We start from the raw sequence: 144,179 nt of genomic DNA on the forward strand, positions 1-144,179 counted from the left end.
TCTTAGCCAGGAGAGCCATCTTTCAGAATTTACTGTTCTCTCCTGGATTAATTAAATGCAGCCATTTAATACCAAGCAGGAAATCTATTTTCTCTTCGGGCGATTGCTGGGGGAGAGAGAGAGGGAGCCCAGGCATCCGGGTAGAAAGCCTTTATGAATGCGCTCTTTTTCATGGGGCCAGGAAGGGATCTTTCAAAACAAAACAAAAACCATTGTGCCGTCTGATCTAGAATTGAGGAACTTGTGGGTTCCCCCCCCCAGGGGAGTCTTGGTCCCGGCCGCTCTCATTGGGTGGTACTTCGCTTGCGCGACGTTTCCTTGGCGCATTTCCTTAGATGCTAGACTGCAGTGAGACCGCGAGACACGTCCAGGACAGAACCCTGCACTTCAGCTCTAAGTTTAAGCATATTTAAACAAACCAGAGGCGGGAAAGAATAGTAGACAGACACCCTCTGAAATGCCTCGTTTCTTTAGCCCTCTTTATAGCGCCGGCCCACATTCTGGCGTCTACGCATTCTACGTAGGGGAGCGATCACACCGCGCCTTTAGCTAATGTAGGAGAAGGCAGGGGCCGCGCTCGTTTGCACGTGCTGGGCATTGTGAATGGTGCTGGCTGGGCAGAACGTGGCGTTTGCGCGCTGTACTTAAATTACTGCAGAACTCGGAGATTTAAAATAAATTAAGAGGCTTGCGCTGGATTGCCCTGGAGGAGAACACTGGACACGATCCACCCCAAAATAAGCACTTCAGAAAGGTGCATTTCTGTGGATTCAGGTTCACCTGAGCTCACTGAGACTTAATTCCAAGCAACTACGCCCTGCTTTGGCCTGGAAGGTCACATTGAATTCAGCGGCCTAGCCAAGTACCTGCTTAACTCTCCCCAGGAAACATAATCCGCGAGGGTGAATTACCTAGCGCTCAGTCGGACTTCTAAATTAAACATAGGTAGGGTTTGTTGCTGGATCGTGCCCACTGCGTGAAAGTAAATCCCGGTGAAATGAAATGTTATTTGATATGTTGCGCTGAGATTGCTCTGTGTGTGTTAGAGAGAGCTGTGCAAAATCCCTAAAAACCAGCAGGGAACCATATATAAAAGGCCCCATTTCCTGTGCGGTTTGGTTTGTTGTGTTTCGCTTTGTTTTGGCCACCCCTTCCTTATATTCGTGTACATATTGTTTGAACGCCAACAGCCTGATTCACAAAATTGGTTTTTTAAGCGGATGGCTCCGTCTCCCTGACTGTGCCCAACCCGCTTTCGGTGAGAGTTCATTTCAAGCGCGTGGCCCTAAAACGCTAAGTTCCCCTGGAATTAAAGAAACTACAAATTCAGTGTTCAGGATCGGAGTAACAATCCCATTGGTGTTGACTTTATATGGACTGGGCCTTGTGGATGTGGGAATATTGAGGGTGGCAGGAGAGGCTATATTGATTATTAATATATTTCCTAACTTGTAGCTCTAACACACCCCAAAGCACACTTTAGCTTCAATAGATTTCGTTGAAATCAAAGGATCCGCGACTTCCAAGTCTGTGCGTAGGTAGGAATCGCTAGCGCAGCACGGACAGGATCCGCAGAGTAAACTCAGCTACCAGGGCCAGTTGCATTGGGCTCCCGTCAACAAATCATTATAGTCCTAAATCCGTACAGAGCTGATCTCTTACGCCTCTATTGCCTACAACTGGAGAGGCTGTTTGTTTGTTTGTTTTTAACGTTTTCCTGCCCCAACTGGCAGGAAAAAAATATCATGCCGTAGGGAGAGGATTAGTATTTTATTAGACTTTCTCTTTGCTTGTTTTTAACTTTGGATTTTTAGTTTATTGGACTTTTTTGGAGGTTCTCTCTCCACCCTCTTTTCTCTCTCTGTTTCTCATCTTCCACCACCCCCCACCACCCCATTTATGAGCCCAGGATACTTCCTTACACTGTAAGGAGAATGAATCCTCCTAGCGCCAGAGCTGCGGGTGCGTTTAATCCCCGCTGAGGATAGTTTGCGACATAACTACAGTGGGCGGAAGCGAATGTCAAGATGCCCATTCAGTTCAATGGTTCTGCCTTGCATCCTCTTAAAACCGCGTCATCATGGGCTCCAGCTGGCGACCAGCCTAAAGTGTATTGTATACCGCAATGGGGCAGGAGAAGCGACCAGGGAGTACCGGTATATGTGTAAACTCAGCACGGAAAAACGTTAAGGGAAAGGCTTGTTTTGCTGGAGGTCAGCTTGGAGTCTTGGGGTTTTTGAAACCGCGGTGAAGCCGGATCCGATGCACTTTTACTCGGGGGTAAATCACACCAAATCCAGTGTGACTCTCAAGTCACGCCTGCAAGGGATCTCAGCCACCTCCTCAGTCTGCTTAAATCGCCCTGTTAGGCTGATATTTTGTCCCCAAGCGGCACTTGCAAAGGAAGCCCCGCTAATTTATTTTCAAAGCAAAATAAAAAATAAATAAACGGGCACTTAACCGGCTTAGGGATCGGGCTATTAGAACTGGGAAATCCGCAGAGGTTTGATATTTATTTAAGGTTTGATATTTAATGCAATTAGGCCAGCTCTGTCTCCTCAAAAGTGAACCCCGGCTTATTCCCCGGGAACTGCGCAGGAAATGGCAGCCCTTGTGACAAGCAAAAAGAAAAAGAAAAAAGCTATGGGTCGTTTTTGCAGTAAAGGAAATTTAAGCAGTAACCCCGAGGCCTGAGGTCAATGGGACGTGTGTCCAAAACAAAGCATGGGCAGGATCGGGGAATATGCTGCATTTTTGCAAGGATGCGTTTAGACTAGTTTTGGCGCGATCCAGCCGAAGTGGATCATCTGAGGATCACTTGCTAAATTCTTGCCAAGGTGTCACTCCCCACGGGTTCTATTTCCCCCAAAGCGAGATGTAAGACTGTAGCTTCAAATTCTAGGAACTAGCCCCGTTTGTAGGGCTTCATTCGGCTGGAATCGCCCCGTCCTTACTTCTGTCCAAATCTAAATGAAAGGCCGTTTTTGGAAATCCCACTTTGGCCTACTTAAATCACTGAGACCTGGGCAAAACAAACCAATAAAAGCGTAGCTTGCAGATGCCGCTTTTAACCTTTCGGGGGCAGCCAGAAAAATCAGGTTTCCTCCCAAGTAAATTTTGTGATTGCGTTTATACTTGTAAACAGCTTAGATTGAAGCCACTTTGGCAAGTAAGAGGTAGACAAATCAATAAATAATAATAGACGTGTGGGCAAGCTGAACATTTGGTGAGGAAGAATTCGGGGAATTCATTCCCATTCATTGCAATTATCCTCCTCCTTCAGCCTTCTGCAGATAATGCATATATATTTAGAAGCAGCCTTAAAACTCAGTTTTGCCAACCCACCCTTAATTTGCTAAGAGGACCTTCCTTTAAAACGTCTAGAAGCCATCATTAAAACTATTAGCCTCATTTTCAGGAAATTCCTGTCTGGAAGCACCTTCTGAAAAATGAATTACAGGTTTTGAGTGTGTCGCCTTTCTTCGTTTCCTCTTTTATATTTACACCGGATCCTTCCTCCTCCCTGGTCCCTTTCCCTTCACAATTTGCCTTCCTGTTCTCAATGTAGCATTCGAGTTTGTTGCCCCTAAACTCAGACACTGGTGAGCATCAGCTACATGCATAATTTTGAAGTAGATGGCTGAGTCTGAAAGGCCCCCTTGAATGACACAGCAGCCATTCCACTTTTTGGAAGGACCTTACTTAAGGAAAAATGGGTTCTGTTGGAAGAGCTCACTTTCTAAGAGGCCAGGTGGATGTGATGTCCTCTCACATCTGCTTGGTTTCCCTGACTCTCCTTAGCCAGGACCTGTACAAAGACCACACAACCCACCAGTAACACAGTCAGTTCCGGAGGCCGATATTTTCCACCAAGGGAAGATATTTTAACCTGTAGCAGAAACCACGTGGAAGACAAACCTCCCCATTAGATCGGCCGTCTCTTAACAGGACGCTAAACTAGATCCGGCTGTGTCCTGCTTCAGGTTATGAGTTGGGTGTCTTTTCCTGTTCTCTGAGCTCTGGATTTTTATGAAAGGGAACTCAAAGCTTTCCCCAAAGATGCACTTTCCACAAATCTGCATCAGATCCCTCACCCCTCCTCTTTCACCGTTTTTTACATTAAACCCCAGGAGCAACTAGCCTCCTTTTGCTCTCCAGCAGCAAAGCTGTAAATTCTGAATATTAAACGCAAAGGCAGATGCTGCATCCATTGAAAGGCGAAGGATGTAGGGGGTGGTTGGCTCTGTGTTTACCTTAAACCTACTTGCCCAGCCCCACTTTTTATGATCTGTAAGGAGGGTGTTTTGGGTGCGTTTTTTGTTAAAAGCGTTAGCATTGGACAAAGCAGACCAGCCGCCATAACCAGGGCCTGATCACAACAAGAGTATGGTCAAGGGACGTTAATTCTCTGCAGAGAAAGGAAGTGAGGGTTTGAAATTTTGGAGATCATCAAGAGGAGAGAAATCGGATGCCCGTCCAAAGCAGCAGTCTGCAGGAAGGGATTTATGCAAGGACAAAAACATCAAGGACAAAAACAGCTTACATGTCTTATTGCATGGAGCCTCAAATATATAATGCTTGGGAGAGGGGTGGCAGATACAGAATTCATTTCTGAGGAGGTGTGTTCTTCCTAGGACAACTTTCTCCAGGGCTTTTTAAAGGAGAGCAGGAAAACTAGATAAGGGAAGTCTAGAATCTGGCATGAGTTCAGACTGGGCACAAATAGATGGACAACATGTTTTCTTCAGTATCCCCAGAAAGGCACCTAGACTGAGAATATAAGCATATTTATTTATATTCAATTCATTTGCTGATTAATCAATTAAAAGCCCTCTTAAAGCCAATGTTCTTTAACTGGCTTGCAGCCATAGTTTTAAGGATAATTGCTCCCCAGAGACAGGAACTGGACCCTAGCTGAGACCTAGAAACAAATTGTACTCTACTGGCTCTACTCAATTGACTTCAACTCCAGTTGTTCCTTTGGGAGGGCTGGGGGTGGAGGCGAAGGGAGGCTGAATGGCCTCTCTGGCATAATAGATTATCCACAAACAGCTTTCCCAGTGGAGTGGAGCAGCATGAATATGGGAAATATTGCAAGTGACAGTTCAGCTTAAAAAAAAATCCAGACCAGCAATCATGCTAGTTTACAGCAAAAAGATGGTCAAAAGTACCATGGCACCTTTTAAAGCCAGGACAGGGAACTCCTAAGGCCCTCCAGATGTTGCTGGATGCCACCAGCCCCAGCCAGAATAGCCAATGGTCAGAGATAATGGGAGCTGTAATTCAGCAGCATCTGGAGGGCCACAGGTTTTAAAGGCTAACATTGTTGTGCAATCTTTTAAAGGCAATAGCTTACTTTTATCAAATGCATAAGTTGGGCTGAGAGAGTGGTAGGTGTCTATATACAATGGAGGTGTCTATATACAGTGCCCATAGGTGTCTATATACAATGGAGAATTTAAAAAATCAGTTTAATGTGCTGATCCTGCATGTTTTTAACATTCCAGTCACCCTCTGCCATCCATTTTTTAAATTTCTAAACAGTGTTTCAATACTATCGAATCATAAAACATCAAGGCAACATACAAAGTTAAAACATGAAAGACCATTAAAACTAAATAAACTTCATGCTTCCATATCCACTTCAATAAACTTAAGAATTAATATAGGCTGTCCTTACAAGGTGGCCCCAAACCTATTTTTAGTGCCAGGGTTATATTGCTAGATCAGGTGAGCAATGTATTTGAGTGCAATAAGCTTGTAGAATAACTCATAGATTTATTTCATATTTGGGGGGTTAAAGGAGAAAGAAATAGCAGAAATCTATTGAACATTGACAGCTCTTCTTTTAGAGAAAGAAAAGCAATTTTGAACATGCTTGAAGTGTTTCTTCCTTTACTTTGGTTGTCCCTTTTTTCCTTTCTAAATGGCTCAGAAGCAACTATTACTGTACTTTTAACCATGTTGCACCCTTGCAAAGCATTTGGCAGAATACTCCTAGTTTTCAGAAAATAGGCCTCCAGAAATTCCACCAAGTGATTCCATAATCTGGTATGAAGATGCCACAACGGAGAGAGAGTATATTAGCTGTTAACTAAATGACATCTTAGTCGAGCTTCAGTTAAGCGGAGATGCTTTCCGGAAGCATCGGGCTGGCCAGTACGCAACTAGCTCCGACATTGCTAACGTCGTATCCTCCAGATATTGTCTACTCCCGTCAGCCCCAGCCAGCATCAGCAAAGGCCAGGGATGATGGGAAGTGGATGCCAACGACATCTTGAAGCGCACCCATCAGCTGGCCATCCCCGGAATAGCCGGACTTTGAATCTGATGCTACTACCCTTCTTGGGTCCTTCCGTTTCATCTGGTGAGCGCTTCCCATTAAAAAGGCTCCGACCGTGTAGCGGCGGATGCCACAGGGGGACGTAATGTAGGGCAGCAGGGCTGGCAGCCAACTTTGAAGCCCTCTATGCTATTATTCTTCTTCTTACTATTAATAATTTTCTGTACCGCTTAATGGTGACGTGTAATAAAGTGGGGGGGGGGGCGGCAGGGGAAATAAGGCCATTGAAATCAGAAGCTGGAAGGGATCCCAGGGTCATCTAGTCCAACCACAGGAGCCAACTTGTAGGGGCCCTCTGCCCCCCATAAAATATTTGAGGGAGCCCTCCCCCAGGTTTATGGGTATTGCAATTCAAATGGCGTGTGCGCGCCACTTCATGTGATCATAGAATCATAGAGCTGGTTGTGAGCATTAAACGCCCGTTTGCAGATAGTAAACTTAGGGACCAATGCAGGATTATGCAGCTGTTGCAACCTTGGCATTATCAGCCCCACGCTATAACCAACTGAGCTATCCAGGCTCAATGATCAATTATGTGGGGTGTGACTTGCCCCCCCCCCCGCGCGCCAATATTTATTCAAGTTGGCATCCCTGAGTCCAACTCCTGGCACGCTGGAATATTTTGCCCAACTTGTGGCCCGAACCCACGACCCTGAGATGACGAGTCTCATGCTCTCCCGAGTCTAAACTGCTTTCCCCAGTCTGGGTGGGTGGGTGGGAGGAATGGCGAGCAGCGTTTTCGCCGTCGGTGGAGACTGGCCACCCCTCGCTAAGCCCGGGCCCTGCTTTGTCCGCCCCTTGCAGGTGTGGTTCAAGAACAGGCGCGCCAAGTGGCGGAAGCGGGAGCGCAACCAGCAGATGGACCTGTGCAAGAGCGGCTACGTGCCGCAGTTCAGCGGCCTGATGCAGCCTTACGAGGAGGTGTACGCGGGCTACCCGTCCAACTACTGGCACGCCAAGAGCCTGGCGCCGGCGCCGCTCTCGTCCAAGAGCTTCACCTTCTTCAACTCCATGAGCCCGCTCTCGTCGGCGCAGTCCATGTTCTCGGCGCCCAGCACGCTGCCCTCCATGAGCATGCCGTCGTCCATGGGCCACTCGGCCGTGCCGGGCGTGCCCAACGCGGGCCTCAACAACCTGAGCGGCTCGTCGCTCAACACGGCCATGTCGTCGCCCGCCTGCCCCTACGGCCCGCCGGGCTCGCCCTACAGCGTCTACCGGGACACTTGCAACTCCAGCTTGGCCAGCCTGAGGCTCAAGTCCAAGCAGCACTCGAACTTCGGCTACAGCGGCCTGCAGAGCCCCGGCTCCACCCTCAACGCCTGCCAGTACAACAGCTGACGGGCCGGCGCCTCCGCACAGGGACCGCGGCGGCTGCGCGAAGGGGCCCGAGGGAGCCCCGCAGGAGGAAGGGCGCGGCAGCGGCGGGGCGGCGACGACGGGAAAGGAGAGAGAGAAAGAGCGAGAGAGACGGGGGTTCAGACGACGCCCCAGCCCGGCCCTGAAACACGGGGATGAGTTGCAATGTATTTCGTTCTCCTCTGGATGATGCGGGTTTTGTATGCGTGTTTACTTGAACTTGCACAGGACTTCCTCTTCTAAGCGTCCACTTTATTCGAAGAAATACGGCGGGGAGGAGAGAGGGCGGGGGCGGGGGGGAGAAACCGCGCCAGCGAAGAAAGGCGCGGCTCGTGGGCGGGGTTTTTTGTGGTAGAGGGTGGGAGGAGGAAGGGGCGGGGTTTCCGGGGCGGGGTTTTGCTTGCTTTTCCGGCCGCTTCAGGAGAAGGGGCGGCGACTCTGGCGAGAGGGGGCGGGGCTTCGTGTCAATGGAAAGATGGGAACTCTCAACCGGAGCAAATGTCATCCTGACAAGGGTCAACCACTTCAGGGAGGTTCTGTTTATCTTTTCGCCTTTCCCTGCGCTTGGCCGTCGGGTGGGCGGCGTTGCTTTCCACGTGCATGAGTGACTCTCGATGGGGATTTGTTTCTTTAGCTGAAAACGATGGAGAGCCGGCCATGCCGAGCACTAAGCGGCTGGAAAGGTTCCTACCTCTCTCTCGTTTTATTCCCTCCCAAGACGGCAGTATCCCCCCCCCAACATCCCTCTTTAAATCGCATCCCTTTAAAAAGGAACTTTGCAGAACCCCCTCCCCAACCCTTCCCCTTTGCAAAAGTCTTACCCCTGATAATCAAATTATCGTTCATCCTTATTTAAATGGCTCTTTTTTTAATTAAGAAAGAATTCTCCTAGAGAATCTAGGGACAGAAATGTTTAAAATACGGAAAAGGACTATCCTGAAACGTCCATACTGCATCTTAAAAGGAAAGGAGTATAGTAATCTCGTGGATGGGGGAAATGTTTGAAAAAGTGACTTGCTTTTCCAGCTCTGAACAAAAAGCAAGGAGCCCAAACAAGAAATCTTAAAAAGGTGTTATGATGTAAATGTAGATAATACTAAAATGACTATGAAAATGATAAATATGATCTTAACTATTAATACGCATTAAAAACGCATATGAAGTTTTCCTGCAGACATATTTGTTGCTTCTTTCTGTCAATACTTATTACCTGTAGATGACAAAGAAACGTAATATAAAATGCACAAGGTACTTCTTTCCCAGTGTATTCCCACCTGTGGTAACCGTTACGCTGGATGTTTCAATAATGCTGTTGTGGAGGATGCAGTATATATATTGTTTTATAAGTTATGTTTTTGTGATTTTTTTCCAAAATTAAGAGCATGGGAATAATAATAATAAAAAACCTCTTCAAATGCTTTTGGTCTTCCTTTCTAGCTATATTAATGTCTAGATCCTCTAATCTAAAGAAAATATCCCAGAGGATATTTTGAATATTACATTCAGTACTGCAGTCTGGTAGTGGTGGGCTTTACCTCCTTTGTCTTCTTATATAATTAATGAGCCCAAAAATGTAAACATGCTGTGAGACCAAGTGAAAGAGTGGCCTGTGCATAAATTGATCAAGTATCACTATAACTTTGACATTGAACATTTACTTGCAATTGAGTCCCATGGCCTTCAGCGTGGGATTTGCCTCAAAGCCATTGAATTAGTCCCCTAATATTTAGTGCATAGATTCCAGTGATATTGTTTCCAAGATTATGATCTCAGTGCTACAATATTAAATACAGTACACTTAACTTTGAAGTGAACTACAATGAAATCAATAGATGATTTCCTGGTTGAAGTGATGGGGCTTGCCCTTAAAATCAGGGTCTTTCCCATGTACAGAGAAAGTACATGGGAGAAAGTAGAAAGAGAAAGAAAAGGAGCAGAGGGGCTTTTTGCTCCTCCATTTCTGGAAAATGGAAAGGGTTGGGGCTTTTTTTTCTTTTTTTTTTTCCTCCTTGTTAATAGAAAGTAAGCCCTACAATTTCCAAAGAGATGTCTCCAGCATCAGAGCTCCTGGCTGAAACCTGCAGTTTTGGGTAGAGACAGTCAGCAGGTTAATTAAGAGCTGAACATAGTTTTGATAAAGCCATCCAATGATGTGAACAATTTTTTTGTGTCAACCTTTTTGGCCAAATAAATCTTTAAAACAATCCAAGGCCAGTTTTCCAGAAAAAAAGTGAGAAGATTGTGGACAAGCAGCCATCCCTCTCTTGAACCTTTTCTGAGGGGGAGGATACACTCCCTTTTCCAACCTAACTGCAATACTCCTGGTGTATACCCCATAGACTTCCAACACCTTGATGGGGGAGAAAGATACTGGAGAAAAAGCACGGTACAACAGTAGGATTTTAATACTCCACTTTAGGCCAAGAACAGAACTGGATTCCCCGACACCCCCAATATAAACAGCTGAAAGCAAGCCTGCAATACTCAAGCAAATATTTAACCATGATTACAAAATAATCTTGTCAGAAATAAGTTCTGAGTGGAACTTGAGCTCAATGGGGCTTGCTCTTAGGCTGCAATCCTAAACACACTTTCCTGACATAAAGGTAAAGGGACCCCTGACCATTAGATCCAGTAGTGACCGACTCTGGGGTTGCACGCTCATCTCGCGTTATTGGCCGAGGGAGCCGGCGTATAGCTTCCAGGTCATGTAGCCAGCATGACAAAGCCGCTTCTGGCAAACCAGAGCAGCACATGGAAACGCCGTTTACCTTCCCGCTGTAGCGGTTCCTATTTATCTACTTGCATTTTTGACGTGCTTTCGAACTGCTAGGTTGGCAGGAGCTGGGACCAAGCAACGGGAGCTCACCCCGTCACAGGGATTCGAACCGCCGACCTTCTGATCAGCAAGCCCTAGGCTCAATGGTTTAACCACAGCGCCACCTGGGTCCTACCACAGCGCCACCTGGGTCCTGACATAGAGAACCTTTTATGGACTAGAATCCCCTTTTAAGCATTAGTTTTAGTTGCTTGAGATGTACACAACATGAATTCAAAGAGGGGTGATGGGACTGGAGAGGGGGGCAGGCAAATAGCCATGAAATGCAAAGGTGGCTGTACTGGTAGGTCTTTTGCTTTCCTGCACAGATCCCAAATCTATCCAAGATGAGAATAAAGTGACACATTCACAGGAACAGTAATGATAATTCTGATTTCTTCAATAGGGTTTGAGGAGCTCCCAATATATCTCTATAGCGTCATTTATTTTTACATATCAAAGCCATGCAGAGAAGGATAACACTACTGAGACTTGCTGATGGCATTGCTAGGAAAGGGGTTACTTAAAGCCACTAACAACCCAAGCCTAAGAATACTTTGAAGCCCTTTTGAAAACAATTAGACTTTCCTAGTAAATGCATTGGGTTGTGAATTGAAAAGTAGAGGAGAATCTTTCAAATCATCAAAGAAGGTCAAATTTGCAACTATAACTGTGAGGTTAGGTAAACATGAACATCAGGAAACCCCCTTTATGGAACATTCTATCCTACGGTAAAACTAGATTTTCCCACACGCTGTGTTTTTTGCATTCTTTAAAAAAACACCACCTAGTTCACTGCAACAAACTGTATGAAAAGATTAGCTATTTTGGTGAGTATGTCATTTGCAGTAGCCATTGGAACTATTTTCAGTCTCACATTTTGAACATGATTGCTGGTTAAGTGGGGGGGGGGGGAGAGAAATGACATGGGAAGTGATATGTGGAGAACTGCCATATTTTCTGCATAAATCTGTGTCCAAGATCTTAAGACTTCCGCCATGTTAACAGATCCACAGCCAGGAAAGTGGCCTCAATGTACTATTTCTGTGCAGAGATGCTCAAGTGATTGCTGCAAAACATCTCTCGAAGAGCTCTTTTCGCTTCGTTTATCTGGTGGTGTTATGGTGAAGTCAAAGAAAGGCAGCCTGAGAAGAGAGGAGAGGAAAAGCTTCCTGTAGGATACTAGCAAGGCATCAGATTAGGAAGTCAACCCTATCAACAGGGACTTATTTTTGAATAAATGCTCACATGAACCAAGATATTAATACATTTGTCCACTTCCACCTTGAAGCCAATAAATTTAGATGCAGCCCTATACCCATTTATGTGAGAGTACACCCATAGAACTCGATGGGATGTCGGGCAGATCCATACTACACATTAAAAGGACCTTCAGTGGACATTAAAAGCACATGACTTCTCTCAAGGAATCCTGGGAAGTGTAGTTTGTTGGTGCTAGGAACTGTAGCTCTGGGGGGAACTATGGTTCCCAGAATTCTTTGGGGGAAAGACATGTACTTTTAATGTGCATTCTAATTTTATTATCGGCCCATTTATTTTCTTCTTACACTAGACTGGCCATTGAGTGAGTCTAGGTTTCATTCTTCCTCTTTATTGTCCTTGTATCATATCATTATTATGCCTACTCAAAAGTAAGTCCCATTGAAATCAGAGGATTTTACTCTCAGGATTGCAGCCTAAATCATCTGGAGCTGTGTACAACTGTGTGTATTTTGATGCATATGGGAAGTCCAAAAGCAGGCAGGACCGGACATTATGCAAATTTAGTACATTTTGAATTTATTTCATTATTTTGCATAATTTACCTTGCCTCTGCTCCATGTGGGCACAACTGCCTAATTAATTAAAAGTCTGTTGAGTCTTCCTCAGGACTGAGATGTCTCTGTTCATATACCTTCCAAGTTTCATCTTTACATTAATTTGTTTTTTAAATCATTATATATATGTGATATATATATATGTGATATAGACCTCCCCATAGGATTTATAGACTTTCCTATAGGCAAAGTTCTCAGGGTCAGTAAGAGCAAATGCAGTCTTAGAAACATAAATCCATAGCAATGTAAGAGCAGAACAAAAAAAACCCACAATTACCCTAAAAAGAAAGAAAAAACATTAAGCTACTACACCTGCTTAACATTAATAGCTTCTAAACTTGACATGAGTCAACAGTGTGATGCAGCAGCTAAAAAAGCCAATGCAATTCTGGGCTGCATCAATAAGAGTATAGTGTCTAGATCAAGGGAAGTAATAGTACCACTGTATTCTGCTCTGGTCAGACCTCACCTGGAGTACTGTGTCCAGTTCTGGGCACCACAGTTCAAGAAGGATACTGACAAGCTGGAACGTGTCCAGAGGAGGGCAACCAAAATGGTCAAAGGCCTGGAAACAATGCCTTATGAGGAACGGCTTAGGGAACTGGGTCTATTTAGCCTGGAGAAGAGAAGGTTAAGGGGTGATATGATAGCCATGTTCAAATATATAAAAGGAAGTCATATAGAGGAGGGAGAAAGGTTGTTTTCTGCTGCTCCAGAGAAGCGGACACGGAGCAATGGATTCAAACTACAAGAAAGAAGATTCCACCTAAACATTAGGAAGAACTTCCTGACAGTAAGAGCTGTTTGGCAGTGGAATTTGCTGCCAAGAAGTGTGGTGGAGTCTCCTTCTTTGGAGGTCTTTAAGCAGAGGCTTGACAGACATATGTCAAGAATGCTTTGATGGTGTTTCCTGCTTGGCAGGGGGTTGGACTGGATGGCCCTTGTGGTCTCTTCCAACTCTATGATTCTATGACTCTGAGTCAAGTTTAACCAGGGTTTTGGCTAGCATCCGAATGAAAAGAGAGTAAGGTGCCAGCCAAATTTCAGAGGGGAGAGAATTCCAAAATCAATGTGCCGCTATGGAGACTTTGAGTCCTGCATAGTATATAGCTCCTGATTAGGCCTGGGTGGTATATCGATATATTGCCCCGGATCGGTATGTGGGGACAGATCGTGATGACAGCTACACTCAGTGGTATATTGCTGGTGAATCTGTCATCACACTTGCGTCCATCTGCCTCCAGCGCCCAGCGTGCTGAGGGAGAAACAAACTAGCTGGGCGCTGGAGGCAGAGAGACTCAAGGGGCGGCAGTTTCATCAGCAATATACTGGGAAGCCTCTGCTTCCCAGCTGAGAGATCCCTGACCCCACCTGGCTGCCGACTGAGCCCTCCCTCCAGTGGAAGGCAGCCAAGCAGTGTAGGGGCTCTTTGATGCTGGTGGCCCCAGCGCTTGCTAGCAGCCTCCAGCAGCCCCTCTCTGCAAGGCACAGATATGGTGGCTTTGCACCCTGTGTCTTGTGGACTTCGCTCAGGTGGGCGGGCTGCATCATTTCTCCTGGGGTGAAGGACCCCCACCCCCCACCGGAGGAAAGGGACAGCACACCTGCACAGGTGAAGGCAAAGGCAGTCAACCACACAAAGGCAGTCAACCTGTCAGTTCCGTGCTCTTGGCTACTGCTGCTTTTAGGGAAAGTGGGTAAGGTACGGTAGCTCGCTTGCTCCCCATACCATCAAAGGCAGAGGGAGCTTGGCCAAGGAGCCCCAAGGTTCTTGCTGCTCCAGCACAAGCGGCAGCAGACTCAAAGCCCGCAAGGCGCTGGGGTGCGGCAGTTTCACCTGGCATCTCACCGGCTAGGGCAAATGCAGCTTTCTTCAACACCGCGGTATATCACCAAACCACGATGTGTGGTTGTCGATACACCACAATGTTGAAAACCCAACATTGCACAGCCTTATTCAGTGATTGACGAGCATTAAAGAGGGTCTCCCTGGCAGATCTTAACACCCGTGTAGGGATAGGGGAGAATTTAATTTGGTTCACACTAAGAGGTAAACATGCCAAATTTGTGCACGCGAACTGAAACTTAGCCATCACAAAAAATTCAAGTGACTTTGCAATGTAGAGCTCCAGCCAAATAATGTGTCCAAAAATCCACATGCTGGGGTAAATTGTGCGTGAAAATGCATCTCTTTGTGAAAATAACATTAAAATATGCATTATATTGGGCAAATTACTTTGTAAAAATGTGTTAATTTTCATATGAGTATCACAAACTGGAGAAGTGAACTGTAAAATGAGGCACTAAGATAAATTGGAATTTTCCCTTCCTTACACCCAAGGCTGGTTTATATAGGGAGATGACTCATTCAAGCATGTACGGCCAAGGTCATTGAGGTATTTGGTATTTGGAAACCTGCCTATCCTACAGCAACGCTCATCGGGCAGCCTGAATTAGCAGGCATTCCAGTGAATGGACACTTGGTGGCAAATTCAGGTTTGTTGCTGTATAATGTGTGAAACAGCTTTGAAGTCTCCACCTCATGCTACATTCTGCATTTACACAGACTCCCATGTCTTAGACTGCAATCCTAACCCCACTCCCACAGGAGTGCTCCATTGAATTCTGAATGGACATGGTTAGGATGGCACTGTAAATCTGAATTTGCAGGGAGATGCATGTAGCATCACACACAGCCAATCCCCTTTAAGTTACTGGTTTATCTATTAAACCAAATTTTCACTGGAAAGATCTGTGAAGTGGCTAGCAACATGTGTAAAAACCATAGAGCAGGCTTTAAAACATAGTCAAAGACAGACTAATCAAGCAAAAGAAACATCATAGCTAATCTGAGCAGGGGGTGGGTGGGAATCAGTATAGACAGCATTTGAAGTTCCACTCAAACATTTAAAATAAGCAAAGAGCTCCAAGGTCACCTTCTAGCTATCAGTATTCTGTGGGAGCGACTCAGCTGCACACTGGAAATTGAGGTGTGCGTAATTAAAGCGGATTAAAGTGCTCTGGCACAATAAATCCACATTTTTTATAAAAAAAAACCCCAGACATTTGTAGTTAGGATAGTAACATGGCAATGCACTTAAAAGTGTGGGATAAATGATTGATGGGAAGATGTATACATTCCACATAAGAACACCAGGATGCATGTCATTGTTGTATAACAAATAACAACAAACAAATAAGGAAGAATGCTCAATAAAGAGCGGGCATCATATAACCTCTGGGTAAGCTTTGCACAAGCAAAGTGGGACAAGTGGCTGATAAAAAAAGGTCACTTGAAAGAGCCCTAAAAGTCCCACAAAAAGATCTATCCTTGCTTGTCCTCTGAAAGCCATCAGAGAGAGTCTCGAAGAAGGACTGACTATCAATCAATTCAGAAATTGTCTTAATTTAGCAAGTTAAATTAATTAAATAAATAAATAAACTCGGGACCATTTTTGAAGCCCACTCCTAGATAACCACTCTCTGTAACCTCATGGTAGTAAGGAAGCCCAGAGCAGACCATCTGGAGAAGATTTTAATTGGTGAATAGGCTTATATGTGAGAAGGCAGGCCTTGAGGTATCCTAGCCTGGAACCATTTAGGGCTTTAAAGAAAACCAGAAATTGGAATTGGGCCTAGAAACCAACTGGGAGCCACAAAGTTGTCTTAAAATCAGCATCATATGTTCCCTCTGGCCTGCCGCAGATAACACACTGGAGGCTAATTTCTGGACTAGCTGCAATTTGGGAACACAATAGCCTATATTATACCTGGCCAGGCTATTTGTCCATCTATCCCAAGGGTTGGGAACCTTAGGTCCCTCAATCCAGCCCTCAGGACTCTCCTCAGACTACACTTCCTCCTCAGCCCCACTTTGCACTCTCCTTGAGTGTTTTTGCGTGGCTGGAATGTATTCACAATGTCCAATAATGCCTCTTGCTTGCCCATCGCCTCCAACATTTCTCCGATGAAAATAGGGACGTCCCATTCGATCATGGTAATTTTACTATTTATACCCCACACATCTTACTGAGTTTGCACCAGCCACTCTGGGCAGCTTCCAACACATATAAAAGCATAATAGAACATTAAACATTAAGAAAACTTCCCTATACAGGATTGCCTTCAGGCGGCTCGGGGGTCAGATAATGCCATACCCAACGTTTCTCCAATGAAAATAGGGACATCCTAAGGAAAAGTGGGACATTCTGGGATCAAATCAGAAACCGGGGCAGCTTCTCTAAATTAGGGACGTCCCTGGGAAATAGTTACAGGTAGGTAGCCATGTTGGTCTGAGTCGAAGCAAAATAAAAAAATTCCTTCAGTAGCACCTTAAAGACCAACTAAGTTTATATTTTGGTATGAGCTTTCGTGTGCATGCACACTTCTTCAGATACACTTCTGTTTCTAGTGTATCTGAAGAAGTGTGCATGCACACGAAAGCTCATACCAAAATATAAACTTAGTTGGTCTTTAAGGTGCTACTGAAGGAATTTTTTTTATTTTCCTGGGAAATAAATACACTTGGAGGGTCTGCTTGCATGGATGGAAGATAGAGAGGAGTGTGCAAGTATGTATAGAAACTGGCTGACTGTAAAAAGGTAAAGTTAACATTTGTTCCTCCACCCTCAGTCAAGTCCCTATTCTAACTAGCAACAGGTCTACAAGGTCCTGTCCTTTGCTATCACCAGTTTCCAAGGGCTCTTCTATGGAGTACATTATGGTTTGGAAGTTGTTGTTATGATATTTGTATCCCGCCCTCCCCGGCCAAGGCCGGGCTCAGAGTGGCTAACATCATAAAAACAACACAATATGCATAAAAACAGACATCAATTAATTAAAATACATCTTAAAATTAATTCAGACAAGTTAAAATCTGGGCAGGTGGAAATTATCAGGTTGGAGTTGAGAGTGGTTAAAAGCCATTTCTAGTTGGGGGTTGGAGAAAGTGGAGGAGAACCCCTTTCAATGCTTACCATTTCCTCACATGCACCCCGGGGCAGATTTTGTCCCTAGAGTTTTCTAGAAACTCTTGGGATATGGCTGGCTATAGCTGCAGACATCTTTTGGCATTCTCCATTCCAACTCCAAGGCCACATTCTGGACTGTGGAAATTTATTTGAAGGAGGCAATATGTGAAGACTTCTGTTTTAGGGAGGTGGTTTTTGATAACTTTTGGGTTCTTGCGGTTTTCTGAGTCACCTCAGAACAAAAAGAGGTATGAAAAAAGCATTAGACCAAGCTGAGGAAGGCAAGAGAGTCTCCTTTAAAAAAGTGCATGGGAATAAAAATGAGCAAAAATAAAAGAAAGTATACAATTTGGCAAGTTAAACATAAAAGTAAAATAACAGCCAAGAAGGAATTTGAGGAGCTACTAAATTAAAGACAGCAACACAAACAGCAACAATAAAGTCTCTCTCTCTCTCTCTCTCTCTCTCTCTCTCTCTCTCTCTCTCTCTCTCTCTCTCTCTCTCTGGTCAAAATAAATCACAACAAGGAAGTCTGCCAAAGAATCACTACAGACCACCCAGGTGAGAGAGAAGTACTTAACTATACTCTCTCTGAGTATTCCTTAAGTGAATTCTTTGCTTCCGTCTTCACAAAAGAGGCTGTTGGGGAGATGCTTGTGTTGTCTAAGCCATTATTTTCGGTTGGTAGACCTAAATAATTGCCACAAATTGCCCATAAAATGGGTTAGAATTGCCCATAAAATGGATTTCAGTTTAGAGCGCATTGGTAGATTAAGCTATGCAAGTTGGCTTTTGCCAAAAATTGACTCTGATCTTACATAAGAAGTAGCAAATGTAGCAGCAAAAAAACACAATTCACATGCTAGAAGAAAGTGTAAACTTGAATTCTGTGGCAGGCAAAATTGATAGAAATGAAAAAAAACATATTATCTTCATGGATAAAAGCTGTCTAATCCCTAGAGTGGATTTTTCCACCCCAAAAGAAAGATCAAACCTTCAAAGTTCTTTTACTTGATGATATTAATGTGGAGATGTAGAATCTTTGACTCAGTGGTCAATTCCCAACAAAGGAGATGGCCAAATTGAAAGCACTGTCCTCTAATCCTAGATGCTTGGTGGTGAGGATAGTTCTGAGGAAAAGGAACTCTGCACGTGCTTTGAGGATCTTCTGCATGCACAGCATGTTCTCTGCCATTGAACAATGGCATAAAAATATTTTCAACTTACTGGCACCAAGTACAGTACCTGAAGGAGCGTCTCCACCCCCATCGTTCTGCCCGGACACTGAGGTCCAGCACCGAGGGCCTTCTGGCGGTTCCCTCGTTGTGAGAAGCCAAGTTGCAGGGAACCAGGCAGAGGGCCTTCTCGGTGGTGGCGCCCACCCTGTGGAACGCCCTCCCATCAGACGTCAAAGAGAAAAACAGCTCCCAGATTTTTTAGAAGACATCTGAAGGCAGCCCTGTTTAGAGAGGCTTTTAATGTTTAATTGATTATTTTATTTCATTTTTCTGTTGGAAGCTGCCCAGAGTGGCTGGGGAAACCCAGCCAGATGGGCGGGGTATAAATAATTTTTTATTATTATTATTATTATTATTATTATTATTATTATTATTATTACAGGCACAGTTTCAACATCCCTGGCTTGAGGACAGTGATCTTAATACATTCTACTTCTAGAAACCCTTGTTGGCACTGACTTGCTTGCTGAGGATCCTCAGTGAAATAGTTCACAGGGGTTCGAAGGCAGACACAAACAGGGCTGTAGCTAGGGGGTGGTGAGGTGGGCGCCCGCCAGGGGCGCAGGCAATGGCAGGGCACAAAATCGGCTAAAAATATGTCCATAAATATCAATATCAATTATTGCCCCATAATAAATGGTTTTAAATAGAGGGTGAATTGAATGAGTGGAAGGGCGGAGGGGGTGGTTGGAGGAGAGGCAGAAAGAAGAGATAATTTGTCCATGGCAGGGGGGCACAATCCGGACGCTTCTGCCAGGGGTGCAAGATCACCTAGCTATGGCTCTGGACACAAATGGTTCAGCACATTCAACTGTTTGTTCATAGGGGCACTAATGTGACTTGGTGGGGCTTCTTGTTTTGCACAAACTGATAATGTTGGGGATAACGTGGACAGAAATTCCCAGGTGTCAAAGAAGGCTGCCACTACTGTGGCTTGTGTTTTGTTAGCCCCCAAATGGAAAACGAGCAAAGTCCCAAATAAAGAAGAATGACAACCTAAACTGATGGAATATGCACAGCTTGCGGATCTAACATATAGAATAAGAGAACAAGAAGAACATACGTTTAAAAAAGATTGGAAAATATTTATTGAATATATGGAGGGAAATTGTGTATATCTGAAAACGTGGGCACCATTAAGATAAATTCAACGGTGTAAATAAGTTTTGATGGATGTTATAACGGAATGCTGAATGGTTTAGTTTATATAAAATATGCAAGGATTTATGTTGTGCAAGATGAACCATGCAAAGAGAGGAAGGGAAGTCATTGATATCTTAAGGTTGTTTAAGTGAATATTTTAAAATGTAAAAGAGAAATCTAATAAAAATTATAATAATAAAAAGAGAGAGAATGTCAACACGACTCCCGATGCCTGCCTACTGTGAGTGGAGGAAGACGCCTTTCACACGAGGGCACTTCCAGATCCAGTTCTTTTAAAGCAGTAATAACATCTTGCTCCAAAAGCTGCTGCAAGTTGGAAAAGATTAGGCTGGCGAATTAGGCTTTTGCTGCTAACTGCAATGGCACCAGTTCTATTTTCAAATTATATAAGTAAAAATGGCTTTACTGATTAAAACAAGATTTTCTCTCCAGACTGGCAAGCTGCATATGAAACATGAGTTTGATACCTTCAAAACAACTCGAGGTCCTGACTCCTAAATCAAGGTTTACTCATGCAGTTTTTGAAAAATTAAATTACATGGTGATCTTGCAAACAAAAATGGTGTTTAGCAAACATTACGACCAGCACTTCCTACACATGCTTCATATAAATCAGTGCATTAACGGAAGCATCTTGATCTTGGGCTGTTCCCAAACATTTCTCTTTTCACACCCTGAGAAGGCATCCTTGAGATGATAGATAGATAGATAGATGGATGATAGATAGATAGATGAGAGAGAGAGAGAGAGAGAGAGAGAGAGAGATGATAGATAGATAGATAGAGATTTGAAAACTACCTACTTTCAGTTAAGCAGCAAAATAAAACAGTTTCAGCTGCATACCTCTCTTTGCTTTCCAGTCTTGCAAAAATGGCTAAAGGGGGTTACACAGAGTTCCTTCCACATGGTCAGAAACTGTATATAAAGAATGTGTAGAGATGGAGCAGGATGCCTTGCTGCTCCTGTCCCAGATTCCAGGAATTAACCTATTCTGTGTGCAGAGAGCTTACCAGTACATACATTCAGCTCTGTGCCTACTCAGTGCAGCTCAAGGCCAGGGATGCTGGTATGAGCCTGGCCTCCCTCCACAATTCCATTCTCCCTTTCTGTCTTCTGCTGTCATTCCCACAAAGTACCCAGCTGCCTCAGGTGCTGTGGAGGATGCTCTCTTGTCACAATTGTTGAAGCAAGACTCCATTGCAGGGCCAGTTGGCTTCTGTACATGGAATGAGAGTACCCCTAAACATTATTTTTTTTGGGGGGGAGAGAACTGCTTAGGAGGAGGTGGCACTGGAACAGAGTCACTCTAATGCAGTTATGCACAGCAGTTGCTTTTTCAATTCTGAAAACCAACAATAATTTTTAAAAAGCAGGGGAGCAACTGCCACTTTTTTTTACATTTTAGGATTACCAGCAGCAGCATTTTAAGGATTCAAAAAAGAGGCATAGGATGACACTTTAAAGCTGAGGGTTCAGGAGGAGGGGTGCATTTGCTTTTCGTCACAACTCTGGGTATTTTCAAACTTCCCTGTTTCTTTCACTTGATGCAAAACCTGAGGGAATCTGAGAAGAACGGACTGAACAGGTATAAAGTGAGAAGGAGACCTAAAGTGGAAAAGTAATGAATGTTCTCGATTCTTTCCCTCCTTGTGTTTCTCCTTGAAGCTGCCTATCCCAGTTGCTGGCTTCCAGGCCCGTCCTAGCCATAGAGGCTAGTGGCGCGGAGAACCATGGCGCCGGGCGCTGGAAGGGCGCCAAGTGAGCGCAGGGTTCCGACGATCTGGCCAGGACTGTGCTCCTTCTCCGAGGACTCCGTGCTGTGCCTCCTTCTCGTTTCCCCAGCGCTGCGTTCCGCTCAGTCGAGCTGCACCACCAGTGCGCACACAGCGCCCAAGCAGCTCTTGCTGGTCCCGTGGTGCGCGCGCTGGTGGCGAAGCTTGACTGAGCGGAACCCAGCGCTGGGGAAACGAGAAGGAGGCACAGCGCGGAGTCCTCAGAGGTGGCCTCCCGCTGCTGCCGCGGTCCGCTTGGCACTCCCGGGCCCTTGGAGAGGCTCTGGAGGGGGGCGCTGGAGGGACCTAGCGCCAGGGCGCTGGATGGGCTTAAGACGGCCCTGCTGGCTTCTGTAGCCCCCCAGATGTCTCTGGGTTCTAGGATGGACACAAGGCCAGCCTAAGACCTTTTGCTCCCTGAGGCAAGAATAAGATGGCACTTCTCCCTATTTTGACTCAAGAAAACCACCATTTTATACTTCAAATCGGAAAAAATAAATACAGTAAATGGACAAAAGTTCAAAGATTCGCAAAACGTTTAGGGGTATGTGTACCCCTGCGTCCCCCCCAGAAAAAAGCACTGCTCCTAAGAAATTACATACATCTGGGTCATTTAGCTCAATGTCCTATCTATGGCAACCGTTGGTGCCTGATAGTTCAGTCCAATGATGAAATAATCCATCCCTTTACATTTATTCATCTCTTTTACAAAGCAGACATTTCCAAATACTTGACTATGAAATTGCATCCCCCAGTCATCTTGGCTCTCTGCCAATGAAGGATTTAATCACGAAGAATTTGTTTAAATCTGTGTTGAATTGAACGATACAGCCTTGACAACATCTTTTGACAGTGGGTTCCCGAAGTGTTCACAGCACGGAAAGGTACCTAATTATATTAAACCCGATACATATTAATGTCATCCTGCTCTCCCTATGGTAGTTCTTGCTTTACAAGAAAGGAAAAATAAGAGTTCCTAATTCATGTCTTCCATACCGTTCTTGATCTTTTATTGCATTCTGTCAAATTTCCAAATTGATGAAGGCCCCTTGTAGGAAGACTCCTGAGATGAAATTCAGCCCTATAAAGCCGTATGATTTTATTCTGCATTCGTTACATGGTAGTGTAGCATATCCTACATAAATCCAGTCGCTGAATATTATAGATGCTTGCTAGAAATCTCTTAGGAGAAATCCCACAATGAATCTTTCTGCAAATCTTAATTGACTACAAAGAGTATAACCTCCTCGATAAGGACAATTAAGATGTCTTGAACACGCCGTAAGCTTAAATGTGCTGTATAGAGACAGTCGAAAGCAGAGAGCTAAAGCATCACCTCTTTCAATTGATATGCCTTATACGTCAGGGGTGGGCAGAAGGTATATTGAGATCAACCGGTAGATCTCTTGATGATTCGCAGGGCATTACCATGGATCCTTGACTACAGTTGTTTACCATTAGCAACTATCTTTGATCAGAAGCCAGCAACTGGGATAGGCAGTTTCAAGGAGAAACACAAGGAGGGAAAGAATCGAGAACATTCATTACTTTTCCACTTTAGGTCCTCAGTCCCGTTCTTCTCAGATTCCTTCAGATTCTGCACCAAGTGAAAGAAACAGGGAAGTTTGAAAATACCCAGAGTTGTGACAAAAAGCAAATGCACTTCCCCCCTCCTGCACCCTCAGAAGTCACCATGCATTGTGCCAATCAATAGTTTTGGTACCTGATGTAGAAAATACAACAAGTATTTCTTCCTGAGAGTAAAAACACAACAATAAAAAATGAAACAAGTATTTGCTGTCCTTTCATGACACCCCAAAACAGTTGCCAAAGACAATGCCACTCTATTTAATGGCTGGTCTAGCCATGAATCGAAAAGTTTCTTTCGGTTTATGCAAAATCTCAATTTTCTGAATTATGTAATGTTCAAAGTGAAAGTTTGGAAATGGAAGCATTAAATCTTACACACACCGATAAGAGAAATAAGCTGGAGTGAAAGTATATTTTAAAGAATACTGTTTATCGAGATAGAGTAGGATCTACTACAGTATGTATTTTGGAAAGCTGCTTGTCTGCATTGCATTTGGACACCTCCTAAAATATTGTAACCAAATTTTGGTTCATGAGATCAAGGAGCAGATTTCCATCTTTGTTTGGATATAATTGGACATCATTTTGAATCAAGATGGTGGGCCGAGCCTTTCAAAACTGCACTGATTTTAACCATTGATTTCAAAACATTTTTTATTGTTGTTCTTTTCCAAAACAGCCTTCCGCCAGTGGCAGCACCAAGAGGAGGAGGAGCCACTGGCCATTGAGCCATACGGTTACCACATTCAGCTCTGCCCCCAGCTACTCCCAATGTCCTGATGTCCTGTGCGTGATGTCGGGACGTCACACAGGCGACATTGCCCCTCCCTTCGCCTTTGCAAGTTGGCGCCTCTGCTGTACAGAATATTCAACATTGGCCATGGGGCAGCATCCTCCAGTGTACCTGAGCATAGAAGACTAGTTTAGGGTGTGCACATGGCACACACAGCTCTGTTCACTCTATTCCATAGCTGCCAAGTCTCCCGTATTCCCTGGGAAACGCCCGTTTTTCCAGCTGTTCCCAACCGAAAAAACGGATTTTTTTGTTTTTCCCCGGTTTATTCTGGCGCGGCGGCCATTTTGGAACTGGGCAGAGCATGCTCAGAAGCAACTTTTGATGCTGCTCTGCCCAGTTCCAAAATGGCTGCAGCACGACTTCTGGTGCGGCAGTCATTTTGGAACTGGGCAGAGCAGCATCAAAAGTCGCTTCTGAGCATGCTCCGCCCAGTTCCAAAATGGCGGCAGTGCTACTTCCGGTCTGCTACTTCCGGTCCGATCCCTTATGTTTCTGGCAGGAACTTGGCAGGTATGCTATTCCCATCTCACTCTGCTTCATGGTAAGGCAGGTGCTGACAAAAACAAAATGGCAAGCAAGGGACTGCATTTTCTCTAGAAACATATATGCACCAATTGGTCCTTATCTTGTCTTTCATTTGTCTGTCATAAGACTGGTCTCAAGATCCATATGTGGGATTAATCCATAACCAAGTTCCCAATCGGTGAACTCTTAATATGTCCTTTCTGCATAATGGTTAATTGCAATATTAATTCAGCCCTTTGTCTCTCCTCCAACCAGCAGCAATAAAAGAAGCACTGGGGTATAGTACTACAGAGGGCTTAAGAATAGAAAAAAATCCTTTTATTTTTACTGATAACATGCAGCTGTTCAACACTATTTCAATGTTAAACAGAGATAGTGTTGTTAGAATTTACTAAAGAGATATTTGTTATTGCATGAATAGCCTTAACCTTGTGCATCAATAACTGTCATTGCAAAGGCCTATGGCAGGGTCAGAGGTGCAAAAGTCACAAATTTGTGGCATTGGTCCAAAATCCATTTAAATCAATGGCAGGCCTCTGACTCTTAAGGCCATTAGTGCTTTGAAAAGTCAAACAGAAGAGAGAACACATGTTGTAGCACTTGCCAAACAGATATCACACATGTTGTCTTGGAACGGAGCCGGTGCCTTAGTGCTTCCCATCACTTGCAAGTACAGTGTGTGCAAAACCCTGGCTCTTTATTGGTGATGTTATTGTAACAACAAGGAAAGCCCTCCAGTTTTCCAGAGTCTGCCTGTTGTGAGAACACTGCACCCACTGATTACCCTCATTACTCACAGTTTGGCATTTCAGGTGGTGCCGTAACCAACATTCTTCACACAGAACTTGACCTTCGCTCTGCGCAAAGAGCTTTGTTTTTGCCATTAATATTATTGTATTAAAAAATGATTATGGCTCAAACTCTTTCTAAGTCAGTGGGCTGGAGCCAAGTTCCATGAGCAGAGTTTCGCTCATATGATGGTGCCCTCAGAACAAAGCGTCTGCGCATAACTCCGTTCTTCTCTGCCCATTTCATTTCTCTGCATGTTCTAGGAGAGCAGAGAAGAGGGCAGCTGGTTACAACTGGAGGGCCAAGACTCCCTGGCTTCTTCCACAGCCAGACTCTCTGCCTCCTGCTCCCACTCCTCTCCTGCCTCTGAGTCTGGACTGCCCTCTGCCCCAACCTCTTCCTGCTCACTAAGCCCCGTTACCTCTTCAGCTTCTGACACTTCCTCCTCCCAGTCTGCTCCTTCTTCTCCCTCTGACCACTCATCATCATCATCCCACCACCAGTTTCCTGGCTCTGAGCCTCCTCCCACTGGGGGTCCCCTTAGTGATTTCCTGGCTGGTGCCTACCACCACCACCTCTGCATCCTGCCAGTCCATGGCAGGTTGTGTTTCGGTCCTCATGTTGTTTTGGAAAATGCAAATTATGAAGCTCCCCTTTAAATGTGAACTGAATCAAATCCCCCCTCCCATCCCTTGCTACAAGACCGGAAAAAATAATACCCCACCCTTTTGTTGCCATTATGTAGCATCCACCAAGCTCATGGAAACACCATAGAACCATTCTTGCTCAATATAAATGAGACCTGTGCATGAGCTATGACCCTCCATTTCCTGCTTCTGTTTTTCAGTTTTTAGTTTTTCCTCTTTTCCAGGCCAAAGAATTCTGTTTGCTTATTTTTTATTTTTTGTCTACATATGCAGGGGTGAGGGGATTAGAAAAAAACACCCAAACCCTGCATTTGAAAAGTGTCATAAAACTGAAAATAAACCCTAAAAGCTTTTGGACCAATGAAGTATCAAGAGGCCAAGCAGCTCAGGTAATTTATCACACAATGAATAGCTGCTGATTCAGCTGCTATAACACCAAAAATAAAAGGGCAAAGAACAGCCTGTAGAATTCCTATTGCTTACCCGTGTTTGGAAGGATGGAGCTGGAGAGAAATCCTATGGGAAACACTTAGGAAAGGATCATAAATTCTTCTTGGGATACATCTAAAGGTAGCAGAGCCTGTGACATACATGACTGTTTAGGGTTCACAATCAGAACCGTGTGTGAAACTTGGCTTGCCAGTCAGGTTGATGCCCGAGCTAAACTTCCCTGCTATAAGCTGAAACAGAAACCAGAAACAAGGTCCTTGTTGTCAACAGCAACAGAAAGATGACTACTTAGTGAAAAATCTCAAAGCTATCAATTGTCTGTTTAGATTAGTGGACTTTGAAAGCTCTGCTCTTAGTGCACTTATGTGAATTGGATTCTGGGGGCTCTCCCCTTAAATTGAAAGGAGTTTTACCACCTTGGGAGCGGTGGAGAGGCGAACCTCTTCCTTCCCTGTTCCCCACATCCAAAGCCTGAGGCTCAAAGCTTGGTGTGTGTGTGTGTGTGTAGATTGAATTTCAGCTTGCAGGATTACAGAGAAGACTTTTAGGGGCTCTTTCTGGGGGCAAAAACAAAGCAAAGCAGCTGGGAGGGATTAGGCCAAGCTGGTGTCTACATTTCCAAACTGATCCACATCTTTGCTCCACAAGATATTGTATCTGAGCCATTCTGAAACCTATTCAATGCAAACGATTTTCATTTTGCAATGAGACAAGTGTTCAAGGTCTATTTATAGTGTGTTTGAGAGATCATTTCTGAAAAACCAAAAAATGTGAATTATGACCCGACCCCCCCCCCAAGCTTAGATTCTACAATTGGAGGCATCAGGAACAGGCACTTTTCAAAGAGGTATGTGTTTCATTGTATGGTAGGCTTCATTTTTTAAAATGCATGCCTTGTTTCAAGATGGAAAAAAAATTAAGTGAAATTCACACTCTTAGGCTGGCTGAACACAGCTCTATTAGCTCAGAGGAAATTTCCTCCCTTTGGATTCGAGTTAAAGCTTGGTCCTTTTTTTTAAGGTGGAAACATGGAAGCAGCAGTGAGCTACACGGAAAAAAAAAACCCAAACGGCATGTTGCATTTTGCAACATCCCCCCAAAACCTTTTCATCCCCAAAGCTTTCTGTGCTTACAATTTGCAGCTCTGGTGGGGACTTCCAGGTCCATAGTTCGGGCTTTTAACCACTATGCTGCATTAGCTCTATTAACCACCGGATCCTCATATTTGGTGTAGACACTAGCAAAAGGGAAAGTTAATCAAATGTGTTCCCTCACTCAATACTTCATTAATAAGGGGTTGCAGTGAGATCTAAAGAGCTGTTTGACACCCATGGTTTACCTCAGCAGCAGAATGTCTGACCCACAATCTCACCTCAAACATCATCTGAACACAGAGGCATTATGTGGTGAGTTAAAAATAAAAAAGAAGTCAGTATTAATTGAATGTAAAGGCAATGAGTGGAGCAAGCGATGCCCACCAATTCTACTTTAGCCTCAGAAATAATACACTCGCTTTATCACCTCCATATTCAACACTCTGCTTGTTACAAAATGCCATGGCTTGAGAATCAACCTGGACAGAGCCGTATATGAGTCAGGCCTGACATTTAACACCGACAGCTGTCTGCTAACAGGGTAAAATGAAGGAAACAAGCGCTCTCTGTCTGAAGAAGAGCGAAAGTGAGTGAAGAGAGATCAAATAATGTTTTTAAGCTAGTCAGTCAGGTAATTCATGAGCTTAGTCGTAGGAAGGGAGAAGGACAGTAAGTCATTGATAGAGGACATGTATTGCATTCAAGAGGTACAAGGTCCATTCAATCCCTGGCATTTCCAGATAAGAGATGGGAAAGGCAGGTTACTGCCAGTCAATGTAGACAACACTGAGCTAGATAAATCAGCAATACGACTTGATATAAGGCAGTATCCTGTGCTCCTAAAAGAGACCTGTGTAGCTGGGCAGGATGGGCACAAATTCAGAGTTATGAACAATTCCAGAGATTAAATGTGACCATCGCTCAGATTTCTGTGGCTGAGCTCAGAGTACTAAAGAACTGCTAGAGAGTAGCAGTTTGGCCATTTTAGGTTAAGGGCAGAAGAATCAATCCTGTGCTCCTTTTGTTTACTTTATTCAGGTTTCCCTTAAAAGAAGCACTGCCTCTGAAGATAAGAGAGAGGCTGTCTGCATGTGTGGACACAATCTGTGGCAGTCTGAAGTTGCTCACATGTTTGAAATTTAGGAGCTTTATAAATGCCATAAGCCAGCAAGCCCCCCTCCCCACAACACCCACAACCCTTCTACCCCTTTGAGATGGGAGAACTGCATCCCACATTGCACCATATGTCTAGTATGGAGCGCATGAAGACATAACAGCATTGCTGAATTTCAATTGTGTGAATCAGGCTTTGATGAGGCAGAAGGTGGCAGTCTCAACCTTTATTTTACTTTACAGTCATTACCGTGGATAAGTTCTCACTGCTTAAAGTGAACAAAGTTATGAAGAACATTTTTTTTGTAAGTCTTACGAATGCCATCAAATTCAAATGGATGGTTAATCGGATAATGCAGTCTGTTCAATAGTTTTCCTTGTTAGAGGTTTTTTTTAAAAGAAGTTTGTATAATGGTTTTGATCAAGTTCAGCAAACATCTTTTTCTGGGTCTGATGTAAACCCCAATTTAAATTTAGGCAAATAACTAAAACTCCTGTTACGGTTAAACTCATATCTGATTTAGTAGGGAGGGATCTCCCTCTAACTGCTTGTTTTCAAGTCTTCCTAGACATTTTGTGTGAGACATTTTGTTTGTTTAATAACAGCATGATAGTAGATTTGACAGTTGAATGGCTCCATAAGGAATTAATGTGGTTTAACTATACATTTTAAACATGTCAAATAGCACTCTTAGGTAGACAGGAGTTAACACATATTTAAACATGAATTAGTTTACTTTGACCATACTTCTTACATAGGATAAGCCTACATCACTCTCATACATCCCAGCTAGGGGACTTCCATGCAAATACCTGTCGTTGGATGAAAAACTATGTGCACAAAGGGGTGCTGTGTGTATAGTCCCTGCCCTGATTCAGCTGCCAGGACACAGCCTTGGTCATAAAATAAGTGACACTGTTGATCAGCTGTTAGGGAGTGGGAAACAGAAGGCTGGGTGTATGGATGTAGTCCCCCACCCCAGAACAGCTGATCAGAGCTCTTGCCAATTATTTGACTAGAAACAGGCACATAGACCCATCAGCTGTGCATGCATTTTACTAGTTCAGTGTGCATCACTGGTGAATGAATACATTTTTACTATATCATTTCACTTCTGACAAACTCAAAGATTCTGGCAATCATGCTCCCCACCTTAGGTGGGAAAGTCTGGGGTTTTAAAAATATATATTTCTATCAATTTGGAGGAGAAAACATTGGGTATTTGGAGTGAATTTTGGACACACACACACACACCCAAAAAATGACTGGATCCGTATTCACTTAGTATTTAAAAAAACCCAATAGATTTCCCCCATGACCAATATTTGCTATCTAACAGACCATTGCTCACTTTGGAACTAGAATTCTTGGGTTTTGTAGTGTTATGAGTTGCGGAGGGTGGGGGGTGGAAGTAGGTTGTATACAGCAGCAAGAATTCTATTTGCAAAGAACTGGAAGAATGAAGAAATACCAACAGTGGATGAATGGCAGAAGAAGTTGATAGAATATATGGAACTGTCTGAGCTGACCGGGAGACTCCGGGATCGAAGTGAAGCAGAAGTGGAAGAAGATTGGAAGAAATTTAAAATTTATTTAAAGAATAAGCATATAATAGATTAGAATTAGTGGAAGTGAGGGAGATAAAATAGAGGTTGTAGATAATACAATGGTGTGAAACAAGTATTGTTAGAAGTAAATGATAATTTAATTAAGAAGTAAGATTTGGACACAATATAAAAGGATAAGATGTAAAAGATAGAGAAATAAGATAATATTAAAGTAATAATTAGAAATTATATAAGATTTAGAGTTTACTACGGATGATATGTAAAGAATCGCAGAAGGAGGAGGAATGAGGAAGTCAATATATTGATAATAAGGGTCATAAGTTAGAATTTTTGGTTTTTGTAGTTTTTGTAGTTTTTCTTGCATTGTTGTATTTTCTGTTTTTTGTATTCTCTTTTTGTGTTTTGTATTTTTGTATGTTTTGCTGTTTAAGAAAATCCTTAATAAATATATTATTATATATATATAAAGGAAGTAGGTTGTATACCAAGACTTTTCTAATTCCTGGAATAGCCAAACTGCTGCAGAAAACCAGAGAACTCAATTTAAGATTGGAAAATTGGAAATGGACAGAACTGAAATTAACAGATTCTTTGTTCCCTACTTAGGGGCCAGCCTATCAATGGTGCTTTCCATCTCGTCAGTCCATAGTGAGGTCAGAGCCTTGATGGGAGCATCAGACATGCAACCAGAAAATCCCCGGAGTACTTAGGAACCCTTGTGATCCCATTAATTTCTAGAGCTGACCACAGTCATCGGTCCTCCACCCCAACAGGGAAAGACTGCTTCCATCAGATCAAATCTCACTAAGGGAAAATGTTATATGTAACCAGGGCTTTTCTTCAGCTGGAACACACCGGAACTCAGTGCAATTGCCATTCTAAGAGAATAAGGGAGGTGTTAATGGTGAGTTCCAGCACCTCTTTTTCTAGAATAGCACTACATGTAACGTATGATTGCCGTTATACTGACACAGCAACAGAAGAACAGAATCGCAGAACTGGAAGAATAGCTACAGAGAAGACATGTGCTTACCTCTATCAGCCCAGGGTTCAAGGGGACAATTTTATTATGTTAAGCATGGCCATTGTCTCAAATAAATCATTAAGATCTATCTATGAACAAAGACCAGTGCTGTTAGATGAAAGTAAGGATGGGATAACTGGCCTTTATCTGAAGGACAGGTAAGATAAGAAAAAGAATATCTCTTGATTATGGAAGGGGTGAATGAACTTAGTCCATACAAGCATGTTTTTTAAATTGTAGATGGCTGGGTTGCTTATTTGACAAGCATTGTGTTGGTGCAACAGCTGAGACAAAGAATCAAGGATAGAGACTTCATAAAGAGATAGCGGATAAGGCATTTAGTAAGGCTTGTTTAAAGGTTTTGTAATTTAGATACAAGTTATTACTAATACCGTACTTGCTATGTTTCTAGCACTTTTCCAAGGCGTTCAAAGAGCATCCAAGTTGGTTGGAGTGTGGTAATGATAATACCAGGGTTGCAGGTTCGATTCCCATAAGGGACAGCTGCATATTCCTGCATTGCAGGAGGTTGGACTAGATGACCCTCAGGGTCCCTTCCAACTCTATGATTCTATGATACATGGGCCCAGGTGGTCTTGGTGCCTATGAGCACATTTTATTGCCTTCAGCTGGTGTGACTGCTGTGGCCGTTCCAAGTACTGGGATAGTTTGACCACACAGTTCCCAATTCATGGCACACATTTTTAGCAACTGCCACAACAGCTACAGTAGCTCTTCCTAAATTAATATAATTTAGTTTTACATAGGGAGATTAAAAAGCAGTAAGTATTTGGATAATGGAGATAGCTGCAGAGTGTGCAGAGTTGCACATAGCCCATTACCCTCCATAGAGGGTAATGGGGATTGCGGAAGAGCTTAAAGAAATCTGGGAGGGGGTGGGCTGTAGTTCAGGCTGAGTCATGGGGGCGTGTAGCTGTATTTGATTGACAGGCTGACCTTACTTAAGCCCAGTTACTTTCGTTTCTAGCCTACTCTCGAATAGCCTTTGAATCTCCCGCCCGCCCGCTGCTTTCTATAGGCCTTAGCCTGACATTGCTTTGCTTTTCCAGGGGTCGCCTGTATTCAGGGACCCAGTAGGAATTTTGCCACTTGGCTGATTGGCTGTTGCCATTTGGTTTTTGCCTACTGCTTAGCAAATCGTCACAACTTGTTAGGTTGGCCGTTAGGCAGGGCAGTCTCGAGCAGGTCAGGCGCCCTGGAGCTGAGGGGCGGAGATCGCTCCGGCGCCCCCGCCCTTGCAGGGCACAGCATGGTTTCCGCCCGGCGCCCTGGCACACCGCACCACCGGGAGTCTACCTAGAGCCGGCCCTGCCGTTAGGCTTGGGTTAATAAATTGGTTATAGGAGGGGCCTGGCATTAAATTGCCTACCCCCCTATTTTGCTCCTCATAGAAGTATTCCGTTAAAGGAATCCTGGGGCTCAGGGACTCTAGTCACATACCTGCCATAGGCGGGGATGATGGACCATTGCAGAGCCGAGCCTTGGGGAATATTCCAGGGTCGAGGGGAGAGTGTCTGTTGAACAGTACCTCCACTCCCTTGGGGTGTTTACTTGACTTACCTACCCATAGGTAAGTCGGAGCTGGTCCTGACCCAAAGAGGGTCAGATGGAATGGTCCTGTCCCAAATGGGTCAGATGGAATTGGTCCTGTCCCTTAGAGAGGACAGATGGATTAACCAAAGCCTAAGCCAACGCTCAGAATAAAATTGTATTTTAAATGCCAAAAACCCAAACCTAAAATAATGTGAGAGTTCTGAGTTATTTAGGGGGGATTTCTGGGAGCTTCGTCACACAAACCGGTAGATCCCCAGCCATTTCAAGGGACAGCAATAATTTGTGCATTAAAAGCAATGGCGAATTGGTTCCCCCTGCAGCATTTGATTTACGTGATGGTAATAGATGATTTGTTCATCAGATCAAAGGTGCTCCACATGCACATCTGAGCTGTCATACCTGAGAGACATTGAAGAACCAGAGTACTTGCTTACTTGAAATCATTCACTACTACAGTACAGTACGTTTTAAATGTATTTCCAGTGTCTGCTGTTTGCAGCACTACTCCTTGGCCCTAAGAGCACAGTCTACAAAGAAATCTAAACAGACATGCTGAATCTAGGGAAACTATTGCTAAGAACTGGAACCACTACCTGCTTGTCTACCATCAACCTGATCCTGTTAGCAGGGATGCTTCTCCTGCCCACTCAATTCAGGCTGCAATTATACCCCCATTTACTTGGGAATAAGCCTCACTTAATTCAATAGGACTTGCTTCTGAATAGACATGGTTAGTTAGGATGGTGCTATTCATCACAAACAACAGCATAGAATAAAACCTTGTATCCAAAATGAGAGAGGTTATTGGAGCAGGCTCTGTGAGCCCAGGGATATTGTTAAGGTTAAGGTAAAAGGTAAATGATTCCTGGATGGAACCTCTGAGCCTCTTGGGCTTGCCGATCGGAAGGGCAGCGGTTCGAATCTGCGTGATGAGGTGAGCTCCTGTTGCTCTGTGCCAGCTCCTGCCAACCTAGCAGTTCAAAAGCACACCAGTGCAAATAGATAAATGGGTACTGCTGTGGTAAACAGTATTGTTAACACCACATGTTTAAACATCATAACTCAGGCTTTCAAATATCATGAGAGTAGTTACAGCAGTACCCAGAGTTTTCAAAACTAATAAACTCATTCCCTCCCTTCAAATTTACCTTATGATTTTTAACAACATTTAGAGAACCCTGAAGCCATGTTTGTAGCTTTTCTCAGAAAATATGATGGTTAAATGAGCATTTGGAAGAAAATTTCAAGTCCTCTCTACATAGGCAGATGGGATTCTAAAGATAATTGCTAAGCCCAGCCCCAACTTGTCCTCCTCCTCCTCCTCCTCCTCCTCCTCCTCCTCCTTCATCCACGGCAGCCACAAGATCAGAAGTGTAGATTCCAAAGGACCAGACTGATGGAAGAAGACACAACTACTGAACCTCAGATTCCCTGTCCCAAATCTATCAAAGCTAGGGAGAAACACACACCCTTACATTAGGAGACTAGATCTAAAGGGTGTGGGGTTTGGTAAAGTTAATTAACAGTATAAGCCTAACCATGCCTATTTGGAAGTCAATTCAGAAGCACTGGGGATTGATTCCAGGTAAGTGGGGTACCAAGTAAGTACCTTCTGCATGTGTGGGAGATGGTTTCCCACTAAGCTACAACTCTACCCTTGAATGTCACTTAAACAAGACATAGTAAGGGAGAGCTTGGCACATCAGGAGCAGTTGTGAGGCTGGGGGCAGAGCTGTGGGAGGGAAGGGAAGGGAAGCAAAACTTGTTCTTGTAAAAGGTTCATAAACTACTAGGTAACTGTATGCTTACGTGCAAACTATGAGCACCCCTACTCATGAGCACCCATGCACAGAGCTTTTATCTATGCATCTGCAGTGCAGATCTGAGCATGCAAGGCGCACACTGCAGCCCCCTAATAAAGGGCAGGCGCTTTTATATGGAAAAGCACTGGAACAAAGGACAAGCTCAGCTTAAAAAGATGATGACAGAAGGCATAAGCTCCGCCATGTTCCCTTTCAGTTGCAGGAGAAAATACTGTAAAGCAATTTAATGAAAACACTTAAATAAGCAAACAGGGACGTTAATTGAACCCATATGTATGAGGAAGGAAATCTAAAGTATACTGATTCATTAAGTTTTATATAACTGTAAACCCTCATACCTAAGAAAGTGCAAGAAGCCACGATGAACTGCCAGCTAGGCTACAAGACTCTCTCCAAACTGGTTTGTTTTGACAAAAACAAGTGGTTTTAATGAGTACTGCAAGCAATAGATTCAGCACCGTTTTCAGATGCTTAGATCTGGTGAAAATGTGTATTTGTTCACACAAAAAGTGAACAATAAACACGGATTGAGGAATTTGGGACATGTTTTAAAGAGATAAAATGCGAGGAAATTTCTCCACCTCCCCCCAAGTAAGCTTTTAATTCTCCTTGAGCCCAGTTTATATGCTTTTCATGTTCTTCTCTAGACTGTGATTAGGATTTCTTTTAAGGAAAACCTATGCCTACACAACCCAGATGGCTTTATTATACTCAGGACACACACACACCGACATTTCTCCAATGAAGGCAGGGCTGCCTTCAGATGTCTTCCAAAGGTTGTATAGTTACTTGTCTCCTTGACTTGGGGGGGGGGGTAGCATAACTCCATACCCTCCAACATTTCTGAGATGAAAAAAGGGACGTCCTAGGAGAAAGTGGGACATTCCAGGATCAAATCTGTAAATATGGGACTGACCCAGGAAAATAGGGACACTTGGAAAGTATGTTAGACCTGTTACTTTAAGGTTATTCTGGATTTTCAAGTTCACTGGTGCCAACTATAGGGAGCCCTAGGTGCTCGGGCAGTCACAAAATTTTTGTTGTGAGTGCTTGGCACTCCCACCACTGGGCCTCGGACGTGACTTCCAGGTCCTTGCGCAGCACAGAAAGTCGTGTCTGAGGCCTCATGGGGCCTTGGAAGTAGCCTCAGATGTGGCTTGTGGGGCTCCCAGGTGCCGCTGAGCAGCCATAATCTGGGGTCCAACTCAGTGGCCCATTCAAGTTATTGTGTGCTGGCTTAGGGTAGGGGCAGGAAATGCAGAAGAGAAGGAAAGAAGGCTTCGAGGGCTTTGGAAGCCATTTTGGCTAGGCTGCAGGAATAGACATCAGGCAAGGCCCAGGCTGCCTGTTTATTTTAAAGGGCTAGCCCTACTTACTTAGTTATTATCTTGAGGGTCTCTCAAATCCACATGGAGGGAACGGCACCCTTAACATTAATTTGTGTGTCTTTAATTTTACTGTTGTTTATAGAATTTAATAAGGCTGTGAGTCAGGAATGCCATTTCCTGTTGTGAGGACTTTCCTAACTTTTGGGTTAGGAGGGTTGGAGAAGAAAGTGGAGGTTCAAGGTCCTGGGTGGAAGAACACTTTGGCTTGGGGAAGTCTGTGGTTCTCCTAGACCAGGCATCCCCAAACTGCGGCCCTCCTGATGTTTTGGCCTACAACTCCCATGATCCTTAGCTAACAGGATCAGTGGTCAGGGATGATGGGAACTGTAGTCCAAAACATCTGGAGGGCCGAAGTTTGGGGGTGCCTGTCCTAGACTCTCGAGTTAGAACTTTAAAAGTGTGCATTGAAAGACGTTGGGATTTTGATCCAGATAGGTGTCCTACTTTTTTGATACTCCAACCTAGGAGACCATACTAAATTCCAACTTTTTGAGCATCAGTCCTTTGCATGCTTTGGTTTGTCATTGCCACACAAGATAAATTCCTGTCTAACCTGACAACCACCGTCATGCTCTCTATCTCTATCTCTATCTCATATAGAGACAGTGTGTGTGTGTGTGTGTGTGTGTGTGTGTTCTCCTAGCCACCTAGGGCACTCTTTCATCTAAGAAACAGTATTATATAAAGCCATTCGCCCCATAGCTACCTATGGTTCCCTTCATGCACATCATGCACTACAGGAATTAGAATAATACGTTCTGTCATGTGTCATTGACACAAACTCTTATCATTCAGCAGACAATGCATTCCTCTGTTTAATTTGGTTGTGACCCTGAAGGTAGATGTGGCTTACATCTTGTCTATATCTTCAGATAAAAGTCTTCAAAAATGAAGAGCTACAGATTCTATAGATAGAGTGAAAATATCTGTATTCATCATGGTTCACAATTTTAAAGGTATTTGCCACTAGGCAAAGATACTGCAGTCTAAGTATTAATGCTGTGCTTGCCTCCAACCTTGATAATTGGTCTGCATGGCCCTGTGAGAATGCTTGCCAAGAATGACAGGCCACAGCTTAAAGCCGAATTACTCAAAGCAAGTCCTCATCAGGATTTGATTGGTAAACATTTAACAAGAGAACTCCCTATCCTCTCCTGGTACATATTAAACTAATGCCTTTATTTTAACAAGGGAAACAGTTTCCTCAGGCCCCTGCTCAGTCTGCGCCCTGTGAACAGCTAAACGAGAGAGGCTTCCTGGAGTGTTGTAATTCACTGGGACAAAAACAAGAAATGACTATGAGCCGAGAGGTTGAAGCAGTTTGAATTTGATGAGGACCTCCCTCAGGCTCAAGTCACACAAATGTGGACCCTCCACCAACCCATGATAGACCAATGCAAAGCAATCTCTGTCATGGCTAAGTCATTTCTGACCCATAGCTTTGGGCTACACCTGAGATGTCTGCTACACGAGGCACACTAACCTGTCAAGAGTATGCAATTTTGCACCTATCCCATCACAAGTATATCCACTTCACCAGGACGCCAGTTGAGAATCAGCCAAATGTTCACATATTGTGAGTTTTGGAACTGTTCTATCTGGAAAAATCCAAGTGCACAAAACATAAATCTTGCCTCAAAGTTTATAACTAATATAGCAAAAGGAATGACCCCTCAAAACAGCCAAATGATGTGGGTTTCTTTCACATAATTGTTAGTGGGACAGGGAGTCCCTCCCGATAAGGTTGTTGCAATTTAGTTCAGCCGCATCTAACTTGAGATGACTGACAGCAGGTCAAGGGCCATTAAAGAATGTTTAACCTTTAAACAGCTAAATTACACATGAGCATTCCCAGATCAGCACTTGTTCTGTAGCATTCCACACAATGCCCCCGTGCTCTCTTTGCTTATTCTGCCTCAGCCTGCTTGTCAGAAGCTGTCTGCCTTCTTTTGGAAGTGATTTTGGATAATGACCAGTCCGACAAACACCTTCGTAGCAAGGGGCAGCTCTCTGACTCTAGAACAATATCGTCCAGGTGCCTTTCATGGCTCATTGGACACAACACACTGGCCTGGGATTCACCTGTTCCACCTGCTGTTGCCCATTAACCACACAGTTGCAGTTCCTGTCTGTAGCTCATCAGCGTTAAAAATGTATTAACTATTCATCACTTTGCAAGGACTCCTTCCTCTCTGCTAAGCCTCTGGTTTTCATCCAGCATGTGGCTTGTAAAATTTCTGCCACCTCTCCCTTATTTCCCCATCACACTTCACACAGGTCCCATGCTTCAAAGCCACAGGAACACACACCACCCCTAAATATCAGGGATGTGATAGAACATCCTCAACTGACTCTGGCAGAGTGGAAATTGTTGTGGGTTTTGAAGGGTTCCTGTGGTGGAGAGAGCCTGGAAGGTCCTTCTCTTCTTGCTGTTGAGTATGTAAAAACCCTTAAGCAATTCTCAGAATCTCACTGAAGGCAACAGTAACGCAACATCTGTTTTTCACTGTTTGATGGAACAATGTCAACATCTTGAATGAAGACAAGGATCATTGTTTATAAGGGGGGGACCTGTGGCCTTCCAGGTGCTGTTAGAATCCATCTCCCATCAAACCATCCAGTGATCAGGGATTATTGGAATTGTAGTCCAAGAACACCTGTGAGAGCCACAGGTTCCCCATCTCTGGTTCAAAGACTTGACCTGGCTTTGCTACCCATGAGGTGCTGCAGGATCCAAAATTATTAGTCGGACTGATCTCAACACTAATTAAACAAGCTTTTTCTATTCATAACATGACCCGAAAGCAGACACACTTCTCACACTGTTACCAGGCAACTCTAGGCATTTTTAGAATACATTGATTATTGGGATCCATCTCAACCTGGCACACTTCTGCTCCCGAAATAGTCTTGGCCATTCTGATGGACGATGATCCATACTGTACCGTGTTTCTCCAAAAATAAGACACCGTCTTATATTTATTTTTCTGCAACAAACAAACAAACTTTGGCTTATTTTCAGGGGATGTCTTATTTTTTTCCTCCTCCTCCTGCCGTGGCCGGCATTGCTGCTGCTCCTATCACTATGTCTTATTTTCGGGGTATGGCTTGTATTCCTTGAATGCTTAAAAACCCTGCTATGGCTTATTTTATGACTACGTCTTAAAATAGGAGAAACAGGGTAGTAACATCCAGAGCAGGGCGGAGGTGGTCTGTTTCTGAGCACAATTCAAAGTGTTGCTTTTATCTTGAAAGCTTAATGTATATTTAACAAACTAAGACTACAATCCTACACCAATTTACCTGGGAATGAGCCCCATTGTGGCAGTGGGGGCACCCACAATCCTGAGGGCGAGATGACACCCCTGAAAGGTTTCCCTCTGCAGCTGAGCCTTGCTGATTCATGACAGACCAGTATCCATGGACCTGCCCTGACCCAACACGGAATGTGGCAAAGATACAAAATGTCCATAATCCCAAATAAGTGGGAACATAAATAAGTAATACTCACAAGGAAAAAAAGATCAGAGTAGAGAAGGACATTTAAATTAAGTATAAAATATAAAACGCAACAGGAAAAGTTAAGTACAAGATTAAATGAGATCGTATATGGGTGAGGGAAGCTAGGAGAGGGAGGTATAGAGGAGGAGGATTGGAGGGGAGGGGGGAGAAAGGGCTACGTTGCTGTAAATTGACTGTACAGTATTTGGTTCAGTTTTTCTTTTTTTGTTTCTATTATTATTTATGATTGGTTGATTGATGGCTGATTGATCATTATATACTGGAATATTCTGTAAGATTATTAGAATTGCAATAAAAATATTTTTTTAAAAAATGTCCATAACCCAAGGAGCAGCAGAAGATGACATGTATTCTACTGTGCCTATGCATGAATAGTGGTCGTTCATTAGTTTAAGACATATGAGAATTGGATTTTGCATGGGGGCAAGAAATGAAGCTGTGCATAGTATACACCAGTGCTGGATGCTGCCCTCTATAAAACTAAATCCACAACTGAATGCCTGGTTGGGCATAAGATTGCATTTGTTGCACCACTGGTATATAACACTATTTATGAAATTTCACAACACCTGGCCTAATTTCATTTCATATGCTACCACCCAGAACATGGTTAAAGGTAAAGGGACCCCTGACAGTTAAGTCCAGTCGTGGACAACTCTGGGGTTGCGGCGCTCATCTCGCTTTACTGGCTGAGGGAGCCAGCGTTTGTCCACAGACAGCTTCCGGGTCATGTGGCCAGCGTGACTAAGCCGCTTTTGGCAAACCAGAGCAGCGCACGGAAACACCGTTTACCTTCCCGCCGGAGCGGTCCCTATTTATCTACTTGCACTTTGACGTGCTTTCGAACTGCTAGGTTGGCAGGAGCTGGGACCGAACAACCGGAGCTCACCCCGTCGCAGGGATTCGAACCGCCGACCTTCTGATCAGCAAGCCCTAGGCTCTGTGGTTTAACCCACAGCACCACCCATAATGCCACAGCACCACTCATAACGATCCATAGTTAAAAGTAGAAGTTGGCAAATGTGTCCTCCTTTTTGCTCTTCAAAATATGGCAACCCCGTTTGTTGTATTATTCTTCTAAAACCAATATACATTTTATTTAAAAATTACAATGCTATTATGAATGAAATCTATTTAGTCTTCGCTGAGTTTATGTAATATGTGTTTTGAAGCTGTTGTTCTATGTTCTGTTATATACTTGTATGGATTAAGATTGTTCATTGGAATATTAAACTATTTACGTGTGTGTGTGTGTGTGTGTGTGTGTGTGTGTGTGTGTGTGTACACATATACACATGTAAATAGTTTAAATCCGGTTACAAATAAGTAAATAAGAAAGTTGTGTGTTTGTTTGCTTGTTTGTTTGTTTGCTTGTTTGTTTATGCCATAAGCATAAATAGAAGTTTAGGGTGTGGGTGGGTGTATCCAAACTTCTATTTATGCTCATGGCATAAATATACAACTTTCTTATTTACTTATTTGTAACTGGATCTATGCTTTGCAATGTAACCTGATCTATTAATGCCAAATGCCAAATAAATACAGAACCAGAAAGATATTGTTGTTGTTGTTGTTTAGTTGTGTCTGACTCTTTGTGACCCCATGGACCAGAGCACGCCAGGCACTCCTGTCTTGCACTGCCTCCCGCAGTTTGGTCAAACTCATGTTCGTAGCTTGGAGAACACTGTCCAACCATCTCGTCCTCTGTCGTCCCCTTCCATGGGCGTACCCAGGATCAAAACTGGGGGGGGGGCAAGGGGAGGGGCCAAGGCACGGGAGGGGCCACAAAGTGGGCAGGAACGGCGAACTCGCGCTCCGCCGGGCTGTGCCCCTCCCTAGAAGCAGGGCTGGTGGGCGGAGGCGGAGCCCAGCCCAGCGGAGCGCGAGTTCAGCGTTCCCGCCCGCCGCGCCGCGCTCTCTGGTTCCCCACCGCGCTTGGCCTTGCCAGAGGGCGCGACGGGGAGCTGGAGGGAGGGCGCAGTGCGGCAGGCGGGAACGGCGAACTCGCGCTCCGCCGGGCTGTGCCCCTCCCTAGAAGCAGGGCTGGTGGGCGGAGGCGGAGCCCAGCCCAGCGGAGCGCGAGTTCAGCGTTCCCGCCCACCGCGCCGCGCTCCCTGGTTCCCCACCGCGCTTGGCCTTGCCTGAGGGTGCGCCAGGGAGCTGGAGGGAGGGTGCGGTGCGGCGCGGCGCGGCGGGAATGGCGAACTCGCGCTCCGCCGGGCTGTGCTCCGCCTCTGCCCACCAGCCCTGCTTCTAGAGTAAGGCAGCTGCCCTAACTTGCCCCATGGTGGGTACGCCCTTGTCCCCTTCTCCTAGTGCCCTCCATCTTTCCCAACATCAGGGTCTTTTCCAGGGAGTCTTCTCTTCTCAGGAGGTGGCCAAAGATATACAATCCATTAAAATGGCATGTTATCAGCTTTGGAAAACAAAAAAACATATTCATCCAGCACTGAAAAGACTATTAAACTAGTGCCAGATCATTCTCCCCAGGGAAGGCATTCTAAAGATTGGGCAACTGATGCCATCACTACCAAAAAAAAAAACCCCAACCCTGTCTGGAGGTCACCATTCATCTCACCTCCAAAACAAGGGGACCTAATGAAGGGCTTCTGAGGCAGATCTCTGCACCTGGGTTCATATGGGAAGAAGAGTCCTTCAGGAACACTTGTCCTCAGCCACAAAGGGCTTCAAGTAGTCAGTATCAGCACTGTGAGTTTTATTTATTTAAAATGTCTACCCACTCTACTTAGGGGGGCTTTCAACAGTTTTAAATCACGATACAATAAAATATATCAAAGCACAAAATATAAAAAATGCATAAATATACAACATATGTGTCTGGAAGTGGACCGGGAGCTAGGGCAACTCCTTCAGAACTGGCAAGACCCCGATCTGAACTTGCCCAATCCCAGCCAGCAATCGAGGAACGGTATTTATTTTTGCACCAACTGAAGCTTCTGAGCAGGTTTCAAAGGCAGCCCCATATGCAACACATTATAGTAATCCAAATGGGACGTTACCAGAGCAAGGATAACTGTGGACAGGCTATATAAGTAATACGATGCTTAGAAATGCAGGGGGTGGTTTTTGGCAATTTTAGATAATTATGGGTAGCATTGTGCAGGCACCTGTAGCTAAAATAGCTTTCTCTGTATGCAAGGTATTCGTTCGTATCCTCTATTTTATCTATTCATGCCTCACTTTTCAGATCTTTAGTGGAGCCTCTAAGACTACTAACAACAGTAACGAGAAAGCTATTTAAAATAACAATCTCTCAAAAGTTGAAACTCGGCTAAAAAGCCACAGGCAGTGCATAGTGCCAACAACACCATTAAAAACAGAAAACAACCATTATGACCCCTAATAAAACAAATCATTGGAAGGTGTGCCTAAATAAGAATGTTTTTAATTGGGGGCTAAAAGCAGGAGGAAGGGGCTACCCCAATTTCTTGAGGCAAGATGCTCCAGAACCTTTGGGCGCCATGACTGAGAAAACCCTGTCCCTTGTTGCTCACCAACTGCAGCTTAGATGGAGACGGGATATGTAACGGGGGCAGGGGCCAAACTTCCTCTAAAGAGAAAAAAAACATGACACCTGAGGTGGTCATTCAGGTAACTAGGTCCCAAACCATTTATGGGAAGCTGTGCCCCGCCCTCCGGATGTTGCTGGACTACAAACCTCAACACCCATGACCATTGTCTGTGTTGAACACGAGGACCAGTAGCCTCCCCACTTTTTTATTTATACCCCGCCCATCTGGCTGGGTTTCCCCAGCCACTCTGGGCGGCTTCCGACAGAAAAATAAAACGCAGCAATCTATTAAACATTAAAAGCCTCCCTAAACAGGGCTACCTTCAGATGTCTTCTAAAAGTCTGGTAGTTGTTTTCCTCTTTGACATGTCTTGGGAGGGTGTTCCACAGGGCAGGCGCCACCACCGAGAAGGCCCAGAAGCAAACTGGAAGCCAAATGGAAGTTGGTACAACGTGTTACATGAATGTGAACTCCTATTGCAGTCTAGCAACTATGATTTTTGTCAACAAAGGTTTCTGGAGGCTTTTCAAAGACAGCTCCACAAAGAATAATTTTCATTAATATAACCTGTAGGTAGCTAAGACACACATAACTGTGGCCAGATCTGCCTTTGCCAGGAAAGGATGCTGTTGGTGTACTAGCCACAGCTGTGAACAGCAGCAGCAGCATTCCTGGATACAGTGACCCTCCCCTTTTATTGAGGAGCAAACATGACCAAGCAGCACTACCAAATTATGGTTTGTTCCTTAAAGGGGAGTGAAAACCTAGCCTGAACTGGCTGAATACCTAATCCCAGACTGTCCTCATGCCATCCCAACATAATCTCCATTTTGTCTGGCTGAAGTCTGAAAGAGGGTTTAAAACTAGAAGGCTGGGTTTCTCCGCATAAGCATTTAATTACATTCTAATGGCACATAATTACACTGCAGTGAAATGTTTTGCAGTCTCTTGTGTTAATTATCTCTTCCTGCTGAGGAAATATGGAAAGTCATGATTTCACAGGTGTAATGGCCTGGATCCAAGAGGTATGGACTCTAGAATTAATCATGCACAAGTTACTTGCTCCGCAGGTTCCATTCAGATTGAGGCTGGATGCAGAGCATCATCTGTTTTGGAGTCACTGTTTTTTGAGACACAGTTGAAGGCAATTTGAAAGCTCAAGGTGTGTGTGGTTATCCACTTTTGACTCCGATAAAGAGGTTTTCCAGATTTTTGATATCGTTTCAAAACTTGATTTACCAGAGGCTGAGCCTTCATCTTCTTCCATCTCAATGTCCTTCTGTTTCAACAGCATCTCACTTTATACATTTATTTATGCTTTATTTAGTTCATTGGATATTTTACACTCTCACCCTCTCTGAATAAGGGAGTATCCAGGGTTCTTTGGTTTGTTCAAAGCAGCAAACAACAATGTTCGCATTAAGGCTACCTTCAGCCCACATTCATAACGCAGATTTGTTATCATGCCAACTAGCTCTAGGACTGATGTTAGCATGAATATAATGATGGAAATAAAACATTCCCTAGAGAAGATAACAGATGAACCCAAGGCATCCAGCCATTGACAGAGAAGACTGTGGTTGCCCATGTGCTCCATCGTTCTATTCTCACTGTGACCAATGGGAGCCCATAAGCATGAAAGAAGTTCAATAGTACTCTTACAAGAACAGGAAACACAATTCATTCATGCCACTTCTTAGAATATTTGGGGCTATTTTCCATCCTGCATTGATTATGCCAACAACTTTTCCCACACACATTTCTCTTCTAGCAGGACATTTTAGCCTTATAAAGCCTCTACTAAAACTTCTTTCTGTATCACTTATCATTGGATCTATTTGTAACTCATAAAAATATACTCTGTTTTTCGATGTTTGAGATAAAGTGCCTTATATGGCTTTGTAGTGTTTCTTATTAGTTCTGAGTTTTCTTTTCTTTTCTTTCTTTCTTTTCTTTTTTCTAATGTTGAATAGCCAGGGATGAGCTGCAGCCTATAACTATTAGACATCAAATAAATATTTGCCCATTTGTGAAGACTTGTGTATTTCATATCCCTCTAAGTGAATATTTTCCTAATTGCCTTCTCCCCCCGCCTCACATTCTGGCTTTAAAAACCCCAAAACCTTTTGTCATTTTGCATTCACTTTGTAAACACAGAGTAACAACAAACTTATTTCAGTTGAATCAAATTTAACCGTAACCTACAATAATGCTTACCATCCAGTAATGCCAGAATGCCTTCAATCATCTACATAATCTGCTGTGTAAATCTGACATAGTAACACTAACTGTTGCACTGAATGGACATGTCTTAAGGAATATCAGTGTTTTGATTTATTTTTCATATTCCTTTTGACTGGAATATCAATAGATCTTTGACACTAAGTAGAATAATATTTTTGAAGGAAGGCCTCCAAGGAAAACTCAGGATGCCCTAGGAACTGAAGTCAGTGCTTAAGCAGGTAACACCTGTCACTCTGTTAGCACACAGCACCATTAATGAAACCAGGTGGCAGATTTGAACAGACACCTGAAACCACTGTTAGAAGCTCCCGTAGAGCATAAGCAAATGGAATTAGAAACGTCTCAACTGTGAGGAATGGAAAATTACTTGGTACTGAGAATTTGTGGGAACTTTTTCTTCATTCTCAAGAGTTGTGTGACACAGGAGGAGGGGGAAAGACATTTGTTTCACATTAACAAGTGATACCACTTCCTATGGGAAACGGATGACGGACTCTGCCAAATAATTTTTGGGAAATAGTCATTTCAGAATATATTCTTTCATGATCCACACAGGGGTTCCCAAAGTGTGGTCTATCGACCACAAGTGGTCCATGAGCTTTGTTCAGGTGGTCCATGACTCTGTGGAGTGGCAGGTACAGAGGGGTTATGTGTGTCTGAAGAACAGTGCTCACAGCATCTGCTCCATCATTCTTAGGACTCAGGGGTCTGCCCAAAAGGTGAACAGGACTGACCAAAAGTGTTGGTGGGGGATGAGTCTCTGCCTTGTTTAGAGGAATAAATTTGGTGCTGGCAGTAAGATAGGAGAAGGTCCTGAGTGGGGAAAAGAGGCTGAAAAGGTAGTTCAATGGAGTGGAGAATCAACGCATGAGAATGAAGGGAAGAAGGAAGAAGGAAAGGAAGAGAAGGAGGAAGAAGCTAAGAGACAGAGCATTCGAAAAAGTGACTCAGGGTGGGAGCTGTTGTCAGTTTATAAAAAAGGAGAGTAGTCCACATCAAAAAATATTCATATTTATTTTTTATTATATTTTTATTGCCTGCTTCGTATCTTAATGTATTATACTGTATTAAAATTAGAATTCATCCATGTATAACCTAATACAGCACATTACGATTGCTGAACACTAGGCAGAAAAATCATGAAGTGGTCTGCCAAGACATTCAGCCATTTTCAAATGGTCTGATGGGGGGGGGAGAGGTAGAGGACTTTGGGAGCCACTGCAGTAGAAAGTTTAAAGGTTGCAGCCTTTTACAGAGGCAGCCTCCTTTTGAAGGAAAGTATTGGTGTACCTGTGACGACACTTTATTTGCAATTACACAGTCACTGCCGAATCAGAAGCAAGCTCAAGTCCCTGGTAGCAAACAGCATAGCCTTGAAGGTGCTGCCTTCCCCCCTCAAGGACCCTGCCAAGCGGGTGTGCTGCATCAAACCTAGCAGCCACCCGAACGCAAAAGTCATTGAAAAAGATCTGCTGTCCATTAATCATAGCTGCCAAGTTTTCCCTTTTCTCGCGAGGAAGCCTATTCAGCATAAGGGAAAATCCCTTTAAAAAAGGGATAACTTGGCAGCTATGCCATTAGACTAGATAAAAGTTTGCACATGACAACCGAACATCTCTCTGCACACATTTTTACATTACAATGTCATAAATGGACCTGTTTTTTATCACACTGCATCTCGTGTCTCAAATATGAATATTTTCAGCATTTGAAAATTCTGCACACATTCGCAATTTACATCATTATGGATTTCTCACACCGGTCTATCTTAATAGGCAAGTGTCATGGGCAAGGAAACTACTATTACGTACAACAGACCTACGGCCTCCGGATTGGTCATGCTGACTGGGGCTGATGGGAGTAGGAGCCAAACATCTGGAGGGCCACAGGCTCCCAGCCTTACTTGAATGCAGAGTTTAATTAACTCTTAAGGTAGGGCATGGAAGCTTAGTGAGACATGCGGTCTTTGGGAAGGAGTGTAGCTCAGTGGGATGCATGCAGAAGATCCTAGGTTCAATCCCTGGCATTTCCAGGTAGGGCTGTGATAGACCCCTGTCTGAAACACTGGAGAGCGACTACCAATCAGTGTACACAACACTGAGCTAGATGGACCAATAGTGTCACTTGGTATAAGGCAGCTTCCTATGTTGAAGCCATGGCCCTTCCTTCCATACAGATGGGTGAATAACTAGCCTTGTTCTTGCAAGGACTGGAGATGCTGAGAACATCTCCAGGAAAGTTATGAAGCACACTTAAAAGCTGGTTTTTTTTCAGTCCTACATTCCCTTAACCTTTCTGCTTTTCAGCATATTCATTTATATATTTTTTTTATCTGGAGGTTCAGGATTCAAGAGGATAAGAGCACACTTCAAAACATTAACGCTTCTGCTAAGAAAGTCCCCCAATCGGTCACAGTCTCAGGCTGCTTGCCTGGATAGAAAGGGCTTGCATATATAACATCTAAAGGCATCCCACCTCCACCCCAAAAGGTATGGAAAGCAGACTGACAAAACCAACATTACCTTGCTAAGTAACTTTGGAAGTAATTAAGAGCTGCTTTATAAGTACAAGACCCTGCTGTGCAACAGAGTAGTAAAACTGGTTTTGAGTCTTCTGATCAAGGTGTACACAAATGCTTGTAACAGATGGCCATACAAGCTGGGGCGGGCAGGGAGTTAATATTCATCCAGTCGAAAAGATTTGGGTTCTGCATCCCCTTTCCTATCTCCTAGTTTCAAACTATTTTTGATCTGAAACAGGAAGCCTTTTGTTTCCATGGAGGCTCCCTCCACTTTTTAGTACCCTGCACTTGTTCCCATTCCCCCTCTCCCCGCCATGATCCAGTCCCCTAATGGAAATGCAACACAGGGCTATTGTGAAAGTAATGTCTAGACCAGATCTCAGACATCAGACATATATATTTTTTGTAGTTTGTCTTTTTATCTCGCAGGAACATATTAGCTGGAGGGCATGCTTACTCCTAGTCTTTTATCTCCCAGAATTTGATAGGCATCTTCTAATTTTTCTCTGACACTACATAAGCGGTGAATATTTAATTCCAGGTATAACATTTTCCTCTGCAGAGGAGTATTTGTGGAGAATTTTCTAAGAAGAACTGTTGTAGAATTTCACCTGTTGCCATCTAATCACCACCCCCACCCCCATTTTACCGCCCAATCTTGGGAGTACATTTCTGTTCAGCCCTGCACAGCACAATCCTACTCAGAAGTAAGTTCCACTGAATCTACTGGGTTTTTTTCCAGGCATACTTAAATTGGACCCAACTAGGGTTCCATGTCAAACTCATATAACAGAGCTTAGGCAAATCTGTTCTAAAAGAACTGCATTGTTTGCCAGTTCATTCTGGGCCTAATTTAAGGTGCTCAAACTATCTGAGAAACCACCTCTTTTTCTACGGATTCTCTTGGTTGGTAAAAATTAGCAGAAGGGCCCCCCTTGATAGTTCCACCGCCCTCAGGTGTTTAGTTATCCATGCTCTGGCAAACTCCAAAGTAGTCAACAATCAACACAAACTAGGCAATACAATATTTAATTTAACACTAGTCCAAATAAATAATAATTTATCATTTAATTATACAGTGTATCTCATTTGTTGCATATTTCTTATTATTTCAGATAATTAAAAATTATTAAATCATAAATTATTCCATCTAGCATGTACATGGCCACAGTAAAAGTGAGAAGTTCTATGCTTGATAGTATTCTTCCCCATTTGTTATGTCCTGCTGAAATGTGGCCCATATAACTGTCAGCGGGGGGGAAATGAGGTTTCGATATAATCTCTCCATGAAAACGGTCACATATTGTCTTCTAGATCCACATATGTTTTCATTATGCTGCGGAAGTTTGAGGAGGTGTTCTTCATAAAACATTACGTTGCTACAAATGACAACATGAAAACCAAATTTAGTAGGAACTTGTATGGTTGGTTCCGCTCTAGGGCTTTTATGAGGAGCTCCTGTTTGCAGTTGGAAATGTCTATCTGAAAGTAAATGGTAGGGAATGGGCGCATGCAGATGAATTTGCCCTTAAAACCTTTGAAGTTGAAAAGTTCTACAGAATAGCACTGTAGGTCTGACCCAGCAAGGGAGATCTGTGTGTTGGAGAATAGGCTTCCATTTCTTGGGCCACTTTCATATAAAGAGATGCTGCAAGGGGTAAAATGGCAGGTACCCACTGAATACCTGTGCTCAGTGCTGTTAAGGACAGTTCTGTTCACCTCTCCTGAGGTAAGGAAACTGATTCCAGTCACCTCATTTCTGTACACACAAATGAGAGAGCTCTATTAGTGCTGGCATTGCCAACCATCTTTTCAGCAGAAAGATTCTCACATACCAGCAGCTACTACTTGCGCAGGGTTTTATTGTTGTTTAGGACCTTTAAAGTGTGTGCATATTGGCTTTCAACACACTTCAAGCTCTCATTGGATGTTGTCGGATGCTGCTGCTCTGTGTTTATAATTTTTATGGTGTTCATTTTTTATTATTGTCTTTTTGTGTTTAGCTTTATGGTTGTATAGATTCTCAGGGTATGTCACTTGGAAAAGTAAAGTTGACAGGCAGGATATAAATATTTCAAAATAGCCTGCTCTGTGCATCAGGATTGGGACGAGAGAGAGAGAGAGAGAGAGAGAGAGTCCATCACCAATGAGAGAGAAAAAATATTCCATTAAAAATTATCAAAGACGAGTAAAAATGTTGCTGAAATTCTCAAGGGTGGTGTGCAAGGTTTGGGTTGTTTTTATATCTTCCTTAGGGGCTGCGATCAAAAGCAATCCAAATAATTGTACTGAGTGATTAGGCTACATTCTCCAGTGGAATTTAGACACTTTAATGCCTCCTCCCCAATGCAAACTGTGTGTGTGTATCTAATACATAACACAAAATATGTTCACTGTGTGATACTGATATATGAAATATGGTAGCCTCTCAAAACTAATGGTCCATGTAGAGGAATTTGTTGTTGACAATGGAAGAACTAGCCTCGAAACAATTCAACCGTGTGTGCAAACCAATACCCAGTCTGGTGGAGTGAGTTGTACTCAGAAAAATAACTGCAGAGGGATAACTCAACTTGCTCTGTTATATATATTTAAAGTCAGCCCATATCTCTCTCAGAAAGTGTCAATAGTTTTTCTTTATGAGCATCATTTTTCAAACATTTTTGAGCCTAGAATTAGATACTGTACACGTCTGTTTCTAATTTATTTTACTACTAAAAAGGCATAGGGTGACCCACTCTAACCACTTACTATTATAAAGGACATTTTTCAAGTGGTTCTTTTTGTAATATTATACACCAATCCACTACATATAATCATAAAGTGCTTCGCAGCTGTAAAATAAAAATGATATGCGAGTCAGAAAACTCAGCACCAAATATTATCACCTTTTCCCCCCTTGGGAGGGAAATTCCATCCATGAAATTCTCAAAATACTTCAAGAACGGAACAGTTCTCCATCCAACAGTGTCTCTAGGCTGTTTCTCATAGTTTGGGGTTAATTCAAGAAGGGCATATGCTCACCATATGATGCATCCTTTGTGTGAATGGGCCAGAATAATGGACTTAATCACTAAAGAGAATCTTTTCCATCTTGTCCAAAATGGCTAAGTGTATAATCCCAAGCATGTGTTTCACTGATTCCCTTCCAAGTATAGCATTGGCTCTCGAGATAGCTGGGAAGTCACAGTATGTCAGCTATACTCTTTCTCTGCAGTAGCATTTGCTGTAACCCATGGGTAGCCCAACTTGGTGCCCTCCAGATATTATAGATGACAACTCCCATAATTTCTGACTATAGACCTTGCTGGCTGGGACTGATGAAAGTTTGGAGTTCAACAGCACCTTCAGGTTATCACGTTGACCACCCCCGCTCTAAATATGCTGCACACATTTTCCTTGTGGGATAAAGGATACGTTTGGAATAGATATGGTATAGGCCCCTGCATGTACACCACATTAAGACTGAGTTGCTTCCACCAGCCTCCAAGGAAACAGAATTCTTTTGTATAAACAAATACAAAGGATCCCAACCTTTACAGAATCTTACAACATAAGCTGTTGTTTCTGAAGCATGAAATCTTCATTAGTAATCAGATGCAAAGTAAGGAGATTTGAGATATTGGAAACCCAAGACTGGCTCTTATTTGAGAAATAACCGATGGAGTTGAAATGGATGTATATGTGTGTATGCGTGTTTTCCCTTTAAATGAATGTGAATGTGACTATATCCACATAATTATTTACCTTGAAAGTTCCAGAAAATATCCATGTATGTTGAGGAAGTCACAGAAATGAAGTACTTCCAGAAACTAACATCTCACCTTGAGGGCAATTCATGGCTCCATTGTGGCACCATGAAACCAGAATGTAGTCATTCACATCAGTGACCAACCCATGTCAACTGGGCAAATAGTAAATCATATGTGCACCAGGATAAGTGAAGTTTCAAGAGACAACGTGCATTCAGGAACCCAAATTCTACCATGCACTCCAATTGTTCATATGTGGTTGAGTAGGGACGCGGGTGGAGCTGTGGGTTAAACCACAGAGCCTAGGGCTTGCTGATCAGAAGGTTGGCGGTTCGAATCCCTGCAACGGGGTGAGCTCCTGTTGTTTGGTCCCAGCTCCTGCCAACCTAGCAGTTCGAAAGCACGTCAAAGTGCAAGTAGATAAATAGGTACCACTCCGGTGGGAAGCTAAACGGCATTTCTGTGAGCTGCTCTGGTTCGCCAGAAACGGCTTTGTCATGCTGGCCACATGACCTGGAAGCTGTATGCCGGCTCCCTCGGCCAATAATGTGAGATGAGCGCCACAACCCCAGAGACGGTCACAACTGGACCTAATGGTCAGGGGTCCCATTACCTTTACCTAAGTCTTCCCCAACCTGGTGCCTTCCGGTTGTTTTGGGGTAGAACTCCCACCATCCCTGACTGTGGCCCATGCTGACTGGAGCTGATGGGACTTGTAGTCCAAAACATCTGGAAGCCACTAGATGTTGGGGAAGGCTGCTCTAGGTGGTCGTCATGGCCCAGGCCCTGTGCTGTGAGAAATTTTTTTTGCACACAATCATGGGATCCTTCCCCTTCCCCACAGCGACCAAAAAACTCTCCTGCACACACAGAATGACTCCATTAGTTTGCAACCCATCTGGGTTTACCAGTTAAAAGCTACCACATGGCCTCAGGAAAAATCACACAATATGATCTAACAGTTTGACCTAAGCCTATAAAGATGGAAAGAGATACAGCCGCAAACACAAGGATGCATTAGCAAAGCAGCCAAATTATGTTTATATTTCCTATGATGTGAATACGAACAAAGTAAAATTCTAGGTCTGCTGGAAGTTCATGGAAGTTCTTCCATTCATTTTGCTAATTGCTAAGGAACATGCATGAGATTTTTTCAAAAAGGGAAAAAAAAACTTTTCCATTAGGTAGCAGGAAACTCAGGTCTTCACCTACGATTCTGCAGCCACTGCAAAGGCTTATCCTCTGATTCTTGCAGCATATTAGTCAAAACGGCAACAATTTCATAATACAATTTTTGCAGCCTGGAATGAGAAAGCAAGCAAAAAAACATGCAATGATCATTTCATGATGCTACAACAGGTCTTGAGAACATAAGAACAGCCTGCTGGGTCAGTGGACCCGTGGCCCATCTAGTCCAGCATCCTGTTCTCACAGTGGCCAACCAGGTGCCTGTGTGAAACCCACAAGCAGGACCCAGGCAGAAGAGCCCTCTCCCCTCCCTGAGATTCCCAGAAACCACTATTCAGAGGCACACTGCAGAGGTGGAGCATAGCCATCATGACTAGTAGCTGTTGGCAGTCCTGATGCCCCATGAATTTATCTAATCCTCTTCTAAGGCCATCCAAGTTAGTAGTGATGACTGCCTCCTGCAGGTGCAAGTTCCATAGTTTAACTGTGGGAAGAAGTGTTTCCATTTATCTGTCCTGAATCTTCCAGCATTCAGCCTCACTGGATGTCCAGGAGTTATCATGTTAGGAGAGAGGGAGAAAAAGTTCCTCTAGCCACTTTTAATAAACTTCTATCACTCTCCTTTTCTCTAAGCCAAAAAGTCCCAAACGCTGTAACCTTTTCTCACAGGGAAGTTTCTCCATCCCCTCGATCATTTGGGTTGTCCTTTTCTGGACTTTTTCCAACTCCACAGGCTTTTTATTTTTTAGGTGAGGCAACCAGAACTGAGCACAATATTCCAAGTGCTGTTGTGCATTAGATTTGTATAACAGAATTACGATCATGGAAGTTTTATTTTCAATCGCTTTCCTAATGATCCCTAACAAAAGTTGCCTTTTTCACTGCTGCCACACACTCAGTCAACATCTTGATTGAGCTATCCACTACAACCCCAAGCCTCACTCCTAGTCAGTCACCATCAGTTCAGACCTCATTGGGATTCCCCCTCCCTGACATGCTTCAATTTACACTAGCTTACGTTGAACTGCCTTTCCCTTTTTACTGCCCATTTACTCAGTTTGGAGACGGCATTTGGGAACTCTTCACATTGCTCCATGTAGTTTGGTATTGTCTACACTGACTGGCAGCAACCTTTCAGAGTTTCAGACAGGAATGTTTCCCAGTCCTACCTAGAGATGCCCAGGATTGAACCTAGACCTTCAGCACACAAAGCAGATGTATTGTATGGATGGTGTGAGTTTATATATTGATCCCCTTAGTCTAAAATTGTATTTATTGCTTCTTTCTGCTGCTTTGAGTGATAGTATTGTTGTTTTTAGCAAGTCAGTTGATGCATTTTATTAAATATAAAAGCAGCTTAGAATTATTTTAAAATAAAGAACAATATAATATTCATCACACAGAGATTTACACAATCACAGATTTTTGGATCCTGGAAGCAATGTTTTCAAGGTGCAAAAAACAGCCCCAGTGGCTTCTTACATTCAGCCTCTTAAGTCTTCTCCAAAGGCCTGCCACATTTTCATCAGTAGGAACAAATTATAACAAGATCCATACATATCAGTTGGCAAAACAAGAGTTTAAAATGTGACAAAATATTCAAATGTGCTCTTTAGTCATTTCCAAAGCTTCATTCTTCTACCTCCAAATGGCCAGTATTGAGGTATTTTAGTAGGGCTTATTCAGGAAGTTGTGCCTTCTATATTGTTCATGCACTTGTTAGGAACAAGTCTACAATGCACTTTTTTCATTCATTCCTTGTTTTGAACAGAAATTCCCTAACTGGGAAGCTTCTGTTCTTGCCATTTTTACATGTTTGAAATGGTCCTGTCATTGCAAAGCTGTTAAACATGGTTTTCTCTCGGAGTGCTGATTCAAAAACACAAAAAACCAATGTTTTACACCTCTCCTAAGGCAAGACCATTTCAAACATTAGACTGCCTTCCATTTCAAAAACTCCTTGCATTTGGAAAGATTGGGAAGATTATCCCAGAACCTTTCTTCTTGAAGTTCTAGCTTTCTGCATGCAAGGAATGCTTTTGCCCCCTCGGAAGCATTCAATCATACCATTACCCACCAACATTCAGAATTCCTTAACTTCACAGTATTTAGGAAACAATGCCACACACTTTAAAAAAAACATTTCAGTTACAGTAGATCTCAGTACAAACAGTACAGGAGTTAAGGAGTGTTAAGGATTTAAACTAATTAACATTTGCTGCAGTGAAATAACCATTAACATGAACGTGATCTAACTCTTATACTTAGGAAGTGTTGCATACTTATAAATTGTGGCATCCTGACGATCCAAAGATGACAAATATAGATCGATGAATGGCAGGCTGCAACAAAAATCTTCTAAGATCATGGGATCTGTGTGAAGCAGGGTTTTCTTAAAACTTTCCACCATTTCATCAAAGGTTCTATATTCTGATGATTTCTGGTGTGAAAAGACAGGCAACCGGTTTAACGTCAGTGCTACAATGCCACGTTCGGCTTCACAGATCTGGTTGTACTGCCCAGTAACTTCCACAAATACCAAATAAGCAACATTGGAAAGGGGGCAAGTTTTTTGATGTTTTAAAGCAAGCAGAGGTGTAGGGCCCAGGGGACAACCTTCTGGTGCCCATAGAGCAGTGATGGGCAGGGCCAGAGGGGAAAGGAGGCAGAGAGAAAAATGTGAATGCTTACCTTTGAATGGGACGCTAGTTTCTACACAAACTCACATATCCCCTCTGTCCTCCATAGAGACAAGCACAAGGCATTATCAGAGTTCAAGAGCACATTCTAGTCAGCCACAAACATTTAGGGTGCAAAGCGTGGCCTGGGAGGAGTGCGGCCTGGAAAATGTTCTGAGGGCCAGATAATGGTAACTTGAGGGCTGCATGTGGACCTCAGGCTTGAGGTGCCCCACCTATGTTTTAAAGTAACAGAAGTCACATCCAGATCAGGACTGGTCCATCTTATCCCTAAATTTCTGGGAGAAGTTTTGTGGAATTTAAAAAGGGCGCCATATGGGCAGCCCTTTAGAAACTTTACAAAGTTTGTCCATACTCCATTACTGAGACTGCTTGGGAGGAGTCAGGGAGGAGTCACAGACATCTAGGAAGAGGCTGAGCACCATGTTTCCCAAGGAGTTCCCTGCATCCCTGCATGACCCCCTTTCTGGATGCCTTCCAAAATCTGTAGGATCTGTGCTTTTTTTCTAGAAAAAGAGGTGCCCGGATCTCACCACGAATGCCTCCCTTGTTCTCTTATTAATGGCAATGGTGCCCACCTGAGGTGTGCCAAAACTGAGTTCCGGTTGAAAAAAAAAAGCCCTGTGTAGGGTCCTTCAGATTTCATATGAAGATATGATGAGTGAATGTGTGAGTAAGGGATGTGTATGTATAAATTATAAGCTTAAGAAATACTGTACACTTCCCAATTTATGGAACTTGAGTCCAAGTGAGGCAAGCTCTATCCATGGGCATCTGCAGGAATGTTTCATATGCGGGGCAGGGGATAAATAAACATACATAATTAGCATGAGATAGCAGGTCTACCATTTCTGGTCATGGGCGTAGGCGGGGGGCAGGAGGGGGCAGCTGTCCCCACCCCAGAAGCAAAAAAATAATGTATTTTACAGACCATAACCAGCACTTTTCCCCTCCAAAAACTGAAGTGGAAAGGGCTTTGCTTTAGCGAGAGCAGCTCAGTCTCCGCTTGCTGGGGGGGGTGGACACAGCTGTAACAAAAACACATCAAATAAATAAAGCAAAGTGGCTACCGGTAGTTAAGCAGTTAAGACAATGGAGCAGAAAGCCTTTCAGGCAGGATTTGATAGCTCACCACTTCACCCTACTGTTCTGATTGTTAATGAGCATTCAGGGATCGCATTAAGAGTTCTATTGGCGATTTAACGAGGGTGCAGAGGATTCCATTTGACTAAGGTGGCTCTGCAAGGCTAAAAGGAAGTGAATAAGAAAAGGGGGGGCTGTAGCTTTGATAGACACAGTGATGTTTCTAAAAAGCAGTGGTGTTCCAGTCTGCCCCTCCTCCTGCATCTGTATACTGTAAATCAGGGGTGGCCACCTCCCAAGAGACTCTGATCTACTCACAGAGTTAAAAACTGGGAGTGATCTACCCCCTTGTGGGGGGTTCAGGTCAAAGCTGTTGAGTTTTTTTAAGGAAGGGAAGCCCTGTTTTGGGGGGGTTAGGTCAAACTTGTTGAGCTTCTTTTAGGAGGGAGGGAGGCCCATTTTTGTTTAGGGCTTCAGGTCATAGTTCAGCTTTTTTTAGGGAGGAGGAAAATTTTGGGTGAGCTTTTTTTAGGGGTGCCAGTGATCTAGCAGTGATCTACCACAGACATCCAGTGATCTACTGGTAGATCACAATCTACCTGTTGGACGTGCCTGCTGTAAATCAAGCAAAGAGAAAGCTGCTTACAAGGCTCCTGTACAGGCATACCGGTATCTTCCTCTTGCTGCAAATGTGAGTTATCCCTCTCTCTATTTCTTCCTTCCTTCCCTCCCTCTTCCATCCTTAATAAAATACGGGGGGGGCAGATAAGCCCCACATAGAAAGCCCATCAACATGGGGGGATGACTCTTTCAAATACAGTATTTACCAGTAATTGGGGGGGGGCACCTAGGCCTCTAGTTGGCTGCTATGCCTAGGAGGAGGACAATTCAAGAAAGCAGAATGATGCATATGCTATGGTAATATATCAATAGAATCATAGAATTGTAGTCGGAAGGGACCACAAGGGTCATCTAGTCCAACTCCCTGCAATGCAGGCATTTTTTCCTAAGGTGGGGCTGGAACCCACGACATGGTTGAAATATTATGCTGATATGCAGCAACGCCTCGGAGCCGTCGTGGCTGCGGCCGTGCCTCGCCTCGCCCTCACCCGCCCTGCCACCCCCTCTCCCCTTCCCGACCCTCCCGTCCTCTCCAGCCAAGCAGGGTAGCCGCCGACGCTGCCAGCCCCAGAAGCACAAGGTGGCCGCTGCCGCCACGATGTCTTCGGGCCCACTGGCCCTGTAGCCCTGCCCACGTTCCCACTTCGTGGCCCCTCCCCTGAGTGACCATGGCTTGCCCCCCCCCCTAGTTTTGATCCTGGCTACACCTCTGTTTCTGATAGTTCTGGAGACTTAATGGTGGTAGCTAGCCTTCTCTTTGTCTAATTGTCTAGATCTGGTTTCTTAAATGTCAGTCACTGCTATGACTTCATTCATTGGCCAAGAACACCTAAAGGTGGGAGCGGGTTAGTTTCTCACAAAACAAAGGAAAATGCATGTTGCACCACATCTCGGGTTTTACAGATGCCTGAAACAGGAAAAAATAAAAACAAAAGCTGGGAATTGGATACTACAGTTCATCCAGCGGCAGAGGGGACCTGCCTTCCTTGCTCTCTGCCACAGATGCTCAACATAGCTGCCAAGTTATCCATTTTTTTAAGGGATTTTCCCTTATGCTGAATAGGCTTCCTCACGAGAAAAGGGAAAAGTTGGCAGCTATGATGCTCAAGGCTTCATCCCTCACTAATTTTAAACAGGCCTTAATAACAATTTTTCAATCTAGAATAATGAATGCTGTTCTTCAGTTAGGTGAGCCACTTCTTTTCTGGTATGCAAGCTAGTATATTTTGGGAATAGAACTGGATATCTGCATTGTTTTAAATAGTTTTGTTCTTGGGTTTTAAGGATATGTAGTTGTATATCTGCTTTGGGATGCAATATTGCCTTAAAAGTGGTCCAAAAGCCTATTAACTAAAATTAATAAGCCATAGCTAGTTCATTCAGGAGATGTAACAATCTCAGCCCTAACCAGCTACAAGACTTAACACTTGAATAGGCTCGGACAATTTCAATAGTCTATTTAGATTTTATAGCTTGAAAGGTAGGTATAATGTTCTCTCTGGACCCAATATTCTGTACAGCAGGGGTGTCAAACTCAAATTCATCGGGGGCCGCATCAGCAGTTTGGTCACCCTCAAAGGGCCGGTTGTATCTGTAGGACTATGTGTCCACTCTTTATTATCATAAATTATTGTCACTGCATTCAATTATTACTGTTTTTTGTAATAATGTAAGTAATAACTAGCTCTGAAAGCAGAAACATAGTCAGAATAATGGCAAGTAGATATTCAAATGTACAATTATTGTACAATTTATTGAAAAATGATTTTTGGTAACTGCACTGGGTGGTGGAGGCTCGCTAGGGTTTCATGCAGGACCTTTGCAGAGCTACTAGTACCTGGAGATGCTGGGGTCCTTCTGCATGCAGGACAGATGTTCTGCCAGTGAGCCACCACCCTTCACCAAAGGGACTGGCTGAGGTTGACTCACTGGAGCTGCTCTCCTGGTTCCAGGGTTTAAGGGCCAGAAGTATAAAGCAGCATCCTATGTTTCTGAGGAGAGGGAGAGGGAGAGGGAGAGGGAGAGGGAGAGGGAGGGAGGGAGGGAGGGAGGGAGGGAGGGAGGGAGGGAGGAAGGAAGGAAGGAAGGAAGGAAGGAAGAAAAGAGGTAGTGGGAGGGAGAGAGGAAGGAAGGAAAGAGGGGAGAGAAAGAAGAGTAGGAAATAAGGAAGGGAATAAAGAAGGAAAGAAAAAGAAAGAGGGAGAGAAGACGGAAAGGGAGAAAGAAGGAAGTAGAGGGAAAGAAAGAATAAGAATGAGGGAGAGGAAGAAAGATAGGAAGGAAGGAAGGAAGGAAGGAAGGAAGAAAAGAGGGAGCAGGAGGGAGAGAGAAAGAAGAGTAGGAAAGAAGGAATAAAGAAGGAAAGAAAAAGAAAGAGGGAGAGAAGACAGAGATAAAGAAGGAAGGAAGGAGAGGGAAAGAAAGAATAAGAACGAGAGAGAGGAAGAAAGAAAGGGAAGGGGGGGTCGCCGCCTTGATTCAGCGCCAGAAAAGAGCACGAAAGGACCCAGGGGCAAAAAGCATTTCCCGTGCAGCGTGAGGCAGCGGGTGTCCGTTTTAGGAGAAGTGCGTAAAGCCTCAGAGTTGCACGTTCGTGAGGCTGAGCCGCTGCTGAGCTCACGTTCATGAGGCTGAGCCGCGGTAGGAGGAGGAGGAGGTGAGGCAAGAGGAGGCGGAGGCGGCGGCTTGCCAGGTCGGTGCCCAGCAGCGCCGTGCGGAGAGTCCCGAGCCTCTGGGACGCAGCAGTGCTCTGTAGCACTTTGAATCCTCCTCCTCCTCCACACGGCGCTGCTGGGTGCTTTGTCTGTGCTTCAGTAGCAGCAGCAGCCATTTCCAGGCGCCGAGCCGTGGCAGGAGGAGGAGGATTCAAAGTGCTACAGAGCACTGCTGCGTCCCAGAGGCTCGGGACTCTCCGCACGGCGCTGCCGGGCGCTGACCCGGCAAGCTGCCTCCTCCTTCTCCTGCTGTGGCTCGGGGCGCTCCACGCAGCGCTGCTCCGGCCGCCTTTCTACCCCCCCGGCCCCAGCTGTTTGTTGGCGCTGCGCTTCAGCAGCAAGGTCCCGCTGCTGGGTCCCGCTGGCTGGGGCGCTCGGCGGGCCACATGGTGAGGTCTGGCGGGCCGGATTTGGCCCCCGGGCCTTGTGTTTGACACCCGTGCTGTACAGCATTGGGCTCTGTGGCCCACAGAATGGAGCACAGCTGTGGCTTTCCCACTTTATAAGCTAAACGAACAACTTCAGTCTGAGCATTAAATGATGTGAAAATCTACAACTTGGTTTACTTTTAAAATTCTCCACAGGTGGGTTATAATATTCCTGGTTGGTTATTCATTCATTGTGAATTAATGGAGGCCAACTGAATGGGAAACATCTACTAAAAAGTATGCCCTTAATGCAACGTAACATTATTATGTGCTAACCTGCTGATGCAGTACTTCCTTTATTTCGCCCAGTTGTCTTTTCAGAATGGCCTTCTTTTTTGCTATCAGAGCAGCATGTCTCTCTGCTTTAAGCTTTTGCTCATATTCGTCAGTTGACCCCTGGTTGTATCGAAACAAAGGGTGATGGAATATATTGAGGCAAAGCTCCTGTTCATTTACTACATAGTCAGGAAATTTTATTTTCTCAACCCAGTAAAAGAATAAGGTATGTGTAATCGCTCTCCTTACATCCTTCCCTGCCTCCTTAAGTGCAGAGCCAAGGTGATCCTCTGCCTTGGATATCCCATTAATCAGCATTCATTACTGGTAGACAAACTGTTCTACTTTGTATAGTAGAGCAGCCCAGTTGATAACCATATCCCTTGTACTTCATACCAAAACAGTGATAAATCATTCTGCAGAAGTAACAGCATCAGTATATTTAAAGTAACTGTTTATACAGTCGTACCTTGGATCCTGAACGCCTTGGTACTCAAACGTTTTGGCTCCCAAACGCTGCAAACCTAGAAGTGAGTGTTCAGCGGGGCTTCTGTGGCTTCCAATTGGCTGCAGGAGCTTCCTGCAGCCAATCAGAAGCCACACTTTGGTTTCTCAACGTTTTGGAAGTCAAACGGACTTTTGGAAAGGATTCCATTCGACTTCCAAGATACAACTGTATACACTTTTGGTGTTAATGTTTGTCCCACAAGACTTTTCAGCTTGCAGTAGGGCTGTGACAGATCTAAATCACGTGTGTCACTATACTGTACTCATTTTGCAGTATATAGATAAGAGGTATGCCTAAATTGGAGGAAAAATAAACATAGGATTTAATTAAACATAGGATTTAGACTAAATAGGCAGACTTTCAGTCACAAATAGTTCACATGCATAGCGGTTTTATGGGTACTCAGTAAGTGCTGGTTATCAAACAAATGAATTTATACAAAGATAAAATTGCTATCTCTGCCACACAAAGACAAGTTACCTGAATATCCATGATAACAACTGCAATAAACATATTGAAAAACACAAAAAATCCAAGGAGAATGAACACTATTGTGAATGTCCGGCTTGAAACAAATTTTTTGGCATCCAGTTCATCCTGCAGGTCTGTCCAGCCATCCACCTGAAAGGTCATCAGATCAGTCATTAAACTCTAAAGAAGAACCAGCCGAGTTTCATATAAATCACAGTGATTTAATTTGGGGTTGTAAGACTCGGATTGTAAAATCCGATTAGAGGCTTTTCTGGACAAGAGGGGTAAAAGTTCTGAAGAAGGTTAAATGTACACAGGGGAAAGCTCTGCACAGAGGAACCTGGCAATTATGGGAGATAGAAACTTAACCAAGAATCTTCTCTCCTTCCAATTGGCTAAAAGATTGGGAAGAGGCGTGACAATATTGTACATAAGTTGAGTTGGAAAATAGCGTAGTTAACTGAAAAGATGAGAAGAGATAGAGACTTGAGCAGTTGAAAAGCTGCAAGAGAGCAAAAAGGTTGAAACACTAACAGTGCTGGAACACTAGAAAATGTCCGGCAGCTCAAAGGGGCACTACAACAGAACGAGTCAGCATATGGGCACAGAAGAACCCATATAAGCAGGGGGATACAGATTCATAAGCATTTGCTTGGTTAGGGGAACAGTCTAGAACAGGTACATTTATCTCAGGTACATTTATCTCTATAACTTTTTTTAAAAAAATCTAAAATAATTTCCTCACAAGCTGTTTAATACTGCTTTACTAAAAACCTTAATTAAAGGTTGGGTTTGGTTTTTGGGGGGTGGGGGGTGGGAATGGTCTGTGATCTTGTTATTCACCCCACAGCTAAATGCCAGACCACTCTATGGTATAGGGGAAAGCTTAGAAGTCTGTTTTAGTGCAGGTGGCTGAGGGCCCGAGGTGGCAGAAGATGTTGACCTGGTGGCAGCAAAGAAATTAACAAGACTGAAGGCTTGGTTTGGTTGGTTTTCTTGCCTTTCTGCCTTCCTCAATGCAATACATTCTTCCCAACACACACACACACCCTGATCCATGCCTATGCTTTCAGATTTAAAACAACTGCTCTTACTAATTAATAGTAATTTGACAGAATCAGAAGGTCCTTTGGCGGTAATCAGCCCAACCCACTGCTTCATGCAGGAATTGTTTGGGGCAATCATGATCGTCTCTGAGATCTTGATCATGCTGTTGTCCTTGTCCCATTTCACATTATTTACCCCTCTTTGTTCTGGGGCTGATCTTGGTGTGTTTGCACTATATGTGCACAAAGATAAAAATTGGGGGGGGGGGGTGTAACAATTGATTATTGGGGGAGAGAAGCCACAAAACCGTTCTCAAAGTTTGTCCAGATATTGTGGGGAATGTTGCAGGAAAATTAGGTTCATTAGCAAAATACTTATCAGGGATAATGATGGGGATGAGATGCAAACTGCACCCACTCTACATTCTTCTGAAAAATAGCTGCACTGAAGACACACTCAAGTGTGGCACAGTGTGATACCAGCATGTTTTGCTTTATGGGGCAAACAGCATCTCTAAGGAGGACTTTTGAATGAGTGAAACAATGGCAAGGGGAAAGCTTAAACAACCATCCAGAGAACAATGTTCCTCAGCTTAAGTAGACCATTCCCTGAAACTACCTTTGTCCTTAAAATAAGAAAAAACCTTGAAACATAACAGATCTAGACCTAGATACAGATAGGTAGCCATGTTGGTCTGACGTGGTCGAAACAAAAAATAAAAAAATATCCTAAGTTTGTCATTGGTATGAGCTTTCGTGTGCATGCATGGTATCTGAAGAAGTGTGCATGCACACGAAAGCTCATACCAATGACAAACTTAGTTGGTCTCTAAGGTGCTGCTGGAAGAATTTTTGTTTGTTTGTTTCAATCTAGACCTAGTTACACTCTGAAATAATTTCTATTCAAGTTGATTTTGCCATTATATAAAAGCAATGTGGGACAGAGCTGACCGAGAATGGATCATTACCGTCACTAAACTGAAAAGAGTGAAAAAGGCAGCTGCTAGGGTGCCCCAGTTACGTGTGTCTCCGTGGTCGGGGTCTCCATACAAACCATGACCCAGAATTGCAAAGATAAACATGAGCAGGAACAACAGCACGAGAACGTAAATCACATTTTTTGCAGTTTCGGCCAGGGCTGCTACCAGGACCTGGGAAGAGGGAGAAAAGAAAAGCAAGTGAATCCAATTTACATTATGTGAAGGAAAAAGTTTATTTAAAAAAAAATCGGGTAGGAAGTATGGTTGGGGATCTTCCTTTCCATTTCAATCACAGCTTCGGTTTCATGGAGTGAAGCCATCAGTGGCAGGGCATGCCTTAACATGGGCGGATGCACTCAAAAAGAACCAGCAGTCCTAAAATTTATTCCAGGCCTTTTGTCCCATTTTGCATTTGATAACTGATTCCAGAGGAACAAAACAGCAGCACACATAGCATTCATTTGTGAATGACTTCCACTCATCTAATAGGGTTGCTTTCGCTTGACCCATTTCCAGATGTGGATCACGGCTTGGATCCTAACTAGGCTTCTGCAATGGAAGAGCTCCTTTCATTCAGCAAAGGATCTCACCAATGGGAAGATCCAAAATCTCACCAGTATTGCCCTTCCCCTGCAGCCCCCTGTGCTGTTACTCCTGCTGTTCTGGAGGTGTCCCCCCAATGCCCCTGAACAGAGCTTTGGGGCCACAAGGGCTGCAGGGCGAAGAGTGAAGAGCCCAGCCTTTCTTTATTTGCTATGTGACAAAATCCAACCATGGGGATCATTCACAAATGACACCATGTACTTGTGTTTTGTACTGAAGAATGGCTTCCCAGGTACAGCGTTCTGAGTCTGAGACATGGCTGCATCTGGAGTTACTGACACCAGTTACAAGTCCTTCTACTAGGCATGGAAACTGCCAAACTGACTATAGCCTTGATCTAACAGCACAAAGCAAATTCCTTTGCCACGCGAGAGAGGCAGATGAGCATCTTATCCTGGCTTTGCACAAACCCACTAACCAGGAACTGACACCTGAACAGACCAACAAATGGATTTGGGATCTGAAGTATGAGACAGTGTTGGCAGTCACAGATGTTTGTCTTAAAAGGACCAGCAGATTATATAAGAACCCCTTTGGCATTTGTATTTGGCATCGGTATGGTTTCTGTAGTGAAAGGAAGGCAGCCAGCCCATTCTTTAGTCAGTCTCTGGAGTAATATAATACTCAAGCAGTGCGGAGTCTTCTGTAGTTTTGAGTTAATAGAAATGTTTGTGATCTTGGCCAAGATCCATGACCAACAGTCTGACTCAAGCGGTATTCCCAAGTCAGTATTCCCATCCGTTCCTCAGAGAGTCTAGTGTACATTCTGATGTAATTTTTGTAGCACTTTATGAGTTCATTCTGTTTAGAGTTCTTACCCAGTGACCCTGTGCTTTTCGGTGCTTCCTCTAGGGGCATATTAAGCAGGAGTTCTCGTAGTGAAAAGACCAACAAGACCCACATCTGCTTCATAATAAACATTACTGATGCATGCAGTCAACAGTACTGTAGTGGCTTTGTTATGGAAGGAAGGTTCCTTGAGAAGTAACTACTTCCCTTTTGATTGTGACAACTCTATGTGGGATTGAGAAGTTATTACTTCCCTTCTTACTGTGACAAGTCTACATGGGGTTAGTAATTCAGGTTAGGGAAGCATCAGTTACTCCAGCTATACTCCTGGTGCTAAGCAGGACATCTTTCTTTCAGAGAACCGCAAGCAGATTTGGGCTTGCATAATGGGCCTTTCCTTTCCCACCTCCTTTGTGTTGATTGTGCTGAAATCTACTTTTGAGGGTCAGGTGACTTTCAGGAACAGTTCATGAAGTGGTGTAGTGAGAGGGGGGATTATCAGAAATTGCAGAAACAGAAGTGTCTTCCACTCATGCCAGTGTGTCTTTTAGATTCAAGCCACTCTATAAAATATTGGCTACCTCCACACAATGGATTATTTAGACTCTATTCACACTCCCAGTAACTGATGGCCAAGATGCAGGGAGCTAATGTCTCCCACTTTCAAGCTGTTGTTGGTCTAGCCATTTATTACTCTAGATCAGTGTTTCCCAAACTTGGGCTGCCAGCTGTTTGTTTGGGGGGTTTTGTTTGTTTTTTTGGACTACAACTCCCATCATTCCTAGCTAGCAAGACCAGTTGTCGGGGTGATGGGAATTGTAGTCCAAAAGAATCCATAATGCTGGACTGGTGTAGTGACCAAGGGCAGGGGCGCAGAAAAAAGGTTTCCCTGCCTGGACACATGGAAGGATAATGCCTTTAAAAGTGATATGCAAATAAATAAATAAATGCCCCCACAAAAGGAGGGGGGCTTAGCACCCTGCACGATCAGGCTCTTAATCATGGCAATAGAACTGGCCCTCAAAATGAGGAGAAGGAACAAACCCATTTACACTCCACAGCATGGGATGTTTTTATAAAGCAATGTCATGGTGCTCCAGTCAATCAGGGATTTGGATACAATCTTTAAAAAGTCAGCCTCCCTTAAGGAGAGCTGTAAAATGCCGGTGGTAGCAACAGGCCCGCAAGCACCCCTTGAATACTGGCATCCAATAACTTTGCTACCCTCACATCCATCCTTACATTCCTCATCTACGGCTTCAAAAATTCACAGCGGTTCCTGTCGTTAAGAAGAGGCTTTGTGCCTCTCAATCTTGTAAACTGCTTGGAGATTAATCCTCAGTAAATCGTCCTAAAAGGTCGTTTTCAGAACTGGGCATTCTAAACGTTTAATTTCAAACCAAAAGGCAGATAAACAGAGCATGCATCGCCATCAGGATTGTTCTTTAACACAACTTCTCTGTGTGGAAGACCAACGAGGAAATTATATCCTCAAGGTGGAAATTTATTGCACCAACGTGGGAGTCAGAAAATTGTAATGAGTTTGGTTGTTGTTGTTGTTTTTAATTAATAAAAGGGAACCATACTAAGAAGGTGTTGCATGCTTTTCATGCCTTAAATTCAATTTCTCTGCTAAGAAGTAATTTAGGCAGCAGTTAATAAACTATAATGCACACACAGATATATGCAACCTCCTACATCTTCCAGGGCAGGGGCAGTATCAGTAAAACGCAAAGAGGGAATTGTCACACTACTTTGGGCCAAAATCCCAAGTCTAATATTTCACCTATGTTATGGTCAAAGGCAAAGGATGCAAAGGACCTTACAAAGAACCTCAAATGATTCCTCAAAAGAGGAATCTTTAAGCACCTGGGGGGTTGCCTGGGCCTAAGGTAAGAGTGGTCTGCTGTTGCATTTATAGAGTCACAGGTTACATGTCTACTCAGGGAAGTAAATCCTATTGACTTCAATGGGGCTTACGTCAAGGTAAGTGTGCACAGAATTGTAGCCTTAAATGTGTCTATTCCCCCCAAATACTAACTTGGCTTCAAGGTTATACAATTCTGCGTTCTCAGATATGCATCAGTGAAGTGGCTATTTACTTCATTATAAAAACATTTATATTGTGCCATCTCGTGTTAAATATCGAGGTGGTATACAATATATCCACATGCAATGTACAGTGTCAATTCAACATTGAAAAAAGAGACTTCCACCAGTTAATTATACACTGCATTAAATCAGTTTTCTCTCTTCCCAATTTTATACAGGGTATCCCTTTCTTCTAGTATTATTAGCAAAGATAAATGGAAATGCCTGATTTACCTTCTATAAATTGCTGGTAGTTTTATATACCCCCGGCCCAACCTTGTCCCCCAGAAACACGGGATAATTAGCATATAAAAACCTGGTGATAACTGAAGTCCAAGATCAAAAGTAGCGGGATAAAGGCTCAAAAGTGATCATTATAAGAGCTTTGTGCCTATAAATGTCCCACTTCTGGTGAACTTCCCCAGCCAATTAATGACAAGCAGAAACTTGCGGCTGAGCAGCCACTACACACATTAGCTCCCCACTGAAAACTAAACCTCCAAGGTTGCCAGAGAAAACCATGAGTCAACAGTATTTAGGCGCACAGTGTGTTAGAATTTATGTGCCTATATATATATATGCATATATGTGCACTCCTGCATACATTTATAATGGCTAAATATTGCAAATTTACAAGTAAACAAATTTATGGATTATTTATTTATGACTGTATCAATATGCAAAAAGGGACAGGGGTAAATTTGATTCGGTTTTTTTATTCTTGCTCCTGACAAAACTATATGGAAACTAAAATCCTTCAGTTCACAACTTCTCTGATTTTTGTGATCCAGTCATCTAACCCAAAAAACGGGCACATAAATGCATATATTAGGGGAAAATAAACATGCAAATATTTCAGTGAAAATAACTTACAAGAATTGCTTGGGGAAATGTGTACATTAGCCTAAATTGCATACTAGATAAAAATTTAACATTGGAAGAGAAAAAGAAACTGGAGGAGGTCACTGGTCTGATGTTTGTGAAGAGGGTGAAATACCTAGGGGTGAATTTGACTTCGAAAAATCTGGATCTGTATAAAAATAATTATGTTAAAGTTTGGAACGAGATTAAGAAAGATTTGGAAAGATGGTCAGATTTAAAATTGTCCTTGTCAGGACGAATTTCAGTTGTGAAAATGAATGTATTGCCAAAAATGTTATTTTTGTTTCAAACATTGCCAATTATCGATAAGGTGGAATGTTTTAAAGAGTGGCAAAAGGTACTTTCTAAGTTCATCTGGCAAGGGAAAAAACCTAGAATTAAATATAAATTGTTGACAGATAGCAAGGAAAGAGGAGGATTTTCCCTACCAGATCTTAGGATATATTATGAAGCTGCTACCTTTTGCTGGTTGAAAGAATGGTGCTTATTGGATAATACAGACGTGTTAGATCTGGAAGGTTACAATAATGTATATGGATGGCATGCATATTTATGGTACGACAAGGTTAAAAGTAATAAAGGATTTAAAAATCATGTAATTAGGAAATCATTGATAAAGGTCTGGGATAAATATAAAGAGATATTAGAGAGGAGGACACCCCTATGGATCTCACCTTTGGAAGCTAAGGCTCGAAAAAAAATTGAATATGGAGCCCAGATGGCCCAAGTATAGAGATATTCTGGTGGAGGAAGGAGACCAACTTAAGTTAAAGACATACAAGCAATTAAGAAGTAATTTGGATGATTGGCTCCAATACCACCAGATAAATGAGTTGTATAAAATAGATAAGAAAAATGGTTTTTCATTGGAAAAATCCAAGTTGGTGACAGAATTGCTAGACCCAAAGACAAAGAATCTTTCCAGAATGTATAATTTATTGTTGCAGTGGCATACGAAAGACGAACAGACAAAAAAGGTTATGATAGATTGGGCAAAAGATGTGGGACATAATATCATGATAGAAGATTGGGAAAGGTTATGGAAAAAGAACATGAAATTTACTGCATGTATGGTTCTTAGAGAAAATATGATGAAAATTATGTATAGATGGTATTTGACCCCAGTAAAACTTGCTAAGATTTACCATAACCAGGACAATAAATGTTGGAAATGTAAAGAGGCAGAAGGAACATTCTATCATTTGTGGTGGACGTGCCCATTAGTGAAGGATTTCTGGGAAAAGATTTATAATGAACTGAAAAGAGTGTTGAAAAACACGTTTGTTAAGAAACCAGAGTCCTTCCTATTGGGCATACTGGGAAGAGAAATACCTAGTAAAGACTGGAACTTGTTTCTTTATGCCACAACTGCTGCGAGAGTATTATTAGCAAAATACTGGAAGACGCCGAAGTTACCTACAGTGGAGGAATGGCAGATGAAGATGTTGGACTATATGGAGCTTGCTGACCTGACCGGGAAACTACGCGACCGGGGAGAGGAGAAGATGAAAGAGGACTGGAAGAAGTTTAGAATATACTATAAAAAGTATTGTAAAATTGATATCTGAGGGAGATTTTAAGCAACTATGTAGGTTGTAGGTTATGAAATAAGAGACTAAAGGTTGAAACCTGTGAAGATGGAGAAGTAATGAACCGTTAGAAAGGGTACTCGAGGAGGTCCATTATTGAATTGTGAATAATAAGATTATGAACTGTCAATTCTTTTTTTCTTTTTTTTCTCTTTTTTGCCATTGGTTTCTTTGTATGATATATGATTGTTGAAGTTACGATGTTTATTATGCTGCATTAAGTTTCTTTCTTTTTTTGCTTGAAAAATCTCAATTAAAAATAATTTTAAAAAAAATAAAATAAATTGCATAAAAATGTATGTATTAGGAAAATGCACACTCCCAACAAATTTCCATTATGCAGAAAGGCGGTGAGCCAAACCTAATGTTGGACAAGACAAGACGAGACAAGAAGAGAAACCAAATTTGGGCCCAATCTTCACTACACATTTTCAAACATATCATACTTCTTTAAACAGTCATTGCTTCCCCCAAATAACCCTGGGAGCTGTAATTTGTTAAGGGTAATGAGAGTTGTTAAAATACCCCTCTTCCCTCATAGAGCTCAGAATTCCCTGGGAAGGGGAATTGTTAAACCATTCTGGAAAGTGTAGCTCTGTGAGGGACATAGAGGCCTCCTAACAACTCTCAACACCATGAATAAACTAGTTCTCCTGATTCTTTGGTGTAAACCATGAATGATTAAAGTGGTGTGATATCACTTTAAATATATAGTGCAGATCATGGGACCTTCATAGATTCATCCACCCCTAGTTGTAATTGAGTAACAGATCATTTATCAATTGCTTCAGCTGGCTATTCAACTAAACTCAGGTGGTCCCCAGTTTTAAAAAATCAAGTATCTCCCTAAATTGGTAGCTATTGTTGTGACCACCCCAACTTTTCTAGAGAGCCCCTCCCCAAATGTTTGCTAATTACTGTATTTACACGAATCTAATGGTCGCCTTTTCTGGCCAAATTACGTTGCAAAAAATAAGGTGCACATTAGATTCGATGGCACATTTACATTTGCCAGCAAATACGTTTTTTGGTTTCAAGGTTCTGAAAATTGAGGTGTGCATTAGATTCAACAGCACATTAGGCTTGAGTAAATACGGTAGTTGTGTAGAAAATTGCATGATCAGAGGGTTTAAATCCACAGGCACAATAATACACAGTGCGGCAGAAAAAACAGGGCTCACAAAAGACATATGACTCACTTAGCTTGTAAACATAAAAGGAGAAGTTTTGAAATCTGACTTTAAAACCCCAGACTTCATTTATTAAAAGAAACTACACACACACACACACACACACTTGCAGGTCTTTGGAAGTTAAAGCCTATTTCATTTTTTAAAAACCTTGGAGGTAAGTGACCTCATAAGACCTCACCATATTAATCAGAACAAATCAACAAACAGAAAGAAGTTGCCCCTAGTTGCAAACTCTAAGTGAAAATTTATCTGCTAATCTGAATCTGAATCCTGACTGCCTTTTCACTAGCTTTGCTTCCCGCCCCTATGTACAATGTTGATTGATCCGTGTCAAGAGAGGATGAGTTGCTGTCATCCTTTCTCTCTTCCCTGACAGCATGAGAACCCACTGGTGATGTAAAGCCATCAAGGTTGTTCAGGAGGGTAGGAGGCAAGGCTTGTGGACAATGCTGATTAATCCACATCCCCAGAGGTTCTCATGCTGTCAGGAAGGAAGGAAGGAATGAATCTTTATTTGTGTCAGCCATCGGCCATAGCAATAAAACAATAATACGATATACACAGTGGCGTAGTAATAGGGGGGGCGGGGGGCGTGCTGCCCCAGGCAGCAGGCCGGGTGGGGGGCAGCAGGCTGGACGGGGCTGACCACCTCCGACGGCCGCTGCTGCTGCTGCGCAATGCGGCCACCACCATGGAGGAGAAGCCCCGATGCAACCGGGACTGCCTCACTCCGTGACTTGCTCGCAGGGTTTGCCGCATCACATGCCTATTGTGCGCGCATGTGCTGTGTGCCACGATGCGTGCGTCACACGTCGTGATGTGCGATGCATGCGCATGACAGGCACCGCTCCCCTCCAGTGGGGTGCCTTCGGGTTTGCCGCCCCGGGCAGCCAGGCGGCTAGCTACACCGCTGGATATACAAAGAAAAGAATTAAAAAGTCGATTTTATAAAATACGTTTTAGGGTTTTGAACCAGTAGTCAAATAGTGGATCTTATTCTGATTGCCCCAGCTAAAAACCTTGCAACCTTTGCTGTCACCTGCTCGTCTTGATCTGCCAAGAGAAAGGACACTATGGCAGTGGTTGGAATGGACAATAGAATGGACAATAAAAGAGGGGTGGTGATCTCATTCCTCAAGTCTTTATAAAGAGGGCAAGCCAGAAGGGAATGCGCCACCGATTCGGTACTGCCATCTCCACAGGGGCAGCTAGATTGGTGACTGGGAGCGGCCGCCGAGACCACATAACACCAGTCCCGAAAGACCTACATTGGCTCCCAGTACATTACCGAGCACAATTCAAAGTGTTGGTGCTGACCTTTAAAGCCCTAAACAGCCTCGGTCCAGTATACCTGAAGGAGCGTCTCCACCCCCATCATTCTGCCCGGACACTGAGGTCCAGCGCCGAGGGCCTTCTGGCGGTTCCCTTGCTACGAGAAGCCAAGTTACAGAGAACCAGGCAGAGGGTCTTCTCGGTAGTGGCACCCACCCTGTGGAATGCCCTCCCACCAGAGGTCAAAGAGAACAACAATTATATTGTGTGGAATCTGTCCGTCAAGTACAGCCGAGGGCAGTACATTCAATCTTGCAAGAGTAAAAGTTCTCATGCTGTCGGGATAGAAAGGATGGCAACAAACCACTCCCTGGTGACATGGATCAATCAACGTTGTACATAAGGGCAAGAGGACATGCTTGTGACGAGCCAATCAGAGCTCAGGCTGAGGTTGACAGATCTGCTTTCACTTAAGAGTTTTCATTTCATTTTGTTCAAGAGCTAATCAAGGGAGGGTTCTGCCTAGTAACATCTCAGTAGCATTTTAAATGCTAAGAACACAAGGCCAGACATGCAGAATCCACAGAACAGGCTCCCTCTACATGGCAAACACAATTCAGGCAGGAGAAGGGAACACACAGTTCATACCATCTCCTAGAATCCTTCGCCAATGGATTTTAACATCTTTTGTAAAATGAAAGCTGGTCATGTGGTATTAATAACAGCCATTACAGGCTCTGTGTCTTGACATCATTAAACTACAGATAAATGTTATGCTGTTATTGAAATTTTGCATTACCTTTGCAAAAATAAAGAAACCAAAAGAATGCAACACTTCATGATAATTAATTCATTTTCCAAATCTTTCTTGTATATTTTTAGTTTCAGCTGTAAAAAGGGCAATCCCTGTTCGTTGACTTTATTTGCACAGCTTAACCATGTCAATAACCAGGAATATTGCCTGATCCTGACAACAGATGTCAGCAGTGAGTATAGCACACAGTCCCGAACAATTTGAGCTCAATGGGGCTTACTTCCGAGTAGAGATGTATAGGACTGTGCTGTTACTCTGAAACAGAGACCATTTGTTTCCTTCCCTGCTGATGAAACTTGGGGCCAGTTTAAATGTATGGGAATTAACATAAGCTTTCCCACATTTAAAATAAATGAATAAATCCCTGTAATGGAAAACTGGCATTTAATAGGGCAATTGAAATAAAATTCATACTAATATTCTCAGTGTGTGGGGAGGCGTTCAAAAGCAAAATCACTGGGAAGTATTCAGAAATGCAGCCTGAGATGGTCCGTTTCAGGAAGAACTCCTTCCTGTGTGCTTTTCACACATCTGAGTCACCCTCTGAGCAAAAGAGAATGGAATTAATCCTCAGTGGGGGAAGGAGGAAAAGTCAGTTTGGAAGAGGAAAAGTCAAGCTGTATTTACAGGTGACATCTTTTTCACCACTCATGAAACCACATTCATTTACCATCATCCCTGGGCTGTAGAAGATGAGTTTGAGAACCCGGAGTGCCTGGAATCCTTTGAGCATCATTGCAGTATGGTGCATTTGTGGGTTGCTTCTATTAATGGTGTATGGGAGGTAAGCAATGAAAAGGACACTCGCATCAAATCGCTTATAACCATCCTTCCAGTAATTAATGGGATCCAGGTAAAGGTTCATCAGGAACTCTGCTGTATACATGGCCACAATAATCAGATCTGCTACCTGAAAAGGGAACAAAGGTATTTTGGTGATTGAACCACAAGGGAAGGTGTAGTTGCTGCTGAAATGGCTTTTGCTTGGTAGACCACAGGCTCATTCTTACAGAAATAAAGAACTTCAGGTACATGGCTATCATCAGGCTTAATCTTAATCTTAATCACGCTGAATATTTCCCGACAAGCATTTTCAGTATGAAATATTATTTTGAGGGGAAATGAATTGCTGCCTCTCCGCCAAAGGCACAGTTCAGAGGCCTAGCATCTCAGAAAGATAAGAGACAAGGAAATCACATTTGCCCCAAAAGATTACCCATAGGGTATGGTCAATTTCACGCATGGGAAAAAGTACATGTTTGAAATTTATTTTGAGATGATGCATAAGTAATAATAACAATGATAATAATAATAATAACAATTTATTATTTATACCTCGCCCATCTGGCTGGGTTTCCCCAGCCACTCTGGGTGGCTTCACATGAATGTGAAGATGATAACAGGCAAAATGATCAGCCGAAAGGAGAACATAATAGCAAAGGCACATTTAACATTGGTTTTAAGGCTGCTATTTCATATATGACATAAACAATGTCTTTCTTTTGGGAATGTAGCACAAGCAGGGTAATTAAAGTGCAAAATGCATCCCCATCTCCCACAATGTCCAAGGTGAAAGTTGGGCGTGCAAACTTATATAGGGTTGTTTTCCTCCCTCGTGGTTTGGATTTATGGACTACTTAAAATGAGGCTGCATTTTAAATTTTAATATCGTATTTTAAACTGTATTTTAATTAATTGTTTTCTTTTCTTTTATGTCTTATTGTAATTTTATTGGTGTTAGCTGCCCTGAGCCCGATTTTGACTGGGGAGGGCGGGGTATAAATAAAAAAAAATTATTATTATTTTTATTATTATTATTATTATTCCATTCTCAAAACCTTGACATTAGAAGGGGGAAAAATGTATGATTCTATGATTCTAATGTCTTCAAGTGCTGAATGGACTTCTTGACAGTAGCCAGACTTCTCTTTCTGCTACCAAGTCACAGGGATAGATAATTAAAGCCCAGAGTTTGTGTACAGTAGGTGACTTGACTTCATGTAAGTTAAGACATCCAAGGTGTGTGAAATATAAGTGTTTCTTAAGAGGATATCTAAATCATGAGAGAACAATTATTAACTGTGTGCTCACTTCAAGTTCAAAATATTATTCAGACTCGATTGTAAAAGAAGAGTCCTACAAATGCAGGTAAAACATCTGCAGGTGGGCAGATCACTAACAATACCGAATACCAGTGTGGGCAAAAATAGTTATCAGATAAAAGGTGTTTCCATCATACTAAATATGCAGTACAGCTCGGTTTAAGTACGCCTCGGTTTGAGTATTTTCAGTTTAAGTACTCCACAGACCTGTCTGGAATGGATTAATCCACTTTCCATTACTTTCAATGGGAAAGTTCGCTTCAGTTTAAGTACACTTCAGGTTAAGTACAGAGTTCCGGAACCAATCGTGTTTGTAAACCGAGGTACCACTGTATATTCTACCAGCAGCTTTAGGGCTATTTGAGATTTCTGATATCAATGAAGAGGAAAGAGAGTATGACAGAGAGACATACAGCACATGCTGTATGGTGGAATTTGCCACCAGAATATATAGTGATAACTACGGTAGCAACATGAACAGCTTTAAAGGGGATTAGAGAGATTAATGGAAGATAAGGCCATCAGTGGTACTAGTCACGGTGTGTGTGTGTGTGTGTGTGTGTGTGTGTGTGTAGCTTCTAGTGTTAGTCAGATGTAGTATGGCTCTGATTACCAGTTGCTGGGATCATGAGTGTTAGTGTGGTTGTGTCCTGTTTGTGGGTTTCCCATAGTCACTTGGTTGGCCAATGTGAGAACAGGGCGCTTACGATGTTCTTACGACACAATGAACATGTCAGGATTGGGTAATATCATGTGACTTGGCAAGACAGCATCATTGGCAAGAAGCCAGCTATTCCAAGTGCACACTCAATGTGATAACTCCTGTCATTGAACTATGATGCCCTTTGACAGTCTATCTAGAAATCCCAGGCCTTGCAAAGATATACATACTGCATGTGCATGGCTGCATAATATACTCGTAGATTTCCTGTCAGATAGTGCTGATAGTAAATTCAAATATTTGATAAAGACATTAAGTTACACATACATTTGGCAATCAGTTGCATTTCATATAAACCTTCTGACAAATGTTCCTAACTATTGTACAGACAGGAGATATATTGAACCACATGTGCAAAATGTTTAAACTTTCAATATATTAGAATGGGTGCAGGATAGATTTGTCAGTATTTATAGTAAAGGCTCAGACTTGCTGCATTACATCACCATTAAGTTTTGAAACCATTTTGATAGGGCATTTGTGACTATTCTAAGCTAGATTCTTCTCCCAACATAAACAAGATTTTTCAGTAATGTAAAATATTAAAGCAGCCAAAGCCAGCACAGGAATATTTTGGAATTCACAAACAAGGACAGCCATTATTATTATTATTATTATTATTATTATTATTATTATTATTATTATTTCTACCCCACCCATCTGGCTGGGTTGCCCCAGCCACTCTGGGAGGCTTTCCACAGAACATTAAAAACAGAATAAAACTTCAAACATTAAAAACGTCTCTAAACAGGGCTGCCTTCAGACATCTTCTAAAAGTCGGATAGTTGTTTATTTACTTGACATCTGATGGGAGGGCATTCCACAGGGTGAGTGCCACTACCGAGAAGGCCCTCTGCAGGATGAAAGGCCAGGCTGGAAATATAATGGTGTATCATTACCTCATTGTTATTTTTTAATATTTTCGCCTCTGGCACTCTTTTGCTAAACATTTGTTATTCCTTACTCTCTGTTATGGTGCTGGAGGAGACTCTTGAGAGTCCCATGGACTGCTAGATCAAACCTATCCATTCTTAAGGAAATCAGCCCTGAGTGCTCCCTGGAAGGACAGATCGTGAAGCTGAGGCTCCAATACTTTGGCCACCTCATGAGAAGAGAAGAATCCTTGGAAAAGACCCTGATGTTGGGAAAGATGGAGGGCACTAGGAGAAGGGGACGACAGAGGATGAGATGGTTGGACAGTGTTCTCGAAGCTACGAACATGAGTTTGACCAAACTGCGGGAGGCAGTGGAAGACAGGAGTGCCTGGCGTGCTCTGGTCCATGGGGTCACGAAGAGTCGGACACGACTAAACGACTAAACAACAACAACTGTTTCGTCCTCTCCCTTCAATTTCTCCTTGACTTACCAGTAAGCTCTCTGAGCAGTGAATGTGTCACTTCTGTGTTCAATGCTAGGGTCAAATAGTTGCAGCAGCAGTGGTGGTAATGAGAGTAAAAAAGCTGACATAGTGTAGTGGTTAAGTGCATGAATGGAAAATCTATGGCTTAGATCGATCTGAGGAGCATTAGAGAAATTATTATCTGACACCCATCAGCACCAGTGTTTAGGGATAATAATATTGGCCTACCATATAGGGTATTGTAAACATTGTTGAGATTACGTATGTGAAATGTTTTGAGTACTGAGACGCTGATTCAGCTGGTCATGACTGACAGTGGAATTCTATTGGGTTCAATGGGACGTACTCATGGGTATAGGGTTGTTTCAATGTTTGAAACTGTTAGTCACAATTCACTTGAGGCTTTCATTTGAGCTCTAACACAACAAACATAAGCTAAATTTTGGGCATAGTATTTATACTACACTTTCTCCAATTCATACTTTATGGAGTAATATTAATAGTGGATCTACTCCTAAATTCAAGCTGGTGTCAGGTAAAATGAATAAGGTATTCCACCAATTTAATGTTTTTGCTTGACAAGAGTATAAGGCATTACTCATATCTTGACTTGAAGTCAAAAAGAAAAGGAGAAAGGAATGAGAGAGCCAGGCAAATTCTGTACTTGACTCTCCCCCTGCCCCCACCCCTAGTTTATTCCCTTCTTCTTCCTCTGGAAGAGAGAAAGTGGCTTTAGAACAATAGAGAAAAATGAAAAGTTCAGGCAATCAGAGTCTTGTTACCTCCAGGAAAAAATGTGACTCATAGCGAACTTTGTAATCTGTTTCTATAGCCAAAAATATTGCATTGATTGTGATGGTGCTGATCATAACTGATTTGAACAGAGGATGGTAGAATAATGTTTCAATGAACTCATATAGCTCAGTGTCCTTTCTCCTGGAAAGAGAAAGATAATGACAAATTTGTAAAACAGAACATTCTAAGTTATCCAAATGTACTCTACTCATCTACTCCAGCATCATGTTCTCACAATGGTCCCCCAGAAGCTTATGATAAAATCTCAACCAGAACCCAAATACAAGAGCCCTCCCCCCTCCTGTGGTTTTCCAGCAATTGGCATTCAGAAGTATTAGTGTCTCTGGCTGCCACAGCATAGCAACCATAAGCTAGGAGCCATTGATAGCTTTATCCTCCATAAATTTTTCTATTTGTCTTTTAAAGCCATCCATGTGGATGGCCATCCTTGCCTCCTGAGAGGGGTCCCTTAGTTTAACTATGCACTAAATGAATAAATACTTTCATCTGTCCTGAATCTTCCTACATTCAGCTTCATTAGATACCCACAAGTTCTGGTGTTACGAGAGAGAGGAACTTTTCCCCATCTGCTTTCTCCAGGCCATGCATAATTTTATAAGCTTTTATCATGTCACCTCTTATTCACTGAAAAGTCCCAAACGCTACGCTACTCTATCCCCATGATCATTTGGGTCGTCCTTTTCTAATCCTTTCCCAACTCTTCAATATCGTTTTTGAGGGGAGGTGACCAGAACGGCACACGGTATCCCAAATGCAGCTGCACCATCGATATGCGTAACAGCATTGTGACATCAACAGTTCTGATTTTCAATTCATTCCCTAATAGCATGAAATTTGCTGCACACTAGGTTGACATCTTCATTGAGCTATCTGCTATGAGCAGTCCAAGAGATGTCAAAACCACTTGCTCATTTCAACAAGCAATATCTAAACCAGTTGTTCATACCATACCCCAGTAGTACCTATGAGAAATCCGTTGGATTTAGGCAAGATTGCTGGAACCATTAAACAGGGGGTTGGTCATTGGCTAGGGAGAGATATCAAAGGAAAGCTATGCCCTGAGCAGGGCAAGATTTGTTGGACTGTTTCATTGGGTTGACCCAACAAGTTTGGTAATCATATTTCAAGTTTGTATTGCTCAGATGAGCATCTGTAACAATAGTTTTATAGATCATCTCTGTCCGTTCTTCCAAAAGTAAAGCCACTTTCAGAGAGAACTGAGATCAAAGGTGATTTGAATCCCATATAGCAGAGGGGTGAGGAGTGTTAAGCCCCTCCATACACTTCTCCGCCCTTTCTTCTCTCTAAAAAGGGGGGTGATCACTGCACACATTTAACAAGTAATTTGGCCTTTAAGAGCTCATGCAGATAAAATGTATGTTTCCTCGCAGTAGCCGCACCCCACTCTTGGCAACAGACCCCCACCCCCATCACTGGCCTTAACCTCTCAACACATCTTACACCTCCTGTCATCCATGAACATTGGCCTGGCTAACAGCGGCTGATGGGAATTGTATTCCACCACAGGTTTCTCCACCCTTGAATTAAAGCCTCCTGCAAGTCCAAAGTACCCCCACACAGAAGAGGCTGCCTTTTGTGTCCCAGTATTATTATTATTATTATTATTATTATTATTATTATTATTATTATTATCATCCCACCCATCTAGCTGGGTTTCCCCAGCCACTCTGGGAGGCTTCCAACAAAACAGTAAAATACAATAATCTATTAAACATTAAAAGCTTCCCTAAACAGGGCTGCCTTCAGATGTCTCCTAAAAGTCAGGTAGTTGTCGTTCTCTTTGACATCTGGTGGGAGGGCGTTCCACAGGGCGGGTGCCACTACCGAGAAGGCCCTCTGCCTGGTTCCCTGTAACTTGGTTTCTCGCAGGAAGAGAACCGCCAGAAGGCCCTCGGCACTGGACCTCAGTGTCCAGGTAGAGCGATAGAGGTGAAGACGCTCCTTCAGGTATACTGGACCGAGGCCATTTAGGGCTTTAAAGGTCAGCACGGAAACGTACTGTATGATTTACTGTTCTGGCCTTGTCTCCTTTCAGTAAGTCTTCTTCGACGCATGTGAATCAATGTCTCTTTCCATTGGGTGTGATTGGGTCATTCAATGTTCCAAATTGCAGCTGCAGCAGAACCTGCCCCCAGAAGAGCTGTCCTGCTGTGTTTGGGAGAGGAGCCACACAGCTCTGTGGTTGAGAACATGTCTCCAAGTTCAATCCCTGCCATCTTCCACTTCAAAGGATCACATAAGAGATGGTGTGCAAGGCTTAAGCCCAAGACTCTGGAAAGCTGCTGCCAGCCAGGAGGCAGTATTTGGCTAGATTACGTGCTGCAACATTTGTGGAACAGCTTCTGAAGAAAAAGCAGCATGTGAAGTATAGCTAAAATGAACCAACTGAAATCTTACCTGAATCCCCACACATAGTGTTTCACATCAACGTCAGATTTGGACTTAAAAACCTCGTAAGATAGCTTGTCAATAAGCTGATGTTCTTCAGGCAACTCTACAGCAATCTTTTCAGCCATCTGAATTTTGCTTATGTAGGTGCTGTTTATCCCCCTGCCCCTTAAGGAGCACTGGAGATTTGAACAAGAAAGTCTAGTTGAAAAAGAATGAAATGTTCTATGTGGTCTCACTCCCTTTATGAGATCACATACAGTATACAGTTCTAGAATTGCATGTGCAGGATAGCAGTCCCATTTGAAACAGACGTAGGGAACAAATTTATGAACTAGGAGAAAACTACCACTTGAAAGACACGATAAGATGGGGAACACAATAAGATGAATCCAAACATTTTGGATCCAAACAATTCAGAAATCCTAAGCACTGTTACCTAAAAGTCCCAACTTGCTCAGAGTCAGGACAAATACTTCCCCGCATTCATTCAGGGAATGATTGGAGGAAATTTGGCTCAAATGTACTAGAACTGTTTCCTACTGTGAGCCCGGCTCTATTCTGTTAGAGGACAGGATGTTGTCTACCTAGTTGAACTGTGCCAGAAATTGGCATATTTACTGAAATACATAGGAGCACAGTGTCACATTAGATCATTTAAGGTAGTGGAGTGCCCTAATAAGGTACTCAAGGGGCAACAGAGACAAGATCAGTTTTCCAGAAATTGGGTTATTGAAAAAGTAAAACAAAATGGCAACTTAATGGTTAACTATTACGGCTGTTCCAGAGAAGGGAAGGAGAGCAGGATAACGCCAGGGAGGGACTCTGCAAGGCAATTTGCTTTAGGAATTGAAAAGCTGACATGGGGGGGGGGAGAGAGTTATACCTTCCCCTCCTTATACTCTGTCCAAAACACACAAGGGTGCAAGAGAATGCTTGGCATTGGGGTAAATCCAGAGAGGGACCACAAAGAATAGAAAGCAAGACTTTGTGGGCAGAGTCTACAGAAAGTTAAGAGTGCAGAAAAAGAGCACTCAGAGCAGGTTGTTTATCACAGCAAGATGCTTTTCTTGAACCCCGTGGCGTTCAGGGGTCCAGTGGCATAGGAATGAGCACCCAGCCAAGAGCTTTAAAAACTGAGTTCTTTTCTCCTAGCAAGTTGTGTTTTTCTTCCTTCCTGTTCTGTTTATTTTTTGGTTATGTGCTGTTGTTTAGTCGTTTAGTCGTGTCCGACTCTTCGTGACCCCATGGACCAGAGCACGCCAGGCACTCCTGTCTTCCACTGCCTCCCGCAGTTTGGTCAAACTCATGTTCGCAGCTTCGAGAACACTGTCCAACCATCTCGTCCTCTGTCGTCCCCTTCTCCTAGTGCCCTCCATCTTTCCCAACATCAGGGTCTTTTCCAGGGAGTCTTCTCTTCTCAGGAGGTGGCCAAAGTATTGGAGCCTCAGCTTCAGGATCTGTCCTTCCAGTGAGCACTCAGGGCTGATTTCCTTCAGAATGGATAGTTTTGATCTTCTAGCAGTCCATGGGACTCTCAAGAGTCTCCTCCAGCACCATAATTCAAAAGAATCAATTCTTCGGCGATCAGCCTTCTTTATGGTCCAGCTCTCACTTCCATACATCACTACTGGGAAAACCATAGCTTTAACTGTACGGACCTTTGTCGGCAAGGTGATGTCTCTGCTTTTTAAGATGCTGTTTTGGTTATGTAGGTGGTGACAATTCACACAGGACCCCCTTCCTCCCTACAGAGAAGGAACTTATCGTGAAAAGGGCCAACATTTGATTTTCATCCACAGGTTTACCACTCCAGCAGCCAATCACCCATTCCCACCACCCTTCTGAGTAATACCCTCCCCATCCTCTCACTATATATAAGGGTCTGGTGACTTGTTTCAGTGTATCTGAAGAAGTGTGCATGCACATGAAAGCTCATACCAATGACAAACTTAGTTGGACTCTAAGGTGCTACTGGAAGGAATTTTTTTATTTTGTTTCAACTGGATGATGATGATACCTACTGAGCAAAATTGGGTTTCCACAGTGACTTAATAGTTTTTAAGATCAGAGACAAAGCCTTAATTCTGGTGCATTAGGTGTTTGCATGCTTTCATCTACTATTAGTTTTCATAGTAAGTAAATGGTTTACTTTATCATGGGAGGCAATAACATCTCAGTTATGTATTATTCTTTCTGGACAATCTAGTTTGTTTTCCTATATCTTCAAAAACTAAGGAGTGGCAATCCTGAATGTGCATATTCACTTTGTACTCCCCACATATCCGCCTATTATATATTAAGCCATATTATCTATGTAGTTATTGTTGCTTATTTCTCACTGGATGAAACATAAAACAGTATCATGCTAAAAGCAAATAGCCCCAAGGCCTGTAAAATATGGGACATCGGGCAACAATACTATAGGAATTTGTTTTAGGAGGGCATATATAAAGATGAACATTATAAATCCAAGAATTTCCAGTAAGAATATACAGTTCATGCTAAAGCACTTCGTTACTATCACAACGATGCAGAGTAAAAATTACACAGAAACAAATTAGAGAAGAACTCCATTTACTCATTCCAAATGTTCACATGATTTTTGCCTCTCATGACACGTTGTTGGGTTTTTCGTTGTTCCCCCCCCCCTCACTGAAAAAATATTTTACTGCAATGCCCTGCTTAAAAACCACACAAATGTCTTCAATACCTAACAGGTCTTTTAAGAAAGTCATCTCAGGCTGCAGTCCCATCCAGGGAGTAAGCCCCAATGAACAAGGTGGGACATACTTCCAAACTCTGCCAGCACAGCATGAGACTTAATCTCAGGGTGGTGGGTTCAAGTCCCATATTGGGCAAAAATATTCCTGCATAGGGAGGTGTTATGGAGAGTTAAAATCATATGCAATCAACATGATTTAAAGGAACTTAAACCACAGAGCCTAGGGCTTGCCGATCAGAAGGTCGGCGGTTCGAATCCCTGTTACGGGGTGAGCTCCCGTTGCTTGGTCCCTGCTCCTGCCAACCTAGCAGTTCAAAAGCACGTCAAAGTGCAAGTAAATAAATAGGTACTGCTCCAGCAGGAAGGTAAACAGCGTTTCCGTGTGCTGCTCTGGTTTCACCAGAAGTGGCTTAGTCATGCTGGCCACATGACCCGGAAGCTGTACGCTGGCTCCCTCGGCCAATAACGCGAAATGAGCGCAGCAACCCCAGAGTCGTCCGTGATTGGACCTAATGGTCAGGGGTCCCTTTACCTTTACCTTTAACCCCAATTGGATTGTGGCCACAATTCTTTAAGTCCATAAACCATTATGATTTTCAAGAATACAATATGACCTTTGAGCACAGAATTAGGTCATGTGTAATGGCTGGTATCCAACAGTCCCATGCATGAGGATGGTGGGGTGAGAGGGGTGTCATGAGGAGCTACAGTGTGAAATGGGTGAGCCTGAAAAGCATCAGGATTTCCATAGAAATTGCAAAGGGCCTTTTAATCTCTCAGCCTTTGATGTGCAAGTTACTACAGGTCAGTTATCAAGCAAAAGCTGTGGTTACAAATAATGCTTATCACCATTCAATGCAATATCAGAAATTTGGGCTGCAATTCTCAGGTTGATCTGTGTCTTCTCCATTACAGGATATGAGGATATGCCTAAGTAATCTCTCTTTACTTACTCTTCAGCCCCAGAAGCAATGGAGAAATTTTAGATCAATTTTCAAAAAGAGAGAGAGAGAGAGAAGACTGAACAAGCGTTTCATAAAAATGCAAAGAAAAATATTTTGAAGGAAATGCTATTTTGTGATGATTTCGGCATTCATTTGTTAGACAGATGCAGCAGCTTTGTCAATAAACTGAGCCAGCTTGACATCTCGCTTCGTCAGTCCACCGCAGTCATGGGAAATGAGCGTTATCTGGACCTGTTTTAACAAGAGAAGAGGAAAATATATATAATTCACAAGCCCATGTGGTTTAATGCAGACTGACCAGATCTGGATTCAGCCTGAAACTCTCTTACACACATCTTGATTTGTATATTTACAAACAGTTGGTTTAAATAAATAAAAAAAGACCTGTCTGATTGTAAATTGGAATGGCACGGCTTTTTCAAATAAAAAGGCATCACATAACACAGCTGTCAGGTGAGCAGCCTTGAGAGAACTTGGAGACTAACCAAAGAGAGCTCCAGTGCAGAGCACAGAGAACACTTTAGGGTTAGGATTTTTGGGCTTCTTCCAGAAAGAGGTGTCCAATTAAGTTACTCAGTTTGGGAGGGGGGAAGAGTTGCACAGATTGATTTCAGAAGGAAATCAAGTCATTAACTCAACTGCAAATGCTAAGTTGTGCGACTCAAACCAGAATCCTAACGGTGAAGAGCTGGCAATACTTTGCAGATCAGCCCTGAAAGGGAAAACAAACAAGATCGGTCCTTTAATGGTAAAATACAGCTGCCTGCAAGAAATTATTGACACCTCCATAATGGAATGCTACATGCTACTTTGCTCAATTTCTGTTAGCAAAAAAAAAAAAAAAAGATGGAGGGAGGTAAGTGATAGAGCCTTTAAGTCTATATGATTTTTGTCTAACTCTCAGAAATTAAAACTGTGCCGGAAATATGTTTAACTCAGAATTCTTGCTTTCCAGTACTACTGATTATCAATTTTCAATACAAATATAGGAGTCTGTTATTATCAGTAATGATGCTGTGCATATTGCACCCTTAGATTTGGTTTAAAATGGGTTACATTTATCTGCAAGCAAACCTTTCTCACAGTGCAATGTGAACACTTAGCAAACAGCATTTATAATGCCCAAATCATAAGCACGTAAGTTTAAGATCCTTCTCTGAGACTTTCATTTCAAGTTGCTTTCTCACAAATTCCTGCCCCCTACACAAGTTTTCTATCCCTCATTTCAGAGCTAAGAGGCATGTTTTGGTTGTAAGTTACTTTGGGTTGCCCTGCGCAAATTTAATAAATAATAATAATTGTGATTCTACGTTTCCCAGGAGTCTGAATTTCTTATTTCTTAATTTGTCATTAAATTTGGAAAATTTGAAAGCAAAGAGGTCTTAATTTTCCTTTACTTTTAAGAGGTCTAAAGAGAAACCAATTTTAGAAATCAACTTTGGAAGATGGATTGCAGTTCATGGTGTGTTGTAGGGTCATTCTAAACCCATGTATGGCAAAACAGGTTTTGGGTTGCTTTCTTCCGTTTTTAAAAAAAGCTGCACAAATCTGTCTGACCCATAGTAACAGTGAGACAAAGGAAATAGGTCTGTACAACTTGGGTGAGGAATCTATGGCACTCCAGATGTGGTTGGTCTTCGATTCCTAGCAGCCCCAGCAACACAGCCAATGGTCAGAGACAATGGGAAGCCCCATCCAACATTGGGAAGCTCACAGGCTCCTCACTCCTCACTTTCAGGAAGATGAGAGCAAGTGTAGGATAGCAGGAACAACAAATAAGGCCAAGATTCTCTACTCACATTTCCAGGCTGACCAGCCAATGAAAACAGGCATATTATGATGTAGTTCATTACCTTATTGTATACATTAAACCACTCAGGGTGGTGATTCATCTTCTCAGCCTGAAGAGCAACACGAGTCATAAAGCCAAAAGCCTGTGTTAAGAAGAAGAAAAATATTTAAAGGTATTATATGCTTGGTTGATGTTTCCTTCCTTATGGGAAAACAATAACACCCTGCATTAAAAAAGTTGTAAAAATAGCCTTGCTGGATCAGGCCTGTGGCCCATCTTGTCCAGCATCCTGTTCTCATAGTGGCCAACCAGATGCCAGTGGGAAACCCAAAGTTATGACCTGAGTGCAACAACATTTTTCTGTCCTGAGGTTTCCAGCATACTGCTCCGACTGTGGAGGCACAGTGTAGCCATTGTGGATGATAGGCACGAATAGCCTTATTCTCCATGAATGTGTCTAATCTTCTTTTAAAGCCATCCAAGTTGGTGACCATCACTGTCTCCTGTGGCAATGGGCCTGCATAGTTTAACTGTGAAGAAATCTTTTTTTTTTTACCTGTCCTGAGTCTTCACTGGATCTCCACAAGTTCTAGTCTTACAAGCGAGGGAGAAAATATTTTCACTATCCACTTTCCCCCATGCTGTGCATAATTTTATACACTCCTATCATGTCTCCTTTTTTTTTTAACATACATATGCCACTTTTAACTTGTGCAAGAATAGTAGAAGGGAAGGGCAATTACAAAACAAGAAAGATGCTGAGAAAAGGCCTGCAATGGTTGCAATGCAAGCAAAACCCAGCATAACTGCACTTGCGGAAAAGAAGTGTTAGCTGAGAATTAATTCTCAATGGTCATACAATAGTTGACGGTGAGGTAGAAAAACATAGCAAGCCCATGCATATAATAATAAATTTCTCAAGTTGCATCCAACATTAGTTATACTTAGAGTAAAACCATTGAAACTAATGGTCATGATTAGCTTAAGACCATTAATTTCAATGAGTTTACTCTGAGTATGACTAACATTGAACATAGGAAATATACTTTAGAGGTTGTATTTAAAGTGCTTCAAATTGATTGTGTTGTAGATAATGAAATTTTTTTGGACATAGGACAACTTCTGCAAGAGCGATGGAACTTTGCCATCCAAGCTGCTCTGAGGGAGCCCCCCAACCCTCTGGAGAATATTTGGGAACGGTTGGAGGGGGGCATGCAGGGGGAGGGAGGGGAAATTTCATTTTACATGTGCAATGACTTGGTTTGATACATTACCTCAGCGATTCTTACAAAAGTTCTATAAAAGTAGAGAGTTACTACTACTACTACTACTACTACTACTACTACTGTTGCTGGTGGCAGGGAAACTAAGGCAATATTATTTGGCTTACTGACCACCTAGTGAGTTTGTGGCTGTTATGAGATTTGAGTCAGATGCTTCTACACACAAACTCTTATCTGCTAGGCTACACCAGCTTGGCTTTGTGTGAATCTAACTCTGTAACTTGACTTCCAATATTGAAGTCAAATGTACTACTAATAACCTAGTGTAAAGATTATTTTAAAGGAAATTTACCGTATCTGTGATGTATTAAATATGTTCTTTAAAATATAGCTTTATAAATTACTATCTAACCATAAATCTAACTGAAATCTCATTATAAAAGGGCCTGCATAGAAATATGTTCTATCCTACAGCAGCAATTTTGAACACACATATAATCAAGAAACAGCATAATGGTCGGTAATAGTTCCAGTATTATTTTTTTCTCCGCCACTGGTGACTGAATGAAGTATGGCTTTGCAAACCATTTTGTCAGCAAGATGAATGCAGTCATTACAATCAGGGCAAATTATTCCAATGAAGTTTTTCATTTACAAATCACCAAACTGTCAGCAATTGAAACGGTCAGGAGCATTCCAATACTGGTTTCCTTGACGGCCTTGTTTCGTTGCAGCCTCAACCTATCCATGTTTACCCGAATTTAAGCACCACTAAGTTCTACAGGACGTGTTTTCCAGTAAACGTGAAAAGAAGTGCAGCCTTTATTTCACTTGCACTAAATGGCAATGTTTTCAAAACTTTGTAAAAAGCCGTTTTGAAACCTTTGTGAATATTGTAAGCACTCAGCAGTAATTTATGCAAAAGGCTTCTATAACTATTTTCAAATACCAAATGTAAAGTATTTTAATTTAATTTTTTTCCTCTTCAACATATGGCTGGCTGCTGTATATGGTCAACTTCCTATGTTTTTATAAGCAGGCCAGGGCAAGCAAATCAGAGGGTAAATGTTAGTTGGCAGCCATCCCACTGGGAATAATTCAGCCATTAGAATGTAGGCTAAACTTCACCGGACATAATCTAGGGAAAGTTAAGCACAGGCAAGTCTCATTCAAATGAAAAAAGTAATATTAATCAACTTGGAAGTGCATTTGTAGGAACTCTTGGGCTTCAAAGGTTACATGGCACATTTTAAGTAAAGAAATGATCTGTCCCTCTTGTAAGGACTGTTGATTTGCACATATGTAGCATGGAATATTGAAGTCTTCTGATCAGGTTTACATGGACGTGCAAGAGGCACAAATCTTGGTTACAGTCCACTTTAAACACGTACAGCCATCCCCCTATTGCATACATTTTGTACCATGAAAATGAGAAGCAGGTCTGTTGAAGTAATTTCAGCAGAGCAATCTCCATTAAGCCCCCTAAATACTTCCCTTGCTAATTAAATGAAATTAGAACTTTATTGTTTATGGATCACCTTTTGTATCTGTAGGCCTCTAACCTTCCTTTTATAAAATACAATTGGCAGTGGAGGGAGAAGCTATTTAGGATTGATTATATATGAAAACATTATTACATAATCAGTTTGGACATTTCTTCACGTCTTGAAACATAATCAGTAATTGGGTGTAATTGGTGATCAAGGAAACTATCTGGTGATCAATTAAAGTAATTACCAGATTCCGGCATCACGGCCAATCTTAATTTGAGCTGGAGTCTGCACTTCTTCAACTTTAATTTAAAAGAACGAATATTATTAAGCAGTCTGCGAGCCAAGATCATGGTCAAGCATACGTGATATGGCAGTAGTGTCAGATTCATTTTGGTGGGTTTTGTTTGCCAGCAAGCCAATTCATGTTGGAAAGTGTTTTGTTTATTCTGAAAAATACCACCATGGCCTTGACCTTCATTCCAGCACTATAAGTATTCTAGTTTACCACAATGGGAGTATTTTCATATCCGGATTTTTAAATCATTCACCAGTTTTAAAAAGCAACTCAGTGGAAAACAAAAATTAGCGATTTTATTAATAATGAGAGCCCTTTTAAGGCCAAGGTGTCTCCTTATCCCAATGATCAAAAGTGAAAAATAAACCCTGAAAAGGTGTTAGGGCTAAAAGGCAATATAAAAATAGTTTTTTAAAAAAGGAAGGAAGGAAGGAAGGAAGGAAGGAAGGAAGGAAGGAAGGAAGGAAGGAAGGAAGGAAGGAACCTAGCTAAGACTTCCTAAAGAATAGGTAAAGTGAAGCCAAGATAGAAACAGTTGAGCAAACTACTCATACACATCCCAAGCCTTGGGCCAGAAAGACTAGAAGTGTGCGGAATCACACAGACTCATGTCATCCATGAGATAAATGGAAAAGCCATGAAAGGTCATTGGCCTCTACTGTGATCTGGCACTTGCTAGGATGAAGAAGAGGGTGTGTGTGTGTGTGTGTGTGTGTGTGTGTGTGTGTGTGCGTATTTAATTTATGAATCATTTCCCAAAGCAATATACAATAGTCCAGGATTTTAACTCCAAACCTTATCAACAGAACTGGCCCAAAGGATAAAAAGGGGAGGGAGAAAAGTTATTATCTCTCTTAGTAAATGCACTCAATGCCTTTCTAAGGAAACCAATACAAGATATGTTCGGATACAAATGTCAGATATGTCTGATTTTTTCACAGATAATTTCTCATTATCCTCAACATGTTCCAACTAGGTTTATTTAGTTGCAACTCCAGGAAACTATGACACATTACACAAAACCACATTTTTTATATAGCACTAGTTGGCCCTGCCACGCTTTGCGGTGGCTCAGTTTGTTAAATGGAGCCTCAGAGTCCCACTTCAGACTCCACTCACCTTCAGAGTCCCCCTGTTTTTTGTGTGTTATGTTTACATAGGCGCATCCCTGTTTCTCCCCCCAGGCCCTGTTCTGTCCCTCCTCCCCCATCATCCCGGTTCATCCCTGTGATTGGGCCCACCCTGTCCCAACCTATGACCTATTCGGCCCCCCATCCCCCACCCAGGCAGGCCCCTACCTCCACTTGGCCTAGTATGGAAAGTGGCCTAGTCTGCAAAGCCACAGCGAGATACTGTGGAGAGGGCAGGTCTCATCCCTGTGTCTCCCTCCACCCTGTTCTGACCCATTACCTATCCCTGCCCCCTCCCTGATGGGCAAGGTACGCTTTGTCCTAATTTGATGCAATTTGGTTCAGCGGTTACGGAGCAAGGCTGTGACCTCTGCGCACGCAGTGGGGACATATATATATATATATATGCAGTGCACAAGCCCTAAACATCAGTAGACCTGATACTTGAATGGGGTTAGCATATTCATTCATTCATTCATTCATTGATGTACACTGCTTACTACTGTAATTAAGTGGTTAACATCACAATTCGGTATTACTTCTTGATTCCTGTGAAGGGTTACATCCAGTGGTACCTCGGGTTAAGAACTTAATTCGTTCTGGAAGTCCGTTCTTAACCTGAAACTGTTCTTCACCTGAGGTACCACTTTAGCTAATGGGGCCTCCTGCTGCCGCTACGCCTCTGCCACATGATTTCTGTTCTCATCCTGAAGCAAAGTTCTTAACCCGAGGTACTATTTCTGGGTTAGCAGAGTCTGTAACCTGAAACGCCTGTAACCGAGTGGTTACAGGCGCATCAGGTTACAGACTCCGCTAACCCAGAAATAGTACATCAGGTTAAGAACTTTGCTTCAGGTTGAGAACAGAAATCACGCAGCGGCGGTGAAGTGGCAGTGGGAGGCCCCATTAAGCTAAAGTGGTACCTCAGGTTAACAACAGTTTCAGGTTAAGACCTCCTGAACGAATTAAGTTCTTAACCCAAGGTACCACTGTACTTGTTTATCAGAAAGCAGCTTTGAGAAGGCTTTGTGCCAGATAAGTCAGATAAATAAGTAGCCAGTTCCAACGGTTTCATCACACTCCAACATCATGCTTCTGATCATGATAACGACAATGATTTGGCTAAAATTATTCTAAGGTGTTTTGTTTTTAAAGAACAAGCACAAAAATACAGGCATTAAAATGTTCTATCACATCTTTAAGAAGCAAAAAAAATTTTTAAGTAAGCAGCTAGAAACGCATCCTTAAAAACCATAAGCAATAGTCTGCATTTACAAAAAGATGGCCTTGATAATATAGTATTCCCAATAAAACTGAGCTGAAACTTCTCTGAAATGACAGCAAATTCCTCTGTTGTGGGGAAATAGTTCCATAAATGTGGGATCCTAAACATGTTGTGTTGAACTCAACAGGACTTGCTTTCTCATAATGAACATACTCTAAGAAAAACAATCAGGGGGTGCCAGAAAACTGTTTTTATATGGGTCAGATATATGAAACATACAATATCCATATGCTGTGGCAATGTTTTTATGCAATCTGCATTTGATGACATCATTGTGATAAATCTGTCCAAACAGAAAGAAATGAAAGGAGATTTTGTGCTACCTTCTTTGCGCTCAAAATCACCAAATAGCTATCAGAGGAGGACACTGTGTCTGGGGAAATTTGCTATTACTCACTCTTAGATCAGGAAATAAAACTATTTCAATACTTTTAAAAACTCAATGGCTCCAAAGATGCTAGCAGAAAAACCTCTTCCCCTCATGGGAGGGCTGCTTTCAACCTAACAGAAGACAAGTCATTCTGCACAAAATTGTCACAAGGTTCTTCTCAAGGCCTTCTATAGCTCACTGTATTTTATATACTACAGCCTACATCTCCCCTATTCACCATGTTTCTCATACTGTACTGTAATGCAATCCACCAGGACATTGTGGTAGTATACTACAAGTCATACTTCTCTAGCTTGCAGAACAACTCTTACGCATTTTCTGCATCCACCTGGTTCTTGTGATCCAAGGCAATGATTTTGGAAAATGTTTACAAAACTTATTAAGCAATTTATCCAAGCAATGTAAAGTGCTATGGATTGTTTGGATTAGTTTTACATGCAAACTCAATTTGTTTCACTCCAAACAATGAGATAAAGTCAAGGTTTGTTATCGGCTTACCACTCACGGTTTATTTGGAGAAGGCAATTCATGAGCCCTGAATTACCACTACTTTGCTCCAGGTTAGAGAAATGAAGTGGATGTGATTTTTTATTAAGTATGGAACAGTTTAACCTACAAGGTTAAGCTGCTTATCACTATGGCTTACTTTCGGGGTATGTCTTATATTCCTTGAATGCTTAAAAATCCTGCTATGGCTTATTTTATGGCTACATCTTATTTTTGGAGAAACAGGGTATGCACCAGCACACTTCCTCATTCATCTTTAGCCCTAGTTTGGGTGCAAGCAAGGGCAATATTGACACATAAGTCCACCACAGCCTTTCATATTGCTTGGATACATTACCAAGCTTGACATGTAGGTAGATTACCCTTCCAACTCTACAACTCTATAATTCTATGTTAGCTTTTATGTCATAAAACTATTTCTGCAGCACACATCCTATAGCATTACTGCAGCAAACCATTATTCTGGTCCCATTTTGCAACACATATGCATACTATTCACTTCTAAGGATTCATACAATTTCTTTAGGAAATGGAACAAAATTACTGAAGGCCATGCTATGTTTAGAAAGCTACACACTTCCTAATTATCTTTTACTTAGCTTTGACTAGCTTCATAATATTCTCTTCTTGTGCCAATGACAATTACTATGTCCAACACACACAGCCAAAATCAATACGACAGTTTTCTAAGTAACTGGGTATAAAATGGATCGGGAATAGATGTGTTATATAGGTCTCCATTCTACTTTCTACAAATAATTTATCAGCAAATCCAAGTTATGTGCTTCAATGCCACTCATCAACATTGCACACCACTTCCCACATATAGGAACTCTTTGCTGGATCAGAACAAATGACCAGCTAAACCAGCATTTTGTTCTGAAGAGTGGCCAACCAAATATTTATCACAATCAAGGCATGAAGGCAACAGGCACCCCTAGAGATGTCTATCCACAAACAGAGGACGTGAGCGGATTTCATGCAAACTGTACACTGTTTAATCCTTGGGTTTCCTTTTTTCTGATATCAGATCCATCATACCAAGAAAGTTCATCACAATGAAGATGGATACTAAATTTGTTTAAACGAACTGTGATATACGGACACTTCCTAAAAATTACACTCAGTTATGATTAATTGCTCTTTTCTCCGCAAATGACTCCTACTGGGTTACCTTGGTTTACATTTATATACAGAGTTGATTCTGTATATAATATCATATTTGAAGAGACATGCTGCCTGCTAGCCCTAGCAACACTGAAGAAAGAGGGAAACTGCAAGAGTCTGGACAACCAGCCTCCTCTAGGAGCCTACCACATCCTACGAGGGGGTGGGGGGCATCAGGGCATTCATGAAGATAAAAATCAGAATGTTTGTACTTCTGAAAAATACAAAAGTACAGTTACAGCTGTATGGCATCAACATGCAACTTTCACTTCATTTGCACACAAATTCATGTTGGGCTCCAAATTAAATTCTTCCAGTAGGGCAAAAAACAAGGCATGCCACATTGGAACCTACATAACTTCTGGTATCTGCCTCATCACAACTTATTCATATAAAACAGAGGCTTTGTTCTTTTTATGCTCAAAGGCAGGTTAGAGACCAGTGTTCAGATACTCAGCTCTACACTTCAACTCTGTATTTTTCTAAGAAAATTAGAAGAACTTTAAATAAAATATATGGGGCTTTGCCCTTTTTACTAGGCTTGTAGACTGCTCCATAGCTTCCACACTTGTTTACAATTATGCTGGTGAAGAAACTAGCTAGCCAGCTCTATATCAAACATTTTGACAGCAAAAGCACAAACACTGATCTATTTTAAGTAGTTTGCCACTCTATGTAATCTTGTAAAAGCCATTCTTGCCTTTGATATTTAGACTGTTTACACTAAGTATGTTATTCAAACAATGTTTTACATATTAACAAATAATGTGAACAAAACTTCACGTTAGAGCAAATTCTTTAACAACTGTCCTGCCAAAATGCAGTGATTTTCCTATAAAATTATTCCTATTTGTTGATCTTACATTGGATGAAACATACTGTAACAATCTTCATAATTTATGTCCTGTTGGGACACCATGATTTAAAGTAACATAATACAGACCAGCACCACTGCTAATCTAAACCACCTGACCAGATAAACAACAGTTTCCCCCTCTCTCTTCACTGAGGGCATTTCTGTTTATTGTCATATGATTTGCTAATTTTCAGGACATGAAGAATAAATGCAGCCAAATCGAACTGTGGGTAAAAGTAAAGGCCAGTTACATAGTATTTTCACATGCAGGTATTAGCACAACGTCAAGAGATGCAAGAGCGGGTAGGAGATATATAGAGAAAAGATTAGTTTAAATCAGTACACTTTAATTCTTAAGTAGTTTTAGAAGCTATGTATTTCCCAAATAAATAGAAGTAAAGACTAGGTCCAGCAGCGAGCAAAGGAGTGGGAGAAACTGGTCAGAAAACAGGTGGAAATGTATGATTTACACACCACTGATATTAAGTAGGTGTGCAAATGAGCGGCACTTATACTCAGTTACTGTAGCGAGAAACTAAGAGTTTAAGAACATTTTACCTTATGTTTTTTATTACTGTGTCCTATCTTGGTCTTTTCAGGTCAAAAGGGAGGTTTTCGATTCTCTTATTGATAAAGAAATAACTAGCAACAATTCGGCCCACACACTCCTATTTTTGCATGGTCACATTCCACAGATGAACCCTGATTTACACTGACTCAAGATGCATTCACTTCTTACAAATGCAAATGCCCAGCTTTGAGGTGTTTTACACAATCAAGCGGTATATTAAATTTTGTGGAATAAATGAATAAAGTAACAATAAATAAAATAAGTAACAATAAATTTACATTAAAAAGCCACTTGCAATTATAAAGCATGAACAAAATTCAGCTAAGAGGCAAACTTGGATTCTATAGCCAGAATCCAATGAACCATGCAACAGAGCCCATGCAACAGTCTCAAATTTGTTTCTCTCAAACAACATTCCTTCCCCACACCCTGTCCAATGCCAAATGACAAACTGCCTTTGATCTGAAGGGAATTTTAAAAAAAAACCATTTTGATATAGCATGAAGGTCAGCTGTTTGGGAGGGTGGGATTGAAAGTTCCATGCACAAGCTTTTAAGTGAGCAGAAAGTAGCTATTTGGACCCTCGCCCACATTTCTGGCAAAGAGACTCAGAAATCATGCTAAACAGGTAGGAGCCTTGATCGTTAAACATACTGCACAGATGCTGCTTTATAAAGCCATACTTGGGGGGGGGGTTATATTTCTTCATAACATAACACAAGTTTTTACAGCATTCTCCAGCTTCATAAAAAGGTTTGAAAGTGATGTTTTTCTTTTTATTTCTTTTTATTCATAGTATTGTCAAAAAAAAAAAGTGTGTCAGAGGAAACAGAAAAGAAGAAAGGATGTAAGATGTCCCATGTGTTACCACAGGGTAAATATCACTTACCAGCTGACATCTCACTACCATTTCCTTTCCCCAGGTTAGTTATTATGCTTTGTGCTCAACAAGCACAGGGGTGGGGTGGGAGAAAAGATGTCACTTGTATTAGGAGATATGCCTGTGTGGTCATGGAGTGTTTTGTCCTTTGTTTGAAGTAAATGGACTTCCAGCACTCAGCCAAAATATTCTGTTATTCTGTAAGCTCTAGCAGCAAAACACCTGCTAAAGCAATCATTGGCTTTAAATAATAAAGTCTCTGTGTACAGTTCAAAAGGACAGAAAGTTCATTGTTGCACCTCTCAAAGAAAACTAGACATTTCAGGCCCTTCTTAAAGTCGTTCTGATTAGAATACTGTATGTGCTTTTAAACTGTTAGCTCACATTAATTTTATTCACCTGCGATTTCTGAATATTACACAGCAAACTTCACACCTGTGTCAAGCAAAGCATTGACACAGTCTGAAATTGTAAGCTCAAGGAAAACTGCAGTAAGATTATAAACCCAAGCATCTTGCCAGGGCTGGCTCTAGGTAGACCCCCGGTGGCGCGGAAACCATGCTGCGCCCTGCGAGGGTGGGGGCGCCGGAGCGATCTCCGCCCCTCAGCGCCAGGGCGGCCGACCTACTCGAGACTGCCCTGCATCTTGCTCACAGAAATGCCCCTTCCCCACAAAGGAGGGTATGAAAGCACAATGGTGTGTGGCAACAAAGATCCTAAAACAAGAAAGAAGTATCCAAACACAGAAATCCAGTCCATAAATTTATGAGCAAAGAAATCCAAAGAGGGTGGGAGAAGTACAGGATGTGTACGTTTCCCTTTTCCTAGGCTCTATCAAAAATAGGACAGTAACACAGGACCCTTAGACTGAGCCAGCCAATTGGTCCATCTATCTCAGTATTGCCTACAGCAGGCATCCCTAATAGGGTGATTACTTTTTTACAACCTCATTTCCCTGTATCATAACTTGATGAGCTTTCATTAAAGATTAGATAAAATCTTACTTTCAAAGAGATTTGATTAAAAAACCTCACGCACAAAATGATTTTAAAAAAATTATTTATCAGTTTTTTGACCATTTTTGAAGTCACTGTAAGCAGATATAAAATTGAACCGAAGCTTTAGAGTCACATATATACAATATTATATAGGGTCATCAAACACACAAGGAAGCTTTTTTTAGCTGCAGTAACAGTATAGACGCCGCTAGAGGATGATGTTTTGCTACCTCACCTGTAGGTTCTTTTCCCAGCATGTCCGGCAGGGTCTGCTGGCTGAGTTTTGAGGTCCCGAAAAGGGGCTTTTACCTTGCACAGGTGTGACATTTGTATACCCTATGTTGCTAAGAATACTCCCTATTGTGGAATGTGGCGTTGTGTCCAAATTTGATACGAAATATATATAGAATTGTTAATACAATTTTATGAAATGGTAAAACGGCATACAAAAAAATTAAAAACGGTTTGTGCGTAACCTTTTTAAATATTTCAATGGAATATACCTCATTTTAGTCATTAATAGGCAAAAGTTCATCCATCTGTGCTACAGGAAATAATTTTTGAGGGGGGGAAATGAAAAAGTCATCACCCTAATCCCTAAACTTGGCCCTCAAGATGTTTTGGGACTACAATTCCCATCATCCCCGACCACTGGTCCTGTTAGCTAGGGGTGATGGGAGTTGTAGTCCCAAAACATCTGGAGGGCCGAGTCTGGTCTACAGCAACTGGCAGTGGTTGCAGGGTTTCAAACAGGGGACATTCACAGTCCTACCTGGAGACTGAACCTGGGACTTTCTCCATGCAAAACAGATTATTTGCCTCTGAGTTACGGCCCTTCCCCAGCAGAGTGGGAGATGTGTAGGGTACAATTCTCCTCTTCTTTTTTGTCCTCTTCAAGCTTGAAAGGAAAAGGGGAGGGGGATTTTCCTAACCTTTATTATAAAGTGAGGGCTGGTGCAGCTCCTACTCCATTCTGAGGTCATCCAGTTTCTCCCAACACACTGGCAGGCCTCCTTTTGGCCCACACTGATGGAGGAGCACTAACTGCAGAACTTTCTGCATCCTCACAGAGCAGGCACAGGGAATCAGGTCCTCCACTCCAAGGGCAGGCCTCTGTCCCTGCCCTTGGAGAAGGGAGATAGAAAAAAAAAAACCCTACGCCCCCTGGAGCACCCTCCGAAGTTAAACCTATTTCCTTACATAGAAGCCTGCTGTCCGCGCCACTGCCACCAGATAATTTTGGGAGAGCAGAAGGCAGTGTTAGGGCAGGGCTCTGGAGCCCATGGTAGGAGGTTCCGAGCAGCTCACAGGTAGCCTCACTGAGCTAATGGCAATTCTGGGTCTCTGAAAGAAACAAAGCAAGGCCAATTTCAAATCGAAAGGAGTTCTCCCATTACTAAATAAATGGCTTTTTGAAAAACTAGTAGCACTGACAGCATATGCAAAACATGCCTTCTTGAAGGTAAGAGCCCAATGGCTGGTCTCGTACTGGTTTACAGCTCACAGATATCACAAAGTAGTATTTTCTTTTTACTTAAAATCAAGGACCAAAAAAAAAAAAGAATACACACGGCTAAAGACTGCCTTGGAAATCATTACTCTGAACACTAATAAATAAATGACCACTATCTGACCAATTTATTCATCTGCTTTCCAACATAAATCAACTTCAATGAAACAGCATTATCATTTATACTTTAAAGCTAATTTGAAATTGACAGTAATATTTTATAAAGCAACAGTTAGTGTCAGACTTGAAGCCTACCTCAACTTTCGATCTGGTTCAGAGGCAGCCTGAGGAGTACAAGACTACAAGGGAGAATTGTAGGACACCTCCCAGTATGGACCCCCCCTCATACACAAGCCCACTTTGGCCCAGATCCTCCAGACAATCCATTCAGAATTACATAGAAGAACCAGCCTAGATGGCAGCATCCCCTGCTGAGAAGTATGGAGGTGTGCCACTCCTGTATCAGAGATAGCAGAAATCTGGCACACTGGCCCTTGGGAGCCAGTTCATGGCAATTAGCACTAGATTCATTTGAGAGTGTAGAAGCCTCCAGACTCTCTGTGCCACATGCAAATCCCAGACACTGGTTTGTGAACAATGCTTTTAATGTCTGTGCACAAATGGTGATTTTCCATAGTTTATGTCTTAATATAAAGGAGACTTTGGATCCAAGCTAAAATAATGAAGAAGGAAATGTGAAAATTATACCTAACCAGCTTTCATTATACAGTTTCCTTTTTACGAAAGAGAGGTTTAATGGAAATTTTTGATACACTGAACATACCAAGGCCTAACTTCTGCTTTTAGCACTTAAAACATGTGTGTGTGTGTGTGTGTGTGTGTGTGTGTGTGTGTGTGAGAGAGAGAGAGAGAGAGAGAGAGAGAGAGAGAGAGAGAGAGAGAGAGAGAGAGAGAGAAGGCAAGCCGGATTATAAAAAACTGTTATTCAGGGTTAGGTAAAATGTCTGAATTATACCGGAAGAATGACAATGAAGACGCCTGCTTTGATTTTATTATGGTTGCAAATTTCAACAGGTTTGATTAGTCAACTAAATCATTAGACTATAATCCTATACTCACTTACCTTGAAGTACAGTAAGTTCAATAGGACTTACTTCTGTGTAGACATGGCTAGAATTGCACTGTTAATCAAGTTCCCTGTCCCTGAATTGTGACCCTTAAAAAGTACCATGTATTCCACCATGTTGCAGCATTTCTTCTTCTTTGTCCTTTCTGATGAAAAGAAAAGTAAAATGGCAGTCTCAATCTAAAGCCAGCAGTTAGTTTGAACTTACTTGTACTTCACACTTAAGAGAAACTGCTATTTTTTAAGAATCTGAAAAATACATCTTCATTGAGATTCTGCAACATACATGCTTACAGAAATGTAATAAATTGACAGATAAATCCTTTATACACACAAACAAGATGGAAATAGTATGTGTAATATAAATCCAGAAGATAGTCCTTTGCATGAAGAATCTACTCTAATTCACTTCTAGTTCTTCTACTGCCATCTTCATCAAGAAAATAAAACCAAATCACAAGAAAATAATCCATACCTTCCATTTTACAATTCAAAATATTGTATTACAAGAAACCTTTGTCAATCAACAATGTCAGAGTTTTCTAAACACAAAAATCAAGTTAATGTAGGTTCACCATCACCCTGTAAGATGCAACAATGAAATTCTGTATTGAAATTCTCAGTTTCTAAAGGGGGGGATCACCTGTGCATCTAGAATTGTAGACACATTCATGCTACTTTAATGCATTGACCAGTTAACTTTCTTGGCCCAGCCAGAACAAAAATTCCAAAACAGCGAAAGCAGAGGAAAAAACTAAAAATAGAGCCCCAGCAAGTAAGGCTGATTTACAGCTTTATGAAAAGACAAAATGAAAAACTGTACTTGATCCCAACTGATAAACTGTGGAGCTGCCAGTGGTTTTTCAGAGCAGATGTAACATTTTAGCAAATGTGATTGTTTGTGAAAGAAATAATTCTGATCAAAAACGAAATTGCAGCCAGCACAAGCTCTGTACTTTGTCATTGTAATCCACTCTGACAGGAAGCAGTAAGTGGAGATTCCTACTGTGAAAGGAGCAGATGTGAAAGGTCAGCCTTGGCCTGGAACTTCAAAACCGTTAACGTGTAAAACAGTGTGCATTAAAGCCTGAAACAGCTAACCACTGGATTAACGGATGTCCGCTAAGTGGGTTTGATGTTCTTTTGGCAAGTAATGGTTAATTTTTAAAATAGGTATAATTGTAGTTTTTCTCTCCCACCCCCTTTATACCTTTTTACCAGCCAGAGTCCATTTTAATTACAGAGTATAATTTTTTTGAAACGCTTTTAGAAAGAACGAAAAAAACACAATTTTTATGAACTTGTTCACGGCCACAATTTCAAAGTAGGTGAAGGCTGTTAAAGAGATTTGGATAGATGTAACCTCTGCACTAAATATTACATCCAAGTCACCAAATATTTATCCAAAAGTGTTTATGAAATCTACAAGACAAAATGTTTATTAACATTTTAAAAATGAATGTCCAGCTAAGATCTTGTTGGAAGATGGAGGCGATGCAAAGCTAAAGACGCACAACTGAAACAAAGCAGCTGAAAACAATATATGGTACAGATTGAATGAATAGTGATGGGTTTTTCAGACATGGCAGAACTCCAAATTTTAGTTAATCAAGCCATCTTACAAGTATTCGGCAGCTCAAATTAAGAATAAATAGCTGCCTTCCTTCTGCAGTTGACCCAACCATATGTTCCTCTCCTTTTGAACGTAATGAGGAATCATGAATTTACAAAGTGTTCACAAAGCTAGTAACTATGTGATACTTGTGGATATGGTGCAGCTAATCTTGTGGCCCTGTTATACACTGAAAGATGGGCTATAAAATAAATGTCTATGTTAAAACCAGAACATTTAATTCATTATCTATAAATACATCTCTTTTCGTCCTTTCAAATTAGCTGACAAAGACAATTGCCACTATGCCTTGCGATATCTAGTGGTGTTTTTATCCTCTTTCCTTCAAACAACCATAAAGTTTCAAAATCAGCAGGAGACATGAGGTGAGGGCTGCTATTCAATTAATTTTTGTTTCTTACATTTACAACACATCTTTTATCCAAGAAGGTAAATGTAATATATATAGTTGTCCTCTCCATTTTATCCTCACACCAAACCTATCAGGCTATATGAGAGAATTACTGACACAAATTAACCCAATAAGCTCCATGGTGGAGTCAGGATTTAAAACTGGGTCTTCCCAGTCCTAATGCAACACTCCAACTAAACTACACTGGTTCTGGTTCTAAAAAGCGCCAGGATTTTTAAAAAAATGTTTTTAAAAGTGTAAAGTCTCTCTGAGAAGCAAAGACAGTCACACAGTTGTTTGGATTACGGCCAGTGTTTTCACACATACTTAAGATTCACTGTAGAATAATTATTATAGCATATAATAGTTAATAAATCTATACTACTTTCAAAAGATTTGTTTTCATAAGAGCCAAACTGTATGGAACTTCCTGGCTCTATTTATTTTGGATAGGCCAGGATTAACATACCTAAACCTGTATTGCAATAATCACAGTAAATTCTAGAAGAGCATCTCCATTCAAGAGAAACAGAGAGAGAGAGAGAATACACACACACACACACACACACACACACACACACACACACACGGTGGAGACTGTTGGGCTTGGATGGGAAAACTACAGGTTCAAATCCCTACGCAGGCTTGAAGCTTGTGGGCAAGTCACTATCTCTCAACGAAATCTAACATACAGGTCTTTGATGAGTGCAAGCATCACTCTGAGGTTCTTGGAGGAAGTGATGGGTAAATTATTTCACAGAAGAATAACAGAATCATAGTGCTGATTATTCACTTGTAACATGTTAAATAACCTCACAACACCACTTAAAGAAAAGTCACAGCTAAATCTTACAGATAATATGCACCACGCCAGAAGTGTGGGGAAGGGCTACTGCATCTACCTTAGTGGCAGAAAGTTCCAGGTTCAGTTCCTGACATCTCCAGGTAGGGCTGGGAATACCTCCTACCTGAAGTTCTGGGAAAGTCACTGCCAGACAGTGTAGGCAATACTGAACTAGATTGGCCAGTGGTATGACTTAGTATAAGGCAGCTTCCTATATTACAATGTGCAGCTAGAATCCCATTTTTATCAGCACAGCACACTAACTCTTTTGGGCAGTTCATAGAAGGCAGACTATAATAGCCCCAGTTGCCATTTCTCAATTTCTATCCTTCATAGTTCAAAATGGCATTTTCTGTGCCCAATCAAATTGCCATTCTCATTCTAAAAACACAGGCAAATGGTCCCCAAACATTTCTGCAATGGTTTAATTATTAGCAATGGCTGTGCCTCCTGATACTGACAATTTATTATTTGGGTATTAAAGCACACAGTAGCTAAACATGAACAAAATAATACTTCGCATTTGTGCAGAATTCCACCCCCCAACCAAGCACTCACAGTAATTATTATTATTATTATTATTATTATTATTATTATTATTATTATTATTTTATTTATTTATTTATTTATTTATACCCCCAGCCACTCTGGGTGGCTTCCAACAAAAAATTAAAATACAATAATCTATTAAACATTAAAGGACTAACAACTGCTCCCAACCAAAACAGAGGTGAGCTCTGATTCCTGTGTGAGCCATCATTGCCTTTATGGAATACAAAGGCAACAACATAATTGCATCTCTTCTGATAAATTGTACCCAAAAAAATTGGTTTACCAAAGGACCAACCCCATAGTAAGAAGGCAGAATGAATGAGGATAATTAAGAGAACCCAACTTCCTAAAGTTGATAAATGTGGTGAAAAATAATATATGGCAACAGTGCTAATTTCTCTTCCATAAGCATGTTGCCGTTTACAATGGCACTGTATTTAGAAATGAAAACTTGAGAAAGTATGCAAATTTGGAATCTGTCACTGGTGGAACAACTACAGATAGAAAGAATGGGACTCACATGGGGTAGTTTCACACCTGCCCTCTCACTCAGAAGTAGTTTGCTGCAATAGCTGCATTAGCGCTAAAGCCCTTCTCTTCTGTACTATGGTAGTTGCACTGCCAACACCAACTCTGTTCATCCCACTGCATTCAGACCAACTGAGATGAAGCAGGTTTCTGCTGGTGCAAGCACACCCTTATGAAAATAGAGCTACTAACATAGGATGAAAGTTCTATTGTTTAAACTGGGGGGGGGGGGAGCTGATATTGTTTTTAAACTAACTGCACATAGGGATGAAGGTTGCCTTAACCTTAGGTCTTTTAACAGACTCAAGCATTTTTAGTGATGTTTTTGACTACCATTGACACCCTGAATGCTGTGAAGTTAAGCATTTGAATGCAGACAACTGCAACAACCTGTGGAACTTCATAAATTCTCCTATTACAAGGGAAAACAATGTCAAATTTCACAATATTTTTTTTTTAAAAAAACCCCATGTTGATCAGGTTTACCAGTTTACTAGTCTTTCTCTCAAGACAGAAGAAATGACGATAAATGGTTAATTTTAAACTTCATTTAATCATCACCCAGAAAATTAGCTTTTGGCACTAGCAGCATGTTAAAATTATGAATGGATGGAAAATTTCCAGGTCTCACAGCTAAACCCTTGCGCTGCAATCTTTTGAGTCAGATACAAGAGTGTTATTTATTCACCCAATGAGAAGTTATAAACCAAAAGAGGATCTGGTCATGTCAGAACTACTTGCTTTTCATATGCTTAGAATTGTGTTACCAGTCTACTCTTGCACTAAGGTTCTGATACGAGTGCACCTGTGAATTGATATCTGTGAGTTCTGGAAATTTTACCACCAGCTTTTCATAAAAGAAATAACCTCAAACAGGTACAGAAACCAGAAGTTCAATATTCAACCACCATTTTCAAATACAGAGGTTTTTCTCCGCTTTCAAACACTGCTCGTAAATAACCTTGATTTATAGCAAATCGGCTATTTTATCCCTATATACAGGGAGGCTACCCATCAACCTAACTACCCAAAGAATTACTGTTATAAACTTTGCAGGTGCGCAAATCACAGCATATGGCAGAGGACTCAGGATAATGGGAAATGAGGCGGCTCAGGAAAAAACATATGAAAAACACAGGCCCAACGTAGGTGGATATAAAACTCATTTGAAAGGTAATCAAGTGCAACAGTATAAAAAGGGAGCAACTAAGACAATGAATCTTCTGAAAGCCATGAAAATGAACTTGACTTTTGAATGGTCAACCTATCAGATCTTCAGTGCTCTTATTTAGAAAGGAAGCACATCTGACACAAGCTATCAATGGTGTGACTCCAAGAAGATTCACACAAAAGGGCTAAATTTGTCACAAATGTTTTTGTTTCCGATCCTAATACAGCCAAGTTGCATTACTCTGACCTCCATTTAACAAATCAACTTAATGGGTGCTGGGAGTGCCGTAAAAACCTTAACAGTGGAGTGATTTTTAAAACTTTAAAAATATAGTTATGAAGCAAAATGTTAGGAGAACCCCTTCAATACTGGAAATCAAATTAAATCTAGACATTTCTAACAGTCTTGACAGATATAATCCTGGTTACCATGTAAATTTATGGTAAGCTGCTGTGATATTAGCCACAGGTGCTACTTTTAATATATGGGCCGCATCTGGCTGGGAATAAAGTTTCTCAGAGGACTAGAAATGACCTCACTATCAGACAATGGAGGGGAGGGAAACACAAGGCCACTGTGGCATATAAAAAGCAAGAGATGTGGCCCACAACTGAATATTTGACATAAAATTCATTTTAAGTTTGCAGGTTGTAGGCGAAAAGATATTATGTTTTCAGTACATAAAAAGGCGTAGACATTTTTCAGTCAAAGAGCCAAAGGATTAAGTATTGCAAGACAGCTATGAAATATTCGGACTATGCTCATAAAAACAACTTTACTCGACTTTGATCAACAGAGAAGACAAAGGGATGTGACAAAGGGAAAGTTACAGAGTGGCGGGGTAGGGGAAGAATGTATCCAAATTCAAGTAAGTTCCCAAGGACTTAATTGTTTCATACAGCAAGCTGACCTACATTTAAGGATAGCTGACTCCAACAAGCTGCCAATTAATTAAAAACCTATGCCAAATAATTCTAGTACCACAGACTAAGGGAAGTACTCCCTTCATGGTACTTAATTAAGTAGAGATAAAAATAAATAAATAAAACCCAGCACCTTATGCCAAGAAGCCATCACCACACATGAAGAATACTACGAGCAGAGACCAGTCCATCTAGGTCACCCCTAATGCTCCGTTTATAAGCAGAGCTGGTTGTCCCTCAGCTGAAAAGTTCTAAGTTCCACATGAAGACAATTAAATTCTTCAGCTTGCACTCTGTGCTCCGAAGTATTCACATTTTATAAAGTGTGCATAACTTCAATAGCTGTGGTTTTGCAGAATTCAAAGGCCAAGATCAAAAGAGCCCCAAGCACATAAAGAGGGGTTGCAAACTTGTGGCTGTGTCACTGAATGTCGTCATTGGGGGGGGGGAGCCATCTCCTGACTTTCAGAGGCAGCTTTGGCAAGAGAGGTTTCAAGGGTGGGGATAAGTGGACTAAAAAGCCCTGGTGCACAAACAGAATGTCATGCTCAGTCTGACAAAGCAATTATATTTTGGTGGTAGTTAGCAAGGGAACAGGTGCTAGCAGCTATTATCAAGGCAATGTTACAAAGAAGTAAGTCCCATTGTGTTCAATGGAGATTACTTCCAGCTAAGTACAAATGGCATTGTAGACTATGTGTAGCAATGAACTATCTATTATTACTAATATGTAATGACCTACCCTTCACCAGCAGGTCCCCAGGGCAGGTGACAACAAAATTACAAATTAGTATTAAAAACAGCTAAAGCAAACTGCAGTCATAGGGTGGGTGCTGAAAACACATGTCTCAGATGGTAAAGGCTAAGGTAAAGAGGTGTGTGTTCAGCATTCACTGAAAGCTGTACAATGAAGACATCAGACCCACATCTGTGGGGAGGGAATTGCACAACTCACAGGCTGCCACAGAGAATGCCTTCCCCTGAGTCAACACCACCCAAAACTTAAAAGGGTGGTGGAACTATTAAGAGGGTCCCTTCTGCTGATCCTAACACCCAAGAGGGTCTGTAGGACAGGAGATGGTCTCTAACATTTGAGACCTAAGTGATTTAGAGCTTTAAACACTAGTGTGAGCACCTTAAATTGGAACCAGAAGTGAACTGGCAGCCACTGTAGAACAGGGGTTTTATGGGTTCTAAAGGCAACCCCTGCCAATTAATCTGGCTACTGCATTTCAAAACAGCTGAAGTTTCTGAGTTGTCTTCAAGGGCAGCCTAATGTGGAGCACATTGCAATAATCCAGTTCGGAAGTTACCAGGGCATGGGGTAATGTGGCCAAGTCATCTCTATCCAAAAGGAGCCGGAGCTAGTGAACTAACCGTTGCTGCAAATAGGTACTCCTAGCTACCAAGGCCACCTGGATCTCAAGTAACAATATGGGATCCAGGAGTATGGACCTGATCCTTCCAGGAGAATGCAACTCTGCCTGAAACAACCAGTCTACCTGCTTCCTTGAGAACTTGGAACATGTAACACCTGTGTCTTTTCAGGGTTCAGCTTCAATTTATTGGCCCATATCAAGCCTATTACTGTCCCCAAATACCTGTCTAGCACCTCAGCAACCTGACCATTGGTTTTCAATTAGTGGGCTGGGAGGGACCCATTATTGGGTTGTGGTTTAATCCAAGAGGGCTCTGCAACAGCAGCACTACCACCATACAACTGTTTTAAGAAAATTTAAGAAATAGGTCCCCAAGTGCCTATTTGAGTTAAACGTGAGCCCCAGGTCTGAACAGATTGGAGACAAATAATCTAGAACCCTCTTCCCCCCCCAAAAAAAAACTCAGCCGAAAGCCCTGTTGGGTTTTTGAGCCATCGCCAGCGTAAGTGCCCCCCAAAACACAGAGCTACTATCAGGACTCAACTCTTGCAAATATTGCTAGATGAGATGAGGATGGGTAGAAAAAGATCCGAACCAGGAACTCTGCCTTAATGTCAATTAACAAACAAATCAACACATATTAGCCATCTTATACAGCATATTACATTCTCCAAAATGCTTGTTTACAAAGCTATTGTACTACCAACCTTACTATATGCTTGTGAAACATGGACCACTTATAAACGCCATCTCCAACTCCTCGAAAGATTCCATCAACGGTGTCTCCGAAAAATTTTGCACATCACTTGGGAAGACAGGCGAACTAATATCAGTGTACTGGAAGAAGCAAACATCACCAGTGTTGAAGCAATGATTCTTCAACATCAACTTCGTTGGACTGGTCATGTTGTGCAGATGCCTGATGATCGTCATCCAAAGCAACTACACTATTCCGAACTCAAAAATGGAAAGCGCAGTGTTGGTGGTCAACAAAAGAGGTTTAAAGACTGTCTCAAGGCAAATCTAAAAAAATGTAGTATAAACACTGACAACTGGGAAACACTGGCCTGCGAGCGCTCCAGTTGGAGAACAGCCTTTACCAAATGTGCCATAGGCTTTGAAGACACTCGATCTCAGGACGCAAGGGAGAAACGTGCTAAGAGGAAGGCACGCTTGGCAAATCCACACCGTGATCAACTCCCGCCCAGAAACCAATGTCTCCACTGTGAAAGGACGTGCGGATCCAGAACTGGCCTCCACAGTCACTTACGGACCCATTGTTAAAACCGTGTTTATGGAAGACAATCTTACTCGGATACGAGTGATCGCCAAAGAAGAAGATTAAATTCTACTTTTTGAGTGTCAGACTGTGGCTTTCCCCTTTGCATTCTTTGGTTCAGTGGTGCAAACCAAGATAAATCCCTATGCAACATCCTTCAGGTCCCAAATTGAGAGACATGCTGGGAGCTTGACAACCACAACAAATGTCTATACAATCTGCTGCTGTGTTCACAGTTCTCCCAAGGCAACTGCCTTCTGTGTGGAATCTCTCCTAACAACATTCAGTTGTTAGCCTGGAAAGGATTCTCATGCTTTCCTTTTTCCTTACTCCACCCACTCAACAGCTAATGGAAGCTACTGTGTGGGGTGAAGCTTTTCAGTGATATGTTATTGAGAGGATTTTGAGACAATTCCCTCTCCTTCAATTGTTGCACTGCACACAAATAGCAGGACTCTTCCCCGCACCCCATGTGTGATGTGTCTCTACAGCAAATCCATGCATGGAAACCTATTTCTACGTGCAGATTGCTGTTGCTGGACTGAAACATTCACCTGCATTATCTCAAACATTTCTCCAAAACTATGAGAATTAGATACTATCAATCCATGCTAAATAAAAAAAATTACCATAATTATAAATCTGTTAGAGAAGAATATCATTTAATGGGTCCAAGGACACTCACAAATGTGCAAAAAATACCCTAATAGGATACAGGCAACTGAGAGAAACCTGTATGCTTTCAGAAATTACCAAACTTACTGGAGTTAAGAAACTGACAGTTAATAAAACTTCAGAACCAAAACTACTATTTAGTTTGCTCTGCATACTGTGCAAGCCTTTATACAAATATATGACAAGAAACGTTATAAAGGGATATCCGCTATGATTCTTATGGTTCAGGATCGTGAAATACAGTCACTGCAGATGAAGTCAAGAACCCTGAAAAATCTTCTCCAAGAAACTCAATTCAGCTCAGCGGGATTCCTGAAACATATTTCTTTGTACAACTGAATTGGCAACCTGCCTGCAGCCTACTTCCATTAGATTATTCATGTATCTAACAAGACTGAAAAATAACCTAGTCATGCATCTTAAAAATCATACTAGGGGTCTTCAAACAGGAATATCACCCTGTTAAAAAAATATTAACTACAGTCCTGACACTCACAGGGTTTACTTTCTCACAACAGTTATAAGACGCAAACAAGTGGTACCAAAAGCTAAATGAAGTCTTTAACTTGAAGCCTTTATTTAATAAACATAGTAGTTTTTTGTAAACTGCCTTCTAGTATCCCAGCCAGTCCTGCGTATCTTCAACATGTGCCCCCTTTTCTAAATATCCTTCTCTCTTCTATTGCCGTTTGGCCAAAATAAACAGGAAACTTGGCTGACAATACGGGAGAAAGGAAGAAACTCCGTAACAACTTCCAAACTCAAGGAACGCCGTTTCCTCTACCCTTTCAACTGTAATCATATTCTATGCTACCTACAAAACACACACACACACAACCCAGAGAAAAATCTTTCCAGTCAAGCACATGATTTTGAAGGGTATTCCTTTTGTGATGAAATCCAGCCTTGCGATGATGGCCCTTTTCAAGAGACAGACTGGGATGCAATCAGAAACAAACAAGAGGTGATGCAAAGCAGAAATGTCTCATCTCCAAACATCTGGTAAAGTGACCTTCTCTGGTCTAGATGTTTGCAAGACTTTTGTTATGCACGCTGAGAGGAAATAGGGTTAATGAATGCTGCACGGCAGAATTCTGATACATAATGAATTAGGTTTTAATTGATAACTGCAGGTTTTATACCTTTAAAAAAATCCACAAGAGACAACGAATTCAAGTTACAGCTGTAATTTTCAGAAAAGCTTACTGAACTGCCTACATATTAAACAGGAATGTAACAGATAGTCGTTTCTCCCAAATCCCCAATTTTTCTGTTCCTTTTTTAAAAAAGAAAAAATATAGGCAAAAAAGGAAGTGTAAAGAGCTTCTTTCTGTTCGGATGTATATAATCAGTTCTTCAACAGCCATATTTCCTGCCTCAAATGAAGAGCTAGCTTTCCTCTAGAGCAGTGGTTCCCAACCTTTTTTTCCCCCATGCCCCACCTAAGCATCTCTAAAATCCTGATGCCACCCCCTGCCGTGACATATAATTCTTATTATTCAAAAAGTGAACTCCTATTCACGTGGAGGAAGCCCAAAAGGCCATTAACTGTTAATAACTCATTCTCAAATTGCCCCCCTTAAAAATCAAATTGCCCCCCTGGGGGGAGTGCCCCACGTTGGGAACCACAGCCCTAGAGACTGGTTTTTCACTGTGGGCTGTGCATAAATACAGAACTCTTTTGGGTAGTAGCTGGAGACCAAGTTATGAATAAAGAACTCCCTGGTTTGAATCTTATGTCACCCATGAACCTAAGAAAGCTACTCTCTCACAGCTTCAGTCCTGGGTTGTTGTATGGATTAAAAATGGACTTTGAACAACTAAGAGTGCTATACAGTACAAATATTAAGTAACATATATTATTATGGTAAGATTTTACTATCAGTTTTATATGTACCTGCAAGAATCCTATCCACGTTGATCATTCCTCTCCTCACAGATGAAAAGGATATGGTCACATGAGCAAGTTTAGGATAAAAGACCATGACTGCATTGTTCAGACACAACATCAAAGGCAATATAATGGTAAGTATAATCTAAAAGCAATGAAAAAAAGGAAAAAAAGGAGTTCCTATTCCACCTTTTTATTCTTCACCTATGGTCTGAGCATAAGCCTTACGTATTTAAAAGCATTTTTATGTCTCCTTCCTTCAACCAAAAAGGCTCCCAGAGTAGCTTTTGTAAGATAAACAAGACAGTCCCTGCCTATAGGCTGACTTTCTAAAAGACATGACACAAAAGGAAAAAGGAGGGGGATGGAAGATGTTATACCGTATTTACAACATGGTAGAAGATATATAGATTGTCAGAATTCTAAAGCATGGTATTTTAGAACAATTCCATAAATCCATAACTTGACAGCTTGTCAGTGAAAACTTTTACCAAGTAAACTACCTCTGACCCATATTTACCCTGATTTGCAAAGAATCTGTCCATTCTTCCTCTGCTGGATGTAATACACAAAATAATAGATATTCCTATGGGCTTACAAAACTTTGGCAATAAGGTATGTTAACATCTGTTGATATACAGTCTTCAAAACCTGGAATGAATAAAGAGTTTTCTAAGCATCATATGTCATTTGTGTTATCTGTGAAAGCAATAAAATTTCAATGAACAGATCAATCAACTCAATATCATGTGCAACAAATAAATCTGAAATGCCTTTTATGTCATTTCAACTTGTCAGCTTTTTACACACCTGATTTCATGCCATCTGCAAAGGGCAAAGTGAAGATCACTGAGGAAATTATACTTCTTGGCTGTCTGACTTTTGGTAAATAGTTGTATTATGTTCTGTAAACTGAAGATTTACTGACTTCAGGAAGAATATGGTAGTTTACATCCTGACCTTAAACTATACTGACTGATACATAACTGAGTTTTAGGCATAGGCTGTGTTAGATCTATTAGATCTGCTCTGTCTGTGTGTGTGTGCACAAACACATGCTTTTGGAAGTTTCTATAAATTAAAAGGATTGGGGTTCTAGTAAATATTATCAACAGCCTGGAATTGAAATGGTGAAGATTTAAACCTATTTTCAAAGGCAAAAAATAAATAAAATCATTTTAACCCACATTAAGCCAAAAGGATTATATGTCACAAGTTGCTTCCTAGTACCATTCCAGTGTCTTAACTAAACATGATGGTGGGACTACGTACTTGTGTGCTAGAATATGGGTCATACTAAGCAGGTACACAGCAGAGTATGAGTAATTAAAATCAGAGAATTGGTGGACATAAAGGGGCAGAAAGAAATGATACCTATGGAACCCAGATCAGGATTTGGCCAATACTTTTAAAGTGATAGTATTTGTGTGAATAGATTGGCCTTTGAAGAACAGGTTCCAGTAGCTAAGAAGTACAAATACTGTATAAGCTAAATGCATTTCCTTAAAATAACAATAATGAAGTACCTATTTACCTGGTTGAAAGTTTTGAAGATGAATTCTTTGTATATGGCATCCCTTTCAGTCAGCTCGGACCATCCTGAAGCTTTGAGCTCATGTAAAACTTGGTTCCTTTCTTCCGTAGTCAACCAGTGAAGCTGTGAAGACTGTCAAGGTAGACAAAGGGGGAGGAGAATGGATTTCAAAACCATGGTTTCCAAGTTCTACTTCTTTTCAAAAGCTGTAATGTGTTTGTCATACTGGTTTGTGTATATACTGGTTTGAAAATACTGCAGGACATTAACAGAAAATGTATTATATGAGGTCATTATGTTTGTATCAGGCAAACCATTTCCATTCACTTACATACAGCACCTAAGTAAGTGGCCAAACTCTGCCCTCCAGCTGCTTTGGGACTACAATTCCCATCATCCCTGACCACTGGTCCAGTTAGGGATGATGGGAGTATCTTAGGTGGCATCCTATCTTTGATGGGAGTATCTTAGGTGGCATCCTACTCCTTTGTATCTTAGGTGGCATCCTATACACCCTCAACTAGGGAGTAAGTGCCATTGAATATAGTGATATTTGCTTCCAAATTAAGATATATGCTATTAATATTCTAAAGCTGACACTATGAGAAGCTGTGTGCATGATCCTGCCAAACACTTTTTGAATCCCACTTGATTGAATGGCATATATAAGCATATGCTTATATCTCTCACTCTAAAAGCAATACAACTCAAAAGAGCTAAGTGTTTTAAATTATACTGAATTAAGTATGTAGTCAAAAGTGTTTTTGTCTTACAGCATTATAATTGTCTCTGAGTGATCTGAAAACTATCCAACATCCTGAGGTAACTGAAGAATTCTGTGAATTCAACTATTTTCACTCATTCTGAAATAGCCATGATTAGATATTTGAAAAGTTAGTAAGTATGACATATGGCAAAGATGGTTACACATATTGACTTATAGCAGGCAAAGGCAAACTTGGCCCTCCAGATGTTTTGGGACTACAACTCCCATAATACCTAGCTAACAGGACCAGTGGTCAGGGATGATGGGAACTGTAGTCCCAAAACATCTGGAGGGCCGAATTTGCCTATGCCTGACTTATAGTCAACCAAGTTCTGCTCAGAGTACACCCACTGAAATTAATACATTTTAGTCATACCAATTCAAGTCAGTGGCATGACCAACATTGAATACAAACCAATGAGCTATTTTTAAATGTTCTGAGAGATGCAAGTGACAGCTGCCCATAGAACTTAATAGATATACTGTATGCTAGATTTTAATATATCTGGGGCTTGGCATTGATGTGTTCACTCCACACAAACATCAAAACCACCCAATGAGCATATTCTGTACCCACAGAATGCTGAGTGAATGGAAAACTGAGAGGAAATAGAATGGAACAGTGAGGATCTTGAACAGAAGCACCCCAGACTGTTCAACTGTGGCTGAAAAATGTTCTGATATCCAAATTCAGAATTTTCTCAGAATATGCATTACAGTACTTCTAAGTAGACACAGTTGGGCCTGCACTGTAAGCCTCCAGTTTTATACCCATGTATCTGTAAGTCCCGATGAAGTAAATGAGACTTACTTCTGAGAAGACATGTATGAGATCACACTGTAAACTGCAAAATTCAACCTCATACTCATATATATTTCAATCATGGACAATTTTAAAAAATGAATCCTTTATCTGAGCAACTACATTTGCTGCGTGAAAAGTTAAGCTTACCCACTAGATGGCACTCTATTATTTCAAGTCTCGATAGTGATTCATAATATAAAGCAAAACAGGCTGTTAAAATCTTCCTTTATTACAAAACATTTTGTAGACACCAAAATAAACGTAAACAAATAAGTACAAAACTTAAAAACATTACTTAACATGAAAGAGCAAAAAAAAAATCCCTCACAAAACAAATAACCTATAGTTAACATAATTGTGCAGCAAAAAATAACCCCTCCCTTTAGCATGATTAAATGGAATATGCTTTCACTGGTTCTATAAAGAGAATTATAGTTATTCCACAATTATACTTTCCTGCATCACTCATGCGCACAAGATGAAACAAGTGAAACTGAATATGGAATGGCCAATAAAGCCATTACATTACATTAACTATCAAGATGAAGTACACATTAGTTTCTCTCAGTCAGACATTTCCAAAGAATTGTATTTCTCATGTCCTTAAAATATTAGAGTATGTGTATGTTTGTTTTTTATTGCAGTTAGGATTACTTTTGAAGTTTTAGAAATCTCTTAAAGGTAAAGGGACACCTGACCATTAGGTCCAGTCGTGACCGACTCTGGGGTTGCGGCGCTCATCTCGCGTTATTGGCCAAAGGAGCCGGCATACAGCTTCCAGATCACGTGGCCAGCATGACAAAGCCGCTTCTGGCGAAACAGAGCAACACATGGAAACGCCGTTTACCTTCCCGCCGGAGGGGTACCTATTTATCTACTTGCACTTTGATGTGCTTTCAAACTGCTAGGTTGGCAGGAGCTGGGACCGAGCAACGGGAGCTCACCCCGTCACGGGGATTCAAACCGCCGACCTTCTGATCAGCAAGCCCTAGGTCCTGTGGATTAACCCACAGCACCACCCGCATCCCACTAAACCTTTAAAAATTAATCAAATTAACTGCATGTTTTAATCAAATTAACTACATATTTTAATCAAATTAACTGCATATTAAATGATTGGTAGTAATTACAAATTTTGGGAGCCTAATGACCGGTGACACATTTTATATCTAGCCTGTTATTAATTACTATTCAAATTTAATGTGAAATGATTTGTTGACGAGATAGTTATTCTCAAAATATAAATTAACTTTAGGGGAAAGAATGCTTCTTTTTTATTTTGGAATCTTAATTTATATTTAATATAGTTAGGCTGCAATCCACTGACATGAAAGTAAGGCCCATTTAACTTAATGGGGCTTACATCCACATAGACATGCATAAGATTGCAGTGATAGTATATTTTTCAAGCTTGTATGTTTTGTCTCTCTGTGTATATTTTTTGTATAAAAATAATAAAAATACACAGGGGTTTTTATATATATATAAAAACCTGTTGTCTTTGTCCATGGAGTTTTCTTGGCAGGGATACTGGAGTGGCTTGCCAGTTCCTTCTCCAGGTGGATCACGTTTAGTCAAAACTCTCCACTATGACCTGTCCATCTTGGGTGGCCCTGCATGGCATAGCTCATAGCTTCTCTGAGTTATTCAAGCCCCTTCGCCACGACAAGGCATTGATCCATGAAGGGGTGGTTCCCATACCGGGAGTCGAACCCGGGCCGCCTGGGTGAAAACCAGGAATCCTAACCGCTAGACAGCATCTTAAAAAGCAGAGACATCACCTTGCCGACAAAGGTCCGTATAGTTAAAGCTATGGTTTTCCCAGTAGTGATGTATGGAAGTGAGAGTTGGACCATAAAGAAGGCTGATCGCCGAAGAATTGATGCTTTTGAATTATGGTGCTGGAGGAGACTCTTGAGAGTCCCATGGACTGCAAGAAGATCAAACCTATCCATTCTTAAGGAAATCAGCCCTGAGTGCTCCCTGGAAGGACAGATCGTGAAGCTGAGGCTCCAATACTTTGGCCACCTCATGAGAAGAGAAGAATCCTTGGAAAAGACCCTGATGTTGGGAAAGATTGAGGGCACTAGGAGAAGGGGACGAAAGAGGACAAGATGGTTGGACAGTGTTCTCGAAGCTACGAACATGAGTTTGACCAAACTGCGGGAGGCAGTGCGAGACAGGAGTGCCTGGCGTGCTATGGTCCATGGGGTCACGACGAGTCGGACACGACTAAACGACTAAACAACAACATAAAAACCTGAACAATATTTTATTATAATAAGCACATGTGAAGAATATGAGGATAAACAGGACAAGGGGATCATGATTTTAAGCCTCAGGCAGAGGTTTCTAATGCTTTCATGGAGTCTGAACCAAAGGGCCCTGTTATCAAATAACTGGTCATCCTTCCATTCTTTTCTGACATCACTCTGATACCTGAATTACTGATATAGGAGGTTTGGTGGATGTCATACTCTAGCTTTCCCAGATTATTTATAATCGGTAACTTTTATTTGCTGACAATTTTTTAAGCAGTTATGAGGTAGGATGCAATGACTAGATCATGGGTCAAGTATGGCTGTTTCAGTTGCTTGTCCAATATTGACAATTCAATGTCCACATACTGTTTGCTTTTGATGTTGCAAAATTCCATGTCCTTCTTCGGCAGTTTTGCACAGGAAATCCATGTCTGGGTAGTTTGTCACACTAGTCTATTTGAAAGTGTCTCCCATGTATTTGTGGGAGCCAGCAGTTAATTTAGATCTCTAACTCGTTTGTGAAATAGGAAGGCAGTATTTTTTCTTTGTACAAAGAAGGAACTGAGGTACCAGTCTGTCACACGACTCACTTAAGCACACAGAGCACATTTCTGTCAGTCAAGGCTAAATCCCAGGTCTTCAATTTGTACACCTATGTAAATTTTACTACAGGATGTAACCCAAACTAACACTGGGTAGTATCTGAATAAGCTCTACTCAGAGGAGACCCAATGAAATTAATGAACCTAACCTTTTCATGCTCATTATTTTTAAGGGGTCGAATCTAAGTAGGACTAACATTGTAAAGTTGAAAAAGACCACAAGGATACAACCTATTGCAATTTTTACTCAGACCCAACTTTCTTCTAACCAATTCCAAATCAGAGTTTACTAATTAAAACATTCAGATGACTCCTACAATAAAATGATTTTAAGAAAATTAAAAGTGGTTGTTATTTTTGGCAGTGGCGCCCTCCCTGTGAAACTCCTTCCCATCAGATCTCAAGGAGATAAAGAACTACAGTACACAACTTTAGAAACATCTGAAGGCAGTCCTGCATCAGGAAGTTTTTTTTTAATGTTTAACGTTTTACTACGTTTTTATATGTGCTTGAAGCTGCCCAAAGTGGCAGCAGAAACCCAGCCAGATGGGAGGAATGTTGTGAGCCACTTTGGGTACAATTTTGTGGAAATGTGGTATGGAAAGAAATTGATGATGATCATAAGTACTTGCTAATAGAAATCTACTTTGATCATAAAGAAAGCTGAGGAGGGTTTAAAACCACTGGAATGCTCAGGATTCTTAGGACTGCAAGACTACCTCACATAAACCCAGAGGTCCATTGCCTACCCCCCAAACTGGCAATATTTAATTGTAGTGTATTTACTCATTCTGAATTTACATTCTCGAATGAAGCTTTCAAGGCTCTGTGGAAGATCTACATAGACAAAAATCAGCTGAAACTGGAGAGGCTGATCCCAAACCCACATCTCTCAGGTCCTATTTGCAGGCTGCATATATCCTGAACTAAATATTTTTATTAGCTAATAAAATTCTCTGTCTAGTTGTTACATTATGTACAGTACTCAGTATACCGGTATATTTAAGGCATGTTATGCAAAATAACCATACACAAATTTGTGTTTACAAACAATTGCCCCCAGATTTTCAAGTCCCACTTGCCAAAAATTATGGCCAGAAACATATTTGGTGTCCCCTCACTGCCATTTAAACAAATGCTGAAGTTTTCAGACTACAGTACTGAATTTTGCACATTGTAGAATTGTGCTGAACTCACATCTCCATAAATTACTCCGTCAAGGAGGGAAATTTGTACCAAAAAGAACTGGCAGAAAGAATATGCAATTGATTTCTCTGCTTCTTATGCTAGTACAAGTCAATATTATTCAGACACAAATCCTTAATTATATGCCTGATTTCATCTATTCTATTCTTCTATTTCAATTACTACTGCAAATGGTAAGCTCTCCGTATTTTGACGCACCAAGCATTTCCCTAGAGCAAAATAAATGTTTAAAAGTGCTTCTATAGTCACAGGTGTCTCTGCTCACCCATGAAGCGCTCTGGGTGAATTTAAGTCAGTCACTTACTCAACCTAAGTACCTAAGGCTATAATAATAAAATGGGGAAACATTTTTTTTTCCATTCTGACCTCAGTGGAGGAAAGGCAAGATACAAACAAGTTAAATTTCGAGGAATTCTTACCTTTAAACATAATCTACCATGCATTGTGTAATAGCAATAGGTTCCTAGTGTTTCTCATTTCATTATACTACGTCTCTGCATTGCTCAAAGTATGCCTTATCTTCATACTTTAATATTATTCAGTACTGATGCGCCTGCAACTAACATATAGGCTCCCTGCCAGTTTAAGTAAGTTTGCCATTTGTACCTCTGAATTCAAGGCTGTGAGTTTTACCTCTGAGTAAACAAACATACACTAGGCCACTAATATGTTGCATTGGTGAAAATTCCATGCATCTTCCTACGGAAGGGCTGACTGCAGGGCTGACTGACACGTGTATGTTCACTGTCTTCACACTAATGTGTGGAAAGAACCCGTTACAAAAAAAAAATATTTGCAGTTATATTGGCTATTTTCTAAGCACCTGCATTTATTCTGATTCGTTTCAAGAGAGATGATATCGAGTTGAATCGAGCAACTGTTATTCCGTATTATTAACTGCTAAATTAACTGCTGGTTTACACAATAGTGTAAAACTATTGGGGGGGGGGTGTTGAGCGGGTTCATTGCACAAGATCAATGTCAACTGTGCAACATGAGTTTACAGATACAGTATGTGACTGTATCCTACCCAAAAGTAGTGACCGTCTGGAAGTGCCCCATGCGATGCAGCCTAGTTGTCATTAAGGTGGTTATGGTAAACCTGTGTCTGAGCTGCAAGAATTCAGGCAGGAGGTGGAATGGATCTCATTAGACTTGAACACAGAAAAGAAAACGTCGGTGTCAAGACTTCTAAGCCTGCTGTTCTCCCTGACGTGCTAGCCTGGAGTGCACAGAAATGCGTCGCCATCCCCCGAAAACAAGGGCGCATTCCTTCGCGTGAATCCCCCTCCCAAATCTTAAATGGCACAATCCAGACACTGGGTTTTGCACCTCAGTGAGCATCTGGCATAGCTTCCAAGTTTTCCCTTTTCTCGCGAGAAAGCCTATTCAGCATAAGGGAAAATCCCTTAAAAAAAGGGATAACTTGGCAGCTATGGCATCTGGTAGGAAACGTTTCCAAACACAGAAGACCTATCTGAATGCACTTTCTCTCAAAGGATCCGTGCTTTCCGAATCCAAAACGTGAGAATAGCAAAAATGGGTGCAAGCCTCCCTCTTTGGGTCGGAAAGTGGGGGGCGGGAAAGCCCAAGGAATCACTCTCGAGGCTTGTCGGAGGAATCCCACCATGAATGAACGAACGGGCGTATATAAACCAAAAGGTCACCGGAACCCACTTTGCGCGGGAGGGGAGGCCAAGAAGTCGGGGGGGGGGGGTTGAAGAAACAAAACCCAACGGCGCCCAAGTGACGCTGCTGCCGGGGTGGGGAGAGTCCCGCCGAGTTTCCCTTCCCTTCTTCGCCGCCCAACCTCTCACCATAGCGGAGAACTCGCTTCTGCCGCTGCCTCGTCCTGCCACGGACGTCAGCCCCACTCGCAGCCACCTCAGGCTGGCCCAGGCGCCGCCTCGCATGGCTCCGGCGTGGCTTCTCCGCCCGCCCACCTGGCGCCTCCCACGAGAAAGCGCATGCGCCGCCCACTCCTCCTCTCCCCTGCTGAGGGAGAGGCGGGATGGAACGGCAACCTCCTGACCGAGAGTCCGTCTCTCTCCCCGCCCTCTTTGCTTTAATTATGCCCTAAGCGCTTGGCCTTCTTCTGCACAGCCGCTAGACGCGCCTACCCCAGCCTCCGGGGGAGGGCGCTTGGAGACCGCCTGGCCTGCGCTCTTCCCGCCAGGTTTATCAATTTTCGGTTTTCCTCGAAGGAAGAAACCCAAAGTAAAACTCCGCTGCCCCTTTACTCTCACAGCAGCACATAACAATTTTTAGAAGAACAAGAATGTTGTGGGGAAATCTCCCGCCAGAGATTCGAGCCACCCGCCTGCCCTTTGTGAGGCACAGAAAACAGCCGCCTGATCAGTGGGAGATTTTCCCACAGTAGCTCCACCTTTCTCAGCAACTGGCTCTGTCCCTACTGCCTAGGGCCTCTTGGAAGAAAAGCACTTTCCTATTGTACTTGCCCATCTGCATTACCCACCGCAGACAACTCACAAGTTTACCTGACCACAGAAAAGGAAGTCCGCTTTGTCTCTCTCTTTGTTAATTGGTGCTGCCACTGCACGACAATAGCTGCGCCACAAACGCACAGCAAACTCTCCCACCTGCCACCTGCACATTTGAAGTAAAAGGGTGCAAAGGATCTAGCAACTTGTACACCCAACTCCCAGCTTGATGAATGCACCTGAACTTCAGCCAATGTGGACAGAAGATGGCGACCACAGCCATCTCGAGCTGAATGTAACCTACAGATCCTTTGTTAAGATATTTCTTGGTTTCTGGTGCCTTGTGTGATTAAAGCATTTTAGTATTCTACACTGAAAGCCATGCTGAGACCACCACTGAAGATGCCCAAAAGGATATTTGGCTGTTAATGGATTGTGATACAGAAATCTCTAAAATGCAATAGAACTTTGGCACTGCTGTAGTACAGAATGTGGAATGCAGCTAGCTTCATTGGATTGGATTGGCTACCTTTAAAAAGACATACTATTTTATTGTTGTTGTTTAGTTGTTTATTGTTGTTGTTTAGTCGTGTCCGACTCTTCGTGACCCCATCACATCAAAATAAGAACTGTAACATGAACAAGCAGAGATACACCCTTTCAAGGTTACCTAAGTTCACAATACAGGTAGTGCTTAAATTACATTAACATTGCAAAACATGGAGTATGGGGTAAAAAGTATGCTTATTATCATGTATGTGTATTCCTCCCATTCGTGTTTTCTGACCCTTTAGAACACTGAAACCTATATTCCCAGTTCAGCCGTAAAGAAATGTCAAGTTCATGTATCAGTAGTCAGTGCAACCTTACTAAAAGCTCTGACATGTTAGCAGCAGCACCATCATCCAAATAATGTGATCATAGCACCACATGTGACAGCATCAAATTGACAAGAGAGCCGATTTTTACAAATTCCCTACTTATATTTTTTTAAAATGTGTGTAGGGAAAACATGGGAGTCAATTGTTGCAGCTCCAAATCTAGCAGTTAAAATGACCATCTGGGGTGATTCAGGAAACTTTTTAAAAGCTGCATCTTATACCTATACCTAGGGTTGCCAGACTCAATAAAGGACAAGACTTCTGTGCCTTTAATTGCCCTGCTCTCTTTTGAGTCTGGAAACCTTAAAGAGAAACCAGCAGACCCTTTGCTTGGAAATTAAACAAAGGGTCTGCTGGTTTCTCTAAGGTTTCCAGACTCAAAAGAGAACAGGGCAATTAAAGGCACAGAAGTCCTGTCCTCTATTGAGTCTGGCAACCCTACCTATACCTGATCTTTTCCTGTTAGAACTGTCTGCATCTGCAACAGTTTCACAGGTGCATAACATCCTTGTTTTTTAAAATATGAAGCAACAATCCATTTGCATTACTAGAGATCATCAGCTATCCCCCAAAAGACACCACACTGTTCCTAAAACTTAAGCATATCAGATAGGTATAGATATTTTTGTCATTCCCTCATGACAACTTTATGAACAATATCCAGCTGTGCATGTTCATATTTGTATCACAAGGAATTTCTGTTGAGTGATGTATGATTAACAATACAGGGTCCTGCCTAACAAGAAATGACAAAGAGTCGATCCACCATTTAATTTAATGTTGCTTAGTTTTTTTCTGAAAACAAAGTTCTCAGTTCACATATCATTCCTGATGTTCCTGATCTTGACCAGGTATTAACCACCGGATGCTCTCTGTCCGGACAGTGGCATACATGATAAAACTGATGAGGAACAGTAAAGAAAATAAGAGAAGCCAGTCTATGCCTCTAGTCAGTGTGCTGGGCAGGGGACCATCCTGATCTTCCTCGGTTACCACCACATCAGACTTGGGCTCTATTCCTGAAAAAAAGTATTCCTTATTAGTATGGTGCAAGATTGAACAGCATCAACATTATAGATATTTGCACAAAGCACCTACAATTTTAAATTTAGGCCCAAGCAATTTAAACTACCAGCTGCTAGAACATAATCAGAGCTCTGTAATTTTTGAATTATACCCTCCTGGTGCATTAAATAAATAGGTATTTCTAACTGCATCATGCAAAATATTACTCTCTCAAATTTAAGTATTTTAGGGTCATTTGGAAACAGCTCGAATTCCACCTCTCCCTGAAAATGTACCGGTACAAAAGCTTACAACTCCTACTTTAATAACAGCTTCTTAATTAGCCAGCTACAATTTCAGTTGTATGTTCTTCAGCTTCCCAGGGGGAAAGCAACAGAAACTGGACCGACAAGTTCCCTTTTTTGCCCAGATAAAGATCTGTAAACACACCGGTAGAGGGAAAGGTTTATTGCTTTCTCTCATGAGTCAGTGGTGGCCAAAGCTTGCTTATGTAAGTCTATTTCTATCCTCATTTTCTTTATTATTCGCTGCAGCATGTAAGGAAGAAATCAAAGTGGATCCCAACTTACTATCGCATCTTGTGTAAAAGAATACATAAGACATTGGATTTCCTCCACTGCTACGGTAACATAGGTAGGAAGAGATAAATGTGGAAACAGTTACCCTTCTCCTCTTGCATTCTCCCCATGTATCACCTACATTCTCCAGGCGATACCTATTACATTCCCAATTCTTGCTACCATGCAAGAGCTGAAGGATCCTTAACCCACCTTACCAAATAGGACAGGATTTGGCTGTAATAGCATACTCAGGTGCTGAGTTTATGGCTACTCAGAGCTACCGAGAAGGAAAAGGGAGAGATTGGAATCCTTGGGGGTGCTCCAATAATTGGAATAAAGAGTGAAGGTGGAAAATGGGGGAGGGCTGGAAGGGGGAGAGAGAATGGAACAGAATGTCCTGAAACAATATATGGCCAGCTTGCTGTAACACCAAGCAGAAGCACTCCAGATCACATTTACTGTGCTCAATAACCCTTAGTCCCAAATCAATGTACCTGGGACATGGAGCATTATTCTGTATTGCCCCAAAATCTCACACCTTGATTAAGGCTGAAATGTTTCCCAAAACTTTAACTCAATGTTCCTGGAGATCATACAATAAACATCTTAAAACTAGCTGTAGGTGGGAGTTGGAATCACAAACAGGGAGAGTACTGTTGGACTTGGGTCCTCCCTGCAGGATGTGGTTGGCCACTGTAAAACAAGGATGCTGGACTAGATAGGCCTTTGAACTTATCCAGCAAGGCATATGACTATCAGACTACGAAATCTGTTAAATGTCTTTGTTACATCCTGTTTGAACTACTGTAACAAACTCCATACGGGTCTGCCTTTGAAAAGTGTTCAGAAGCTTCATCTGGCCCAGAATGCTGCAACCAGACTGCTGACTGGTGCTGGTTCCAGGGAGCATGTTACCCCACTGTTAAAACAAATTCACTAGCTATTGGTTTGTTCCCAGTCTCAATTCAAAGTGCTGGCTATAAAGCCCTATATGGCTTGGGCTCAGGCTACCTGAAAGATCCCTATATGAACCTGCCTGGGTTCTAAGACCCTTGGGTCAATACCTCCTCTTGGTCCCATCAACATCAGAAGCATGACTGGTGGTAACATGAGAGAGTGTTTTCTGCAACACCTCCCAAACTGTGGAATCCCCTCCTAAGAGAGATTAGAATGGCTTCCTGTTCAGATCTTCATGTTCAGACAGACCTTTGGAAACTAAGGTACAGATGATGCTGATCACTGGGCTGCTGTCAGGACAAATTGTATCTGAAGAAGTGTGCATGCACACGAAAGCTCATACCAATGACAAACTTAGTTGGTCTCTAAGGTGCTACTGGAAGGAATTTTTGTATTTTAATTGTTGGTTTTAAATATACTGAAGTGCATTTTAATTATTGTTGTCAATGAGTTTCTCTTTATTATTCTGCATTATATAACTGATGTTTTTAAATCTTGTAAGCTGCCTTGAATCCCAACTTGGGAGGAAGGTGGAATATAAATATATTAAATAAATGAGTAAATAAATCCTACCTGTCTGATTAAAAATGAAAGATTTCAGTGTTTCCAGGGTTCGATCTGTATGGTTAAATCTTGCCATTGGCTTAGCTCCTTGAAAAAGAAGGATGTTGGGAACAGCCACAGTTCCAAACCTGGTTGATAAACTGTGAAGACATAAGATAACAACTAAAGAGTTAGCTTTGCTAAATATGTATTGCATTTAACCCCAAGATAAAATAAATGAGCGTTTTTCAGTACAAAATTGGAACCATAGCTAATTTCAGCAGAAGAAATATATTCATTTGGCCACAACACACTTTAGACTCAAACGGGTGCTCTAGAAAATTAATAGTATTGTTAATCAATTGCCTTACACATATGGCCAAAAGCAATGTGCAAAGTATAATAAAAACAGCTAAAAATAGTTGAAAACAGAAGTTGAGTTTAAAAACAAGACAAAGAAGACAGCCTTAGCAGAGACATATTCATCCAGCTGGGAAACTTTGTGTGAACAAAAATGTCTTCAGTTGTTTCTGCTAAGTGCTGATAATGGGCACGTGGATTAGTGTGAACTGGGCAGAATGTATGCAATTAAAACAACCCCAGTTTTGGAAAATATATTTATAGACAAAATATTATTAAATTAAAATGCACTTTTCAAGAAAAAGCCCTCTTCTGCACATTTGCTTAACCCTGATTTAAAATACATGAAGATGGTACAGTAGTCCTGAAAGGAGAGGGATATAAAAGTTACCTGCTGTGCTGAGAGGCATCCAATGCCAAGAAATGAAGAGTTGGGAATGCTCGGGGCAAAGAATTAAAATGAGGAGCCAAATTGGCAGAGAAACGGCACCAAGGAGTATAAAACAGGACTAAGGTACAGTCACTGCCATTTGGATTTAAGAACTCCATTAAATCCTGCAAGAGAAGGAGAAAAGTGAATTTTTAAAGGCATAATTGGAAATTATTTAACTTAGTATTGCTCATGTTAATTATCCTGATCTCAACAAAGCGGTGAACTACTTCTACATGCAAGGTGAACTTGGTCAATTAAAAAAACTTATTACCTGCACAACAGTTTTTAAATGACTTAGGGAGCTTTTAACTTTGACATTCACCTACTTGCCACCATCAGCAGAGACACAACCCACAACCTCATCCCAGGCATAGGCCAAATTTGGCCCCCCCGAATTATTTTGGAGGACCCACACCAGCCTGCCCATACACCCACCCTAGACCCAATGTCATACTGGTAAGAGTGGGGCTTCCAAAGGAGCAACCAACAACTTAAAGCAACCTCCTGGTTATTTCTTTACTGGAGCAAGGCATGTTTCTTTGCTGGAGTAATGCATCAGCTGATAAGCAGTAGGAATGCACCTTGCTCAAGGAGGAAGAAGCAGTTTATGTGAAACAGAAATTGCTTCTCCCTCCTAGGACTGCTCTTTGAAGTCCCTTTCAACTTCCAAAATCAGAAGTTGAAAGGAACAGTGTGTGGCAGTTTGCAGAGAGTTCAGTTTGGCTATCCACGACTGTCCCCACACCCACCTGCCAAATTTGGCCCACCAGAAGGTAGGGAGATAACTATCTGTCCTGGCAGCCAGAAAAAGTGAGGTGGTCTAAAGCGAGATGTAAGGGAAGTAGTATAAGATGCAGCCTTCAGGCTTGAGGAAAACAAATACAGAATATACATAGAATCCATCCTTTTTCTTCCTGAATAATTTTATTCAAGCACGTTATGCCTTCCACATTTATAAAAAGAATTCTGATAATAAGACAAATGAAAAAAACCTCTTAAATTAAAATAATTTATATATAAAAATCAGTTAGAGTGCTTTCCACTTACTTGTGAAATATTCAAGATTTGTAATGTGAAGTTTGTTATCCCTGTAATGTTCCTTTCCTCACAATTCACTTTTGGGGTTTTCATACCATCTGTGCTATTAGAGTCCTCTCCTGATGAAGGATGCACTGCTTCCAGAACTACAGGTGAATCTATTACTTGCTCTTGTATAGGAGACCCAGGCTGAGATAGGAATGAAACAATACCCTGCGTACTGCATTCACCATCAACGGCTGCATCACAGGTGCCAGTGTCATGCTCCAAGACATGTCTCTCCTTGGACTCACCTGGAACAACTGATAGAACTACAGGTTCAGCTGCAGGCATGCTGCTACCCATCATAGCATCAGCTATCTCTGCAGTCCTGTACTGTACCGATTCTTTAGGCCCATCGCTGCTTGCAGGTACAGAACTGCTTTTCACAGTGAATGGTACAGCAGTTTCACTTAACTTTTCAGATGGCGAGTCAGTAGTTTCTTCCATTTCAGCTACTGCTACAGAAAATGCAAGAACATATAGCATCTTTAGTGCTGAACAATAGGAGTACATCTATATTTATTCAACGCAACAATGCAGCAGTGGGTGGAACTTACAATCCAATGTGTGAATTGAGGGGGTTCAAAGAAAGCAAACCGTTCAGTGAGGCCCACACACTGCAACAACCGCTGCCACCCTCACCACACCATAAATACCAGCGTGGCATAAATACCACCAGTGTCATTTTTTATAAAGTCTTTCTTTGTACTGTAGAAAATAGATCCCATCCAAGATATGTACAGAAAAGAAACATACAACAAAAAAATAGAATCTTGCCACCCAAGAATACAAGTTCGACTTTGGCCACCACTCTACATATTCTACTACAGCAGGGGTGGGCAATTTCAGAATTGTATGGTCTGCTTCCCCACCCCCCACTCCCACCCCGAATCCCCTAGGGCCCGCAAGCACATTTCAAGCTTATAAAACAAGAGTACACAACACTAGATCTTTCACTTAGGCATCTGCTCCGAAGCATGCATGCAGCCTTGCTTAAGCAGCGCTTGGTTTGCTGGATCAAACGAAGTCGCACGTAGGCCTGCAGGTTTCCCGAGCACAAGACTACATTTTAACTTCTGCCCTCTCTTGTTTGTGCTCCAGAGAGAGAAACAGGAGAAATAGGAATTGCTTGCTTCTTCTCCAAAGCATTTAAAAACAAAAAACCAAGCAGCAGCAAGGGGTGGCGACGCGAGCCTAGTTGGCTCGTCCCCCATTCCCCGCAGGTGCACCAAGCAGACGCGCCGCCTGTCCTCAGCATCTCCGCTCAGCTGCCCCTTCCCCCGGCGGTGCAACCATGGCAACCAAGCCCTCCTTACCTGCAAGAAGACTTGCGAGCAACCAAACCAGCCAGAGGCCCCGACCCCGCCCGCGCGAGGACAAGAACATCATCCTCGCAAGGGAGGGGGAAGCTGGGAGAGGGGGGCAAGAAAAAGACCGGGCGGACCAACCGGAAAACAAGGTCCAGTCCAACAACAGCCGCCTTCCGCTCTTCACTCCTTTCCGTTTCCGGGGCACCACGAAAACAAACAAACTCTATGGAGCTTGAAAAATCCTTTTGTCCGCTGGCGGACCGGATGTACTGACTATTTCTCTCGAGGTCCTAGTTCGGCGGCAGGCGGCAGTGCAGAAACACAAGACCTTGCCCTTGTCATGATTTGCCAGCACTGTATCTGTCTACCCCGTTTTCTAACTGTTGTGCAGGAAGAAATAAAGTGCCTGTTGTTATTATTATCGCCGTATTGTATATTGGGGTGGCTGGGGAAACCCTGCCAGATGGGCGGAGTATTATTACTATTATTATTATTAGTTCAGTTTATCTTCCACCAACTTACGAGGGTGGGAAGAGAGCTCGACTGAGGCAGAGTGCTCTGTGACAATCCTGGCCTTGGTACTTTTCTCTCCCCAGCACAGATCTAAACTAAGGAGAGCTCATATAAAAATCGGGATTTTCCTTCCCTGTGGCAATCCCCATAGAGATCCCCGATGCCATCTTTTAAGGAGCCTTATCGATTTGCCTGTGGCTGCCACCTTGGGTCTGTCCGGAAACGGAATCCAAACCACACGAGGGGCCGTCCAAAGGGGACGGCTCTGAACCGGGCGTCTTCCCGATACATGAGGAAGTCTGAAAGGAAAAGGAGGCATACGGGTAGAACTGCGCAGCTCTGGCTGCATGGGAAATGCAGCCTGTAGCGGTCGCTATAGGGCTGCTAAATGCATAGGAAGGGGGGGGGAACAATACTGTACCCACTGCCGACGCCAAGCAATAACAATGAATTTACGATAGTTGGCGCAAATTGAAAGTTTTTAAAACATTAAACCAAAATCGATTCCGCAGCACTCTGAAACCCGAGGCATCAACATTGTTTACAACCCGCAGAATACTTTGCCCAGTCTCCAGGCGGGTATTCTGCTGCAGAGGCAATTATATATTTTCGGTAATATAGTCCCGCCTTTCACGGGCATCCAGCCTTCTACTGATTCGACGGAAGCTGATGTATCGTTAGTTTGGTCTACCTTGAACGCTTCCCCCTAATTAAGGCACAGCAATAACATCTTCATACAGTTTGGGGCTCTGTAAATGGGTTGCAGTATCAGTGTCATAGAACAGTAGAAGTTCCTAAAGTTTGGTTCCCTACAGCAGCAGCAGCAGCAGCAGCAAAACAAACAAAACACCTGCTCTCAGGAGATTCAATTTCTGCACCCAGGCAACAGCAGCAAACATTTCGGATATTGAGAGTGCTGGCTGGCAATGATAACGTGGTCTGCTTCTAAAACATACCACTGCAATAATGCAGATCTTTCAGAATGTGATAAATACTGTTGTGATAATATTAAGGAACCCAATTTATTTGGTTATTTCTACCACACATTATACTGGCTAGGATCTGACCAACAGTGGCCACACAACCTGTAAAATACTCAGTTATTCCAACATGGAGCTAGCAGAACTGATTTGATTCTAATATTTGAAGCTGCTGCAGTCTTCACGTGTAAGCAATATTCTAGAGTGACATGACCAAAGGACCCCTAGATTATCCCAAAGATTCAACCACTGTGTTGTGCTGATATCTATGCTAATTAGCCTTTATTCTAATTATATTACTGTATTGGCCTGACTATAAGCCGCACCTTTAAAATTCCACAGCCACTCACACCTGTTCCATTTTACCATATGTCTGTTTCAGCAGTGATGTCGTAAAAGCCACTTTTTGTAAGGTCGTGAATTTAAGCCGCACTTTAACTTTTCGCGGTTAGAATTTGGGGGGAAAGTGAGGCTTAAATTCAAGCCAATGCAGTACATAGAAATAACTTCGAATGGAAGCCAGTGAGGCATGATATGGGAACTTATTTTACAGACATTTTGAAGATCGCAACTTTGTGGTACAGGCTTACAGCATCATCTACATTACATGCAGAAGCTCCCCAGGTTCAATCCTCGAGTATCTCCAGGTAGAGTTGGGGAAGAACCCTGCCTGAAATCCAGTTACTGTAGTTTAAACAGCATGGGCGTACCCAGGATCAAAACTAGGGGGGGGCAAGGGGAGGGGCCAAGGCACGGAAGGGGAGGGGCCACAAAGTGGGCGGGAACAGCGAACTCGCGCTCCGCCGGGCTGTGCCCCTCCCTAGAAGCAGGGCTGGTGGGCGGAGGCGGAGCCCAGCCCAGCGGAGCGCGAGTTCAGCGTTCCCGCCCGCCGCGCCGCGCTCTCTGGTTCCCCGCCGCGCTTGGCCTTGCCAGAGGGCGCGATGGGGAGCTGGAGGGAGGGCGCAGCGCGGCGGGCGGGAACGGCGAACTCACGCTCCGCCGGGCTGTGCCCCTCCCTAGCAGCAGGGCTGGTGGGCGGAGGCAGAGCCCAGCCCAGCGGAGCGCGAGTTCGGCGTTCCCACCCACCGCGCCGCGCTCCCTGGTTCCCCGCTGCGCTTGGCCTTGCCTGAGGGCGCGCCGGGGAGCTGGAGGGAGGGTGCGGCGCGGTGCGGCGGGAATGGCGAACTCGCGCTCCGCCGGGCTGTGCTCCGCCTCTGCCCACCAGCTCTGCTTCTAGAGTAGGGCAGCTGCCCTAACTTGCCGCATGGTGGGTACGCCCTTGTTAAACAGTACTGAGCTACATAGACTCATGGTCTGACTCAGCATAAGGTAGTTTTCCATATGCCTATGATAATTCCAAAACCTGCATACAAAATGATTATCATAGAGTTGGAAGTGACCGAGGGTCATGCAGGAATACTGCCCACAGCTGTCCCTGTGTAGGCTCAAACCACCAACCTTCTGTTTAACAGCCAGACACACTAAAGTTAAACCATTGTGCTACCTCAAGTGGTTTGGTCTATGTGCTCATGTGTGGGCATGCTGCTGCATATTGCTCTGCAGTCAGAGTAGGGAAACTAGCCCTCCAGATGTTACTGAACTAGCATGGATGGCCAATTATCATGTTTGCATGTGCTATCTTCCTGAGTCTTGCATGTGTGCTTCCTCATGTTTGCATGTGATGTTCTCATGATTATTGGGTGGGTGGGAGACAGACAGACAGAATGAAGAGCTGCCATGACTATGCACTGCAGGGGGTTGAACTAGATGATCCTTTGGGTTCCTTCCAACTCTGCAGTTCTCTGATTCTATTATTTGATTTTCTGTCATTGGTTTGCCTCACTTCCTCAAGTGTGTTGTTCTATATCTCATCTCTTTTGATATCTTGATATCTCTGCTATGTTAACTTAATTTTCAGTCTTAGATAATAAAGGACTGAATTCCAAGGCTATTGTCTCAGCTTTACTTCCTCCTCTCCAGACAGCTAATCAAATGGAACTACAGGACAATATGAAGATGGCCTATCTTGCAGGGGCAATATCTAATCACTGAGATATTGTGCTGCAGATATTGTGACTTTCAATATTTTTTATCACTGCAGAGTTATGTATTGACAAGTCATCACAATCATTGGTCTTAAGGTTAATTCAATTCCATTTTCAAAAAATATCCATTTAAAACAAAAAGCTATTTTAGGATCAAAATGCTTTTCTAAGTAATTACAACGTAAGAGCCCGTAGAATGCATTTTTCTACAAGCATGACTCATTAGTTAGGGTAGAGTGGCTTTTTGGCACATGAATTAAATTCTTAAGCATGTTAAATTTTCTCCTAAACCAAAGTTTGTTTGTTTTATCCTAGAACAAATATAATGGGAGAGATACAGCAAAGGAACATGAATGGTCCATAGATTATTGTTTATACTTATCTAGGGAAGCATATGAAACAACCTACTTTGGCACTGTTGGATAATCAGACTCTCATCCATCATCTCTTTCTTTTCAAAGCTACCCAGCAGACTTGAAATGGCCCAAATTCAGTGCACTTTAATGTAAAATTTATGAGAATTCTGAAACAGAATAGAGCTGCCAGCACACTGTTTGCAATTGTATGTTCCAAATAAACTAGGTTTTGTATTTATTTCTACCATGACAAAAAGTTTTAACTTATTCATTAGATGGCAATTATGCCAAAGAAGCCAGAAAGTGGTACAGAAAGATACCCATTTGTCTTTAGACCCTGTTAACAATCTAAAGTGCTCTCACTTGCAAGTTGTATTTTGCTTTTAATCTTTGGAAGATTTTACAATGTCATAACTTACAACAAACTTAGAACGTAGGTTACTGCACGGTAGATGCAAAAAAACCCAAAACCTTACTGAGTCTATAGAATATCCTTTTGGTATTACTTAAACATAAAGAAAAACCCTGGAAAAATGCAAAACAAAACATGCCTTAGAAAAATAAAAGCCCTTTTATCCAGGCACTTGATCCTGGAAATTATAGGTTTGTTTAAGGCAGGTTTAGTTAGCAGCTGTATCTTGCAGTTTATCTATTTGAAAATTAGTCTGCTTCATTGGGATCAGGTGAGAATTTCCAATAACGTGAACAATTGAAAGAGATATTTAAGCTCATGGGTGGGGAGCTTGTGGCCCTCCAGATGTTGCTGAGCTCCAAATCCCATCAACCCATAGCTGCCAAGTTATCCCTTTTTTACAGGGATTTTCCCTTATGCTGAATAGGCTTCCTCGCGAGAAAAGGGAAAACTTGGCAGCTATGCATCAACCCCAGGCACCATGGCCATGCTCTTAAATATCTCTTTCAATTGTTCATGTTATTGGCAATTTGCTTTTCGGACATGGAGCATGCATAATTATCTTTTATCTGCTGTGTGTCTCTGTCCCACCATGAAATGCAGTGCTTGGGACCAAAAATATGTTCAGTTTTGATCCACACTCTTACATGTCCATGCATAAATGATATACAGTACTTTGTGAATGCCTTCCCATCTTACACTAGAGATGGGACCCATATGGGATTGGATCTTCTGTTGAAGCAAGTTCATTTGGATTCAATTCATGGTGTTTATGGAATATTAAGTAACTTATCCTGAAACAGTTAACTAACAGCAGTGATCTGCATAAAAAAGAAGGTGAGGGCTGCTTTCTGCTATTTAAAAAAAAAAAATCATAGATTGATTTCTGCCCCACCCCATTTACCTGAATGATAACTTAAGGTGCAGTTTTTGATATTTTTCTGTCTTGTTATCAGTAAATACTCAGCGGTGTGTAGACCACCAAGGTGGTCAATTGTTTAAATATAGCTGTTTGGATAAAAGCCTCTTACTGAACCATAATTACCATAGCCAACAGGAACAATGCTAAATTTTGATAGTTCAGGTTCCCCTTTAATTATTATTGATATTGGAACTTTGCCACATCACAGCGATAAATAGAAATGTAGAGATCTTTAAAGAGGACTACTCATAACAACATATCTAGCAATACATCAGCTATAACCCTGCATATTCCAAATTTTAAGCAAAATTGTATCAAGTGCCTTAAATAAAATGGCATGAGCAGCACTATAGTATAGCACCATTGTTAGCTGGATGTCTCTAAAATTTTGAATGCAAGAGGAATAAGAATCTAGAATAAGAAGAGGATTAAGAATCTGGTATTAGCTCACAATTATCTCATTGGGTGACATGTAACAAAATAAAATATTCTAAATTGCTTTGGGATGCCTCGTGTGTAGTGATTCATAGATGAAATAAATAATAGCCGCTGTAGTTCCTCCTCCCTTCTGCAGCCCCTCTAAAATTTACTCTGTAGGGTGGGGTGGTGAGTAAGTCCATTCACATGACATTAAAGGTAAAGGTACCCCTGACCATTAGGTACAGTCGCGGATGACTCTGGGGTTGCGGCACTCATCTCGCTCTATAGACCGAGGGAGCCGGTGTTTGTCCAGAGACAGCTTCCAGATCATATGGCCAGCATGATTAAGCCGCTTCTGGCGAACCAGAGCAGTGCACGGAAACGCCATTTACCTTCCTGCTGTAGTGGTACCTATTTATCTACTTGTACTTTGACGTGCTTTCGAACTGCTGGGTTGGCAGGAGCAAGGACCGAGCAACAGGAGCTCACCCCATCGCGGGGATTCTAACCGCCGACCTTCTGATCGGCAAGCCCTAGGCTCTGTTGTTTAGATCACAGCGCCACCTGCGTCCCTTCACATGAGATTATATATAATCTAATGACTAACAGCAGCTCTCCGGGATTGCAGGCACAAGTCTTTCCCAATCCAACTTGGAGATGCTAAGGTAGAAATTTGGACATTCTGCATGCAAAGCACTGAACTACATCTCCTTTCTCTTTATCAGGATGGGCAACATCCAACACACAAGACAAATAGGCCCACCAGGGTCCCCCAATTTAACCTACAAGGCTGTTTTCTCCAAGCCACACCCACCTGCCTCGCACCTGACATCTTATGGTAACAGATGTGGGGCAGGTGGTCACAACTGCAAAGAAACCACCAGGAGTCTTAAAGTGTGCTCTGAATTGTTTCTTGGCAAGCAAGACTTTCATTTAGTGCTTTTAAATGCAAAGACCACTGGGGTCAGCTCCACTCAGGAGCTCCCAATCAGAGCACCCAAGTAGAGCTGATCCCTGCCAAAACAGGATGTACAATTAGCACTGCTTTCTGCAGGAGTATTTTCGGCAACAGTAGCAGCTTCAATTCAAGCCAAGGCTACAAAGGAAGAAGGAAGTCTCAGGAGCACACTTAAGAGTGCGCTGCTGATTCCTCCTTTTGGAGTTTGAATAAATGGCTGTCACATAACATCTGCCAGTCAAAAGTGGTCAGCAGAGGGAGGCTCAGAGCTGGATCCAGCCTGCTGATCTGATCCAGTTCCCCACCCCTCCTCTATATGCAATACCACTGTAAAAATGTTTTCCTTGTCAAATTACAGAGCAAGTCTGTTGGTGTAAGTTGAAAACATACATTTAATAAATTATGTTCAGATAAAGATAAATAAAAAACCTGAAGTCACTCAAACCATGTTTTGAACTGTCACTAAAATTAATGCAAGGTGGTCTTATAACATTTCTGGAAGTCTTTCAAGAAATAGAGGGGCTGCAGTACTGCTGTTTATGGCCACTAAGACTATCTGCATTGCCCAGCATCCTAATTATGATGGGTAAGCTGGCCTGGGGGATGCAGGTGGCGCTGTGGTCTAAACCACTGAGCCTAGAGCTTGCCGATCAGAAGGTCGGCGGTTTGAATCCCCGCGACGGGGTGAGCTCCTGTTGCTCGGTCCCAGCTCCTGCCCATCTAGCAGTTCGAAAGCACGTCAAAGTGCAAGTAGATAAATAGGTACTGCTCTGGCAGAAAGGTAAACGGTGTTTCCATGTGCTGCTCTGGTTTGCCAGAAGCGGCTTAGTCATGCTGGCCACATGACCTGGAAGCTGTCTGCAGACAAATGCTGGCTCCCTCGGCCTATAGAGCGAGATAAGCGCCACAACCCCAGAGTCGTCCGTGACTGGACCTAACGGTCAGGGGTCCCTTTACCCTTTACCTAAGCTTGCCTGGAGATCACAACAAGCAGGAAGGGAGTAAGTAATCCATATATGGTGGGCCCAATCCCCAATACTTTCAGAAAATAAAGTGGGGGAGAGAAGGGAGTTGGGAATTATTTTTGCTTGGGAAATATATACATCTGATAGAGAACAAGCCAGGGAAAGCATATAAAAAGTACTGTAGTTCAAAACCTTCCATTTCTTTTTATGGGTAACAATTGAAGAGTTCATTCATCTGCAAAGCTGGTTAATTTAACAGGTGTTTGCTGAGTTTCAAGTTATACTGTATGGGGGTGGGGGTGGTAAGAATATAAAACATATTAAAGTTATTTGGTGTTTAAAGCAATTACTTTATTAATAAATATACATCCATATGATGACGTAAATACAGATCATGAACACTACTCCATTCCCATACAGACAATTGCACACGAGTAGCTGAAGTTCATGGACATAAGAACATACACAGTATCTAATCAGACTTTTTACAGCAGAAGACAGGGTGATAATTAATGAGCAACCGTTTCCACCAAAATAACCCATCCCATCAGAAAAGCAAACAGTGGAAGATGAGAATCTTAAAATGGCCCATTTAAGCAGATTTCTGAAAATTTCATAAAATTACTATAACTTTCAAGATGAAATAGATTACACATCGCAGAACCTAGATTTATCTATCTGGGGGGAAATCAGAAGGAAAGGCCGCCATAGTATTTTATTACATGTATAATAATGTTTGAACTATGTTAAATATATGTATAATAATAAAACATAATGTGAATATAAGTGGAATCCAAGAACTTTGATTACAAGAAACTGTTTTGTATTTAACAAATTGATTGATGCTGCTCTATACATACAGTAATAAAAACCAAAATGACAACTTAGGAAATAGCTGTAAAGTTATCTCTACTACTACTCTGTCTTTCAAAAGAAGGCAAAAGTTAATGCTCTGATATTAACTGCCTTCTGCATTGTAGATCAGGGAATATCTCATCCCTTATGCATTATCCTGACTTGCTGGGTTTGTCCTAAGACCAAAAACAACTTCAAAACATAATTGAAATGGATCACTGTAAAACAAAAATGCCAGATGAGTCCTGATCAGGAAGTTCTATCCTCAAAACCTGCAAAACATGAAAGAACCTGGATGCATTTAAGAAAATTACGGTACCTGTCTTTTAAAAAAAATGCCACCTTCACAATAGCTAGCCCCTAATTAAACTTACAGCAGTGTGTGTGTAAAGATTTTGAAAATATCCAGTGCAAGACTTCAAAAATAGAAGTAAAATTATTTGGTTCTACGGTTTAAGTAAATTTCACCAGAAAGTGAACAGCAATTTCTGTAAGTGTTTAAAATAGCGGCTGTAGTATAGATCTCTCTTAATGCTAATTGCTTTATCAAAAGGTGAAAAAGGCTATTTTTAAATCAAAAGAAAAGTGAACACGTTTGACATGTAGATTTTTTGAACAGTGCCAATACACATCAACAATCCTAGCTTATGAAGAGCAGAATTAATGTATATAATATAAAATTATCAATTTGCTTTACAAATTATGTATTAATACTACAAGGAGAAAGGGACATTCCTCCTCCCCCTCTCCAATAATATCAAAGTATAGGAATTAACATGCTGTTTCAGTGTTTGTCATGACAAGAGACAGTGTTACAAAAAAAGAAAAACACAATGTATTCTGGAGATTATATACAGGAGTAGCAAAAATATTTGAATATACCATTCAAACATCTCAAGTTCTTGACTTCTGTTTCCCCCCACAGCATGGCACTTGTAAACCGCAGTAGAGGATAAAATGAACTGGAATCAAGAAATGCCCAACAGTGTTTTTCTGGCCTCATTAACAAATCCAGGCGTTAAACTGCCCTTTAGAGAAATGAAAGAGGGTTTTTCTGCCCCCCCTCCCAACTTACAATATTAAGTTATTTTAATGGGTAAGTTTTCCATAGGATATAATTAATAAGCACTATAAATGAACATAAATTGCTTAGATGAGTTCATTATTTTCTCAGCATACGCGAATACAAAATTCATTATACTAGAGCAATAATGCATCTGCGTTGTCTCCCCCCACACTGCACGACACCATTGAGGAGATGCACACGTGAGAAATAAAAGGGTAACTTTAAAAAACAGGAGGAGGTAAGTAGAGTTACTCAAAGGTACATTGGTGACATGCAACTTGCTCCTTGCCAGGAAGGTGTGCCGTTCTTGTAGTTTTTACATTCAGCTGCTTTCCTAGAGAGAGTTCAGAAAGGGTCTGAAGCAGCCTCTGGGTTGGAAAAAAAACACACCATCTAACAAAACAGCCAACACAATATATGTCCTGAGGGTGAACTAGCTCACATTAGCACTGTGTGTGTCAGAAGTTGCACCACTGTGGGGAAAATTAATAAGAGTTTCATATTCCGAAGTTTCTTGAGGAAATATATAATGGACTTCATAGCTTCAGCAAAAAATTATTTTACCAGCATTTAGCTGCCATTTGTTTAATGACTAAAGAGCCTTCCAGTACTGTTGAGGTTCAAGGTTGCCAGTGCATACAAAGTCCCCCCAAAACAATTCAACACACCTATTATAAAATACAGGATAAAGTCCAGCTCATTATGAGTTAGGCATCACTGGAACACCTGAAGGCTTGCTGCTTTTTTCCTGATAAAAAAGGCATGAAATGACATCCATTTCTTAAGTTGTCATTACTAAAATCAGAGTTGTCATCAAAATGTCAGCAGGCCACAATATTTATCTTACAAAGGAAAAGAATCAATACTGTTCATTTTCATCTCTCTAATTAACCTGAAAGAAGTCTGTCCCCATGAATTTGCAAATATTTATCTATAACCTCTCTCTTGCGTATTTGAAGATACAAATTTAAAATTTTAATCTATAACTATATGTAAACTTATTTTCAGAATAGCTTTAGTTCTAAAGAAATATTTGGAATATATTCAATATTGAGAGTTTATTCAGTTACAACGTAATGTGTGTATTATACATTGTCTCTCTCTCACACATACACATTTTAAAAAATAACAACACATACCCAATTCAATGCAGAACGTTTATTTTAGGTGCACAAAATGTCAAAATGTATGTATAGTTCTGCACCTCCATGCATAGATGTATTCCAATAGTTTGTTATATATTTGGGGTCTATAAACACATCAAATTGCAACTTGCTTGTGCATCAACTGTATCATTTCCAATTATGATCCATGAAATGTCATCCTTTGGTAGATATACGCCCTCTTAGCTACAGTATGTGTGATAAATAAGACTTCCACTGGCAAAATTATTAAACATGACAAGATTACCGATATCTATCTGAAAGGTATAATTTTCAACCACACCAAATATTTGAAATCCTAAAAAATTGCTGCCATCTATGCAGATATTGCAGTCACTTAAAATGTGTAATTTATTGACAGATCTGAGAACACAGGGCAAATCTCACATATATCTGTGTATGCCAAATGTCACTAAAATGGACTGGATTTATGAGCACACAAATGTGCAGAATCTCAGCCACAACTTTTACTACACCTGTACATTATTTGCATATTTGATAGCACTTTTTAGAAGTTAAATTATAAAATATTTCAAATATTTAATTCTTTTTGATTTGGTATGTGTAGTCTTAGGCTTTTATAAATTGTAAGTCAGTGTCCAACAGTTAGCATATGCAGGAGAGCTACCATACTTTAATGGAAAAATAGCACTTTGGATATATATCAGGTGCTACACAGTATTTTTTTTAATGTTTGGATTACTTGAAACTGATAGCACTTTAATGCAATGACTGCCTGGAATGACCACTTTTTAAAAAATATAGTTTTGAAATTTTGAAGTATCTACAAATATTGAGGTCCGTGTTAAGTTCCAGCCATTGTGGAAAATTTAGTTCTTTTTCTACTTTCTCCTATTAACAAAAAGAAAAAGAAAAAAGAGACACATACACTGCAAACTTTTCAGAACTATTCCTGGTTAAGCTGTCCTGAATAATTGGTTTCTATTAATTTATTCTGGTTACTTGTTGACCAAGTCTTTAATTTGACTATAAATAATCTAGGATGCAGAATTCTGCTAGTTGATTTGCTAACCACATAACTAAAATGGCCAGACAATAACTTTGACACTTAGAATATTAGTAATTATTTTCTGGAAATAGACAAGGGCACCATTGAGGAGTCCACTTGTAAATGTAAGAAACATTAAGTGATTATGATATGACATCTTTAGAAAAATAAAATGTAGGAAAGTAAGTTATGGAAACGTTACAAAAGAAGTGAAAAAAACATGCCACAACTCAGATAATTTAAAAAGAATTACTGAGGAAATGTTACTTAATTCCTCGTTTCTCACTCAGTGGGTTGCTTGATTTTGCTACTTGTTTCACCAGCAGCATGCACTCCTCTGTTATGTACCACAGCATAGGGAAATGCTGCGCTGCTACAAGTATAACTTAGATTTGCAAGCCGTGATAGAGCTTTAATGCTACCTGGAGGTCTCCCTGGGCTGACTTTGTATCCTGCAGCTTTAGTTGTACCCAAGGGTCTACCTGGACTCGTCTTAAATCCAGCTGCTTTGGTGGTCCCCAGCGGTCTACCTGTGCTCGTTCTGTAGCCCGCTGATTTGGTGGTCCCCGAAGGTCTTCCACGTTTACCAGATCTGTTGAGGTTTTTCTTTTTCTTTATATCATCTTTCGTCTCTATACTCCTGCCACTTGTGGTCTGCAAATGTGGTTCATTTAACGCATCTTGTCTCTGGCATGGTATTGGCTTGTGGCTGACTGTGTGGCTATACTTGGTTTGTTGTGTGGAATACAAATCAAACTGATCAGTGGGTGTCACATTGTCATCATTAAGGCAAGAACTCTTCCCAGGCCCACAGAAAGGGGAGTTACCGCTGGCAACAGGATGCATCATTTTCTACCAAGAGAGAGAGAGAGAGAGAAAGAGAGAGGGAGAGATGTAAAAAAATAAGGTAGCATTCAGCAGGGAAATATTTACAATGCCCTCCAAAATTAGACGAATCAGCACAGGGCACAAACCAACATCTAAACAAGACATCTTGAGTATCAACAGACTCATTAATCAAATACTACTCCAAAACACTATCAATATACTACAGCATGGGTTTCTGCTAATTTTACATTTTTGCATTAATCATTGATTTAGCACAAATAAATCTTACACAGAGTTTCAGCACTGCACTGATTGGTGCTTTAAAAAAATCACAGTGAACCCAAAGTTTCTTTTTAAATTAATTTTTATTGGTTTCATAATGATAAAACTTACAGAAGCATAAAAAATGATGTTTCAGAGGCTATTATGTATAGATAGATTAGGGTTCCACTGACTGTATTTTTTCATATTCTTCTTCTTAGTTCTTTTCAGGTATATCTGACATGACCAAAAATTGAAAAAGCCATTCCAGTAGGTGTATGCTGACATTTTATTTTATTTCTATTTCTTAAATTTGTATACTGCCCTTCATCTGAAGATCACGGGCAGTTCACAACATAAAGATACAAAATGAGAACACATAATACATAATAAAAACAAGAACAAGAATAAACCAATAATCTCCCTTCCAACAAACACATTTAAAAGGACATAGACATTTTATTGTGGTACTCCATTGTTTAACATGTGTGTGTGCGTGAATATAAATAATAAAATTAAACCGTTCCAAAAATAATTTGTCTCCCCACTTCCCCACCCCCATGCTCAGCTTATGTTAGCTTCTCTGACAAAATACTTCACATTTTGCATACTCTCTTGTGGCTCCTTTTATAGTCTTTTTTCAAAAGCAGACTGTCAATAGTAGATACAAAATCAGAGCCTTACTTTTAATATCTGTGTCATTTTAGAAGCACTATTCAGAAGTGCTAACTAGGAATCAATATTTATTTATTTATTTAAAATGTATTTATTAAAGATTTTAAAACAACAAAAACATACAAAATACAAAACACAAAAAGAAAATACAAAACACAAAAAATACAAAAAATTTAAAAACAAAAATTCTAACTTATAACCCTTATTTCTAATCTATTGGCTTCCTCATTCCTCCTCCTTCTGCGATTCTTTACATATCATCTGTAGTAAACTCTAAATCTTATATAATTTCTAATTATTAATTTAATATTACCTTATTTCTCTATCTTTTACATCTTATCCTTTTATATTCTATCTATATCTTACTTCTTAATTAAATTATCATTAACTTCTAACAATACCTATTTCACACAACCTCTATTTTATCTCCCTTACCTGGGAGTCAATATTTATTTGTTGCTTTGTGATTAGCTCCTGGAAAAATAAAGACCAGAAAGTGTTTGCACAAATGGTAGCACATTACTTTGGCCACACAGCCTTGCCATAAATTGAGGGTAACGGTTTTAATACAGTTTATATTGTGCATCTGGAAACTGATTTTAAGAGTAGAATGTCTGCAGTGAATTCTGGACTGCTGCGATTTCTCTGCCACAATCAATTTCCAACATGTAATCTGGCCTTCAAAGTGGTGTTGAAATACAGTGTCTTAACAAGAGGTCATCCAATTAGGAAACAATTATCAACCATTTGAAGCACAAGCCCTTTTATTATTACCTTGTCAATGTGACCATTTAGGATCATCTATCCTCAAAGTGTCATGGAGCTCACTGGAGTCCGCACTGTCTGTGGAGGATTTCTCCACTAACCTCAGCAGCAGCTATGCCAGTGTCTTTGTTGTAATGTAGATTGATCAAGGCCACTTATATACTGGCTTGACAGGGTGAGCTCCCGTTGCTCGGTCCCAGCTCCTGCCAACCAAGCAGTTCAAAAGCACGTCAAAGTGCAAGTAGATAAATAGGTACTGCTACAGTGGGAAGCTAAATGGAGTTTCCGTGTGCTGCTCTGGTTCGCCAGAAGCGGCTTTGTCATGCTGGCCACATGACTTGGAAGTTGTATGGCTCCCTTGGCCAATAATGCGAAATGAGCGCCGCAACCCCAGAGTCGGTCATGACTGGACCTAATGGCCAGAGGTCCCTTTACCTTTAGATAGCTTCTCATGTGGTGCTGTACAACAAGCTTCCTATGCTGAAATGAGTTCAAAGTAAGGAGTTGCACGAATCCCATATGCACCTGGTCATTCAGTATACCTGAAGTAGCGGTCTCCACCCCCATAATTCACCTCAGACATTGAGGTCCAGCACCAAGGGCCTTCTGGCAGTTCCCTCCCTGCAAGAAGTGAGGTTACAGGGAACCAGGCAGAGGGCCTTCTCGGTAGTGGCACCCACCCTGTGGAACGTCCTCCAACCGGATGTCAAGGAAATAAACAACTATCTGACTTTTAGAAGACATCTGAAGGCAGCCCTGTTTAGGGAAGTTTTTAATGTTTGAAGCTTTCTTTTGTTTTTAGTGTTTTGTTGGGAGCTGCCCAGAAACCCATCCAGATGGGCGGGGTATAAATAAAATAAACAAACAAACAAACAAACAATACATGCTGTGTAATACACACCATAGGAAGCTGGCATCTATCAATGCTTCCTGCCAAGTATATACATGACAAAGCAGAATGTATGTATTATAAATACATATTATATATAACTTCCAAGTAGGGAATTTGTCTTGCATGCAGTCATGGTGTACAGCAGGCACACTTCCAATGTTTTACTTTTAGCCAGAAGCATGTGAGGACACCATGTATATTCCATCATCATCACCACCATTATTATTTACTTTAATAATTTAATGCCACTTAAAACATTGAATTATGGGTGGTTCACAAAAATGATAAAATAAAATGTAACAAAAATATATAACAACTTGCTATTAAATATCCAGAAAAAATAATGAAATCAAGTTACTGAAAAAATTCACAACACTCAAGAGTGGTTTAGTATAAAACACTTTATTTCACAGTGTTTGTTTTGGTGCTGGTTGCTAAGGGCAACACATAGTCCTAGAATGGCCATAAAGAAGGTGCCAGTTGATCCTCTCTAGGAAGGGCATTGAACAGTTGAGGAGCCAGCACAAAAAACACCTGGTAGCCACTGTCTTACTTCACTTGGCAAGGGCAACTGAAGCAGGCCTCTGAAGGGGATCTCACTGTTCAGATAGGTGTATGTGAGAAAATGTGATCTTTCAGTTATCCTGCTCCAAAGCAATTAAAGACTTTAAAGATTAAAATCAGTGCTTTGAACTAGGTCCTCACATAGGACTAGGGGATGATGCAATTATTCTACTATTCTTTGTGGATAAACAATTAATTGTTGCAGGGACAAACGGGGGAAAGAGATGGATACAGGAGAAAGTTATACAGGCTATTAATAGAAGGAAAGGTGTATATGCAACGTCCTCTAGTTAAAAATATCCCAAACAATGAAAATGTTAGATTGGCTTTATGCTACTATTTGCTTTATGCTACTGATAAGAAGCAGCAGTGAATCAGGTTCAGTATCTTGAATTGAACATTAATTTAACAAAGTGGCAGGCCATACATGATTAAATAAAGAAGCTACAATGTTTAATCAGTTTTAACAACTTTTACAGTGCAATCTTTTATGTCATATCTTATTAATATATTATTTTCCCCACTTAATTCATTTATTTGGAAGGAAACTGCAAATAAGTCAATGGGACTTACTTCCAAGTACCGTAGGTACATATAGGATTGCACTGTTAGTTGGCCGAAGAAGTTACCTGGATTAATCAAACAGCATATCTTTAAGCAAAATATTTTATAAAAGTCATAAAACTGCAAATAACAAGTACTTTAAAAGGTGTTCCCCCTTTCAAGTAACATAGGAATGTCTCTTATAAAGTACACATATGTGAGTATGCACTAACAACACAGAAATTACTCATCTTGTTTCCATTCTATTGTTTTTACCTTATGCAAGTGTACTCTGTTAACTGACAAAGACTCGTACAATTAATGAATTGTTATCTCTTTAATCCGGTAACAACTCTATTATCAATCCTAAAATTGTTATCTGGTCAAGGATAGAACTCTTCCACCTTGTCACAGTAAGTTTGTACCGGTATGCTGCTATTTGCAGTTCCTGTAGCAAAGAGCAGAACAGGCATTATTATAAAACAATTATAACATCTAGTATCCTGCCTTTCTTCCATTACTCAGAGAGGAGGATACAGGTTATTTTCTATCCGGGCACTGATCAGAGCCAGAGGGTGCTACCCCATGTGGCCACAAAACATGTCTTAGGTCAGGAATGGAAAGTCTTTGGCCCTTCAAGAGCATGGACTGCAATTCCCATCATTCCTGTTCATTCAGGAGAGAGATTGATGAAAATGGTTCCCACCAAAGAAGTCCGGTGCATAAGCACCCCAGGAGCCTGCTGTGTTCTCACAGGAACTCCTCTAATAGAGAGAGTATTTGTGCAAGCAGATATCTTCTGGCCTAATCAACTTCACTCCTAATTGGGGGGGATGACAGTTGGCATGCTGCATTTCTGGCTTTTACCATTAAACAAAAAACATTGCAACTGGAATTCTCATGTTGTAATGGGTATTGAAGATAAAATCAGTCTGATGTACATTCTTAGGCAAATTTAATAGCTTTCACTGG

At 41.9% G+C, this 144,179-nt stretch overlaps 5 protein-coding genes across 7 annotated transcripts in view; 1 reads left to right on the plus strand and 4 right to left on the minus strand.

Annotated features, from left to right (window-relative positions):
- The window catches only part of PITX1 (paired like homeodomain 1), a 15,056-nt gene extending 7,375 nt beyond the window's left edge, over window positions 1-7,681 (plus strand). The window contains exon 3 of the mRNA XM_035108022.2: window positions 7,148-7,681. Coding sequence (XP_034963913.1) covers window positions 7,148-7,681 — 534 coding nt within the window. The remainder of the gene's footprint in view (window positions 1-7,147) is intronic.
- A 44,479-nt stretch (window positions 7,682-52,160) lies between these two features.
- Window positions 52,161-82,533, minus strand: CATSPER3 (cation channel sperm associated 3). The gene is made up of 8 exons (XM_035105479.2): window positions 80,119-82,533; window positions 77,667-77,820; window positions 73,372-73,611; window positions 63,457-63,639; window positions 61,452-61,592; window positions 60,464-60,583; window positions 54,925-55,082; window positions 52,161-52,755 (listed from the first exon to the last, which is right to left on the minus strand). The coding sequence occupies exons 1-8, from the start codon at window positions 80,235-80,237 to the stop codon at window positions 52,659-52,661; spliced, it is 1,212 nt and encodes a 403-aa protein (XP_034961370.2). The 5' UTR covers window positions 80,238-82,533; the 3' UTR covers window positions 52,161-52,658.
- A 976-nt stretch (window positions 82,534-83,509) lies between these two features.
- On the minus strand, window positions 83,510-119,391 carry PCBD2 (pterin-4 alpha-carbinolamine dehydratase 2). 2 transcript variants are annotated; one of them, XM_035105476.2, is made up of 4 exons: window positions 119,242-119,391; window positions 111,785-111,916; window positions 85,653-85,733; window positions 83,510-84,030 (listed from the first exon to the last, which is right to left on the minus strand). In XM_035105476.2, the coding sequence occupies exons 1-4, from the start codon at window positions 119,335-119,337 to the stop codon at window positions 83,935-83,937; spliced, it is 405 nt and encodes a 134-aa protein (XP_034961367.1). In that variant the 5' UTR covers window positions 119,338-119,391; the 3' UTR covers window positions 83,510-83,934. The 2 variants fall into 2 exon arrangements, with proteins under 2 accessions (XP_034961367.1, XP_034961368.1); XM_035105477.2 differs by lacking the exon at window positions 119,242-119,391 and adding an exon at window positions 110,771-110,901 and having other exon boundaries at window positions 111,785-111,917.
- A 2,114-nt stretch (window positions 119,392-121,505) lies between these two features.
- TXNDC15 (thioredoxin domain containing 15) lies at window positions 121,506-127,429 on the minus strand. The gene is made up of 5 exons (XM_035105475.2): window positions 127,022-127,429; window positions 125,673-126,163; window positions 124,584-124,747; window positions 123,863-123,993; window positions 121,506-121,765 (listed from the first exon to the last, which is right to left on the minus strand). The coding sequence occupies exons 1-5, from the start codon at window positions 127,092-127,094 to the stop codon at window positions 121,569-121,571; spliced, it is 1,056 nt and encodes a 351-aa protein (XP_034961366.2). The 5' UTR covers window positions 127,095-127,429; the 3' UTR covers window positions 121,506-121,568.
- Window positions 127,430-134,912: 7,483 nt separating this feature from the next.
- C2H5orf24 (chromosome 2 C5orf24 homolog) overlaps window positions 134,913-144,179 on the minus strand; it is a 12,206-nt gene continuing 2,939 nt past the window's right edge. The window contains exons 2-3 of one of the 2 annotated variants that reach the window (XM_060271665.1): window positions 139,102-139,531; window positions 134,913-136,875 (exon numbers count right to left, since the gene is read on the minus strand). In XM_060271665.1, coding sequence (XP_060127648.1) covers window positions 136,853-136,875; window positions 139,102-139,528 — 450 coding nt within the window. In that variant the 5' untranslated portion in view covers window positions 139,529-139,531 and the 3' untranslated portion in view covers window positions 134,913-136,852. Of the gene's footprint in view, window positions 139,532-144,179 lie in introns of both variants that reach the window. The other variant, XM_035105473.2, reaches the window with a different exon arrangement.

This window comes from Zootoca vivipara, chromosome 2 (genome assembly GCF_963506605.1).
Source record: "Zootoca vivipara chromosome 2, rZooViv1.1, whole genome shotgun sequence".
Lineage (NCBI taxonomy): Eukaryota > Metazoa > Chordata > Lepidosauria > Squamata > Lacertidae > Zootoca > Zootoca vivipara.

What these genes read in the sequence shown, in the direction of transcription:
- CATSPER3 (XM_035105479.2), bottom strand. Translation starts at nt 80,237, where the DNA reads ATGGCTGAAAAGATTGCTGTAGAGTTGCCTGAAGAACATCAGCTTATT. An exon ending in CACTATGTGTGGGGATTCAG is followed by an intron (nt 77,821 to 80,118) that starts GTAAGATTTCAG and finishes TTCTCTTTCCAG; the next exon opens with GAGAAAGGACACTGAGCTAT. An exon ending in TTGTTATCATGGATATTCAG is followed by an intron (nt 60,584 to 61,451) that starts GTAACTTGTCTT and finishes CGATACAACCAG; the next exon opens with GGGTCAACTGACGAATATGA.
- PCBD2 (XM_035105476.2), bottom strand. Translation starts at nt 119,337, where the DNA reads ATGCGAGGCGGCGCCTGGGCCAGCCTGAGGTGGCTGCGAGTGGGGCTG. An exon ending in TCTTCAAAACTTTCAACCAG is followed by an intron (nt 85,734 to 111,784) that starts GTAAATAGGTAC and finishes TTCTTAACACAG; the next exon opens with GCTTTTGGCTTTATGACTCG. An exon ending in GGTTTAATGTATACAATAAG is followed by an intron (nt 84,031 to 85,652) that starts GTAATGAACTAC and finishes TTGTTAAAACAG; the next exon opens with GTCCAGATAACGCTCATTTC.
- TXNDC15 (XM_035105475.2), bottom strand. Translation starts at nt 127,094, where the DNA reads ATGATGTTCTTGTCCTCGCGCGGGCGGGGTCGGGGCCTCTGGCTGGTT. An exon ending in GCTCGCAAGTCTTCTTGCAG is followed by an intron (nt 126,164 to 127,021) that starts GTAAGGAGGGCT and finishes CATTTTCTGTAG; the next exon opens with CAGTAGCTGAAATGGAAGAA. An exon ending in GATGCCTCTCAGCACAGCAG is followed by an intron (nt 123,994 to 124,583) that starts GTAACTTTTATA and finishes ATGTCTTCACAG; the next exon opens with TTTATCAACCAGGTTTGGAA.